This window comes from Erigeron canadensis, chromosome 2 (genome assembly GCF_010389155.1).
Source record: "Erigeron canadensis isolate Cc75 chromosome 2, C_canadensis_v1, whole genome shotgun sequence".
Lineage (NCBI taxonomy): Eukaryota > Viridiplantae > Streptophyta > Magnoliopsida > Asterales > Asteraceae > Erigeron > Erigeron canadensis.
In genome coordinates, this window is record NC_057762.1 from 35,009,561 (window position 1) to 35,135,476 (window position 125,916).

General features: G+C 33.1%; 15 protein-coding genes, 1 long non-coding RNA gene, 1 other non-coding gene and 2 pseudogenes across 17 annotated transcripts; 13 read left to right on the top strand and 6 right to left on the bottom strand.

Moving 5' to 3' along the window:
* Window positions 1-12,216: 12,216 nt before the first annotated feature.
* Window positions 12,217-12,288, bottom strand: TRNAW-CCA. The gene has a single exon. It is a non-coding gene; the product is annotated as a tRNA-Trp (tRNA).
* Window positions 12,289-23,516: 11,228 nt separating this feature from the next.
* LOC122588152 lies at window positions 23,517-30,788 on the top strand. Its single transcript, XM_043760286.1, has 5 exons — window positions 23,517-24,617; window positions 25,371-25,835; window positions 25,927-26,985; window positions 27,580-27,736; window positions 29,596-30,788. Exons 1-5 carry the CDS (start codon window positions 23,517-23,519, stop codon window positions 30,594-30,596), a joined length of 3,783 nt encoding a protein of 1,260 aa, XP_043616221.1. The 3' UTR covers window positions 30,597-30,788.
* Window positions 30,789-31,066: 278 nt separating this feature from the next.
* LOC122586886 (calcium-transporting ATPase 2, plasma membrane-type-like) lies at window positions 31,067-35,599 on the bottom strand. Its single transcript, XM_043758903.1, has 6 exons — window positions 35,254-35,599; window positions 32,589-34,556; window positions 32,331-32,489; window positions 32,065-32,236; window positions 31,680-31,978; window positions 31,067-31,593 (listed from the first exon to the last, which is right to left on the bottom strand). Exons 1-6 carry the CDS (start codon window positions 35,428-35,430, stop codon window positions 31,354-31,356), a joined length of 3,015 nt encoding a protein of 1,004 aa, XP_043614838.1. The 5' UTR covers window positions 35,431-35,599; the 3' UTR covers window positions 31,067-31,353.
* A 5,627-nt stretch (window positions 35,600-41,226) lies between these two features.
* LOC122587159 (mitochondrial outer membrane protein porin 2-like) lies at window positions 41,227-45,369 on the top strand. The gene is made up of 6 exons (XM_043759249.1): window positions 41,227-41,374; window positions 41,501-41,568; window positions 44,114-44,224; window positions 44,306-44,392; window positions 44,641-44,849; window positions 44,922-45,369. Exons 1-6 carry the CDS (start codon window positions 41,326-41,328, stop codon window positions 45,226-45,228), a joined length of 831 nt encoding a protein of 276 aa, XP_043615184.1. The 5' UTR covers window positions 41,227-41,325; the 3' UTR covers window positions 45,229-45,369.
* A 1,490-nt stretch (window positions 45,370-46,859) lies between these two features.
* On the top strand, window positions 46,860-52,096 carry LOC122589746 (BTB/POZ domain-containing protein At3g49900). Its single transcript, XM_043762074.1, has 4 exons — window positions 46,860-47,078; window positions 47,544-47,613; window positions 50,448-50,969; window positions 51,266-52,096. Exons 1-4 carry the CDS (start codon window positions 46,906-46,908, stop codon window positions 51,923-51,925), a joined length of 1,425 nt encoding a protein of 474 aa, XP_043618009.1. The 5' UTR covers window positions 46,860-46,905; the 3' UTR covers window positions 51,926-52,096.
* Window positions 52,097-53,173: 1,077 nt separating this feature from the next.
* On the top strand, window positions 53,174-60,778 carry LOC122588153 (glutamate receptor 1.3-like). The gene is made up of 5 exons (XM_043760287.1): window positions 53,174-53,414; window positions 57,846-59,071; window positions 59,174-59,480; window positions 59,723-60,108; window positions 60,491-60,778. The coding sequence occupies exons 1-5, from the start codon at window positions 53,174-53,176 to the stop codon at window positions 60,776-60,778; spliced, it is 2,448 nt and encodes an 815-aa protein (XP_043616222.1).
* A 954-nt stretch (window positions 60,779-61,732) lies between these two features.
* Window positions 61,733-65,965, top strand: LOC122586328 (annotated as a pseudogene).
* Window positions 65,966-71,764: 5,799 nt separating this feature from the next.
* LOC122589598 (glutamate receptor 1.2-like) lies at window positions 71,765-76,426 on the top strand. Its single transcript, XM_043761907.1, has 5 exons — window positions 71,765-72,078; window positions 73,651-74,888; window positions 75,013-75,316; window positions 75,456-75,841; window positions 75,961-76,426. Exons 1-5 carry the CDS (start codon window positions 71,832-71,834, stop codon window positions 76,249-76,251), a joined length of 2,466 nt encoding a protein of 821 aa, XP_043617842.1. The 5' UTR covers window positions 71,765-71,831; the 3' UTR covers window positions 76,252-76,426.
* Window positions 76,427-78,637: 2,211 nt separating this feature from the next.
* LOC122589020 (glutamate receptor 1.2-like) lies at window positions 78,638-82,154 on the top strand. The gene is made up of 5 exons (XM_043761253.1): window positions 78,638-78,885; window positions 79,529-80,745; window positions 80,832-81,132; window positions 81,220-81,608; window positions 81,691-82,154. The coding sequence occupies exons 1-5, from the start codon at window positions 78,642-78,644 to the stop codon at window positions 82,021-82,023; spliced, it is 2,484 nt and encodes an 827-aa protein (XP_043617188.1). The 5' UTR covers window positions 78,638-78,641; the 3' UTR covers window positions 82,024-82,154.
* Window positions 82,155-82,205: 51 nt separating this feature from the next.
* Window positions 82,206-82,829, bottom strand: LOC122588154 (annotated as a pseudogene).
* A 459-nt stretch (window positions 82,830-83,288) lies between these two features.
* Window positions 83,289-87,079, top strand: LOC122588585 (glutamate receptor 1.3-like). Its single transcript, XM_043760723.1, has 5 exons — window positions 83,289-83,532; window positions 84,433-85,649; window positions 85,736-86,036; window positions 86,125-86,504; window positions 86,597-87,079. The coding sequence occupies exons 1-5, from the start codon at window positions 83,289-83,291 to the stop codon at window positions 86,927-86,929; spliced, it is 2,475 nt and encodes an 824-aa protein (XP_043616658.1). The 3' UTR covers window positions 86,930-87,079.
* Window positions 87,040-91,222, bottom strand: LOC122588586. Its single transcript, XM_043760724.1, has 3 exons — window positions 90,829-91,222; window positions 89,557-90,122; window positions 87,040-88,067 (listed from the first exon to the last, which is right to left on the bottom strand). The coding sequence occupies exons 2-3, from the start codon at window positions 90,115-90,117 to the stop codon at window positions 87,216-87,218; spliced, it is 1,413 nt and encodes a 470-aa protein (XP_043616659.1). The 5' UTR covers window positions 90,118-90,122; window positions 90,829-91,222; the 3' UTR covers window positions 87,040-87,215.
* A 2,498-nt stretch (window positions 91,223-93,720) lies between these two features.
* On the bottom strand, window positions 93,721-97,101 carry LOC122588155. The gene is made up of 9 exons (XM_043760288.1): window positions 96,871-97,101; window positions 96,533-96,717; window positions 96,156-96,431; window positions 95,978-96,058; window positions 95,699-95,752; window positions 95,525-95,596; window positions 94,980-95,139; window positions 94,712-94,882; window positions 93,721-94,431 (listed from the first exon to the last, which is right to left on the bottom strand). The coding sequence occupies exons 1-9, from the start codon at window positions 97,057-97,059 to the stop codon at window positions 94,057-94,059; spliced, it is 1,563 nt and encodes a 520-aa protein (XP_043616223.1). The 5' UTR covers window positions 97,060-97,101; the 3' UTR covers window positions 93,721-94,056.
* A 2,409-nt stretch (window positions 97,102-99,510) lies between these two features.
* LOC122589876 (ADP-ribosylation factor-like protein 8a) lies at window positions 99,511-102,097 on the top strand. The gene is made up of 6 exons (XM_043762203.1): window positions 99,511-99,715; window positions 100,633-100,714; window positions 100,824-100,856; window positions 100,956-101,077; window positions 101,190-101,351; window positions 101,780-102,097. Exons 1-6 carry the CDS (start codon window positions 99,678-99,680, stop codon window positions 101,895-101,897), a joined length of 555 nt encoding a protein of 184 aa, XP_043618138.1. The 5' UTR covers window positions 99,511-99,677; the 3' UTR covers window positions 101,898-102,097.
* Window positions 102,098-103,425: 1,328 nt separating this feature from the next.
* On the top strand, window positions 103,426-107,663 carry LOC122589875 (ADP-ribosylation factor-like protein 8a). The gene is made up of 6 exons (XM_043762202.1): window positions 103,426-103,578; window positions 106,327-106,408; window positions 106,515-106,547; window positions 106,637-106,758; window positions 106,857-107,018; window positions 107,307-107,663. Exons 1-6 carry the CDS (start codon window positions 103,541-103,543, stop codon window positions 107,422-107,424), a joined length of 555 nt encoding a protein of 184 aa, XP_043618137.1. The 5' UTR covers window positions 103,426-103,540; the 3' UTR covers window positions 107,425-107,663.
* Window positions 107,664-109,158: 1,495 nt separating this feature from the next.
* Window positions 109,159-115,209, top strand: LOC122589874 (pentatricopeptide repeat-containing protein At5g67570, chloroplastic-like). The gene is made up of 9 exons (XM_043762201.1): window positions 109,159-109,797; window positions 111,220-111,411; window positions 111,975-112,056; window positions 112,143-112,334; window positions 112,424-112,537; window positions 112,747-112,840; window positions 112,926-113,083; window positions 113,361-113,795; window positions 114,331-115,209. Exons 1-9 carry the CDS (start codon window positions 109,199-109,201, stop codon window positions 115,003-115,005), a joined length of 2,541 nt encoding a protein of 846 aa, XP_043618136.1. The 5' UTR covers window positions 109,159-109,198; the 3' UTR covers window positions 115,006-115,209.
* Window positions 115,210-116,090: 881 nt separating this feature from the next.
* On the bottom strand, window positions 116,091-117,120 carry LOC122588156 (GPN-loop GTPase QQT1-like). The gene is made up of 5 exons (XM_043760289.1): window positions 117,062-117,120; window positions 116,781-116,937; window positions 116,543-116,630; window positions 116,364-116,436; window positions 116,091-116,279 (listed from the first exon to the last, which is right to left on the bottom strand). Exons 1-5 carry the CDS (start codon window positions 117,089-117,091, stop codon window positions 116,091-116,093), a joined length of 537 nt encoding a protein of 178 aa, XP_043616224.1. The 5' UTR covers window positions 117,092-117,120.
* A 3,865-nt stretch (window positions 117,121-120,985) lies between these two features.
* On the top strand, window positions 120,986-121,723 carry LOC122589399 (50S ribosomal protein L7/L12). Its single transcript, XM_043761691.1, has one exon. The coding sequence runs from the start codon at window positions 121,088-121,090 to the stop codon at window positions 121,577-121,579; it is 492 nt and encodes a 163-aa protein (XP_043617626.1). The 5' UTR covers window positions 120,986-121,087; the 3' UTR covers window positions 121,580-121,723.
* Window positions 121,724-122,378: 655 nt separating this feature from the next.
* On the top strand, window positions 122,379-125,400 carry LOC122586534. Its single transcript, XR_006322023.1, has 3 exons — window positions 122,379-122,433; window positions 124,126-124,171; window positions 125,309-125,400. It is a non-coding gene; the product is annotated as an uncharacterized LOC122586534 (long non-coding RNA).
* Window positions 125,401-125,916: the final 516 nt, after the last annotated feature.

Consider the following 125,916-nt stretch of genomic DNA (forward strand, 5'->3'; position numbering starts at 1 on the left):
ATATATTTGTTTTCTTTGTCAGCTCTGACGCATGGGTTAAAAAACGTGCGGTTTGCAAAACGATAAAAATATATAAATCTGATGTGGCAGAATAAGTCCACGCGCTTCTCCGCGGTTTGGTGTCTCACGTTTTCAATTTCCACCGTTGGTGAGTTTCGTTTTGGCCCCTTTGGTTATTTAGGTTTAGCATAAAATCCCCATAAGTAGTTGCACATGGATTGAGGATGTTTCTATATCTAAATGCGACAATGTGTATTAATATTGCTAGTTGAAATCTAGTCTAGCTGAAATATAGTATATTGTTTTTGAATAGTTGACATTTGGATGTGTTGATATTTTTTGAGAATGGTAACTATTGAATAAATTTTGTCTTTCACCATTCAAATACGAGGACATAATTTGAAATTAGGGTACTCATCTCTTTTGAATAGATACTCGGTTCTATTGAATATGACCTGATTACCCTTAACATTGAGTAAATATTCGAGAGAAAAAAAAACTCCAAAAGCCCTCAATCTAACCCCTAACTCAACCAACTAATCAATTTTGATATACTATCAATTTTCTAATAATATTCAAGAAAAAAAAAGAATATGTTTATATATATATATTTGTTTTTTAGAATGGAAAAAAATATGTTATTATATTGTATTTTGATTTTATCAATCACATCTTTTTCAACATGATAGATCAACTGGATATGTATACATTAAGCTAATATAATTGTATTGATATGTTTACATGATAGAAAAATTCTTTTTTTAAAATGGTTGGTTAAGAAATTAACGATTGAAAAATAGATAAGGAATAATCAACTTTAAAACCTAGATATAACTTATTTTAGCTGTCACTAGTTATGTATTTGTTTGATTTGAATGTGTTGATTCAATTGAAATGGTCACGAGTTCATCTTATTATGTGGGCATTGACAAATATGAACAACTAATATATTTTACTATAAATGAATATATGATGACTCGAATGGCTATCCATATTTCTGACAAATTATCTTCACCGTTTTCGTAAGGCCAACATTGTCCATTTCAAACTAATTATATTAAGGTAGCATGCATCATGTGTTGAGTATTATAACCATACAAGAAGTGATTGACATAAATGTGGTAAAATAATTAAGGTTTTATTTAGAAGTATCTTGCGAAGAAAACTTGATATTATAAAACTAGTCTAATTAATGTGCTATGATTACTCTTTAACAACCTTTCGAAGCAATATATAAGTCTATGGTCTCATCAAAAGAACCATAGTGTAATCTGCTGGGTCGAATATACGCAAACAAGGTTCAGTTTTAAGAATTTCTCAAAACTAAAATAAATATGATATTTACCAATTTGAATTAAAGAAAACATTTGTATAATCTAACCGTTGATTTTAAATGTAACTCTTTAAGACTAATATAGTTTGTAATTATGAGTTTCATACCTTATTTTATCTTATTTTATTAAATTCAAAGGATAATACATACCAATATACCATGGTCAATGGAAATCTGCTGGACAGCTGATTCAAAACGCTTTTCAAATTTCAATATGTTTTGCTATAGGATCATGTGGTATACTGGTATCAAATGAATATGGATTTATTGCTGGAACTTCTGGAGGCCGATTTGAATGCTCTAAAACCTCAAGGTGGTAAAGTGTAAGTGTGACACGATGCATACGTGCCAATTTGCTGTCCGTTGAATAGCCTAATAAGCTGTTGTCAAATGCCAGCTACACTTTAATACGGCTTGTTATTCCATGTGAGAGTCTTATCGATGTGATGCGCTTATCATTTTGATATTCTAATAATTATGTATACTTATCACTGTAATTATGTTAAGTACATATTATTATTTCTATAGTAAAACTCATTTCCTTTTGTGTGCAGGACAAATATACAACATCTAATTAAAAAAATTATAATTTCTTTTAGACGGCCTAACTTAGATTAACAAAATAATATGAGAAAACTATGACCACACTTACTACTAAATTACAAAAAGTAAAGTTGATATTGTTAGCCTATTGGATTTGAATCTATAACACACTATATGACATGAATAATAGCTTTTGTTGCTTGAAAACATATCAGAGTTTTAGATTAATGTGTTCGACCATATACATTTTTCTAAGAATATGCACTGTTTTTAATTTCAACTTAATTCGTAGTAATAACCATTAATCTAACTTATGCTTTTGATCATATATATGTTGTCAATTTAGTTATACACAATAAATAATATATTTTATACAATTGAACATTGTATAGTATGTCATTTGTATCATTTTTGTAGTTAAATGTACCTAACAAGACCATTGGTCTTTGGCCGGATCAAATGGTATATATAAATCCTCCACGCTTGTGGGATTACCATCAAGGACTTTACTAGAGTGATTCGAATCCATTCCCGACTTCATATGAAGTGGTATCCAAAAGACATGCATATCATTTTGAACCAAATTAAGAAGCATGAAATAGGAGTTTCTTTGTCAATATCACATTTTGGCAGAATTTATATCGATTAGTTTTTCATTCAATGTAAGTATCTACTAATCTAGACATACTATTCTTAATTTGCACTTACTGTATTGAGGATTTATGAACCTGTCACGTATTTCAACTCATTTTTGGAAAGCGTTTCGTGTAAAGGTAACATCTAAAATTAGCTATGAGAAACTTGTACGAATGTTACATCCATTTGTCTATGGACAAATTCATTAAACATTAGTCAGAAAGGACATATCACCAAACACTTACGTGGCTCTTTGTTGGCCGTTCAAGAACATATCGACAGACAGCTCTATTTTGGCTGTAGTGCATATCCACTCAACCATTGGTTCATGACTTTCGTACTCTAGTCCAAATGAATTCGTCACTTATCACTGTTTTTTGCCGTACAAATTTCATGATAATGTTCCTTCCATTGATACTCACTTATCGTATATTCATTTCTTAATCGATCAATCACTTGATTACGAAAAATGAGAGATATATTATAATGAAATCTTTCTAACTACATATTAAAAATTAGCAAAAAATGAATTAATAGATTACGATTGACATATAATCATAACATTAAAAGTAGTATTTGAAAAATATGTTAAAATGGTCTATAACTCCCATAGTTACATAAGGAGGTTATTTTATGAGAATATTACTATAATGGTCAAATTAAGGGCTATATTCAAATATGGACACTTAAAAAAAAAATTTATCACCATGGTCAAAAAATTCTTACTACCTACTATATTAGTAAGAAATGCCAATAACCAATTACATAATAACAAGTATTTTTGTTGAACTCATATATATACTAGTTTTTGTCATTTTCTCCCATTCAAAAATCTACATTTTTTTTTAAAAGTTCCTTTTTATATATATACTTTTTACAATGTTTTCATCTATTTTGTTGGTTTCATAATTCCTTTTTACTTTCTTTTTTCTTTTTTATAAAAGTTCTAACCTTTATGTACACTTTTTTACTATAAATAATTGCATCCGATCGAATAGCTCACATACGCAAACAAGTTTATAATAGATGAATTGGTATATGGTAGAGCCTGAAACTAGGAGGTCTTTGGTTCAAATCCTAGTGTGAGCAAAATGCTCTCAGGAATGGAGACAAGTAGGGGTGTTCATCAAACCGTTAAAACCGGACCAAACCGGCGCACTTAGATTGGTTTGGTCGGATTGAGTTGCTAAAATTTGGTTCGGCGGTTTAAGTTTTAGAAAATCGGGATCCTTGATCCGGTCACAGTTTGAGAAAAAAACAAACCGTCAAAATCGGACCGGACCAAAAAGTATGTATATATATATATAAGATTTCATATATTTCTCGAAGTTACCGGAGATATTTAACATTTACAAATAACATGTGCAATAGATTATGAGATATTTTTGTTCACATATTTTGTAAATATCTACTTAGATATTAAGATAAACAAGATGTGTTAATAAGCATCTATTTATTTATACAGTATACTTATTTTTACTTTCATGTTGGTCTAATTCTACTATATCGTTTTATTTTTTTTTATCTTCATTGCTTCTTAATTTTTCCATTAAAAGATGCAAAATGATGTTGTAAGTATAAAGCACGGTCTATTTGCAACTTTTTCAATGGTTTTATTAGTATTGAGATTATACTTATGTGATAAACGAAAAAAGTTTTATGGAATATACATATAATTATATGGAGATAAAAAGAAAGAAAAAATAACTCAAAACCGTAGAACCGACCAAACCGTACCGGCTTTTATGGTTTGGTTTGGTCCGGTTAGACAAGATACTTGGTCTAATTTGGTTTGAGATATGTTGAAACCGGATATGTCGGTTTGGTTTGAAATTTAGTCAAAGTCGGACCAAACCGGACCACGAACACCTCTAGAGACAAGGGTTTTCTCATAATGGGTTTCCTTTGGAATTGGAATTGGGTATTTGAAGAGGCAAGCCGCTGAGCCAAATTTGCCGTTCAAAAAAAAAAACAAAAACAAAGAAAAGCTAGTATTTCTAAGTATCATTTTTATATGTATATTTCATTTATCTATAAAACACTCTCATTTATTCCGTTTTAGTTTTTACCAAAAAATAAATTCCAAAATTGACTTATTCAAAAAAAAAAAGGAATAAAGGTATCTTTTGTTTGTGATGATACAAAAAGATGTTTATAATGAATTCAAAATCTAAGTTTTATTTCAAATATTTTACGATTAGTTTTAAAAAAACTAAAAACTTATAACTTCATTTTAAACTTTTCAAACATTTTCTTGTATTACTACATATAATAAAGACCTATTTATTTTTTTGGAATAACTTATTTTTAAAAATATATTTTGTAGAAATGAACATGAAGCTAAAATAAACGAAATTTTTTTTACAAACAAGTGAAAATAAATGTATATAAAAATAGGATATTAACAAATATTAACCGATTAATCCACCATTTGTCTAGAAAATACTAATAAATTATAATAAATACATGAAAAAAGTAGATTACACTAAATATATATTTGTACTAACAAAAGATGAAGTAAAAACTAATATAATATTGTGAAGCTCATGTAATGACATTTGTCATATTTTGGTTGGTTAGTTTTATTTTTTACTAAAGATGTTAGGTAGTAAGGATTTTATGACTAAAATGATAAATTTTTTGTATGTGTCTAAAATTGGATATACACCTTCAAAATTGACCATATACGTAATTTTTCCTTATTTTATCATCCAACCGGATAAATTTAAAATAATGCGAGGATAAAGATTTTGTACCGTTAATATCTGACAATTTATTATAGTGGTTATATACTTTATACTGGTCATTAACGCGTTGTATTTTTGTTTAAAGATTTACAGGTTACAAATGATGAGAAAGTAGTGTGTTTATTGAATTTTAATTACCAAAATTATCTTAGCTTATAGTGTCCAACAATGGACACGGGGTTTACGATATTAGCAATATTAGATCTTTAAACATTCAAGTCATAAAAGATTATAATGTTGAATATATACGGTTCCAAATGTTATACTTTGCAAGTTGTAATACAATAATCACAGGTTCGTCACTGTCATTATTAGCTGAGACATATTGATGGAATTATTTGTGGTCATTTCACAAGGCACATGCTACAATAATTTCTCTATTATAAATTTTTTTGAAACAAGTTGTACTCATAATGTGACATTATTATGAAAGATTATTAATAATTAAAATATAAACATACTTGTGATCCTGCACTTGATATTCAAGCATATGTCTTTGATCATAATACGGGCCCATAACACGAATAGTTTATTTTCAATCACCCGTCTTATGATAATTAGATAACAATTAGGATTGTTTTCATATTTTTTGTTAACAATTAAGCCTCTTGATTTGAGTGACAATTGTAACTTTAAACATTAATACGCAAATCTAGAATATAAAAAAGGAGAAAACTTTGTACCTTTTTGATTGAGAGATATATAATGAATCTTGAATGAAGTTAATATTGATTTGGTTAATAAGTCATTAGGTTTTGAAATAATTTTTTGTAGACAATGTTTCATAGGTTGAAATTATTTTAATTAATTAAATGGTTGTAAATATAAAAAGTTCTCTCAAGTTGATGGTTAAAAATAAATATACATTAAATATTCAGGGTTAAAAGAATATAAATTATTGATGGAAAAAATGTGTAAATTAATGAAAATTTTTTACAAATTAATATAAATACTAATATAATAATATATTTGGATAATGATTATTAGTATTTTTTAATTCATATTTAATCTAAATGATGACATTAACGCTTGTCAATTTGATGAAATTGAGTGAGTTGATTGGTTAATAAGTAATTAGGTCAACGGTATATAAAAATTTTTTCGAGTTGATAGCTAAAAATAAATATAAATTAAGTATCTAGGGTTAAAAAGTGTAAATTGTTGATTGAAAACAAAAAAATGTAAATTAATGAGACTTTTTCTACAAATTTATATAAACACTAATATAATAATATATTTGGATAATGATTATAAGTATTTTTAATTTATAGTTAATCTAAATAATGACATAAACAAAAGTCAATTTGATGAAATTGAGCGATTTGATTGGTTAATAAGCTATTAGTTCAACTGTCTTATAGTATATACTATATTTTAGACCCGTGTCCAACACTGGACACGAGGTTTATGATATTATCAATATTAGATGTTCATACACTTAATTCATAAAAGCTTATCAATATCTTACGTGGCATCTTTTTTTAAATGACACATAGGATTTTAGCTTAGTTGTCAAATTATTATAATTTTCGATTATTTTAAGTTTAATATCAATTAATTAAGTATTTTTTAATAAATTTAATATTAATAGGAGTAATAGATATTCATTATGTTGTATATTTTATACATATACGTATAAGAATTTATTAATTTTTTTTTATAGATTTGGATAACATCTAACCCCTTTAATGCATGACTTATCTAATTAGACTATTTATCATGACTTTAATCTAATTAAATATTAATAATAACAAGAAACCTGTGAGTATATTTAGACGATAAATTATTTTGTTCTAAGTTGAGCTTGAATACATCATGTATGTATTATTTACTGTACATTTCTTATACTATATTAAAAGATAAATTATATTTGAATTTATATCTCTATAACTAAGAGATGATATGTTTTTTCTTACGAGCCATTATTAGTTTTTTACCATATTAGATTTTTAATTAGTTGTCATTAAAGGCATAAGAGTGTAACTAACTATAACCAAAAGGCCATGTAATGTACCCATCTACTCGACTTGCTATCTAGTGTAACCAACTTTGTTTTTTGGGTTATGCAATGTAAGCAACCGGTTAACAAACAAGTTGCAGGTTACCATTTTCAATTTTATTCTTTTTTTATTAAAAAAAAATAAATCAACCTTTGTTTCTAGATTCCAGCCGTAATCATCAACATGAACATCAAACAACAAACAAGTAACCATTGATCACCATTTTTTCCGGCGAACTTTATTTTCAACATCTTTTGGCTTGGGTTTGTGTGGGATCAATTTTTGAGTCGATTGGTGATAGTTTCAAGTCTTAATTCGAATATACAACAAAGTTATCGCGATTTTAATTTTTCCGGCGAACTTTGTTTTCAACATCTTTTGGCTTGGGTTTGTGCGGGATCAGTTTTTGAGTCAATTGGTGGAAGTTTCAAGTCTTAATTCGAAGAAACAACAAAGTTATCGCGATTTTAATTTTTCCGGCAAATCACCATTTTTTCCGGTGAACTTTATTTTCAACATCTTTTGACTAGGGTTTGTGCGGGATCAATTTTTGAGTCGATTGGTGGTAGTTTCAAGTCTTAATTCGAAAAAACAACAAAATTGCTACGATTTTAATTTTTCCGGCGATTTTAGTGAGGATGATGATGATGATGATGATACAGATACATTACATATAACCTGATAGAAACCTTTTGTAGCCAGTTGTTTTCATTATTTAACCCAAAAAACAAAGTTGGTTACACTAGATAGCAAGTTGAGTAGATAGGTACATTACATAACATTTTGGTCATATTTGGTTACACTCCCATGCCTTTAACCCTTATTTTTATTTAGTTTGCTACATTTATGTTGGCATGCATGATATTTTAATCCTAATCATCAATCATGTAACTAATCATTAATATTTATTTTTTCATTCTCAATATGATTATAAAGATGTTCATATATATTATATTATGTTTTTATTTATTAATTCAATGATTTTTTTTTCATTTGAATTTGTTTATTATATTATGTTTTTTTACGAATATTTATTAAATTATATTATTAGATATATATCGTAAAAAATATTTTTATGATATATAAATATTTATGCTTCATTCATCATGCTTTAACATATTTGGCGTATATCATATATTTATATATTATAATTTTATCGTTTGGATCAGTCGTAATCTGAACAATTTTTATATTATCATAAATTAAGAGTAATTATAGACATTGTTTTTTCCATTTACTGTGTTATATTTATGTTGTCACGTATGATCTTAATCATCAATTTTAATTATAATCATCAATCATAATTCTAATTATTATTAGCCAACGGGGTTGGTGACTCATTGGCAAGGTCTTTGACCTTGGGAGGATCCCCCTGGGTTTGAGTTCCACTTTTTACATTTGTGGGGTGGATTAATTGGGGTTTTTTCGAGAGTCCTGGTTTCCAGGCATACGTGTAATTTAGTAGTAGGAGTAGAATAGAATATTGTTCCAAAAAAAAAACCTAATTATTAATAAAAAAATTTTAATTTTCTATATGAGTATAAAAATGTTTATATACATTATATTGTGTTTTTTTTTTATTAATTCTATAATAACTATCTTTTTTTTAAATGATATTGTTTCTTATATTATGTTTATTTTTTTGAAAAGTATTTATTTTATTATATTTATTAGATATATATCTTTAAAAAATATTTTTATCATTTATAAATATCTATGTTTCATTAATCATACTTTAATATATTTGACTTGGGTAAGGTTAATGTGAGAACCATAAATACGGTACGGGCGTATTTATAAATGATAAAAATATTGTGTGGTTTTTTATTTTTTAATTTTTATTTTTCATTTTTTGAAACTTTTTTTTGTTTTTTATTTTCTTTTAACAAAACCCCATTCAAAAAAAAAAATGTAAAAAATCAGATGGGTGAGTACGTGTTAAGAAAACGCATGGATACAGTACGGGCATTGCCCTACATCCGTTCTAAAGGGGTTGTCACCGGACGCATATGGGAATGGTATGGATTTGATGGACGGCGATCTAAGAGATGATGACGGTCGTTACGATACGGTACGCATATGAGTACGTGTTTTTTCAATGGTTCTCACGGTTCTCACCATATATGTTGGTTCTCACTTGATCCTTTCACTATTTGACTTATGTTAGATATTTATTACTATGATTTTATTGTTTGCATTAGTCGCAATCTGAAAAAATTTATATTATCCTAAATTATGAATAATAATGTAACTATAAATTAATGTAACTATAAAATACAAAATAAATTTTATATTGTCAAAATATGTTAATCGTTTTCAAAATTAAGTTTTGAAAAAATATGCATGTGCATGCTTTTTCAAAACTTCGTTTTCATAGCGGATTATCACTTTTTCATATAAAAACGTAATTTAAAATTTGATATTAAAGGATATTAGGAAAGACAGAATGAAAAAAATAAGGTTAGTTTAACCTTTAGAATGTAAATTTATATAAAAAGTACGGAGTAATATAATTGAAAAGGATCGAATACATATTGTTTGATAGCTAATTGAAAAAAGATTAGATTCAACGGTGATTAATCGTTTCAGAAAAGTATATTTGGAACTTTGGAAGTAACTTTTGTTGACACTGACATTACTTTATGTTGTTTTAAGCAAAAAAGATAGTGACATTATGAATGTTTTTGTTTGTTTTGTTTACGTGACATTATTGATGTGAGCCATTCAAGTTTTACGACTAAATTAAAACTAAAAACATTTGTGAGGACCTAATTTTTTCTCTAAGTTAAGAAGATTTTAATGGTTGAGTAATTGATACGTAGAACAAGCTAGCAAATTTAACTTCTCTCGGAAAAGTGGACGCACACTAATTCTGAAGATAATGTAAACATTTCATATTAAATTTGTATATATGTACATTATGTAAAATGACTGGAATTGTAAATTAATTCATTAAAAATATTTTTAGTATAACATGTGCTTTAGTTTTAAAGGATGTTAATAGATAAAGAACATTTTAGTTTGGTACATCAAAGCTAGCATAAGTTGAAAAAAGGAAGTGAAAAATGTTTCACAAGATAAAGTTATAAACTTAGAAATACAAATAAACGTTACTTTTATATTTTTATGTCGACAACACATTCAAAGTAAATATCTGGACGAAAATTTGATGAGCTCATGAAAGTGAGTGGGGAGGTTGATATAGTGAAAGCGATAGAATTGTTTGTTATGTTTGTCAATATATCATATCCTTAGATCTACTTCTAAGGGCTCTTCTTAAGCTAGACTCATCAATAAATTTTTTAAACCTCTTTCATACTATACTGTTACATCAATTTTTCTATCTCTTCATCCACTTCTTCTACACTTACTCTCTATAACATCTCTTCTACAATTTTATATATTTTATATTATATTTATCTATAAATATAATATATTTTTACTTAAAATTAAAGTATAATAAATACACTAATGAAAAACTTTAAGGGCTATAATAAAAATTATACAAGTTCTGGGCTAAAATAGAAAATAATAGAAAAGTCAAAAGCTCCTTTTGATAGTCTTCATCTTCAACATATATATATAGTTATAGGGGCAATCAAATAAGTACAGTTTTAAAATAAGAACGGTGAGAACACTTAAAAAACATCATTTTGATGCTTTAAAAGTTCATAAAACTAACATAGTGCATAACTAATTATCATTATTTAAGTGTATAACAACACATTTGCTTGTCAAAATAAAAAAAATCATGTTTTTTGTTTTGTGCATCCGTCTTGGATGCATATTCTTCAAAATGATGCATCCACAAAAAAACGTGAATTTTTTGATTTTGACGGATCAATGTGTTGTTAAACACTTAAATAATGATAATTAGTTATGCACTATGTTAGTTTTACGGACTTTTAATGCATCAAAATGATGTTTTTTAAGTGTTCTCACCGTTCTTATTTTAAGACTGTTCTCACTGGAGTGTTACCCTATAGTACACACACACGCATATATATATATATATATATATAGGGAAGAGAATATGAGGCTGTTAGGCACCAAAGTTGGGTTAAAAACCTCTCACATATCTTTTTTAAAACCATAAAAATCATGGGGGGCAAAACATTTATTCAAAATATTAAAATATTGATATGTGAGAGGTTTTCACCCAAGTTTGGTGTATAACAGTCTTATACTCATTTTTCTAATATATATATATATATAATCGATCGATAGCTAAAAAATTTAAAAAAACAAACACACCTCGGCCCTCCCCGCCCCCCCCCCCTTTCTCTCTCTCTTTCTCGTCTTTCCTCTTAGATGGAACGAAACCATTTGTCTAAGAAGTCGGTCGACGAATTCCTACCTATGGAGTCGATGGTGGAAGGGGTGTCGATGATGGGATCGACGACCCTTAGGGAGAGGCCTAATAAATGTTAAATGCAATTCTTAGATATATGTACTTAACGTGCATACAAATTTTTTATATCTTTCATATTAAAAGCTAATGACCCCTGAATTTTATGGTATGTATACAACTATTTAATGCACCGTAACTGCGGCCTTAATGGTTGTGTTTAGCAAAATCCAAATAAAAAAACCTCGTATGTTCCATCAATTAGCTATCTGTATACTTCTAATCGAGCAGTGTTATGGTCTTGAGGAGCATTTTCCACCACTTGTGAGTTGCGACTCGCCTATACGTACAAAATCACCATACCAAGAACATAAATTTGAACTTCTACTATTTGAGAAACTATCTTCACGTATCTTAAGAATGAATGACAGGGCTGATTTCTTCATCATATCAATGCATTAAAATATATTGTAGGATAGATGATGTTACCATGAAAATGCTGAGCGCATTATTGCACAGCCAGTTAACAAACATACAAGTAAGTGTGCATCAAATATAGAAGGAAACATAAAAAAGTTATAATATAAAATTAAAGGGGTAAGAGGGATTTGAACCTGACGTGAATCGAACACGCAACCTTCTGATCTGGAGTCAGACGCGCTACCATTGCGCCACAGATCCCCTTTGTAAATTCTAGCCTCCAAAACTTTATATACAAAAACCATATGATATGAAACCAATTTTTTTGCAAATTTCCAGAATACTTGATGGAAACTCTCACTTAAACATTAAGATGTATTTTGGTAGAATAATGGTAACACACTAACACTTGTAAATATTTATGTTTTGATAAATTGTGAATACAGAATTTTACATATATTTAAGACGATGGCTACTATACAAGAAAATTATACCACTACAATAATCTACATACACTTTATTCCTCTACTCTTTTGTCTTATGGATTTGTAAATGCTTAAAACAACATCATATGACCATATGGGAAAAATGCTAGAATTTCTTGTTAACCGAGTATCTATAATGGTTGGCATGAACATTTCTTGGATGTTTAATTCAAGATATCCCAAAACTTAAGTTGTCACTTTTCTATATAGTTAATTTAGAAGACACAACTTATAAAATATATAGGGAATCCTTCGGTCCTTCCCCTAAAATATATCATTCAAATATCCCTCTTACCCTTTATTTGTCTTTAACAAACATAATTTTTTATATACAAATATACAATTCAAATGTCAAATCAGTAGCATTTTTGTTTCTTATACAAAGTATTTTCTTTTCTTGTATGTGAGTCAATGACATATTCCAATACCTCCATGATCCAAAAATAGAAGAAATATTTGTCTTTAACAAACATAAATTTCTATATACAAATATATTATTCAAATGTCAAATCAGTAGCATTTTTGTTTCTTATACAAAGTATTTTCGTTTCTTGTATGTGAGTCAATGACATATTCTAATACCTCCATGATCCAAAAATAGAAGAAAATTCGAAGAATGATACTTTTCTTGAGGCAAAGCGACATTTTGCAATGATATTCTAAACCACCGAGGTGTGTAGGCACTGGCAGCAAATATAACAATAGACAATTTTTATTAGAGTCCAAAAGTGTTTAATCCCATATTTTTATGTATGGTTGATCATATTCAGTAACCAAAAATCAAAAAAATAAATAAATGACCAACAACTGCACTTAGCATGATATATGTGTAATGTAGCTAGGCATGTTGCGGCAAAAACAAAATCATTAACAAATCACTTATACCTGGTTAAGAAAAGCATGATGATGGTTAGTATAGATATTGTGTGCTATAAATCATTATCTTAGGTTTATAGTTTTGATAAGAAATTATTAGCAAGTACATTGACTACAAATTGCTTACATAAAATTATATTTATTTTGATTTTATAACAGTTTGAACAGAATTTTGATGTTATAAAATAAGTTCAATATAAATATAAAATTTATGTAAGAGAAACTAGCCTCAATACCCAAATATGGATAAAATTATATCAATTTACCCAACAATTTTTGAATTTTCACAAAATACCCATAAGAATCGCAATAATCTGAGGTAATCGCAATAAGATTCATAAGATCTCAACGAGATTTGCTATAATCGCAATGAGAGAATGATAATCGCAAGATCTTTATGCGATTATATGTTCTTTATGCAATTATATGTTCTTTACGAGATCTTAGGTTCTTTATGAGATCATAGGTTCTTTATGAGATCATAGGTTCTTTATGAGATCATAGGTTCTTTATGAGATCACATGTTGTTTATGTGATCACAGGTTCTTTATGCGATCCTTGGTTCTCATTGCGATTATTTGTCTTTAATGCGAACTTATCCAATTAGGAATTTGAAATAATCAAGTCAGTTCATCAACCCCCGTTTATGGAGATCACAATGTATAACAAGATACCTATTATCAGCATCAAAATTTCATGATTTCTTCACAATTAAATCACTAACAATTCTTCGTTCCACCACATTTTCAAACACATATAACTCATATCCAACCTCTTCAATTGTGAAACGGGGTTGGAAAATTAGAAACATCTGATTCATGGACATGATTTATGGGGCATCTTAGAGGTTGTCTAATTAGATAAGATCGCAATAAAGATAAATAATCACAATAAGAAAGAAGAATCGCAATGAGAACGAATAATCGCAATGAGAACTAAGAATCGCATAAAGAACCAAGAATCACATAAAGAACGTATGATCACATAAGAAACCTGTGATCTCATAAAGAACCTATGATCTCGTAAAGAACCTAAGATCTCGTAAAGAACATATAATCGTATAAAGAACATATAATCGCATGAAGATCTTGCGATTATGATAATCTCATTGTGATTATCATTCACTCATTGCGATCTTCTGAATCTTATTGCAATTATCTCAGATTATTCCAATTCTTATGGGTATTTTGTGAAAATTTAAAAATTGTTGGATAAATTGATATAGTTGTATCCATATTTGGGTATTGAGGCTATTTTTTGTTTATGTAATTGGTGACCAATCTCTAAGGAGTTATTTTTATGGATTCTTGTTAGATGATATAGTGATTTTGGTTTGGAATACTTTTTAAGCCTTTTTTTTTTTTAATTTCATCTTAATCTAATAAGTTTCACTATAAATTTCTAAGGAGATCCCACAAAAATATAAAATAGGCTTTGTTAAAAATATATTGTTGTAAGGATGATCCAATGACTCCTCTACAATGTATATAAAACCGCCACGGGTGACAATGAATGTCAAGCCATGGTGATGGCTTTGGGTCTAAAATTCGGTTCGAGCAAAATGATGCCTTTGGTTAGTTTTGGGTTAAAAAATCAGCTTGAGCAAGTTGATGTTATGGAGACAAGGATTTTCTCAAAAATAATCGAAATATATTTGAAAAATAGAGTTGCTTATATTAAGTTCTAATGACATCCAAATTTAACGTAATAAAAAAGCCATGGTGATGATACAGATGATGGTACTAAGTGTGGCAGTATATTCATAATCGTTCACCCGTTACACTTACACTATTTACTGGCAGTATATTCATAATCGTTCACCCGTTATACCTACACTATTTACTGACATATTAGTATTATCTTTTCACCTCTTTCACGATCTTTTTTACCCTTAAACATTTATCTATCATTTGGAATTCACTTTTTATTTAATTAACAACACATTGTAATTACTATTATAATATCGAAGTAGTGAAATACTGGTACATACATGATACATGCACCACAATTTCAACGACAACGACATGCATATGAGTTAAATAATATAAAACTAACGAAATACAAATGATCAACCAGTGACATGTATTGCCGATCCTCAATTAATCGACACATATAGGGATGGTATTCGCAGGTAACGGGTGCGGATACCTCTTTCCTGTTATCATGTCCGTGGGTTTTCTTGATCCGTCAATTCGTGGGTATTCGCAAACGGGTAAAATATATGATTCATGTCCGTCATCCGCGGTTATACATGTTCACGGGTAGATCCGTGAATTCTATATCACCTTTTATGATAATGGTAGAAAGAGATGATAATGACAGAAGTAATAATGTTATGTAAATTGTAAACAAATAATCAATGGGCTATAAGTTAGGAATGAAACATTAATATTGGAACAAAACTCTAAACATAATACGTAAACGATTTAATATTTTGAGTTTTAAAATTTGCTAATATGTATCATATATATAATTTTTATATAAAACTAAAAATAGTATGCGTTTTTGACGGGTTATCCTATGACGGATACATCCATGACGGATATTGTATATTCATTTCCCGTCCGCGATCCGCAAATGGGTACTTATTTATACCCGTTATGTATCCACGAAAGAAATTTATTGAAATTACCCGTCCATGACGGATAGGTATCCGCGGATTACGAGGTTTTTTTCGGTCCGTTGCCATCCCTAGACACATATCATTTATTGGGTTTAAAGGTTTCACCATCGTTTACCTGCCATATCATCTTACTTCACATTTCTTTCACCTGACCTTTACGAATGGTCTAAATGTTAATCAGTAATAAAATAATAAAAGTTAATCTTAGATTTAAAAAGATTGACCTCTGTCACACCCCACCTTAAGCGGAATCGTAGGATATGACGAAAAGATATAGTTATAGCACATGGACTTTATAATAGAGTCATACTAAATGAAATTCAAATAAATGTAATTTTCACAAACGGAAAGTCTAGGCAACACGCCTCAAATAGCAAAGAAGTAACAATTGCAAATAGTGTTCAATGTTTCACATGCAATCTAGGAGTCCATGAAGGATCTTTTTATTGGTCTTCCTAAAGTCCATAAGCTCAATCTTCTTAAGCATTGTTATCACCTGAAAATGAATGCTCGAAAATGTCAACATAACGTTGGTGAGTTCGTAGGTTTAAAGGAATACAAATGAGTTTGCTGTGCATGATATATCAAGTTTTGGACAATAGTGTAAATATAAACATGTAGTAGCATACTAAATACTGATCAATGCCATCATAGTTATCCAACAACACAATCCCCATCACTCCTGCCAACAACTCAATCATGCTTTAAATACCAACAACTACCAGCTGTAGTATATAGTTGGTCGATAGATATCAAATAGTCTTCAATAGATATCAACAGACATCTATTGCATCATGGAATCAACACAAACAAGCTAGCATACACATTTCATAATTACACGTATTTGTCCAAGAAAACAAAAAAGTTTGGCACAACTACTAAAGAAATGAAAAGTGTTTTGAGCATCATTTTCCCCCAAACAAATAAAATAAAAAGGGGCCACGAAACTCACCTCAACAAGCAAGTAGTTATGCAAAGTCCAACAAGGTCGCTAGAATCTACACAACATATATATGAACAAGTTACAATTATGGACATGGTCAAGAACCATCCATTGTAACCCGTATTTGATGATATATACATATATGGCTACTTTCAAAATATTCCCAACTGATTTGTCATCTATTATTAAGTTACAAGTCACATAACTTAATATAGAGTATTTGTTTTAATGATTTATGATTTAGTTCTACAAGCTCTTATTCGCTGAAATTTTTGGTAACTTTATCAATTTTATTCTAGATCACCCGAACTAACCAAGTCCTTAAATTTTTACCACAGTAACTTTTATGTGTTAGATACTTAAATGAATTTTTACAGAATTTATTTTGTTCTTGAACTATTTTTAAAAATTCGATAATTACAGACTAGTTAATAAATTCACTGTTTGCGCACAGAAAAGTTTTATAAAAGTTAAGGGCCTTCGAAGTTTCAAAAAAAATCCAAATTTTTACTGTACACTCTTAACATCTTAAAAATGTTTCTGGAAAAAATAATCTTCCATTTCATAAAATCGACCAAGATATGACTATTTGAAGTCGACCTAAATCTGTTCTGAAAACTCAGCTTTGCGCAGTTTTGTTATAAAATTCGTTTGACAACCTTAAACTTCATATTTTGACACGAAACCACTTCCACCAGAAAGTAGACTTCCTGAAATTAATTTTAGACACCAAAAACGTGACTTAACCATCTTCCATGACCAAGATACGACATTTCAAAGTTAACAAACAGAATCTGTCCAGATTCTGAAATAACTCAAACTTACTGTTTTAAAGACTACTGCAACTAATATACATATGTAAACTTTCAAATCTTTCCAACACCTATTTACGTCTGTTATTATGATTTCCATGCCTTCATAGTTGAATTTCTTTATTTACATTAATTATTATGCTACAATAAATACGTAAACTTTTAACATTAATATGATTTATACTTCAAGTTTTTGATTTAACCCTAAAAAAAATACTTTCATTCATTATTATAAATTTGCCATAATATATATTCATCAAATAGGTTACTTATAAATAAAGATTAATGAATAAAAAGATATGCTTATATATATATGTGTGTGTGAAAAGAGAAGACAAGTGATTTACCCTAAAATTGATGATCACTCCTTAGATACCTTGACAAAATAAAATAAATATAATTTATAAGAATTTTACCATAGATTTTATATGATGAAAACCTTTTAAAACATAATGAAAAATTAGATTACTTACTAAATATCCAATAAATCTTTAGGATGAATGCTTTGAGATAAAGGTTGTAAAGCTTGGCTTGATGATGATTTAAATATGTGCTTGTGGTGTGTGTTTGGTTTCGACGGCAGGGAAACAACAAAGAGTAAAAGTGTGTTTTGAGTTTTCCTTTGATAAATTATGATGCATATATATATTTTATGTGTAGAGATAAGTATTTGATTTTGTTTATAATTACACCTAATAAATTATTATGAATAAGGTTTCTATTAGAATTGAGATTCCTTGCCAATCGTAAATTGTTATGCTAGAAATTAGAAGATTGAGTTGGTATTAATTTGATCTTCTTAAAATGCTAAATTATCTAGTTTTATCATTATTATTGTTATGAATATAAATGAGTTGAAATGGGATTTAAATTCTTTTTGTTTCTCGTTGACTTACTAGTCAAGAAATTAGGAATTTAAGTTAAAGGCTATAATAAAGTACCTGTTTTGGTGACGGATGTCACAACCTCTAAAATTTTTTTTTAATTATATTACATGATAGAATTTTTGAATAGTGTCCTAAGATTTAAATTTTACTCATTTGATATTATAGTCAAATTTAATGCAATATAAATTAGTCAAAACAAAATAATTATAATTATAAAGTCAACATAATAATAAATATTAATATAAAATATACATGTAAAATATTAACTTTGTAAAAAATATTATTGAACTTTATTTATTACAATTATCAAGGATGCGAATGCCGATGTTGTTGAATTTTGGGTGATAAAGATCATTTATCTAAGGGTTTAAATTGGATATTATATATATATATATATGGCTATCACTACAAAGAGAAATAAATAAGATTACTTTTAATCTAAGCCATTAAAAATAAACCTACAAATCAATCTCCACCATCTAAATTGAATGTCAACTATGATATCTAATTATGGTAAATCTTTTTTGATATTTAATGTAACTATTATTACACCATTACATTAGAAATCTTGCCTATTAAAGTTTGACAAATGTTGTAGTAAGAAGATTTGCATTTCTTGAAGTTGTCTGAACATTTACATGCATACATTGATATTATATACCAATTTTTGTTGTCAACAATCCTTATTTATGTTAGTGTTTTTTTTTTACGTGAAGTTAGATAATAACTTTTTAAGAATGTTCTAATGATAGACGGAGGTAACAAAAGCTTATGAGAAAGACATTCCAGCATGCCTGGGGTGTTTTAACAAATGCATAACATTCTAACATAGATATTGTATATAGGATTTCATTAATATTTATAATGTTGTTTAGTGTATAGATAGAAAACATAAACTTTAAGACTTTAACTAAGTTTTAGGGTATGTTTGGTAGAAAAGATTCGAGTTAGAACTGTAGCTAGGGGTTTGGAGCTAAAGCTTGATCATGTGTCTAGGAGCTAGAGCTTCTATTTCAACCATTCTTACACAATGTTTTATTTTAAAGACATTTTAGGGGCTTTTAGGAGCTTTTTCGAGCTGAGACTTTTAATCTCAAATGCACATGCAAACAAGTCTATCTTCTTTAAAAGAGTTATTTTTTAAAAACTTAGGATTTTGAAGCTCCTAATTAAAAACCCCCTAAAAGCCTCATACATGTTTTTTTTTTCTTGAATATAATGGTCTTGCGTTTTAACAATTTATGATAAAAATCAACACTAGTATGATACAATGTCATAATAATAAAAGAAAAGAATAAAAATGGAAGGGATAGCGATTGTATATGTTAAAAAAAGATAGTGATTGTATTAAAGGACCGATGGAGTGTGAGGTGGAATATATATATAGTGAGGTGGAGTATATAAATATATATATATATATATATATAGGGGGAAGTGAGTATGGGGTTGTGCCCCATCTACGCTTAGATGGGGAACAACTCAATACTCACTTTTTCCATATATATATATATATATTTGAACAACGGGTTATTTGTTAATGGTTAGTAATTAGCATTTGAGACATCACGTATACCTAGGATGAATCTCATGACTCTCGAACCCTTCCCTCCCTTAATAATTCACTCCTACAAATGTAAAAGTAAGATTCAAACCCTGATAAAATTTTTCAAGATCCAATATCTTACCAATGTATCACAACTCATTAAATATGATGGTTAAGATCCAAGACCTTAACCATTTTATATACTTCTATATTTATTGTAACATGATACTCATATTTAAAGTATATCAAAAAGGTACATATGCTAATTTACGAGGACCATAAGTGTCATACGCCAAATGGTTTTGTCAGCTTTATTGTAAACTAGGAATTACATGTCGCCCGATGGGCGACGTAAGGTTTTGAAGCGTTTATATTTATTGGTAGGGTAAAAAAACCACAAAATTATGAGCGATAAAAAAATATTGAAAACCAAATGTTAAAAAAATACAAAAAGAATATACTAAAGAAAAAAGATAAAGAAGAAAACCAAAAAGACAAAAAAGAATACGAAAACCAAATGAAAAAGTTATATAAAAAATGTTACATTTGAAAAAATAATAAAAACCAAATGTTTAAAAAAGTATGAATGATATATAATGCAACGAAAAAAAATTTAAAAAATAAACAAAAAAATAGTACATACCAAAATTTATAATATTTTAAAAAGTTATAAAAAAATATTAAATGTAATAAAGGTATAAAAAACAAAATATTAGAAAAGTTTAAAAAAACCATAAATTATATAAAGTTAGGGGGTTGAAATAATAAAAAAGAAACAAAAGGGACAAAAAGTAAAAAGAAAAAAAAGAGGGGCCTAAGTGTCAATATTTATTATTAAATACAAACTAAGAGGGCGGGGGGTGGGGGGGGGGGGGGGGGGAAGGGTTTGAACCTGTGACCTCCGGGCATAGACACCAACCACTCTACCAAGTCTGTTCTTTGTTGCATATTTGCTAAATCTCTTATTTATATTTAAAATGCAGATAAAGACAAAAAAAATATTGTTCACATGATACTCGTTTATTATAGTATGTAATAAATTCAAAGATACAATAATTGGATTTGATTCATAACTAAATACTCATATCAAAGTTAATGATAAAATGTTCTCGAAAAAAAAATAATAAACTAATAATAAGAACAAATCCATAAGCTAAAAACATAATAAAGAATTGACAGCGGCATGGAATGTTATATGTTTGAAATTTGTCAAAAGTAAGTGGAGAAACTACATCTTATGATTTATGTGTGAGAATTGTAAGACACTAGACATGAGTTTTATGGATCTACATTCTGGGTATTAAACTGTACATAGGAACTAAGGGTTTTCACCCTTTTACTTTTTTTCATTCAATATCAAATGGGTATAAGGCTAAAAGGATTTCAAAAACATAAATAAAATAACGAATCCCCGATTATATTAAGTAAAAAGTTTAAGAAAAACCAGATAAATATATATAGTAAGTAAGAGGATTTCAAAAAAACAAAAATAAAGTTAAAGAATCCCCGATTATTTTTGGCCCCAATACCCAATAAGTCGGAATTTAGCGGCTCTAGGTCCAGGTTTGGGAGTGAGAATTTTAATCGGGTTCGAATTTAAAATTACCTAAATACGACTCATTGATAATGATAAGGGTAAGGTGGTAGAATTATTATCCTTCAAATTTAATAATTTAAGACCGGCTTATATGCTTTATAGCAATGCTATCAATCAGGTAGACTCAAGTGTAATTGGTGGGTTGAGAATCTTTGGTCTAAACCCAATCCATTAAAAGTTTCATGGTAAAAAACTCAATCCAGCGACCCCTCTGATTAATACATGGGTTGGCGGGTTGACTTGTCAAATAAAATGGTTTTATTCAAGTAGGCTTAATGTTAATGCATTTAAGTAGGTTGTTTTTAAATCAAGTGAGTCAAATGAGTTATTTTTTAGGTCAAGTGGGTTGCCAAGTTAGCAGGTGAAATGTTATAGTTTTAGGTAGACTTCGTCGGTAATAATTAGGATTTTTGGATTGGCGGGTTGGCCTGACAACCTTGGTAGAGTTGGGGAATTAACATAAAGAAAAACTCGAACCCTAACTCGACCCATTATAAATTTCAATTTAGAACCTGGATTTATACGGGTTAATTAGGGTGGCCTTGAGTCGACTTGATTAATTAATGGGTTGGAGGGTTGACAGGTCAGATAAGATGCTTTGGGCTCAAATGACTTACATGTTAATGCTTTCAAGTGGGTTGATTTTAAGTCATGGTCAAATTGGTAGTTTTTAAGTTAACAGAGATGACAGGTTAAATTGATTGGTTTTAGTTAAGTTAGTCAAATGAGTTGTTTCGAATCAAATGAGTTAGCGGGCTGGTAAATCATATGAGTTATTTTTGGGTTAGTTATTTTTGGTAAGTTGGATTTTGAGTTTGATCAAGTATTGATAGCTTTATAATGTTAGGGTGTTGAAAACATTTTATATGCAACTGATTACAAAAATAATATTCATGGTTTCATACACATAACTCATTTGTAAACTCTTAGCTCCATATCTAATCTTGTATAACGTATCATGTTATTAGGACCATGCAATGTTTTTTGATCCAGATTTGTAAGCGATAATTTTTTTCTTTAATTCTATTATATATATATATATACATATAATCTCTTGAATCTAATTATTTGTTTCATTTTATTTCTATTCTAATAATGATGAACTAACTCAAATAAAGTTTTCGTAAACTATAAAATATATAAATATTTGTTTAACCCGGTCAACGACCGGGTATAGATCTAGTTTATTTGGCTATAGACTCTTTAACAGTAATCCAATTAAAACAATTTATGTTAGCCCGTTATTTTTATTACATTATACAAATGTTACCATCTTATTGAAAAACTAAAAATAAAGGAGTTTGGTAATAATCAATTTACCCTTAATAAACCTGTTTTTTTATTATTTATAAGATTTTAATTACTTGTCCTTAATAAACTAATTTTACATTCTAAATTCTTATTTTTAAAATATTTCAACTACCAAATGTATAGTAATTACATTTACATCAACTGACACTATTCGACGTTGCCACCATTGTCATCGTCATCATTACCAGTCGTCACCACCATCAGATCATTGTTACTTTCAACACAATCGCGTTACGCGAATACCGTGCTAGTTCGAAAATTCAAACAGTCAAACCTTAAGAAATAGGGAGTAAAATAAAATAAAAATTCTTATTAAAATAGCAAAGGAATTGAGCGCCACTACAAACATTTCAAAATTTTCCTCCTCTCAAAAATCAAAACCCAAAACCCGGTTTCCAAAAATCACCAGGAAATGGAAAAAAGACTCCGGTCGTCACTCAAATCATCCGCCGATGAATTCCTTTCATCAGCGACCAAATTAGGGTTCCGATCAGTAAAACCATCACTTAAAACCCTGATTCACTCTCTCAAGTCATCATCCGACGTCGTATCTTCACTTCCTTTATCACTTCGCCTTTCGATTTCACAATCCATCACTCGGTTCAAAAACCTGTCCGGATCCGAACCCGGATCCGGATCTACAGACGGTGCGAGTTCGCCTACAACTCCGCCAACTAAACGTGCTCGTAGATCCACTCGCCGGACCGAAAATAATAAGAATGAAGGAAATGAAAACGATGTCGTTTCAGGTAAAATTGATAAAGTGCAAAATGAGGTTATTGAAAATTTACGGATATGTAGTTATGTAATTCAGATGTGTGTTTCGCATCCGAAAAATGTGTTTAGTGTGAATGATTTGTTACCTGCTGTTCAGGAATTACATGATAATTTAATTTTGTTTGAAAAGGAATTGAATTTGTTATCGGATATTGCGTGTTTATGTGAAGAGTGGTGGAAGAGAGAATTAGTAGGTAGAGATAGTTTAATTTCGCAGTCGTTGCCTTTTATGTTGTCGAAAGCGTTAACATTTAAGAAGAAAGTGGATGTTCATAGAGTGTATGCGTTACGTGAAGCGTTTGCGTTGTTTGACTTTGAGGACGAGAGTATAGATGATTTGAAGTTGTTGTTGATTAGGTGTTTGATATCGCCTTTGTTTCTGAAAATGGATGAAGGGAGAAGGTTTTTGGCGTTTATGTTTGGGTTGTCGAGGCAACTTATGAAGGAGTCTTTGGCTATGATTAGGTCTCAGATAGTGTTTGGAAAGAAGTCGATGTTGGAGGCTTATGCTGATATTGTGTTTAGGGCTTGGAAGGCTTCGGAAGGGGAGTCCAGAGAGGAGATCGAGAATGAGTTTCTGCAGCAATTGATTGAGGGGTCGATTCATGCTAGTAGTGGCGCTTTTGCTGTTTCTATCAGGAGGGTTTTAGGTGGGTTTATAAGCCAGCGGACTACTGATGGGGTGGATAAGCTTTTTTTTAATCTTGCAGAGCCTGTTATATTCCGTTCTTTGCAGGTGATTTTCTTTCTCCTGAGTCCTGCCACTTCATTCATGCTACTTCTTTTTGCTTGATTTTTTGATGGACATGGACTTATTGTAATTCATTAGTTATTTGTTATAGATAGGCTTTAAATAGTTAGGCAATTAGTATTGCAGCATTATGCAAAACCTGTTAACATGGAACATTTACCATTGCTCAAGTGATAATATAAAGTACATAGTATATATGCTTATGAAATGGCCTACTCTTGATAACCCAAGTGAATGTGTCATGTAACCATGCCTTAAAGATGTTTTTATATATAGTAGGTGGCGCCTGTAACTATATTATAGGAAAACGTAGTAGGTTCTCAACTTCCTTGAATAAATTCTAGAGCCCAAGAATGTCTTGCAACCAGCTGAGTGGAACATTGTCCAATGAGTTAAATTTAAGAATTGGAGTTTGATTCCTTGCTTTATGAGAGAGTGTGAGAACAGAAGCTTCATCATGTCCTTGTTCCAGGAGATATGGAACTATGATATTTAGAGCTGCCAGAATATACAAACCAAAAAAACAAGTCCATATGATTTTAAAATGGTGATTTACGGTAACAACAACAGCAATTCGATTATGGATTACAGCAAATGGAAATTATTTTCCTTCCTGGAATGAGAATTGCATATGCGCTTGAAGTTTTTTTCTTTTTCTATTAGAACTATACCTTCATGGAGCTAGATTATTGTATCAATCTGATGAACATGTTGGGTTGTGTAACGTTTCTTTGGTAGGCTGCAAACTCAAATGTTCGTCAAAATGCACTGCACTTACTGATAGATGTGTTTCCTCTTGAAGATCCTGACGCTACAAGGGAAGCTAAAGATGAATTGCTTCATAAGCAATTCTTCTTAATAGAGAAATTAATTGTTGACGATTGTCCTGATATAAGAGCTGTGGCTGTTGAAGGTTCTTGTCGAATTCTTCACATGTTTTGGGAGACAATTTCGTCTTCTATCATCACCAAAGTTATTACCAAGATATTAGATGATATGACCCATGATGCTTGCAATGCAGTCAGGCTTTCAGCAGTAAACGGTATCATCTATTTGATTAAAAATCCTCAATCCCATGAGATTCTCAAAGTGATTTTGCCAAGATTAGGGCATTTGATTCTGGATTCGGCCCTTTCAATACGCAGTGCTATTGTAGATCTCCTACTTCTTCTACGGGGTATTCACGATTTTCATTTTAATAAGGTACTAGTTCTCTGTAAATTGCAATGACAAAATGAACATCCACTCAAGCATCTCTTCAGTTGTTAATGTAATTTTTGTTGATCTTCTATAGGTGGTGCATCTAAATGTCCTGTTATCAACACTTGCTAATGATCAACCACTTGTTGGGCAAAAGATCACCAAGCTTCTCCTACCTTCGTATTTTCCCATAACAGTTGACCCAGAAGAAGCCTGCAATCGGTGTGTAGCACTTATAAAGAGGTCACCGCTTGCTGCCGCAAAGTTTTGTGAATTTGCTCTGTCTGAAGGGGCATCATCACATTCACTAATTACACTTTTTAAACTTCTCATAACTTTGGTTCTCTTACCTGCCACTACGGGTGCAGATCAAATTGATGGCATGCTCATGGCTGCTGCTAACATATGCAACAGTCTATCTACCAAGGCAAAATATAGAGATGCTCTTAAGGAAGAGTTGACTTCTAAAAAGTTGATGTCCTTGTTCGCTGCTGCAAGTTCAGGTCGTGCTCAAGCATCTGTGTGCGACATTGTTTCTACTGTTCTTATTGATGCTGCTGGTGTTCTTCGCCAAGAAGCCATGGCACTGGTCACTAAATGTACCGGCTTATCTGATAATAAGGAAAAACAGGCTCAAGTGAGGTTGGTCCATAAAATGGTTTTGTCATGTGGTTGGATGGAGTATATGCTTGCAGAATTTACAAAGCTTTTACAAAAAACTGCCAATGGATGTATAGCTAAATATCACACAGAAAGAACAAGACATAATTCTCCCCCAGAAAAGAAGAGAAAAGTTAAACATGGTAGTAAAGTTTCTGTTAAGTGTAAACGTGCTAGTGGGAAGAAGTGTTCTGATACTTCTCAAAGTAGTTTCTGTGAGGATTACGCAGTTTCTGTTGGTATAGCTTGGCAATTGAAAGATCTTCTCGCATACAGCAACAGTCGGAAAACAGTGTTAGGTTCCGGAAGTCGAGAATCTGTATTCCATGCTTTAAAGGTCATCTCTGAGTTCAGCATTAAGGAGTGCCTGGAGTGTAATTACATTAACAATACTCCTGTGTTGGCATACACATCACTCAGTCTTCATATGTCTGTTAGAAATTTGACTGTAAATGATAGCAATAGTGATGGTTCAACAAGGTTATCTTCAGAGGTAAAGTACAAAACAAGTTATCTTCTATATGCTTTCTTCTTGGAATATATTTTTTGTGTTTCACTTTTCATACAATCTGCTCTCCTCTTTGTAACTTTTATAGTTAACAAGTATATCAGTAAAGTTATGAAACATGGTTATATTGTACACTTGAAGAGATCTTGATAATCAATGATACATCCAAGGCCAAAGTCCAAATTTATTCTCATTTACCTTGTTATAAAATCCTTTGTTTTTCTCAGGCATGCACAGTTCTTTACTAGTTTATATGAAATTTTCATCAAACAGTTTCAGGTTATGCTCGTTTTCCAGTAGTTGACACTTGACAGATATATCAAAATATTGACGATCCACATTTTCCCCAACTTTATGTATATCATGAATGATAAAACCTAACACATGCATTAAGTCTGAAACTCTATACATGTGTTTTTTTCTTGATGCCCTTATAAGGTACCACATACAAATAATGATCTTTGTAGCCAATCCAAATTTGTTATCCATTAGTAATCAGTGTAGCATCACTTAATTTGTTATGGTTGTTACATCACTTGCATCCACTTATCCCACCTTACCCATCCTATGTGGTTGCAGCAAACTTTGTTGGAGCAGACAATTGAGCATCTTCTCCACTGTACAAAAAAGGGATATAGTGCATGTAGAAAGTTCTGTGAGGTGCCACCACGTTCTACACATGCCGAAAAGAAGCACACACGGGCGAATGAGGATGACCTTAAACACAAAGATCGTGGTAAATGTCTCCTAGTGTCATACTCATTTTATACTAAATGCCTTTTTAGCTAATCTTTCTCTTTTATTTTTATATGATGTTTCATAGTTTGTTGGCCAGATTATGTTTTTTGATTTACAAAGAGAGGTTGTGAGAGTGATGATATAGATAGTAACATATATTTCTAGCTTTTCTATCAGCTGCTGGACAAATTCACTGTTTTTGGTTAGTCATTAATGCCAGGGTGCTAAAAGAGTAAAAGGTTAACAATTATTCATGTTGTTCCCCTTACGTAAGTTATTATGTGGAAGAAGTAAAAACTAATGTCAGTGATGCTCTTTTTGCTGGCATCTGTCACTTGATAGCAATAAACAACAGAAGCAAGACTCTTTGATTGGAATTAGTTGATTCTCATGATAATTTCAAAATCTTTATTAAGACATGTCAGTCAATTGGACATCTGGGTCTGTAGAAATACACCAACTATTTAGTCATGATAATTCTAATTGATCAAACACAGTGGCTCACAATTGCAACCAAATTTCTGATGGTTATTTTAGCTGCGTTCTGCATATATTGCTACATTCTACTATGATTGTTGCTTATGCCTTATTTTCAACTCCCAAAGATTTAATGGAGATTTGAACCCATAACCTCACTCATATAAGACAGTAGTACCCAAGGGTAGGTGAGATAGGGGAGCCTTATTTTGAGAACCCATTTTTTTGTAAGAACCTTGAGAACTCTTAAATTATGTATTGGATCACATGTTTTTTTTGTTCATTCATAAGTGAAACGTTATAAAAATACATGTTGTAGAAGAAAGTTTTTTTCAAAACCTTATCCCATTTGTTAACATGTGAACGAAAACAACATACTTATTCACAAGTTCACAAAAGGCTATTATGAAGGTTTTTTAAAAAAGTTTCTTCTACAACATACTTTTTTTTATATCATTTCACATGTGAATGAACAAAAAAAACCTGTGAACAAATATATTATTTAGGAGTTTTCATGGTTCTTACCAAAAAAATGGTTCTCAAAATAAGGAAACTCAGCATTTAGGTTAAGCACCCTATGGTAGAAATTAGACCTACACCCTAGCACCTTCTGTTAGTTAGAAATGGCCCATGTTTTAGCTCAAATGGGTCTAATAAAAAAGTTTAGCACCACGTAGAGCAAATTTCTGATGGTTATTTTAGCTGCGTTCTGCATATATTGCTACATTCTACTATGATTGTTGCATATGCCTTATTTTCAATTGCCAAAGATTTAATGGAGATATGAACCCATAAAGACAGTAGTACCCAAGGGTAGGTCAGAGATAGCATTTAGGTTAAGCACCCTATGGTAGAAATTAGACCTACACCCTAGCACCTTCTGTTAGAGTGTTGCCCATGTTTTAGCTCAAATGGGTCTAATAAAAAAGTCTAGCACCACGTAGAGCAAATGGGTCAAACCAGTTGAAAGTCAGCCAACCTCTTAATTCATTCTATTAAATTACTATAGTAATGAACTAACAATCATGTTTTTGACATGTTCAAACCCAAAGCTGTTTTGATTCTTAAATCAAACCGCTTCAAACTAGAGGGACAATGGCGGTAGATGCAACTGCATTTATGCTCAACTTAGTTGGTTAAAACTCTTGATCATATATTACCTCAATTGCAAACTCATATGTTTGGCTTTCCAGCTGTTTTTATATATAAATCCAATTATCTGCATTCTTCTTAAAAACATCCAATACATGGTACTTTCGAGAAATCTTGAAATATACTAAGGGGTTATATATTCATGGTTTGCATGCTGTACTGATATTTCTACCTATATACCACTGGTGAACTTTTAATGGATATTGGTTATCTTTATGTGTCTTGTAGGATTGCCTTATTCAGAACATAAGTGGCTACCAAACATGGTGAAGCTGTCAACATCGATTCTCAAGTTTATTATTGATTCAAGTACGTTAGATCGTACCCATGAGTGCCAAGAGAGATGTTTGAGCTTTACAAGACAATACATAAAATTTGTAACTTTTAGCTTAAGGAAGCATTCACATGGCCTGCTCGAATTTAAGGATGAAGATTTAGAAGAAACATTTTTATGTCTGAAGAGCTCATTCACTTATGCAGCAAAGCTGCTAAATCTAGTCCTTGCAAGTTCTTCAGAATCTACCCCACCATCTACTGAAGCCCATAACCTTGCGAATGATCTGCTTGATCTTTTTATTTCAGTTGAAGAACATCTGGGGTCTCGGTATGGATCACTGGCACTTTCTGCAACAAAATCATGGTTGCCTGATTTGATTCTTGCTCTGGGTTCCTTGCAAATACAGAAACCATCATCATCATCATCATCATCATCATCATCATCATCACCATCATCCAGTGCATTTGCAGAAACAAGGTTTGGTTTCTCTTCATGGCTCTCGATATTGGCAAAAATCGAAATCTTTGACCAACAAGAGGCAGAGTCAGATGTCAACGATGACAAAGTTGCCTTATCATCAAATTTTACTGCATTTAGAAAAGTTGTTGATGCAATGATTATGCTCCTGAGAGGTAACCAGAGTGTACTAGATGCAGTTGGGGCGTTTCTATTGGATGCTTCAATGGCCGCTTTAAACAAGAAAGATTTTGAATTGGTATCTGGGTTGCTACATTTTGTGTCTGTCAAGCTAGCAAAGCATGATAAAAAAGAGTGGGTAGACCTGAACCTGATGTTGAAATCTTTACAACGTATGTACCCTCAGATGGAGAAGATGGCTGATGTGATTGGAGACGAACATGAAAAAGAGCGGTTGGAAAGAGCTAGATTGATGGTTGAACCTATTTGGAGATCTTACTTAGATGAAGGGATAAAGGAATCTATGGAAACTTGATTTTTTGACTCCTGATGGTGTAAGTTGCTTGGTAGAAAAGAAAATCAAATTGCTAATGCAAATGAAACTCAGCCTTTAGGTTTGTTTTGTAAGTTACTTTATTACTCTATAATTCAAATCTTGAACTTTTTTATTTGTTATCTCCAAGTATATATTATAAATGAAAGTGTGGTTACATTATCCTAAATTAAACTCGATTGTCCTTTTAGGAAAATCAAACATAGCAACATTGATAGTACTTATTTTCAAGACTGGTAATGCTGATAGTTCTGAACTCTCTGAGAAAGACAGTTCAACTGATTGCATGTTTCTGCAACTAAGTTTTTTACACAGTTCTCAATCTCCAATATAATGATGTTGCATGTATCTCTGGAAGTATAAATACTTATGTTGCAATTTCAAACTACACAGATTAAGACAAAGATAATTGCATTTAAAGTACATCTTTAATGGAATAAAAAAATAAAGCCTTAGAAAACATTCGAAATGAATAAACCAAATAACTGTACAAGAGTATACTTACACAGATACCTAAAGAAGATAATGCAAGGGATCTTACAAGAGTAGGCCAGTAGTAAGATGCCAGGTTACAATTTTAAATTTTCATTTGTTTTCTACCGAAGTTAATAAAATGCCCATCACAGTAGTCTGCTAAAAGCATTGGTAGCCCGGATGGCATAAAAAAGCTAAATCTAGTGAAGCCCGGGCAAGCTGAAAAGACCATCTTCAAGTAGCAGCCCGGCTTCATCATGTTACCCTAAACAGGTATCCCCTTCAGGAATGCAGCAATAGGCATGCTTAAAAATCCCGTAAAAATGCTAAACAACCATTGAGTCGCAGTTAATGGTGATGTATTTGCAAAGGTACCCAGGTACTCGATTATTATGATCTGGAAAATAACAGTTGCAGTGATGACGCTTACAAAAACCTTGTTCTTCCATATGCCATCTAAAACATTTACTTTCTCCATTTCTCGAGAGTTAACTTCATTAAAGAGCTGCAGAATTTATCAATCAAATACTATTAGTTCATGATAGGTGATCACAATGGTTTGAAGATTTGATTATATAAAAACGAAGTTACCTGACAGAAGACAAAGCAATTGAAAATGAGGGTGTTGAGGATGAGTTCGGAGTCATCTCCATAAAGGCCAAAAAACGGTTTCCCTTTTGATTGAAGTAGCCAAATAACTGCAAATTGATAAACAGCCTGCCCAAATATATTCCTCCACATGACATTGCTTATAAAGTTTCCCTTTCTTCCAACCGGGGATCTCTTCATTAGTTCATCATTTGGAGGCTCGGTTGCCAATGCCAGTGCTCCCAATGTATCCATGATCATGTTCACCCACAAAAGTTGAACAGCTGTGAGGGGAGCGCTCCCTGAAGAAGTAACACAAATTGTTAAGAATATATAACAATATGTACTTTATGTAATTAGTTGAAATTGGCAGTTAAAATCAACGTACCTGTCAAACAAGCTGATGTGAAGTTCACTATCAAAGCGACGATATTGACAGTCAGTTGAAACTGTACAAATTTCTGAATGTTAACATAGACTGATCGGCCCCATTTAGCGACAGTGACAATTGTGGAGAAATTGTCATCTAGAATAATAACATCTGCACTCTCTTTGGCAACCTGAAATATAAGGATGTGTTGAACATCAGAATTTAATAATGTTTGCATAGGAAAATCAAAAATTTGCAGATGACGAAGGTGGTTATTTGCTGACCTCAGTTCCAGCAATGCCCATGGCAAGGCCTATATCTGCTTCATGAAGGGCCGGGGCATCATTTGTCCCATCTCCAGTAACCGCAACAACCTCACCAAACGTGGTGCGCAAGTGTTTCACCAGTGTGTGCTTATCTAGGGGTGAAGATCTAGCCATAACCTATATAACTCAAATTAAAGATTCATAGTTAGATTCATTATCCATTAGCTAAACTATTCAAAACATGCCAAGAACAAAATTATGAAATATGATACGAACCTGAATCTTAGGAATTAGTACAAGCAGTTCTTCCAAGCTCTTCTCACGGAATTCTGGACCCTCAATTGCAATCCCGTCGTCTGTAAGTATTCCACATTCCCTGGCTATGGCTTTAGCAGTAGTTATATTGTCTCCTGTAACCATACGAACAGTAATACCAGCTGATCGACAAAGGGCTACTGACTCCTTGACTCCTTGACGGACAGGATCTTTAATACCCACAATTCCAATACAAGTATACCCCGAAGATGGAATGGGAGTTTCGGCTGAGACACCACTTTCCAGGTCTATATATGCAAGGCATAGAGTTCGAAGAGCTTCACCAGCAAATGATTCGATTGTACTCTTTAAATAGTTAATTTTTTCATCGTCAAGAGTTACAACTTCACCATTTTCGTCGATCACTTTGTCACAAGCAGCCAAAACTATTTCTGAAGCACCTTTACAATGAGCTCTTACACTTCCTCCAGGAAGCTCCAATACCACCCCCATTTGCTTCTTTGTAGAGTTAAACGGCTCAACTCTAAGAACTTTGACTGCCTGGCGTTCAGATTGGAAGTCACCACCAAGTGACAAGCCAAACTCCAGAATGGCAGTGTCTGTTGGTGACCCGAGTATCTCACGCTTTCCGTCTTTGTTACTCACAACTTCTCCACCCGTGTTAGTGAAGATAGATTGTATAAGAATCTTCTTAACGCTTTCTGGGATGTCAGGCTGACCTACATTCATACAAATGCAAGATTTAACAACGGTCATATGGTTGGTGGTCAGCGTCCCGGTTTTATCACTGCATATAGTTGTTGCAGACCCCATGGTTTCACAGGCGGCAAGATTGCGGACAAGTGCTTTGTCATTCATCATCTTCTTCATGGCAAATGCAAGGCTCAATGTGACAGCCAATGGTAACCCTTCTGGAACCGCAACAACAACAATTGTGACAGCAATAGCAAAATATTCCAACAACATCAATGCATCATCACCAGACCAGCTCCATTGTGTTCCTTCTATAATCTTACTAGCAAATAGTTTTTGTACCAAAACTGCAAATGTCACTATAGCAAATATAAGACCGATCTTTCCAATGATAGTTGCTACTCCATTTAACTTAACCTGCAATGGGGTTTCATCATTTCCGCCTTCAGTAAGAGTTGCCATTAATTTTCCCCATTGAGTTCTCATGCCTACAGTGACAACCAGCATCTTACATGAACCATCTTGAACTTTAGTTCCAGACAACAAGTAGGGATTTTCGGTGTTGACTTTTACTGGCTCGCTTTCTCCAGTCAAACTAGATTCGTCGATAGAGACTGCAAATCCGGAAAGGAAAAGGCCATCTGCAGGCACTTGATCTCCTATACCAAGATGTACAATATCACCAGGAAGTAACTCATATATTGATAACTTTTGCCTAAAACCGTTTCTAGTAACTTGAATAGATATCTTCTTTTTCTCTTTATCCAAATCCCTAAACTGCAGAGATTGACGATAATCACTAGTCGCGGTTACAAACACCACCAACAAGATACTGGCAACAATTCCAAGACCGTCATGAGCTCCCATTGGCCATCCTTCAGTTGCAATGCCGACAATCAAAGAGATAAAAGCGCACGCAGCAAGAACCATAAGTGTCATATCTTGCAGGGCTTCCCATACAAACACCAAAAAGCTCCTCTGCACACGTTCGGTGAACTCATTAGTTCCAAAAAGTTCCTGTCTGCAAGTCAACTGTTTGTCATCCATTGCAAGCCCATTAGTAGTACATGTTTTAAGCTTGTTTGCAAGACCATCTACCCCACCATGGTTTTTCAACTTTTCGGGGTTACGACTTTCAACAAGTGTTCCTGCTTCATCAGCACTGATACCGAAACCAGCAGTCTTGAATTCCTCAGGTAATTCATAACTGCTGGTTTCTGCACCTTGCATTAGCTGAAAGGCTGCCTTTGACACCAAAACGGCAACCCTCAAGTTCTGTAATCATATCATTCACCATTAGTACTTCAAATTATGAGTATGTACAAACCAATGAATACAAACAGGGCATTTTAATAAAAGTAGGAAAAGAAAGTGGCTAGCAGATGACAAATTAAAGTTTATGTAATTAAACATACGTTTACCAGTGGTACTGTCACTATGTGACCATATGGGCCAAGACAGCAAGTCACATATTCGAAATTTGACAAAAAAAAGAGAGTAAATAAACTGAATCATGTGATCCATGCGTGAGCACGGTGCTTCACCGGACATATAAGTTCTATGCATTTGCACTTTGGGTACCTAAACGGTTCCCACTCACTTTACCATTTTTTTTTATAATATGTTTAACTAACTTATCTTTATAATTTTAAGACTAATATATACAATGCAGAGAAAAAATTATATATAACTGCCTAGACGGTCTTCTTTAAAAAAAGAAGAAGCCCAGTTGACCTAGTCAAGAAAAGCGCAAGTCAATAGTCAACCTTCAAATCTTAATACTTGGTCTCTCCTAAACAAACAAGCAAAATCAAAAGACCAAGTCGGTCCAAAGATTATAATGTTTGAGTCCTGGTGATTAATAAAAATTTCATACATAACAATTAAAGTCAAAAGAGTAACTAATAAAGATCTCATCAAGTAATTAATAATGTGAATATAAAAAAAAAAAGGAGAAAAGATTGCTAGGGACCTTATTAGCACGAATCATATCAGCAGCTTCATTACGTTTTTCGATATTAGCCGTAAACCGAAACCTCCGTTTCGGGTTCTTAACAAGACCACACGCATCTCTCCACTTTTGCAACACTTCTTGTGACGAATTCTTTGCCTTCACCCCTCCAAAATTCTCATTCAAATAACTCTCCATCCCGACCTTCAATTCCCAATCTCACAATATAAATTAATTTATTTATATAATTTGTAATCTTTTTTAAAAACTTACTTCAATATTCTTTTTTGATGATGATGATGATGATAAGAAAAGGTCAATAAAACTATGTATATATACAGAAACCACCATGAGATCGACACTTAGCTTGGAGAAAAGGAAATTGTAGAGAAATAATCAATTTAAGGATGCAACAAAATTTTTGAAGTGTTTTGGAAAGATCTAGGAAGCTTCGTCTGGTTAGAATATGGTATCTAAGTGCGATATTAACGGCAAAGAACAGAACATCAAATCAAATTTGTGTGTGTATGTAAAAAGAAAGTATATATATGTATGTATGTAATAATGAAAATGATATGCTAGAATATTAAAGGAAATTGGCGCCAGTGTTGTCATTCTAGAGCGCGTTTTCCTTTTTCTTTATTCGATAGAAAACTTAAAAAGCATTTTTCGTGGGGTCCTTTCTAACGTGTGAAACACCGTGTAAACGCGTAAAAGACTAGGGGCTGACTGGTTTGATATTTAGTTCAGTGCAACTTACAAGTTAATTAATACTATTAATAATAGTTTAAAATTTATAGATTTCATAAAATTAAATGGAAAAATGATAAATCGATCTAACTTATATCTCTAAAAATTAACCAAAAACTTTAAAATTTAACACCAATCTTTTTTTCTAATCTTATCTTTTGATTATTCCACATGTCATCATCCTATGATTAATTAGATTGATATCTAAACATATAAATTAGGTTGATTTATCATTATTCAAATCGAATGAAAAATGATAAATTAACCTAACTTATACGCTTTAAATTAACCTAAAACTTTACGATATTGACACGTGGATTTCACTAATTATTAAATTACGGGGTTATATACTCGGTGAGATATCTTTAGCGTGGACCTGATTAAAAATTAAGAAAACATAATCTAGACCCTTCATTATGATATCCGAAATGTCAAAAAAAAATATATATATAAATTTTTATTATTTTTCCTTTTTATATTCTTAGCATATTATCTTCTTATAATCTTATGCATAGTTAAATCTAAGAATTATGAATTGACGTATTTATATACTACCAAATTATTATTATTGAAGTATTTTAGGTTACGAGAGTAAGTATCCGCGCGTTGCGGCAATGAGATGGTGGGATGATAGGTCATAAAGTGTGATAGCCAAAGGCCTTAACCATACGGGTTCCGCCATCGGATTTAAAAATTCATCGAAAGTATATCGAATGACATTCTAATGAAAGATTTTAAGAACACCCATATAATTTTTATAATTTATCGATGTACGGTTTGTGAGATAAAAGATTTTGAATGAATTGGAGGAGTAAATGATTTATGGAGGAGAGAGAAAAAAGATGATTGGTTGAGATATGAGGAGAGAGAGACAGAGAAGGTGTTTGATAATATAAAATTGATAGAAGAACATTTTAAGGAAATAAATATTGAAACTTAAAATTTTAGACAGGAGGATCTGCTTTATAATATACTATGCATATAGATAAACTAAATTAAAGCATCAAACAAACTCCACGAAGTGCATCACCACTAGCTAGAAAGACTACCCAACTACAATCGCATAAAATGATAAAATATTACTTAGTGGATCAATCATAAATATTGTTTATTTGGATATAATAACTAGCTAGATTGGTAATAACTTGGCAAAAAAATATGATCACCATCTACAAAGCCGGCACCATATGTTGATTTAATAGTTCATAACATTATTGCTCTTGAGGATAAATGTGTTGGTGCACCAACGACACTGCGCCGGTGCTATGGCTCTAGTTTTACGTAGACGACATTGTGGCTTCACTTTTATAGGTTTTTTTTTTTTTTTTACCTCGTGAAGAAATGATAAAATTATAGAAGTTTAGTTGAAAAGAGGGAAAACGAGTATACATGAAACAATGGAAAGATGGAAAAGAGTGCATGCAGATTGGTATCTTTTTTGTTTTCCTCGACCAACAACCCCGTCTTCACTCTTTGTATCTCTTACGTACATCGTCAAAGGGGTCATCTACATCAACTTGTTCATCGTCGTCCTCAATAAGTTCTACAATTGACTCCTAGTCCTTAGGTTGCCAGAAACTCGGAATTGGCCTGGTGATCAAGGCTTGCACGGGGAATTCATCCATTTGTCATGGCGTTGTTTGTGAATCTGGTCATTGAAGTATTATGGGTAATTTGGGTCGTTGTATGCTTCAAGTGAAGACCCAACACCCAGAGGCGGAGTCAGGATTATAAGTTGAGGGGGGCTTACATATGGTATATAATAGTACTCATAACGAATCATATATCAGATGATTTCATCGATTTTCAAAGAAACTTGCTCAGATTTATTAAATGTTATCTACAACCAATTTTGCTTATGTTTATGAATGTCTTGTTCATATTTATTACTACTACGTCATCTCAAGTAACTAATAAAACCTCACACAATTATTTACAATATTGTTTATCATAATAATAATGAAATCGAAGTAATCTAATGAAGGATATACATAATTGATTAAAGAACAAAGAAAAAAGGAAAGATCAAAGAAAGAAAACCGTTGATTGTTGTGAAAATTTTCGCTGCTTCTATTTCGCTGCCTCTCTTCTCGCTCGTTCTATTTTGTTGAAAGGCACATTAGGGGTGGCTAGACAATTAATTAGTGATTATGGGCTGAAAAAGTTTCATTACAATTGGGCTTATTGGCAGGGGCTCAACACCCCTTGCCCCTCCCCTCCCTCCGCCTCTGTCAACACCTTGAGTTGGTGGGAGAGGTTGCAGGGGACATAATGGTTGTTGAGCTGATGATGTTTGAACCTTAGATCGATACTTTTTAGATGTTTATTTTGTTATGAAAGAAAGTGGTAAATATATTGATGAATATGCATATGACAAAAAAAAAGTGTTTAACAACAAAGATGAAAAAATTTGGTAAAACGTGAATGAGTATAAAAGAGTAAGAAAGAAAAAAAAACTGTGTATAATGATAAGGATATAATATGTAAATTCTAAGGGGATGGGAATATAAGTCTGTCGGGTATCTAAGCTTAGGCGTGGAACACTCACATATTGTTTTTTTAATCCAGAAAAATCATGGGGGCCTATGCATTTATTCATTAAACAATAAATAATAAAATATTAGTATGTGAAGGTTCCACAGCTAAGCTTAGATGACGGACAACCTTATATTCATTTTCCCCAAATTCTAATAAAGAAAGGTTAATACAAAAAAGACCGAAAAAAACGATAACTTTATACGCTCCTCGTTTCATTTTCATTGTCTCCATGAGGTCGAGTTGGGTGGGAAAGACCGGAAATAAAAACCAACATGAAGGACCGATGAAACCACTAAACTAGTGAACCACTACTAGCGGACATAAAAAACCGAAGGAAAACCCCGACCATATCCTTATCCTTACTTGACTAGCTTAAAAGCAAAGGTTAAATCAATCTGGAGTTGGAGTTTTTAATTTTAAATTTGATAATTGCTGAAATCTAAAAATAATACTACCATGTGAACTTGACTCAATAAGATTAGTAGGAGGCCAAACACCCCAATTAGCAAGTCTAGTCGCCAATAATATTCTCCCAAACAAATCAAGTCTTGAAATTTCAATGATGTCTAGCCTAGCTGGTCAGAGGCATTTTTAATTTTACCCAAGGTCTTGAATTCGATTTTTAAAGATGATAAATGAAACGACAAGACTCGATTTAGGAAAATTAAGATTTTTTTTTGTGTGCGGAGCACAGAGATTCTGTGCGGCGCACAGAAACAGAAAAATTTGGTCAGAAAGTCTATAACACTAAAACACTCATTTGTGCGGCGCACAGTAATTCCGTGTGGCGCACAAAATGACTTAACAGCACCAAAATCAGCTTTTAACACTTAGATCAACTTGCAACTTATCCAACTCAAATCCAAACCTCATTAGACCATAATTCAGATTTCAACGCATATAAAACACATTTACAAACATAGTTTGACATTCAAACACAATTCATCTTTACAATCGCCATCAAATGGGGCGTTTGCCCAAGTTGACATTTGATCAAAACAACCATACATGCTTTTGATATCAAAAGACCAAACCTTACCCATATTTGCAGAAATTTGTCATAACCAATATTACCAAAACATCAAGAGTTTCAAGAGCCATAAAGAGGTTGGATAACTAGGTGTCTACATAAAAGTATCATTCCTTCAAGAATGGCAATGCCTTCAACCTTTCCAAAAACAACTTCTAATACTTCAAACTTTGAATCCACAAGTTCCTAGTTCCTTTTTTCGGAACCGCCTATAAAAATGGTAAACAACTAAAACATAAGCGAATGCTTAGTGAATATACTTGCATACATTTATGAACATGCAGGAAGGCAACGCACAAAGTACTATTATATGTACCTATGACCCCGTCGAGCCATACTTACATACTCACCTTTGTACTTTAACGCTATACATGGATCCATATAAGCAAACAACACAATCATTATCACATATTGGGGTTCTTAGGCCCCATTCACAAGAGGTTCTTAAACCTTGTACACAAGGGGTTCTTAGGCCCCGTTAATCACATATCAAGAGGTTCTTAGGCCTCATTAATCACTATGCCACAAGGGCTTTAACGCCAAATCGATTTTCATACATGAAATCCATCATCATATGGAAATCGACCCAACGTATACATAAAGGTATGCAAATATACTCACCTCCTTCGGTACTTGAACAACAACTCGTTATAATGGCAATGCACAAATACAAGTTTTCAACCTATCATCACATCATAATATGCATATAAGCTAATATTCACAATCTTGATTAACTCAACTTAGTCATTTTAACATTTCACTAGCATTCTTAACCCAAAATCATCTCACTTTGTTATTGAGTTGCTTTTCTTTCACAAATTTGTTTATTGAATTCAATCCATCATCAACATCATCACTTTTATCTTCCAATAATTTAACTAGTAAAAATCATCACTGTCTTAAGATCAATATTTTCATCTCAACACACATATTCTTAGTTAAATATATTAAGCAACTCAATAACAACCTAGAATGAACAAGAATTTGGGGAAAAACTATACATAAATCACTTTCTAGCAAAATCCCCAAATTTTGGTACTCCAAGAACCCCAATTTCAATTGAAAAGATAAAAATTAGGTTAAAGAAATCAATACCTCTAGAATGAAAGATAAAAAATTAGGGTTTCCAAATTACAATGTTTTCCCCTTTTCTTCTTACTAAATTTCGACCACCACCACCACTTTACTCTCAGTTTCTCCAAATTCAATTATACACTAATATGGATTATTATTCTTAATTTACTTGGAGTATTCTTGATAGATTAAGGAAATGGATTTTAGAGTGGAATGGAATTCACAAGAAGATTGATAAGAGAAATTAGATAATGGAATGGTGAGTAATAGTTTAAGAAGATGGCTGCCCCAAGTCTAATTTTTGTGAGAAAATACCTGCTATCCGTTAAAGTTCTAACTAAATTAATCTTATATCCAAAAATAAAATACCAGAAAATTCATTTAATGTGAAAACTATAAAAAAGAGTTTTTTTTTTACCTTAAAAATATTGGGATTATCAAAGGTTACAATAAACCTTTGAGAGTTTTTTCTCTAAATACGCCCACCGGTCAATATTTTGTTTCTAAAACACTAGCAAGTTTTAACCATTATACATATTATACAGTGAAGTGTACTAATGTTCGAAAAAAAAAAATGTTCTGAAATAAAACACGTGGCTATTGGTTTCCATATCCACGAATAATAACCTCTCTTTCTCGAAATGCATCACCCACCCACCCACACACACATCTCTATATCGATCAAAATTTGTTGATCAAAAATGAACACCGGACCAGGTCTTTTCTCCGACATCGGCAAAAAAGCCAAAGGTCGTTTTCTCCATTTCCATTATTTTTATTATATAATCATACTCCATAATTATCAAATCATTTCGTCGCTATTTTTTATATAAATATTTATATTGCTAAAGCTCATTTACCATTGTATTTGTGTAGATTTGTTAACCAGGGATTACCTAACCGATCAGAAATTTTCTGTTTCCACCACCAGTGTTACCGGTGTTGTAAGTATTTTTGAATTATTTAGAAAATTACTACTATATTATGCCTGGCATTTCCTATTTATCCGTTTTTTGAATTATTTAGAATTTGTGTTCATTAAATTGTTTATATATGTTGTTTGAGGATAAAACCTATGTTTTGAAAACCAGTCTTATATTGTTTATGTTTTATCATAAAACATGCTAATCTTATCCGTCCATAATTGAGCAAAACGAATGAAAGCTATTATTTGTGCACGGTTTCTGCGTTTTTTATTTTTATATAAAAAAGGAGTATTATATAGAGCAATATCTTTCTTTTAGTATGGTGGAAATGCACTTGAGTTGTGTGTCATGTATATGGTGATGATATTTGCATGAAGTTCCCAGGGTTAGTATGTGTATCATGTGGTTATGGAATCGCTATGCTCACACGAGCGTGCCTTCAAGAAATGAATTTTATTATAGGTTTAATACAAGGAGTTGTGTGTTTCTTTATCTTAGAAGAAAATAGCAAACGTAGTTGCAAGAAAATTCTGTGTTTGTTTTTGTGTTTCATAGTTATGAGCAGTTGAAAGTGCCTAAAGATTGTTTACAAATGGTTATGGGCAGTTTTTAGAGGCTTAATGGAATAATGGTTGAAATGTTGAAAGGGTCACAAAGTCATGGTCGTCAATGATCAGCATGAGTTGCTTATCAGCTTGGTCTCCGATCAGTTTAGTTGCTGATCAGGATTATGTTGTTGCTTACTAGAGTCAACATTCACAACACTCGTGATTCCTGAACACTCCCTCATAAATCATAATTGATTTCCCCATTTGCTGTTATTGTGTTTTAATATTATATATGTTGGTTTTGGGTAACTTTCCCTGGGGATGTTGCCCGTTTTCAAACACAGTCTGAATCCCTCATTTACACTTAATTTACTTGGCAAAAGTGTGTGAGAGTAAATCTAGTGTGTGTGTGTGTGTGATAGTGTCAGAGGTGCACTGCATCAAAAGCTATTTATATATGGGTTGTGATATGTACACCGCCTAAGTTTTACATACATCACTAACCAAGCTTATATGGACTTGTACAATGTGTTCAAAATGCTGTTCACATCCGAATTTTAGTGGTGTACCGTGTACGACAAATTATGGTGGTGTACCTATCACCACCCTTTATAGTTATTTAACATTTGAGGGTGGACTGTAATTCCACTTAAAGGTGATTGTTTATTTGAAAACTAAAAAACTCTTACCTAAAGGTGAGTAAACCGAGGTGGGTGGTATCTGTTCCTGTGTGCCTATCCGTGCACCCTAATATTTCCAAGACGTTTGATTTTATGTCAACTAGAAACCAGATTAATGGTTGAAGTATTTGGAGAAAATGGAATTAAGTAAGGCCTGGGTCTGTTCTGTCATCCACTCGAGAATTTGGTAGGAAAATCCAATTTGTGACCTAAACCGATTAACTTCATTCGTACGTTTGTATGTTTGTCCTTTATCTTCTTTTGTTTTAAAAGATGAAATGAAATTTTATTATCTAAAAGTTGTTCCATCTTATGAGAGTTATTGTCTTTCCAAACTGCCAGTCCTTCCCTTTGAGTTGTTGATCATCACACATAGAGGTCATTGTCTTGGAATCCCTATAATACGTTGAGTAGCTCATAAAAAGGTTGAAACATTGTTTCCGTGTATTTGAATCCTATAGCTTATCATGAATTTTACTGTAAGTTATAGATTGAAATTGACCTATTATCCTATTTTCGACATTATACCACTATAGATGTCTCTAATCTGTGGTTCCACTAAATCATCTCATTAGCAGGTTTTGAGTCTAGTTTCTATATTAAAGAAGTTGAGCCTTCAGTATATGCTTTATTTGTCTACAGGGCTTTAAACATTTTACTGTGAGTTTTATTTAAAAATTTAAAGAAACAAACATTTCTTTTACGAGCGTACTATTTATGTGATGTGAGGATAGTGAAGATGGATATATATTTGGTCACATTTATTTGATGCTAGGGAAGTTTAGCGAGAGACTCACCAGATTGTTACAAACAATAGAGGAAAACAATTTATGGGAATAAGTACTAAGCTTTTCACATACCCTTGCAGGCTTGCAGCCTTACTAAGGCAGTTAACTGCATTTACTATACCCTACCAGTCCAGATGAGGGATTTGAGGCATATCATTGGTTTTATTCTCTTTGCCAGATCAATACAACCGCTCTTTCAACTTTATTAAGAATAAGATCATTGTAAATCCTGAGTTATCTATAGTTGATTCTAATGGTCTGTACGAACCATGAGGCATTGAATCAAGTGCATGATCTTTAGTAATGTGGCGGAAAAAAAAATTAAGAATATATTCTAAATGAATATTATTTCAAATAAATGTATACTGGATGGAGTCTCCTATGTGTGCTAGGTTTTGAACGGGGCATGCTATCCAATGCCAGTTTTAGGGAAGATATTAACTTAATTCGAAGTCAACTCTGTCCAAAAAGTTCTCTGTTTTTTTATAAAAAATATAAGCGTTTTTTCGGCAGTCATTGTTCATTGTTATTTATCAATTCCTTGCAGGCACTAACTTCTTCCGCAACAAAGAAGGGTGGTCTGTCAACTGGAGATGTGGGAGCAGTATACAAATACAATAATATATTGGTTGATGTTAAAGTTGACACAGACTCAAAGGTTTGATTGGCTACCACCTTGATTTTGTTAATTCACTCAGTTTTGTTTTATATTTTACCTAATACCACACTGATTTGGCAGATTGCTACAACATTGACTTTCACAGAGCTTGTACCCTCAACAAAGACCATTGCATCATTCAAAGTGCCTGATTTCAATTCCGGAAAGGTACAGAATTCAGTATATTCATCTTTGCATAGCGGAAAATGTTGTGAACTGAAATCCATACCTTCAAATTTATCTACTATTATCTAAACTAAATTTGAATACATTTCGAAAGTGGGAATGTTTTAATTTCATAGAAGGTCCACAACAATGGTGGTGTTAGTTTTCAGAGGGAGGAGCGATTACTGGTTTAGGTATTTCAGTACGCGGATAAGCGGATTTTTGACAACAAATTGTGTGTTTTTTTTCAGATTGATATTCAGTACTTCCATAGTCATGCAACTTTTACATCAGCCGTTGCATTGAACCAAACTCCAACTGTTGATATTTCAGCTACTATTGGTACTCCCACATTTGTTATTGGTGCAGAAGCAGGTTACGAACCGTCTTCTGGAAGATTGACCAAGTACAATGCTGGGATTAGCGTTAATAAACCAGATTCCAGTGCTTCCATAATCTTGTAAGCTACTAAACTCATCCAGGGGTTATGGCATTAAACCTGTTTACGAATATCTCGGGGTTTTATTTTCAGGGGTGACAAAGGAGACACAATCAAGGCATCATATATACACCATCTGGACGATTTAAAAAAGACTGCTGCTGTAGGAGAGATTACTAGACGGTTCTCATTAAATGAGAACATTTTCACAGTTGGTGGGTCTTATGCCGTTGATAGTTTGACCGTGGTTAAGGCTAGGCTCAACAATCAAGGAAAGTTGGGTGCGCTCTTGCAGCATGAGATTATTCCCAAGTCTCTTGTGACTTTGTCTAGTGAGTTGGACACCAAAGCCTTGGACAAAACTCCCAAGTTTGGTTTGGCTCTCGCACTCAAACCTTGATCAGAATTCAGAAGCAGTAACCTGTGAATTCATTTACTTTCTTGTTGATCAAATGAAATGAGATTTTTCAACTGTATTTTTTTGTCCCTACAACCCATCTTAAGGGAGCATTCAGTCAATAAGCAGTCATTGCGTTATACATTTTGCCATCTAGGTTTTCCATTTTCTGATTATATGGTTTTATGGTGTTACCATTGGAACCCATGGCGTACCAAAGCCTTTCTGGTGGTGTATTTTTTTTGTCCATTTTTCGAATCTTACCTTAGACATAAATATCATGAGTGATATAATTCTTTTCTAAATGTGCTTATTGTCTATTACTCGAAATGTGCAATTGCCACAAAGCTATAAATAGCCAGTTAGGAGCTATATCGTCTCTAAAATGATATGAATGTGATTTGTCCAGCTAATATGAGGATGGCGTACGCTTCACATATGTGTGGTTGATTAGTTATCAATGTACAAGAAGTGATGTCACTGTCGCACAAAAAAATAAAATAGAATCCGGGTTGGGTTGTTCATAAAGAATCAACAATCCAAACAAAAGCTTACACAAATAACTTGCAATGCAATTACTGATCTTGTCCATGTAGTTTTTATATAGTCCAATCAACCACTCGGACAATATTGTTTTCCATATTATTCTTGGCCCTTGGTTTTATTTTGCTATTAAACATACAATTTTGAACATTAACTAATTTCCGAGTATTCTTCACACGTATTTTCTCCAATAAATTATATTAAATAACAAATGCACATACAAAGGCCATAAAATTTTTAGAAGGAAGCAAAACCAACGGTCTTATCTCGACACCTTTGTATGGTTGTTATGATCTATAAATCATTATTTTCCATAAACTATATACCCCAAAAAATCTATGAATATAACTAGGCACGTTGCTCTCAACTTAGATGTGTACCGATTTACTCTTTATGTTTGTCATACTTGAGACCAGAGACAAAGCCAGGATTTGACGTTGAAGGGGCTGAACCGTGTTCTTTTGTCAATCGTTGTATACAACATAATGTAAAAGAGAAAAACCATTTAATAAACTGTTAGTAAAATAGAATTTCATGACGATAGTTTACTTTTATATATGGGTCTAATATAAATGTTTTACTTGCACTACCATGGGTAGAAACTAAATACTTATAGGTTGGGGTGACTCGGTTCGAAAAGACCTTTATATTGGTCGGATATGCGCTAGCCTTGCAATAGAAAACATAGACGGTTGGCGGCCTGACGGTGGCTAAGAACCCACCGGTCCCCCAACAGCTGGCTCTGCTCCTTCTTGAGACAAACCCATAAGTCCACCAGGAAATGTGTTTTCTTTAGAAGAAACCACGCTTTAACAGCTAAAAAAAAACATTGTGTTTCTTTATTCATTTTGATCACATTGAGCTAAAATGTAAATCATTTGATAAAAAAGAAACCAAAAGCGCGCAAATGGGTCGAATTCAAAAAAATAGAAACTTGAAGGGACATATCAGAGTACAGTAAGTAGGTGTAAGGGCATTTATGATTCATCACATGCAACACCATTAATGTCCATAACCTGTAGTTTATAAATTCTCCAAACATCCCAAAATAACAATAAATTAATTGTCATTTATAAACGTACGTAAAATCATTTTATATTGGTAACCTTTCATATATTCTCTCTAGTCTCAACAAAAATGAGACCTCCGGCCGTAGTGGCGGAGTTAGAAGATTGCCATAATAATAATTTAAAGGTGGTGGAAACCATTTATGAGGAGGATTATAGTGATGACGACACGACGTCCACCGTCGCTTCTCCACCTCCCTTCTCCCCTTCCACCACCTCTCTCCATTCACGAGTTAAACTCTGGTATGTTTTTATATTATTATATACTCGATGTCTCGATCTATATATAGTTAAATTTACTACAAAACTAACATATTCCATTAGAAAAAATAGTTAATTTGGAAACAATTTTTTACCTTTCTATTTCTTGAAACCATTTGTTTGACCTTTGAGTAGTAAAGATATATACATGACTTTTTACATGATTTACCCAATAGTTTAGTATATTTATTGTGTCTTTTTATTTTAATAGAGTTTAATGCATAATTTAATATTTAATCACTATATTTAAGATAGGGTACATATATACATTTCTGTTTACATGATTAATAATACTCCATATCTATATATATTTATATATATTTTGTTACAATATTTTTATGATTAATTGTGACATTTATCAAAAATAAGAAGAGATCGAATTCTATATATATATATATATATATTTTAATTTCCTAATTATATATATGTCTATATCATACGTTTCAGGTCCCTTAATAATGGAGTTGAAACCGATGTGATTATACGTGTTCAAGGATCATCTTTTCATTTACACAAGGTATGTAATAGTATGTATAATTAATAATACTAGTAATGGAATATACATATATAATAAATTGAATTCACTATGTATGTATAATATATGTATACAAAATTATAATAGATAATTAACCTAGTAATAGTTTGTATATTAGTTTTATGAGTAAACTAGCATGGTACCCGCGTGTTACAGCGGGAATACCATTAACAAAATGCAAATGAAAGAAAGAAAGAGATATTGAGATAAAATTGCGTTTGTATGAATGACTACAAATGAAAAGGGGGGAGTTTTCTTGTAGAGGGTATTTTTAACATTTCTCTCCATGTAACTTTTAACACGGGTCTATGCTAAAAATGAAGCCATTAGAGCTCTATTTAACGTGTATATAAAGATTATACTTTATACATTAAAAGTTCACCCTTAAATTTTATAAAAATTATACAACTAAGTGTAATTAAAAGTTCGTTTAATATATATATATATATATAGAGAGAGAGTAACACTCCGGTGACAGCAGTCTTAAAATAACACTAAATTTTTTTTTTCCATTTATTCACACTTCCTCAGAGGAAGTGTGAAGAAATTTTTAAGTTTATTCACGCTTAAAAATGTTTAAAAAATACACACACATAAAAGTGTGAAAATTTTTAAAAATTTATAATTTTTTCACACTTATATATGTGGAAAGAAAAAATTCGCATCTAAAAGTGTGAATAAATGTCAAATATATTCACACTTAAAAGTGTGAAAGTCAAATTGTAACACCTAATTTCTCTACACCTTCATTGTGTGAAAAAATTTGGTGTTACAAATTATTCCTTACACTTCTAAGTGTGAACAATTGATATAGTTTTAGGCATTTTGAAGTGTGAACTTTTTTTTCTCACATATATAAGTGTGAAAAATTTATGATTTTTCAAATTTTTTTCACACTTTTAAATATGAATACTTTTTAAACATTTTTAAGTGTGAACAAATTAAGAAATTTATCCACACTTGTTTAAAGTAAGTATGAATAAATGACATTTTTGTTGTAGTGTAAGAACGGTGAGAACACTTAAAAAACATCATTTTGATGCATTAAAAGTCCATAAAACCAACATAGTGCAGAACTAATTATCATCATTTAAGTGTATAACAACACATTGATCCGTCAAAATAGAAAATCACGTTTTTTGGTGGATGCATCATTTTGAACAATATGCATCCAAGATGGATGCACAAAACAAAAAACATGTTTTTCTTGATTTTGACAGGCCAATGTGTTATTATACACTTAAATAATGATAATTAGCTATGCACTATGTTAATTTTATGGACTTTTAATGCATCAAAATGATGTTTTTTAAGTGTTGTCACCGGTTTTAATTTAAGACTGTTATTATTTGATTATCCATATATATATATATATATATGAGAAAAGTGAGTATGGGGCTGTTATGTACCCATCTTGGGTGAAAAACCCCTCACATACCAATATTTTAATATTTTGAATAAATGCTTGGCCCCCCATGATTTTTATGATTTAAAAAAAGATATGTGAGAGATTTTTCACCAAATTTAAGTGCCTAACAGCCTCATATTCTTTTCCCATATATATATAACCCATGTACAAATTTAATATATATAACCCCTATACAAAAACAAAACTGAAAAAACTATATTCGAATTAATTGCAAGCTTTAACGATGGAACATTATGTTTCGCCATTAATACTCACGTATTTAATGCCTTAACCAATACATTATTAGGCTGCACGTACAGAAAAAGGATGTCAAAAGTCATTCTATATATACTAGCATAGAAGTAAATATATTTTCTTATGTGATTTCATTTAACGTAATTTAGAATTTTATGCACTCACTACCGATGGTATTGTATTTGTTTACATTTTTAATGAGTGTGAATAAGTTAAAAATTTTGTCATTTTTTTTATGTGTAAAAATATATTGAAATAAAAGTGTGTAGAACTAAAAATTCATACTTTTTAGTGTGGACTTTCATAATTATTTTATAACACCTCATTGTCCACGGTAACTAAAAAAATATCGTGAACAAATGAAGTGCTACAAAATAATTATGAAAGTTCACACTAAAAAAACACTAAAAAGTGTTAACTTTTAAATCTACACACTTTTTAGTGCAGAGAAATTTATATACACTTTTGTATATATGTTTTTACAAAATATTTTTATATGTTTTTACAAAATAATTTTTAAATCTACAAAATATTTTTATATGTTTTTACACACAAAATAGTGTGATAAAATTTTTAATTTGTTCATACTAACTAAAAGTGTGAACAAGTGCAATATTGTTTGTAGTGACTTTGGTAAAAAAAACAAAAAAATTGCTATCTAAATCATTCCGTTTATGATTAACTCGCTTAATAGGCATGCAAATTCTTGTTAGAAAATACTAACATGGCAAATAAATATATAAAAATTTATTTGTTTTATGATATGTAACAATTAAATAAAATCCTTTTTTTCTTCTTTTTCTATAATTTATTTATGACATAAATATATCAAACTTTGTTTATAATTAGTTTGTCAAATGTCTTATTTTTATTTACTATATACTATTGTGTGCTAATCATAATATTATAAACAATATACACAAGTAATTAATATTTATAAAAAAATATATTATACAAGTATTTGAAAATCCATAAGAAAATAATCAATAGTGGAATCTATTATTTGCATAGTATCACTTTGGTACACTTTTGAATTATTTGAAAGTATCTGTATGTAAAAACAAGCTTTAACATTAAATGCATTTTGGACTATAAATATCATTTACTCATTTAGTAATAAAAGGACCATTAAAAATTTGCTTTTCACATATAGGACCCTTTAACGCGATGCAGTGGATATCTGAAACGGCAATTAACGGAATCATCAGAAATTACTATATCCCCGCCGTTAAAGATAACGCCTCACACGTTTACTTTAGTCGTGGACTATTGTTACGGAGGTCACCTTTTTATTACACCGTTCAATGTGGCTTCTCTTTTACTAGCAGCCGAGTTATTAGAAATGACTCGTGACGCGTATCACAAAGTTGAAAATCTCCATCGTAAGACGGAGACGTACTTATGTCGGACGGTTATGGTCGACCAAGATTACGTGGCGGTGGTTTTAAAGTCGTGCATTGGACTATTGCCCGATGTGGAGACTAAAACGGGGCTTATAAGTAGGTGTATCGAGGCTTTGAAGTTGAATCGTGACGTTGTTGGTGATGTTTCGAGTTGGTTTGATGGGGTTCAGGAGTTGTCTAGTGTCGAGTTTCGGTTAGTTGTTGGAGCTTTGCAACAAAATTTGACGGGTAGGCACGATCTTCTTTACAGAATCATCGACTTCTATTTCAAGGTAATTTTTTGTTGTTTGGATTGTTTTTAACATCTTGTTTTTTTTTTTTTTGATAATCACGTTTTGTCCTTGGAATTTTGTCAAAATAATTTTTGTTTTTAGTCCATCACAACAACTTATAATTAAAAAATTCCGATATCTTTAAATTTCAACAATCCATTTCTTCAAATATTTATACTTTCAACACTATAATTTATTTAACACAACTATTAATAATTTGTTGACGAACATTACAGTTAACGTGTCGGACACCTTTAAATTTTTATTTTTTTTCCCTAACGTACATTAATTAACAGGAAGTGGGTGGGAAGACGAGGGAAGAAGAAGGAAGCAAGATATGCAATTACATCGACTGTTCAAATCTATCATCACAAGTTCTAATGCATGCCGTTCAAAACCCAAGAATGCCCTTAAGGTTTGTGGTTCAAGCCATGTTTATCGAGCAACTCAACACGCGCCGCTCTGTTTTCTCCGCAACCCAAACCCTCAAAAACAATCACCACCAGCAACCAATCAAACACCTTTCGGCCGGCCCCAAGTCTGTCACCCTTGGCGCGATCCTCCAACGTGATGCTGCACGTCGTCAGGTGGCAAACCTGAAAGACTCCATGGACTATACTAGCACCCGGATTCAAATCTTGGAAGAAGAGATCAATGGCATGAGGAAGCTTCTACTTAACAAACCGGATACGGGTCGTGTTATTGGTCAGGGTAAGTCTGAGAGTTTTCGGTTTAGCTCTGAAAGGAAAGTTGAAAGAGGGCAAAGAGGGTCTGTTTCTTCTGCTAGTTTTCGGGTCGTGGATATGGGAAATGAGTCTGAATATTCGGGCGATCAAGTGATCACTCCTAGGCGTTTCGGGCAACGAGTGATGAATGGGTTGAAAAGTGCATTTCGAAAATCAGGTTTGGGTCGTAACCGGGATGAATTTAGTAAAACAGGAAAAAAGAAGAATTAGCAGTTACTAGAGTTTTTTATCGTAGCTAGCCATTTTGTTGAAGGGACATATATATAGTGTTGTTTATTTATGTAAAAACGTATGCATTTAGTCTCAAAGATGTAAATTATTTTTAGTTCCTGGCGAATATGGGTTATATATTGATTGTGTCAATCTACCAACAAATTTGTTTTGTTAAATTTACTTGCGAAAGTATGTGTGCTTGAAATAACCAATTTGCTAAAAAAAGAAAGTATCCAGTCTTATGATTTAGAACAAAAACGATATGTCAAGATTGAATAATCAAATATCCAGATACAGAATTTTTTTCGGGCGATCAGCTCATTATGGGTGTGCGGTTAATTAAAGATAAATCATGTATAAGTTTATTGTTTCTTCTCTTTAATGATGGCCAACTAAGTACGCTGCGCTCTAATGGCTAAAGGTGCAATACACCAGCTGGCCCACCCTAGACGGACGGAGTCCCTAGTCTACAGTGGAGGTACTAAAGGAGGTGCAAAGGGTGCCAATGCTCTCTCAAAGTTTAAATTTTGTCATGTATTTTTAAATTTTTCATATATTTTTAAGTTTTTTCTAAATTGGTCTTTCGGTTGCAGAACAAATAATATAGAGAACAAAATTTGAGCTCGGTCACTGGTAACGTAGACCAATGCCTTAACCACTACTACAACTAAATGACATGGATAGTTTATAATACGAGTACATGAGATATGTCAATCCCTGATCCGGCTTACATATACTGCATATTTTATGTAAACTGTCAGTCTCACAGAAAAAACAATATTATCTTAAATGTTAACTATATAAGTGAACTAACAGTTTGGATGCGCATAACATAATATGATAATATTTATATGTACCAACTAGCAAGCTAGGCCGAGACCCAGAACGTAATTTGTTGTAGTTGTTGCATAATAGGCCCCTTCTAAACAGATTAAACAATGAATCAGATTAGCAAGTTACTTATATTTAATCAATAAATGGATTAGAAATAAGTGATGCGTGATTTAATTTAATTGTGTCGTGCTGGACTGATCGATCTAGTCTAGTTAATAAAAACAATTAACGAATCTAATGGTCTGACTTTACGCAAAACGGAATGTTTTTTCATGGTCAACTCCTTTGTGAAAGTCTCTAGGAATTTCCATCCCAGTAAGAAAAGTCAATATACATAATTTTATTCATCTATATACGTATAAATAAAGTAGTACGGCGTGTTCGCGTTATGGTTATCCCTAACTCATGATCATGTCTATCAAAAGCAGTCTTTGGGTCATCCTGCTTCTCTGCAATGCAAAGCATGGTTTGTCTTTGCATTTTGTAGACGTTGGGATCGTACTTGACATGGAATCGTCGATCGGGAGATCTATTAACAGAAGCATTACAATGGCGATATCTGATTTCTATGCTCGTAATGATGGCTACAGAACAAGGATAGTACTCCACATAAGAGATACCAAGGGAGATTCATTACGAACTATCTCAAATGGTAATATCTGCACGATATATATTCCTTTTTCTTTCCATCATATTTTCTTTCTTATATTACTTTTTATATTATACAAGTAATTACATGATAGAATGCATTAAGTAAACTAGTACGTGTAGTTTTTAGAATTTGACCGTGGTTCAAATGACATAAGTATTAAAGTAACAAAGAAAAATAGTTAGTTTTTTAAATGAAAATTCTTGCGTATCACAAAAGTTTTCATGCATCATGTATAATATATATATATATATATATATTCGTGCTTCATGAATGTTCACATCAATATGTTATGTTACAATAACCAATATCATATGCATGGATATTAAATTTAAAAATACTTCATGTATACTACTTATTAAACATTCCATTTGTTGAAAGTTATACAATTGGGACATAAAAAGTAACCATATTACCTTTTTTATCACTTTTGCAACTTTTGCATAGGGTGAACCGAGCCGAGCTCGGATCGACAAAAGCTGGTAAGCTTGAGCTCAGCTTGATAACTTAACGAGCTTTCAGTATGTAGGCTCCAGCCCGACTCATTATAGTTAAAATATGGCTCGAGCCCGGCTTAAAGAAGCCCCAAACATGACTTGTTATGTCAATAAATATGGTTTGAGCTCAGCTCAAAACTTGAAAAGCTTGACAGAACTTGACTATTCAAGTATTATATAAACAAATAAATACATAGCATATTGAATGCTCGATAAGTATTGGAGCCGAGCCATGTGAAGCTCGAGCTCGCCTCGACAATTATTTCCAGCTTGATTTTAGGGCTTGGGCTATCGAGCCGAGCTCGATAATAGCTCGACTAAAGCTAGAGTTGCTCGAAAAAAGCTCGGCTCGATGACAGTCCTACTTTTGCATCATATATACCTTTTTTGTAAAATATTTACACCACCCCTTTTAGTTAGTAACAAGGGAAACATTCTAATAACCATATTTTTAGTTTGCTAAAGTTATTGCTAAAACCAATAAAAGCCATGCAAACAGATTTATTAAGAAAGGAGACATCGAGATTTAACTTAAAAATTCATTCAAATATTCTAATCCAATAGAAAATCCACGGCGTCTTGACAAGGTATACTTCTCATTTTCCAAAAACTTTATATAACCACAATTATTCAATACAATACCAAATGTTAAGTTCTTATGAACCCAATTAATGTATATATAGCACATTGTTTAATACTCGTATAGAGTTTTCAGAAAGACTAAAGGGACAGATTCTTTTCCTTTAGTTTTTTTAAGTAGAAACATTGCCCATCTTTAAGTAAGGATCCTGTTAGAATATGAGCACATAAACATACATAATCACGAGTAAACGCAGCGGAAGAAATCGAAACATATATGCAATCAAATTAATTAACAAAGACTAGAATTGAGTCGTGTACCTTATGCAAGCTCCAATAAAGATAATAATAATAAGATTATTATTAATGCTTAGGATTTAAAGCAAAACCCCTCTACGATCGCACACTAGACACCCCGAATAATGTATGCTAGTACTTCGATCACTAATCGAACAACCCTTTGTTCAAACCCTTAACTTGAAGTCGAAATCCCCTAAAGGAAAAGAAATTTCGGCCACTTCAAAGAAAAAGGGAGAAAAAGGAGAGAAAACTTATGTGAAAAAGTATGTGAAAAACCAAGAATTAAGCCTCTATTTATAGGACTTAATTAGGGTTAATCTTGCTTGGAAAATAAGTTAGACAAAAGGCTTACAAAAGCCTAACATGACCGGCCCCCTCCCTTAAGACTTAGGGCCTAAATCCATTTTCCAATTTCACATTTTAATCCTCCTCTTTAATCAATTAAATATAATCAACCCTTTAATTATGTTTAATTAATCATTTCGTGATCAAACTAATCAATATATTACTTTAATATATCAATTAATATTATCGAGTTACTATGTCATTTCGTGTGACCCCGTAGGCTTAAATTATTCCCGGACATGCAATTTATAATAAAATGATCACACTCCAACAGATCCATCTTCAATTGGCTTGAAATTTTTAAACTATTGAAGATTTTTGCAAGTATGATATGTTGCTCCTGAATCTACCAAACATGAGATATCATCATTCTGCACATATTTTCTCAGAGATTATTAAGACATGATAATTCTTAACAAACTAATTACACAACGCTAAAAACAAACTTGATTGTTTTTCAGGATCCTTGATTAATCCACTTGTAGTAGCCTCCTATTTGCCTTTTCATAGTATTCTTTGATGTGCCCAGACCGTGTTTTACCACACTTCCAACAATCTATTTAAGGCTTCAATTCTTATTAGAATCCTTATTGTTGTTTGTTTTGGTCAAAAATTATCTAAGATAATCTACGTCGAAGACTTAGATCAATTATGTAACCAAACTTTCGTTCGTGAGGTTAGGGGCTTGTAAAATATGTTTAGATTCAAAGATGCGTAAAAAACAAGTATGATTAATAAAAATTATGTCGACTTAAGCAAATGAAGGAGGTCAAAAATATTCGCAAGCTATATGATAATAATGAAAAATAATGTAAATAGTATTAAATGAAACAAGATAAGGAAAGATAATCGTAAATAAATGCTAGTAAATGAAAGAGAAAGGAACGAAGAACACCGAGATTTGTTAACGAGGAAAAGCCCTTAATCCTGATTGCCGGCATAAAAACCCCGGGAGGAAGCAATCGTCCCTGCCATTGTTCTCTTATTATTATGTTTAAAATGATTACAATGGTGAAGCAGGTTGATCGATCTTTCTAAGTGAGAATTAAAGTAACGAGAGCTGTGTGTGTTTACAAGTGTGTGAGTAGAAGTGATAATGAAAAGCAGATGATGCCTATGATCGATCAGCCCCTTCGTTTATATAGAGCTATAAATTAACAAACTATCCGAAATTATAGGGATCCCCCTGGTCTTCGTCAAGTGAACGTTGAAGTGTATCTTGACTTGATATGATAGCCGTTGGAAGACATTCTCCTCGTGTGGAAATCAGCTTGAAGTCCGATTACACTGGTAGACTTGGTCTTCCTTGCGTGTTAATCAAATAAAACATGTGTTGGATCTTTTTATGCCGTTGGAAGTCCTTAAGGTTTATACTGAATATTCCAGAACCTGCATGTTTATCTCACGTGGAAACAATAATACTTGAAACATATCGTTAGTAATATATTAACAAGTAGTTTTAATATTCAACTATGTCAAGATCCTGTTACTTCAAGATCTTGGACCTTCAAGATAATGAAACCTGAAATTTCATCCATAACATTGTTTTCTTGAGATTTTCATTTTTCTATACCGGCCCCGGAGGATTCACCCTTCTCACCATGCTCAATAACGAACCAACCATGGTTTTAGTATCACCAACAAAACTCTTTTACATATCATGTATGGATTGTTGACTTTGGAAATGACTTCCAAGTTCAACTAGATCTGATTCTTATTTCTTATGTACAAGATTGTTCTTAATATGGGGGTGGGGGGGGGGGGGGACAATTTATCATTAATGATATTAGAAACAGAAATACATTCATCCATTTTCATACCATATTGTCCAAACTGTCCTAATATCCTTTGCAATGCCAAGTGTCTACCATCTTACTGTTAGTAAACTTACGAACCAGAAATTTCTTACTAAACGCATCTTTTCCCATATACTTGGCATCAAGGGAATCCCATAATTCTTTTGCAGACTCTACGTTTTACCATAACAGAAGTATGCGTTATCCCATTTCGAACGCGCTTTGGTTTGTTCGAATGTTTTTTTCACCTCAGGGCAAGGGGTACTCAAAACACACACCACTTTTATACTAGTGAGATAAAAGTGCTTTTTTTTTTCCTGAGATCATCGAAAATCCAGCCTGTAAAACCGGTCCAATTTTGCAAAGTTCTTCGTCATATCTATCATGGATACGTTGTTCGTCATTTTTAGAAATTGATTCGATCTTTCCTGGGGTTATTTAGAAAAACAAACAATAAAAGTGGATAACTTGTAATCTTCGAAAGGCGTGTAGTTACTTTCCGATTGAATTAATTCGACATGTTCTACCGAACTATTCAATTGTATACAATCTAGAAATTTTCAGTGTGTTATTTAAAAGCGTGGTTAGATAACACAATGATAACCATAATGAATATCATGAGTATACTAGGCCCATTAACTGCATTTATTTCCCAAGGGCACTAGCTGGCTCCCGGACCCTGTCCCTTAATAGTAAATCCGAATAGGCGTGCACTCTGCACTTCCAAACCTATATGATGTCTTATAATGACGATAATGATCAAACAAGTTAATCTAATTATACTATTATATCCAACATTTGTATAGACCATCAACCTATAATTTAGATTTATTTCAGCTCAAACAATTTTCTTTTAATTTGTGCTCCTTTTTATTCCATATTTACTTATTTTATCTTTCTTATGCCTGGGTATGCAGCTCTTGATCTTGTAAATATAGTGAAGGTGAATGCAATCATAGGCCCAGAAACATATATCGGATCCAATCTATTGGCCTCTGTTACTCATGAAGCCAAAGTTCCTGTATTTTCTTTTGCTGGTAAATCCAAAGTGGATGAATTCCCTTACTTATTCCAGATTAAAGAAGATGAAATCTCTATGGCCAAAAGCGTTGCTGCCCTCGTTGAATCTTACAAATGGAGGGACGTTATTTACGTTTATGAGAATACTGATGATGGGCTAGAAACACTACAATATCTATATGAATCGTTCCAAGACCGAAACATACGAATCACTTATAAAAGTGCCATCTATGCCTTGGCTACCAATGATCAAGTCATCATAAAATTGCATAAGTTGATGAAGATGCAGACGTCTGTATTTTTTGTAAATGTGTCACCTTTACTAGCATCGCGCCTTTTTGTTAATGCAAAGATTTTAGGTATGATGAGTGAAGGTTATGCATGGATTTTAATTCATAAAACCATTGACATCATGCATTCAACAGAATTCAAAGTTATTCAATCATTACAAGGGGCACTAGGTGTTCGATCTTATATGCAAGCAACAAGTAGCTTGCATAACTTCAAAGAAATATGGCACCGGAATTTCTTGATGAGAGAGGTGCCAATGGTTGCCATATGGGCATATGACACCTTTCGGGTGCTTGCAGAGTCCGTAGAGAGGGTTGTAGTATCAGAAAATGGTTCGATGCTTTTGGCTGAGATCTTGAAGACAAGGATAAATGGTGTAAGTGGCAAATTTAGACTTAGTGAACGAAGATTGATCTCTAACAAATTTGAGGTTATAAATATGGTCGACCACGGAGAAAGTAAAGTGGGATACTGGACATCAACAAAAGGTATTAGAAGAGCTCATCTCCCATCGAATGGGGCTGCTTTAAATTCTAGTATTAATGGTATCGAAAATGTTGTCTGGCCTGGAGGGTCTACAACGACTCCAAAAGGTTGGATCTTGCGAGCAACTCTTGGTAAAACATTAAGGGTGGGCGTTGTAATTGGGGTACCGTTTAAGTACTTCGTAGATGCAAAGTATGATGCTGAAAAAAATGTCACAACTGCTACTGGGTTTTCCGTGGCTGTTTTTAAAACTTGCATTCGTGCATTACCATATGAAGTGCCTTACGAATTTGTTCCTATAAAATATGATAAATATGACAATCTTATAAAGATGGTTTATGATAAGGTAAGCGATACATTCTCTAGCCTTTTCACCTCTACTAATTAATATGCGTGCACAGATTGCTTAGAAGACATTAATATATGTATTCTTCTATTAATTAAACAGGAAATTGATGGGCTTCTTGCTGATACAACAATCCTAGCCAATAGATCCGAATATGTTGACTTTACGACGACTTACACTGATGCTGGTATAGGGACACTTACAAGAATCAAAGAAAATGACTCATCAATCTTCTATAAGCCATTAGATGCGGGTTCATGGATTGCGTTTCTTATTTGCGGCATCTTTACTGTCTTTACTGCTTGGGCTATTGAAGCCATGGGAGGCCAAGGACTTGAAAGATCACCATCGTCTCAAGGGTTTTGGAGTATTCTTTGGATCTTCTTATTGGCCATCTTTTTTGCTTTAGGTAATAGTCACTCAATCTAAGACCTATTAATTTCTTTTAGACTTAAATATAAAAATTGTCTATGAGGTTTTATGAAAAATTGCAGGTTTGATTTATACCTTTCATAAACTACGGTTTTGGTCTTTTAATTTGGAGCCCCATCAATAAACTACGATTTTTTTAATTAAAGCTTTCCTTATAACACTTGACCAGCTTAATCAACGTATATTTCATAGTAGTGTACGTGTTGCATGTGTTTGTAGGAGACAAGTTATCAAAGTTCCTGTCAAGATTCGTGATGTTTATTTGGCTAGTATTGGTGCTTATCTGGCTAACGAGTTATACGGCAACACTGACTTCATTATTGACGGTAAAACAATTTGAATTAGCGTCAAAAGGAGGGGTTGTAGGATTTCACGGAGGCTCTTTTTTCGGAGGAGTGACTATCAACAATGTGAAACTTATAGATAATTTGCAAAAGCCATATTACTCTTATGAGGACTATGCTAATGCATTATCAAAAGGTGGAAAGCATGGTGGTGCTGATGCCATTGTTGATGAAGTTCCCTACATCAAGATGTTTCTGGGCCGACACTCGAAGGACTATTCCTTGGTGTTATCTCAATCTATTACTTCTGGTTTTGGCTTTGTAAGTACCATTTTTCTCATAATCACTTCCATTAATTCTTAACTATAGCTGGTAAAGAATCAAGCTAGTTAAGAATATGGATGGATACTGGTTTAAATGTTTTATGTATAAGTAAAAGAAAAAGATATTTACGGTTTAAGTTATAAAGAAAAAAACCCTTAAAAGTCAAACTAGGTATTTAAAATGGCACGGAAAGAGCACATAAACAAAAGTTATAATTTGTTCAAGAGAAAAAAAAATAAAAAATTGACAACGGAGTGAAGTTATTTGTATGATCAAGGCGCCACCGGTGATCATATGCTTTGTTCAAGATTGATTTACCTTAACATACCTACGTACGATATATGATCACTAAATTTCATGTATATATATGATCAATCAGGTTTTTGCAAAAAATTCTCCTTTGTCAAAAGACATGTCCAGGGAAATTGCTAAAATAAGAGAAGACGGGACCTTAAAGGATCTGGAGAAGAAGTGGTTTGATAAAGAATTTCCTTTAGTGGCTGAAGATCCTACCTTGACGCCCCAAACCTTGCGCTTTGATAACTTTCGGGGTCTGTTTCTAATTTTTATGGGCTGTTTGGGTTTAGCTTTTATGGCCGCAGTATTTTACGAAATATTTTCAAGGAGGGTACTTCTACCAGTTGGTGCAATCATAGCAGGACATTAATTCGATGTTCATGTACTATTAATTGGATCTACATGTTAGATGATACATATATCTAACTAATTTTGTATCTTCATCTCTTGCACTTACCTTAATTCCTAAGAGAATTATGTAACTTAATTGTATCTCCATCTCTAGCACCTTGCTATTGCTAGAAACATTTTTAATGAGAAGTTTTGATGCTGTTAAAAAAGAACCCGATATATGTAAACGAATGATTGGAAACCTTTTAGAACAATTTCATGTATATGCTAGATTTATATATGATGCATTTGTTGAGTTGAAATTCAATTTTTGGATTTGTGTAGCGACCAAGTTTGATAACTCGCTTATGTGCTTCTTGTTTGCATTTCTCCCAAATTGAAGATTAGATACGTACCCAATTACCCATACTAGTTGAATGGTTTTGATTCTAATGAATAATAGCTTTTTTTTGTCAACAGAAATGAATATAAACCGAATCTTACTGTCTTTAGGTAACATCTGGAATATTCCGCTGTATATATAGCCTTAACAAAATTAAGATAACATTACTGTTTTGATAGTATTATACTCGTACGAGTATTATATAGAGTTAAGAGGTATGATAATGATCATTTGCTTATTTGTTTGTTTATTATAGGCATCGAGCTAATTACTTATGTTGGTTTAGTAATATGATATACTTCTTAAACCATTCGATCCAAAAGGGATTAAGAAATGATCGAAACGAGTTGACTTTTTGCAATATATATCAGCTGGTTTGATAGTCAACCCCTAATAAAAAATGTCTAGGAATCCTTTTCTAGGAAATTCTCTAAGTCAATGTATAACTATGTTACTCTAATGGTGATGGTTATTATTAGTTAGTTTTTCAAAAGTTGATAACAAACACCCATGTTGCCTAGCAAGAGAAAGCTTTGGCTAATACTTCTATTTTTCTGCAATTTAAACGATGGTCTTTGTGCGTATTTAATTGATGTTGGGGTGGTTCTTGATATGGAATCATCCTTCGGGAAATCTATTCACAGTTGCATTACGATGTCATTATCAGACTTCTATGCCCGTCATGGTGATTACAGGACACATATAGTTTTCCGCACAAGAGATCATAAGGGAGACCCTTTACAAGCTATGTCGAATGGTATTCTCTGATCTTGTATATTTAGCTTATTTTCTGATATATGAGACCTTTTAATTCTTGCTGCTTTCTTCTGATATCACTCATTAGATGAAAGAAATTTTCTTTGTTTTAAATTAGTCCATTGTCATTTTACCACAAACTTCCTTATTGCCATATGTAGTTTCTCTTTGTGCATAGTTGCACTACAAAGTTTGTTTGCAGTTTTTTCATTTTTTTGGAGTGACTTTATCTCTATTTTCTCCATATAAGCATTATGTTTGTTTCTATACCACCAATGTTTTACTTAACACATTGCTGTGGTTCCATTCCTACATGTGTGATTTCGTACCTATTCGTTTTAGTGGCTTCAATTCCTAACATCTAATTAATTGTTTAATAAAACAGTTGTTGATCTGCTGAATAAAGTTAAGGTGAATGCAATCATAGGCCCAAAATATACATCGGATCAAAACAATTGGCCTTGGTTGCTGACAAGGCTGCAGTTCCTATATATTCTTTTGCTGGTAAATCCTCAATTGAATACCCTTATTTGCTTCAAATCAAAGAAGATGACGTCGCTATGGCCAAAAGCATTGCTGCCCTTGTCGAATCATATAAATGGAGTGACGTCATCTTTCTTTATGAGGACACTGACCAGGGCCCGAGATGTTACAATATTTATTTTAATCTTTCCAAGACAAAAGCATACAAATCACTTATAGATACTCCATTTCCAAATCAACAACAAATGATCAAGTCCTCAAAGAGATCATGAAAGTTTATACATCAGTAATTTTTGTACACATGTCACCTTCGCTAGCATCTCGCCTTTTTGTTCAGGCAAAGAAGTTAGGAATGATTAACAAAGAATATGTATGGATTTTAACTCAAAAAACCTCTGAGATCATGCGTTCAACAGAATTTGAAGTACTTGAGTCTGTACAAGGGGCACATGCTTTTCGGTCATATGTTCCAATGTCAAGCAGGCTGCATAACTTGGCCAAAAGGTGGCACAATGAGTTTTCAGGAGAAGTCCCTCTGGTTGCCATATGGGCATACGATACAATTTGGGCACTTGCAGAGTCTATCGAGAGGGTTGGACTCAAACGAAATGGTTATATGCATTTGAATGAAACTTTGAAGATAGAATTTAAGGGTGTAAGTGGCCAGTTTCAACTTAGTCAAAGAAGATTGGTATCCAATGGATTTGAGATTATAAATGCTCTTGATTATGGAGAAAGGAAAGTAGGCTATTGGACAATGTCAAATGGAATTAGACGAGCGCATGTACCCTTCAATAACATTAAACATTCTATTAATAGTTTAGAAGAAGTTATTTGGCCTGGAGGATCTACAACTACTCCTAAAAGTTGGATCTTGCGGACAAGCAGTCTTGGTAAAACATTAAGGATTGGTGTCCGAACATATATATCGTCTAAAAACTTTGTAGATGCAAAGTATGATGCTAAAAATAATATCACAACTACTACCAGATTTTCTGTTGATGTTTTCAGTACTTGCATTAGACAATTATCATATGAAGTGCCCTACGAATTCGTTCCATATGCAAATGGTAGTTATGACTTTCTTATAGATAAGGTGTATACTAAGGTAAAAGATATATTCAACTTCACCTGTAAGTTTTAATAATCACAGATGGCTAATAAAACACATTAACCTTTTGTTTTGGTTAAACAGGAACTGGATGGGGTTCTTGGCGATTTGACAATCCTAGCCAATAGATCTAAATATGTTGACTTCACAGCGACTTACACCGACGTTGGTATAGGGACATTGACAAGGCTAAAAGGAAAGGACTTTTGGATCTTTTTGAAGCCGTTGGATAAGAAATTGTGGTTAACTTTTGTTGGCTTTGCCATCCTCACCGGGTTAACAATTTGGGCCATTGAAGCTATGGATCAAGAATCTGAAAGCTCATCATCTCAACAAGTTGGAGCAATCTTTTGGATCATCTTATTAGCTCTCTTTTTTGCTCAAAGTTAGTCACTTGGTCTAGAGATACTTAAACTACACGAAAGAAAGTTCAATTGTAATCTCATATTGTGTTATTGTAAATGCTTTTTTCAGGAGAGAAGCTATCAAATAACCTGTCAAGATTCGTAATGTTTGTTTGGTTGATCGTGGTGCTTGTGTTGATTACTGGTGTTTGGGGTAGAATTTTCACTACTAGGACCCTAAACATATTTTACGGTTTAAGTCCTTTTCTAATAAATTCGTAATACTGTATGAAACTAAAGGATCTTTGATCTTATATTGTTAACTATAGCCTGAGAATCAATATTATCCAGATGAATGAGGATCTTGATATCTTCAAGACCTATGATTTAGGTAACAAATATACGTCTAGTATATTAGATTTTATTTGCAGGAATAAGGTCAAAGACGTGTATTATATTAGAAACGTGCCACAACGGCTAGTCTACCACTTCATCCACAATAATCGGGATTGAAAGCAGAATTACTTGGAGAAGAATAAGTTCTCAACGGTCACACAAGTCAAGTCAGCGAGAAGGAGTTATTCAAGGAAGATCCCGAATATTTCGGGATTATTGTTCAACGTCTAGGTCTATAAATAGAAGGACTGATCTGCACAAGGGACGAACACTTTCATCAACACTCACATCTTTACAACACTTTCTCAGCCATCAACAACAACACTTTAATTTATTAGCATTATATAGTCCATCTTGTTATTCATATCATTTCATTTCATTGTAATGATTCATAAACAAATATCATAATAAAAGAATAACAGGAGGGTCGATTGCATCCTCCCGGGGTTTTTACCTAAGATCACTTAACTGGATCAAGGGTTTTTCCTCGTCAACAAAATTCTGGTGTCGTTGCTTTTATTTGCATTTTATTAAGCTTTTACATTATCTTGCTCAATTTTTACATTATCTTCAACCGTTTTCTTATTTACTCAAAGTATTTCGACCTCAAAGATCTTTACAAACTCGTTTTTAGTACAAACTCTTAGTTTATTTATTTTTGATAAGAAAACTTTCCATTTTATTTGAAGATCCTTGAACACCAAACCCCATTTACAAATCTTCGGTTAATTAGTTGTCCAAAATCCTTTCTAAAATTATCTTTGGTAATTTTTGACCGAAACAACTGGGTATATAGCAACGCTGACTTCATTTTTGACAGTCGAACAATTTGAATTGGCATCCAAAGGAGGAGTTGTTGGGTTTCATGGTGGCTCTTTCTTTGGAGGGGTGACCATCAGCAATTTGAATTTTACAGATTATTTGCATAAGCCATATTATTCATATGACGATTATGCTAATGCATCATTGAAAGGTGGAAAGCATGGCGGTGCTGATGCTATTATTGATGAGGTTCCCTACATCAAGACGTTTCTTGGCAGGTACTCTGGTGACTACGCCATGGTGTATTCTCAACCAATTACTTCTGGCTTCGGCTTTGTAAGTACCATCCCCTGCTAATTGATCAGTTCTACCTTATATATAACGTGGTGACATATAACGTGTATTCTCAGTTGTTTCAATGCCATTGTCAATTTGTCATACGTTCAACCTGCATGTTCAACCCACTTGATATATGAACTTTAAACTATTTGGTAAACTATCCGAATATCGTTTTATATATATACAAAACCAGCCTTGGATCATGTGGCTTCACCTTATCAAATGTTCTAAAATATTTGCAAATTTGCATCACATGGACAAATCTTATGTCAAACTCACATACATGCAAATTAAAAGATGAAGATTTTTGGTCTATTGTCATATCTTCTTCTTGATTGTCTGTGTGGGTCGTCTTGCTTTCTTTGTAGTCACTTATATATTGTTGTCATTTATGCCGCATGCATTCAGATTTTCACAAAAGGTTCTCCGTTGGCCGTAGATATGTCAAGGGAAATTGCTAAACTAAGAGAAGACGGAACTTTAATAAGCTTAGAGAAGAAGTGGTTTGAGAACGCTTATTCTTTATCATTAGAAGATTCTATCACCAAGCCGAAAACCCTGAATCTTTACAGGTTTGGGGGTCTATTTATCGTCATTGGGGTCACATTAGCTTTAGCCTTAACAATCTCCTAGCAGGACGACGTTTAATGCTCAGCGTTAGGTATCTCCTGTATAGACGTATTATTCGAAAACAATAAGTAACAAAATATGTTTAGTTTTCTACAAGCAAGATTTGTTAGAATTGAATTGAATTTATCAATTATTAATAGGTGGATTGGTATATGGTAGAGCCTGAAACTGGGTCTTGAGTTTAAATTTTGTTATGGGCAAAATGCTCACATAAAGGAAGACATAAGTTTTCTCTTAAGTCTTAATAGGTTTCCTCTCAAATTGGAATTGAGTATTATATTTGCCGTTAAAAAAAAATAAAAAAAAAATTGAATTTATTTTATTCCGAAGTTAAGAGATTGAGTGTGGTACTGTGGTTCAATAGAATTGACTTTTTATGTCTTCGTTTGCCTAGTCAAAAGATGTTGACCCACGTGTCACTTACTTAATGGCTGGATTTCGACTGTCTTTCATGCGGAATTCATTGCTTTCCCCTATTGTTTAAGAAATCAATTTTTTTTGATTATTTTTATTCACAAATAACTGAATTTTTTTTTTATATTTTTGCAATCAGGTTATTTTACACTCATTCAGAGTTCTTTCTACCCATCACTAAAATAAAGACTGCATTATTATAAATTTCTGATCTTAAAAGTGGACAAACTAGAGAAACCATACCACCAAGTTTTCCCATGTTCAATGTAACATTTAAGTCACTGTTTTTTTTTTTCCGAATTACTTAATTCTCTATATATAAAATCATGCATTAAGGCCGGGTTTTTGCAGTAAATAAAGAATTTTTACTTGTATGGTGTAAGAATTCGTGTTGTCGGAACTTCTTGCTTTTCTTTTGAATCGAGCGCGGGCTGGTGGTGCAAGTATTTCAATTGTTTAGATACAATCGTGGACTGGTAGAAGGCTTAACTCCATTTGTTTAATTACGACTGTTTGCAATTAATTAGTATTATTATTTCCTGATTATTATATATACGAGTATTAGATAAAAAAGATTTTAAGATCTGGGGTTTCTTTTATGAGATAAAGGTACGTATTAGAAGTGATTGAAAGGTTACCATTAAAAAGAATAGAAAACCCAGATTAATGGAGTCATTGTTTTCATTTTTCCTTTCCCTTGTAATATATGGATCTGTATATATATGTTGGATGGATGATCTTTTTTGGAAGTGGACTGATTAGCCATGAACTTTGTATTTGGAAATGAGTTTTGATTTTGTGGTTTGATGGTAACTTTGTTTGATCTTGTTGAATTATTGTGCTGCTATTCTTGATTTTTTTTAATTAAGTAGTGGGTTGGGATGATAAAGATGATGATGATGAATTGGTGTTGCCGGAATATGTCTGAAAAGATAACCGGAATTAGAAGTTGTCGGAGGCATGTAAATGCATTCAATTATTACTATGAAAACGGAAAATTCCAAACCGAAAAAACCATGAAAACGAAAAATTTCAAACAAAAAAAACCGAAAACTGGTTGAATTTTGGTTTTCTAAAAACCGAAAGTTATGGTTTGGTTTTGGTTTTTAACGAAAAACCGAACCAAACAAAAATATATATTGTTTACTTTATTTTATATTTATATCATTTTATTATTAACTTTTGGTAAATATGTTAATATATTTGCATTTTTAAGTGTATATAATAATATCATTTATATGTTTTAAGTGAAAATACACAACAAAATGATTTGTTTTAATAATTGTATAACTAAATAACACCTAAAAGATATAAAACTGAAAACTGAACCGTTTTGAAAAATGAAGATTTTTACATTACATAATCATCTAAGCAAGTGACTACATTACATAACCATTTTATCAGATAAAACTATTAAATAACTAAACTTAAGTGAGAACACTCACTACTAATTTTTTAATTTATAAAGTTCTCGAGTCTCAAACATTTATTAATTAAACAAAAAATATTGGAAAAATAATATATAAAAGATTTCACACTTAAATTTAATTGTAAGGTAATTTTATAGTATTTTTCCCATATATAAAACTAGAGTTTGTACGTTAAGAAAGAATTTTGTCATTAACCAAAAGTTTTTCCAGTACATTAGATTAATCTAAATTCCAAAACGTATGGGATGACTTTTCACAATGTGACTTGCTGGGCAGTCAACTTATTTAAATAAAATTTCTTTCTAGGAATCTAGGCAAGTATCTCGTCTTTGCTTGAAAAAATAAAGTTTGAATGTTAGAAAAACGAATCTAGGTGAATCCGTGTATTTATTTATTTATTTATTATATTTTTTATTTTTTCCATTTTCCATATTTTTTATTTTCCTTATGGTTATATTGGTTTCAGAAGTTGATAAAAAAAACCCATGAGCAAGCTTATAATTAGCTAGATTAAACCCATTTGTTAAACGATATATTATAATAATTAAGCAGATATATTATAATTAGTAGATAATATATGTTATTTTTAATATTGTAGACCATTAAAAGTTACAATGTAATAACTTTATTAGAACATATTATAGTAAAATTATTACTAAATATTCTAGAACCTTATATTACACGTACGCATAGCTAAATATATAACTTAAAAGAATTTATTTTAACAACAAAACGCTACAAATTAAAAATCTTACTTGGCAAAAAAAAAAGGAATATCACATAAGTTATATAGAAAGAAATAATAAATGATTTTAAATTTATAATTTCATTATTAATAAAATACCTAAATACAAAAGAAATAAATTTAATAAAACCCTTAAAGTAATCATACAAATAATAAATCTATAAATATTTTATAAAAGAAAAAATAACTTTAGTTGTATAATAGACAACGATCTCATTTTTTTTATCAATAATTCCAATAATTTCTTATTCTTAACTCTTACAAGAATGACATATAATTAACTGTGAGTCCGTGAATAAAACAAAAATTTTAAATACATTATTTTATTTTTACAAAAGTTGCATACTTAATTGTATTGACCGTAAAAGGGGTTAAAAGTACGCAATCCATAAAAAAAATCTTTCCAAAAGACAATATGACAAGTGGTAAAAACTAAGCTATTTTATTATATGTTGTAGACAATCATTTAAACAAAATATTGATATATTGATGTGAAAAAATCAAATTAATTTCTCTATAACGTGAAAATAAGTTTATATCAAATAATATATTTTTTAAAAGTATTATATTGATATTGATTGATAAAAATTTTGGCTAATTAACTTTTGACTTGGTGTAATGAGCATGTCATGACTATACACATGACATGAAAATAAAATGAGAAGTAATGAAAAATCTAATATGACAATTAATTTTGTATGTCAATTAAGAGTATCTTCACTTAATTATATAATAAAAAATTTAATTTAAATAAATGATTGAAATTTTATTTTTCAAAATTAATTAATAGTTAACTAATAACTACCAGATGGCAACACACATGACATATATTAAATCAAATAATGTTACAACAAATAATATAAAATGACACCTAAGCAAATATCCTAGGTGCCAAGTAAATATAATTACCACCTAATCAAAAACATATCCTCTCTTAGTTATATAGAGATATCTCATTAGAGGGAAGTCGAATTTGACTAAGGTAGATCAAGATGGTTTTGGGTGGTTGCGAGCGTAAGCTTAAAGCTAGGTTTCTAGCAGATCTTTGGTTGAAACATTGTTTGTGTATACACTCTTGAAGAACTTTTAATTTGTAATCTTGTTTACAAAATCTTCTATCTCTCTGAGAAATCTCTACTACCGCAATAAGGTTAGTTTGTATTATATTAAGTTACTTATATCACATACATGTTTATTTCTGGGACAAGATATTAAATATGATTTAATAGTGATATTAAATATGATTTAATATTTTATTAAATCATATTTAATATCAACCACCCAAAGTTTTTGGGGTCTCACCGCCAGGCAGCGTTGCAGGGTCGCTAGCTTGAGAGGAAAAACTCCTTTATAAGGGGTTCCTAGACATTTACCCTTTTAATTTATTAACATGCTTCCGATGCAAGTTATGTTTAATTGGTTACTTGTGAAATTTAAATTTATTTTTGTCACTCAATATTTCGGGTTATTTGAAAACTTAGTTATGCTATTTGGTTAATAAAATCCAACAATGATCCTCCCGGATGAAAACCCTTTGGGAAAAACATCCTACCTACTAGACCAGAACCCAATGTTAATCAAATTACTACATTACTTGTTGAAACAAGTTAAAATAGAGAATTCGAGCTTTAGTATGTGTTAATGACGAAAATTGATGTATGTGTATGTACAGTCATTAGTGTGTGTCATTAGTGTGTGTATTAAGAGAGAATTAGAGTAAAAGTGAATAATTGGAATCAAAATAAAATAAAAAGTTATAAAGTAAATTGAATTAGGTGTTTATATACATGGCATCCTATTTTACATCTAGACCCTTATTCATCTTTATTTACAATATTAATACAAGATACACAAATTGACGGTACAAATATTTATATCTAACACTTATACTTATAGGAGGTGTTTGGTACAATGGAATGGAAATGGTGAAAATAGAATGAGAAACACTTCTCATGTTTGGTTGTAATGAAGAATGGGAAAGAGAATCGAGAATAAGGAATCAATTTCATTCCCTCAATTCTCTATGAAATGTAGATAATTGATGGGAATGAAAATTTTTAAATTTTTTGTTTTGTTTTAGTGATATTATATGTATTAAATTTGATTATTATTTAAAATTTAGTATTTTTTATATATTCATTCTCTGTTTGTACCAAACGACGGAATCGATTCTCTTTCCAAATACTCATTCTCTTTCCCACTATATTCATTCTCCATTACACTTCCATTCTATTTGATTCACTCCTACCAAACACCCCCATAGGGTTTTGCTAATACAATCCCAAGATTGTATTTAAAGTATTGTATGCTAATAATAAAATTCAAGAGAAGACTTTTGATAATAACAATAACATTTTTTTAATGCAAGTTAAATTACAAATACTGACCAGTTTATATATTCATAGTATTATCAAACGGATAAGGATGTCATACAGTTGGGTCTTGATTTTATTAATAAAAACGAGAATGATACCCACGCGTTGCGGTGGCGCTGGAGGTGGCGTTGGTGGTGGTGATGTGATGACGGGACGGGGGTGGCGGTGGGGAGAGCGCGGTGGTGGCGAGTAGTGTAGGTTATTGATGTAATGTAGTTTAGATGTATTGTATATCGTGCATTAATATGTGTATATTGTTGAAAGTTATATTGTTGAAAGTTAAATGTTTTATTATATAGTATAGATATAGATAGATATAGATAAAGGATGAAGATTGACCCATCTCACAATTTTATCCTTTGATTTTCACCTATTTTTTTACTAGTAAAGTTAAAATGGAAAGAACTCAATCCTTATCAAACACTTATATTATTTTGATAAAAAGCTTAAAACGAATTTTTCATTCATGGGTTGTATTTAACTTATGTTTATTGCAGTTAGATTATTAATCACAATTATTATCCGAAATCATTTCAAGCATCTCAATTCTCAAACACTTTTCATGCCCCAAACATTTTTTCAGATAAAAAATTCAGGGCTGTAGTTAAAATGTTGTACTCTTATCAATTTATCATTTTCCATTTTTTAATTCTTAGATGGATTAGAAATGAGTGATGCATATAATTTATTTTTAAATTGTGACGTGTATTACATATAAATCGATAATTTAACGACTATATAAAAATGGCCTGACCGGCTGACTTTATGCAAAATGAAATGTTGTCATGGTCAACCTCATTTGTGAAAGTCTCTATGAATTTCCATCCAGTAAGAAAAGTCAACATGCATAATTTTATTCATCTATATGTATATATAATTAAGTAGTGTTCGCTTTTTGGCCACTCATGATCATGTCTATCAAAAGAAGTCTTTGGGTCATCCTGCTTCTCTGCAATGCAAAGCATGGTTTGTCTTTGCATTTTGTAGACGTTGGGATCGTTCTTGACGTGGAATCGTCGATCGGGAGATCTATTAACAGAAGCATTACAATGGCGATATCTGATTTCTATGCTCGTAATGATGGTTACAGAACAAGGATAGTACTCCACACAAGAGATACTAAGGGAGATCCATCACGAACTATCTCAAATGGTAATACTTTCTGCACACGTTCCTATTATTTCCATCATCATTCTCATTCTTGTAGTGAGTTTTTAAAAGTATATGGATACAAATGTATATGTTAACAAAGTATGAATTTTACCATTTTATTTAGGATTAACAGTAAATTGCATAGTCCATGTGGTTTTTTTTTCCTCATTAAGTATTTGCAGTATCCATCCCTGCAGGGAAATAACTACTTAAAAAAAACCACTTGCAAGAACCAATTGATTATCTTGTAAGACAATATTAATGATTTATGATTGATAGATCTTGAGATTTCATTTCTATTCATACAATTCTACTAATCCTTTCAAGTTTCAACTCATCAAGCTTTCCTGCTTAACAAACACCATTTAACGACGACCGTTATTGGTTATTTCCAATTATTCCAATTTAATTAGCAGTACTACTTTTAAGTCCCCAACTCATCAATCATTGTTGCTGTTTTTCATTGAAACAGGTCTCAATTACTTATAAAATATGGTAACTCAAATTTACTCAAAAGAATTTCCATATACGTACAATAATGTCAGGATTTTCCTAGTTGTAAAGTATGTCAGTTTCCTAATAAATATATACTGTAAGGTTATCTCCAATGCTAAGGACGCCCTAGGCGTCCTTGAGATGCCACATTATATCCTTACAAATTCTTATACATTCTTACAAATTCTTCAAATCTTATAATATTATCTTCAAATTCTTATACATTATATCTTCAACCTTACATATCTTTTTACCTCCACTAAAAACAAAAATATATTATGTAAGGACAAGTAAGGGACATGCCCATAGGTAAGCGCATCCTTCAAAAAATCCTTAGTTTTGGATAAGCTACAACGGCAAAAGGCACCCCATTGGAGATAGCATAATGTTTACATGTCACTATCTCATAAAACTAATCTTTAATTTTCTTGCTCTACCATTTAGCGACGTACAAATGTTTAGGTAACGTTTAGTACATTCGGAAACATCCCTTATTTTCTAAGAAAACATGGAAGATACAAAATGTGATCAAATTATTTCCAAAAGATTTCTCCAAGAATACTGAATACACTGTGTTCCAAGAAACTAGAAAACATTTTTTATATCATTTTTTACTTTTCATTCCATTGTCTAAATTTAAAAACATCAATTACATCAAAACTCCCCCCCTCCCATCCCCAAAATCAACCCTCACCCCTGCCCCCTCGATCATCACCCCTTGCCCCGCCCCCATCACCACCCGTTACCCCTCCCCCCCTCCCCATAGGCACTTAACAGTGAGTCAATTCAGAAGTTAATTGGGTTACAGTTAGAATGTTTCCTCTGTTTAAAACTAAGCAAATTGGTCTGTTTAATATGTAAAAGAAAAACACACTCACTTCTTCTCAAGAAAAGGTAAACATGTTAATTAGTAACTACTGTATTTTATTTGTTCTACTGACCAATTTTTCTTGAATTGGATATAAAATAAAAGTCCAATTTTTATAGGCCATGCATCAACCTTAGTTTATATTTCTTTCAGCCTTAACAATGTTTTCTTCTCTTTTCCTTATTTTATTTTTTTCCATGCTTGGGCAGTTCTTGATCTTGTAAATAGAGTGAAAGTGAAAGCAATCATAGGCCCAGAAACATATATCGGATCCAATCTATTGGCCTCAATTACTCATGAAGCCAAAGTTCCTGTATTTTCTTTTGCTGGTAAATCCAAAGTGAATGAATCCCCTTACTTATTCCAGATTAAAGAGGATGAAATCTCTATGGCCAAAAGCGTCGCTGCCCTCGTTGAATCTTACAAATGGAGGGACGTTATTTACGTTTACGAGGACACTGATGATGGGTCGGAAACACTACAGAATCTGTATGAATCGTTCCAAGACCAAAGCATAAGAATCGTTTATAAAAGTGCAATCTTTGCCTTGGCTTCCAATGATCAAGTCGTCATAGAGTTGCATAAGCTCATGAAGATTCGCACGTCTGTAATTATTGTAAACGTGTCACCTTTACTAGCATCTCGCCTTTTTGTGAATGCAAAGATGCTAGGAATGATGAGTGATGAATATGCATGGATTCTAATGAGTAAAACCATTGAGATCATGCATTCAACAGAATACAAAGTTTTCCAGTCATTGCAAGGGGCACTAGGTGTTCGGTCTTATATGCCAACGTCAAGTAGGTTGCATAACTTCAAAGAAAAATGGCTCCATCATTTCTTGATGAGAGAGGTGCCAATGATTGCCATATGGGCATATGACACCTTTTGGGTGCTTGCAGAGTCCATAGAGAGGGTTGGAGTACATGCAAAAAATGGCCCGATGCTTTTAACTGAGGTCTTGAAGACGAGAATAAATGGTGTAAGTGGCAGGTTTCGTCTTAGTGAAAGAAGACTGGCATTTAAAAGATATGAAATTATAAATATGGTCGACCATGGAGGAAAGAGAGTTGGATACTGGACGTCGTCAAAAGGTATTAGAAGAGCACATCTCCCCTTGAATGGGGCTTATTTACATTCTAGTACTAATGGTATCAAAGATGTTGTGTGGCCTGGAGGATCTACAACCACTCCAAAAGGTTGGATCTTGCGAACAAGTCTTGGCAAAACGTTAAGGATAGGCATTGTAATCGACGTACCATTTAAGTACTTCGTAGATGCAAATTACGATGCTGAAAAAAATGTCATCACAAGTGCTACTGGGTTTTCAGTGGCTGTTTTCAATACTTGCATGTACGCATTAGGGTACCAGTATAAAGTGCATTACGACTTCATCCCTGTAAACTATGATAAATACGACAATCTTATACAGAAGGTTTATGATAAGGTAAGTAGTGATACTTTAATTAGTATTTCCCTAATTATTGTCACAACGATCAACTAAGCGTGGATGTACATTGACTAAGTATTCAATTATATACTCTTCTTCGATCGATCTGTTGAATATATAGGAAATCGACGGGCTTCTTGGTGATACAACAATCCTAGCCAATAGATCCGAATATGTTGACTTTACGACGACTTACACTGATGTTGGTATAGGGACACTTACAAGAATCAAGGAAAACGACTCGTCAATCTTCTTGAAGCCATTAGATGTGGGTTTATGGATTGCTTTTATTGTTTGCGGCATCCTTACTGTCTTTACTGCTTGGGCTATTGAAGCCATGGGAGGCCAAGGACCTGAAAGATCGCCATCTCAAGGATTTTGGAGTATCTTTTGGGTCTTCTTCTTGGCCCTCTTTTTTGCTCTAGGTACGTACATCTATATGTAGTCACTTAATAATCTAGGACCGGCCTGTTTAATAATGAATTCCTTAATTAATTATAACAATCCCGGCCAACTTGCTTAATAATTAATCATAGTAGTGTGATATTGGTGTGCTGTACGTAGGAGACAAGTTGTCAAAGTTCCTGTCAAAAGTCGTGATGTTTGTTTGGCTAATATTGGTGCTTGTCTTGATAACGAGTTATCAGGCAACACTGACTTCATTATTGACGGTAAAACAATTCGAACTAGCGTCAAAAGGGGGGGTTGTAGGGTTTCATGGAGATTCGTTTTTTGGAGGGGTGACTATCAACAATGTGAAACTTATAGATAATTTGCAAAAGCCGTATTACTCTTATGAGGACTACGCTGATGCGTTATCAAAAGGTGGAAAGCATGGTGGAGCTGATGCCATCGTTGATGAAGTTCCCTACATCAAGATGTTTCTTGGCCGACACTCGAAGGACTATTCCATGGTGTTATCTCAATCTATTACTTCTGGTTTTGGCTTTGTAAGTACTACGTACCATATGTATGTGCTTAATTACGCATACCTGATATGTGCTCCATCTTCTCAAAATAATACTTATTTTAGCACTATGAATAAATTTTCATGTATGCTGACGTTCAGGTATTTGCAAAAAACTCGCCTTTGGTAAAAGACATGTCGAGGGAAATCGCTAGAATAAGAGAAGACGGGACCTTAAGAGATCTGGAGAAGAAGTGGTTTGAGAAAGAGTTTCCTTTATTGTCTGAAGATTCTGCGACCGTGATGCCCAAAACCTTGAACCTTGATAACTTTTGGGATCTGTTTGTTATCATTGTGAGTTCTTTGGGTTTAGCTCTTATAGCCTCAGCATTTTACGAATTTTTTGCAACGAGGGTGCTTCGTCCCATTTCTGCATTCATAGCAGGACATTAATTAAATCCATGTTAGTTCACCCACGCTCTATTAAAAATAATTACGAGTAGTTAATTATCTGTAGGTACGTTGTGTAAAAAGTGATTTACGTTACGAGTATTATTGAAGATATATACGTACACATTATGTTAGACCATACATCTAGTTAATTAATTTTGTATCTTCATCTATCTCTAGCACCTTGCTAACAGAAATTACCTGTTTCTCCCTAAACATGTAATTTGTATCTCCATCTCTAGCACCTTGTTTTGAGACTTTTTTTTTTTAACCGCAAATTTGGGCTCGAGGAAACCCATTATAGAAAAACCTCTGTCTTCATTATTGCTAGAGGCTTTTTAATGAGAAGTTTTGATGGTGTTCAGTTAATTTTTTTTTTTTTTTAAATAATAATAATAAAAAAAAGAATAAAATCCGATATGATATATATAATGCCTAGCTGGAATGAGTCCATGTTTTACCTTGTTGGGCTCTTGAGTGTTGGGCTCATGGACTGGGTTCCTGTTGACTAGTGGAATCAGATCAATCAGATTACTCCATCTTTAAACAGTGAGTAACATATATATGTATCACAATATGTGTCTATAAAAACATGTATTTGGGTATATATTTTATATGTATTTCTATACTGAATACCAATAATTATAAGTAACGATGGACTCAAAAGTAGAAGCTATGGACATCGGTCTATTTTAGCTAGCTGTGGTCCTTGTCTGGTTTAAAGTGACTCCTGGAGTGTTGAAAGATATAGAGATAGAAGAAATGTTTATATCGAACTAAGCATAGTGCCATAGCCCTTCATTAGCTTGATTCCTAAATTTATACGCCGTACATCAATACACAAGTAACTGCCTTAAATGGTTATAACAGAAAGACAAGAAAGTTACACTTTTCGATCTACCCGGGTTTTGGAGACTTGCTAGCTGAGGTCATCAGAATACTAATATTGCAAGTACTTTTTTTGACACGTTAAGTGCGCTGAAATGTAATTAACTATGACCAAAGCCAAAAACCCTGAATCTTTACAGGTTTGGGGGTCTATTTATTGTCATTGGGGTCGCGCGTTACCTTTAGCCTTAACAATCTCAGTAGGTTATGTAGTTTGGGCAAAGATGGAGATCAAGGGCATTGTTATATTTCCAGCAGGGCGACATTTAATGCTCAACGTTAGGTATCTCCTGTATAGACCTATTATTTGAACACAATAACTACACATGTTTATCCAGTAATTATACAAGCAAGATTTGATAGAATTGAATTTATTTCATTTGCGAAGTAAAGAGATTAATTGGGTGTGGTTCAACTGAATTGGGTTTTTATGTGTCTTTGTTTGCCTAGTCAAAAGATGTTGACCCACGTGTCAATTTCTTAATGGCTGAATGTTTTTCGATTGTCTTTGATGCGGAGTTCATTTTTATTTACTCACATGTAAGAAAAAAAATTTTTTTCTTTCAATCAGGTTATTTTACACTCTCTTAGAGTTCTTTCTACCCATCACTGAAAACTTTCTGAGTATCGAAGAAGTGGACAACTAGCTAGAGAAACTGTACCTCCAAGTTTTCCCATGTCAAATGAACATTTATGTCATTGGTTTTTTTGTTTTTTGTTTTTTGAATTACTTAGTTCTCTATACATAATTAAATCAGTAACGGACTTTCACTGTTAATAACTTTACGTATGATGTACCGGATCGACAATGATCTATCTATCTATCGTGTGATAGACTATATGTACAATATATATGCACACAATCATTAAGGGATTTTCACTGGACATTTTGACCCATTATCTATATAATCTTAAATACCGTATGATATATAAATTGATCAGTACATAAATAATTATTTTCAATCTTTTAATAGGTGGTTTAATTATTAATTAAACTTAATTATTTGGTAACTTACATAATTTTGAAAAATACATTAAACTATGAATTAATTAACAAGAACCTTTTAAGTTTGATTTTTTTTTACACGAATCAATATATAATATCACCACATATAATGAATCATTATTTATAGCAAGTTACCCGCGCATAGTGAGGACGACAATACAATATCTACATAGCACGCGGGTAAAATATTTAGTTAAACTTTAGTTAGTGTTCAATGTTGGCATTCCAATATTTCATCATTATTCGTGAATAAAACTAGAGTTTGTACGTCTACAGAGTATTTTGTCAAAATACTTTTCTTTTTTTTTTTTGAATTTTGTCAATAACCAAAATTTTCATCGCATTAAATTCAACTAAATTCCAAAACGTACGGGATGACTTTTCGCAATGTGACCGAGTCCATTCATGTTTACTGTTTTCTCTTCCCTTTTTTTTTTTTTGTGGTCATGAAGTTATGGTTATATTTGGTTTTTCAGAAGTTGATAACAAGTTAACACCCATGTTGTCTAGCAAGAGCAAGCTTTGGATTATATTATTTTTCTGCATATTAAACAATGGTTTTTGTGCGTATTTAGTTGATGTCGGGGTTGTTCTCGATATGGAATCATCGGTCGGGAAATCTATTCACGGTTGCATTATGATGGCATTATCGGACTTCTATGCTCGCCATGGTGATTACAGGACACGGATAGTTGTCCACACAAGCGACCATAAGGGAGACCCTTTACAAGCTATGTCGAATGGTATAACTATATATATGGTCTTATTTGATTAGCTTTACGATATATGAGATCTTTATTTTTATTCTTGCTTTTTGCTTCTTTCGTTCTGCTCTATCTATATATCACTAGACGAAATGAAATTTTCTTCATTTAAAATAACTTGCATTGACATAAAACTGCAAGTGATAAAAAGTCATAGTTTTTCTGACCGTTTGCCAAATTTTAGCAGGGTAAAATCGATACTACGTAAACTTTCGTTGTTTTGAATTAGTCGATCCATCACCCTTAGATTATTTTATTAAGCGATAAAGGAACGAATTATCAACGTACATTCTTTTTTTATACACAGTTATATCACGAACTTTTTTTTTTTATCGTCTTATGTAGCCGACGAATTTCCAAAATTTGTACACGGATAATGCTTGGGCGCATGTTAACCTGATTACAAGGGAAACTCATCTTACTTTCTAAATACCCCTCATTTTCCGAAACCATTTTTTTCATTTTTCGACTGACTTTTTTATATATATATTATTTTCTCCATAATAATGTGTCGAATTCCAAGGTCAAAATGGGCCAATTACCTCATTGCCCCAGTGTTATTCATATATATACGTTGAGTGACTTCAATTCCTAGCTAGCATCTAACTGCTTAATTGAACAGTTGTTGATCTGCTGAATACAGTTAAGGTGAATGCAATCATAGGCCCCGAAATATACATCGGGTCAAAGCAATTGGCCTTGGTTGCTGATAAAGCCACAGTTCCTATATATTCTTTTGCCGGTAGATCCTCGATGGAATACCCTTATTTGCTTCAAATTAAAGAAGATGATGTTGCTATGGCCAAAAGCATTGCTGCCCTTGTCGAATCACATAAATGGAGAGACGTCATCTTCCTTTATGAAGACGCTGATCAGGGGCCGGAGATGTTACACTATCTACTTGAATCTTTCCAAGACAAAAGCATACGAATCACTTATAGGTACTCCATTTCCAAATCAGCAACAAATGATCAAGTCCTCAAAGATTTGAATAAGCTCGTGAAAGTTCATACTTCGGTAATTATAGTACACATGTCACCTTTACTAGCATCTCGCCTTTTTGTTAATGCAAAGATTTTAGGAATGATGAGTGAAGGATATGCATGGATTCTAACTCAAAAAACCTCTGAGATCATGCATTCAACGGAATTTGAAGTACTCGAGTCTGTACAAGGGGCACTTGCTTTTCGGTCTTATGTTCCAATGTCAAGGAGGCTGCATAACTTGGCCAAAAGGTGGCGCAATGAGTTTTCAGGAGAGGTCCCTCTGGTTGCCATATGGGCATATGATACAATCTGGGCACTTGCAGAGTCATTCGAGAGGGTTGGACTCCAACGAAATGGTTATATGCTTCTAAATGAAACTTTGAAGATCGAATTGAAGGGTGTAAGTGGCCAGTTTCGACTTAGTCAAAGAAAATTGGTTTCCAGTGGATTTGAGATTATAAATGCTGTCGATTATGGAGAAAGGAAAATAGGATATTGGACTCTGTTAAATGGAATTAGACGAGCGCATCTACCCTTCAACAACAATGTTCTACATTCTACTAATCGTTTGGAACAAGTTATTTGGCCCGGAGGATCTAAAACTACTCCTAAAGGTTGGATCTTGCGGACGACTCTTGGTAAAAAATTAAGGATCGGTGTTCGAACAGGACTAAAGTTTAAATACTTTGTAGATGCACAGTATGATGCTAAAAAGAACATCACGACTGCTACCGGATTTTCTGTTGATGTTTTCAGTAGTTGCATTCGTGAATTATCATATGAAGTGCCCTATGAATTCGTCCCATATGAAAAAGGAAGTTATGACATTCTTATAAATAAGGTCTATACTAAGGTAAAGGATGATTCAACTTCACATGGAAGTTTTAATAGATACATATTGCCACTAAAACACATTAACTTCTTATTTTGGTTCAACAGGAACTGGATGGGGTTCTTGGTGATTCGACGATCCTAGCCAATAGATCTGAATATGTTGACTTCACAGCGACTTACACTGACGTTGGTATAGGGACATTGACAAGAATAAACGAAAGGGACTTTTGGATCTTCCTGAAGCCATTGGACAAGAAACTATGGTTAACTTTTGCTGGCTTTGCCATTCTCACTGGCTTTACGATCTGGGCTACTCAAGCTATGCATCAAGAATCTGAAAGCTCGTCATCCCAACAAGTTGGAGCAATCTTTTGGCTCGTCTTATTGGCCCTCTTTTTTGCTCAAAGTAGTCGCTTGGTCTAGAGATACTTAAACTACAGGAAAGAAAGTTCAATTGTAATCTCATAGTGTGTTATTGTACATGATTTTTCAGGGGAGAAGCTGTCAAATAACCTGTCAAGATTCATGTTGTTTGTTTGGTTGATCGTGGTGCTTGTGTTGATTACGGGCTATACAGCAATGCTGACTTCATTTTTGACAGTTGAACAATTTGAACTAGCATCGAAAGGGGGAACGGTTGGGTTTCATGGTGGCTCTTTCTTTGGAGGAGTGACCATCAGCAATTTGAAATTTAAAGATTGTAGGGAAAAGCCATATTATTCGTATGACGATTATGCTAATTCACTATTGAAAGGTGGGAAGCATGGTGGTGCTGATGCCATTGTTGATGAAGTTCCCTACATCAAGATGTTTCTTGCTAGGTACTCGGAGAAGGACTATGCCATGGTGTCATCTCAGCCTATTACCTCTGGTTTTGGCTTTGTAAGTACATCCACCTTCTTTGCACTTTTTAGTGGTTGAGATACACTCTTAGAATGCATATCATCGTCCATGTCATTTTCAGATATTTGCAAAAGGTTCACCGTTGGTAGCGGATATGTCAAGGGAGATTGCTAAATTAAGAGAAAACGGGACTCTGATAAACTTAGAGAAGAAGTGGTTTGTAAATGAGACTTCTTTATTGAACCAAGATTCTTTCACAGAACCCAAAGCTTTAAACCTTAATAGATTTGGAGGTCTCTTTATTGTTATTGGGATCTCTTCAGCTTTAGCCCTTGTCATCTCAATTGGCAACAAGGTTCGTACGAAGATGGAAGTCCACAGTATTATTTCATTTCTAGCCGGACGAAAATTAATGACCACGATTAGGTATCTGTTATATAGAAATATTACATGATAGTAACTAGGAATGCAAGTCAGATACCATAATGTAAAACCTATACATAAGGTTTGGCTTTGGCATATACCTATGTATACATTTTTTGTAATGTAAATATGATGAGTATGCAATTCAAAAAATTTACTTAACATATAGTACAGCATAACGATAGATGACTCCGTTCTCAAAGGAATGGCTGGAACTGTCCGACATGCTCATTAATACTTCTCTATATGGACACTTATACAAAACTAAACAGTGTGTATATATAATGTACACAATATAACTATACCCAGATAAGGGGGTGGCACTAATCATTTCTTACTACTCCATTTATAGGGAAGTCTCCATCTTTTATGCTAATAAATGGAGACCCGTGGCCACAATGGGAACCCGAATGAGTAGTCAAGAGGCCGGTCTACTGGCCCCCCAATCAGTAAAGGCAACCAAACATACCTCGAGTCCCTTAGATCTGCAGGGTTCCATCGGTCTGCCATAAAAATGAATATACCAGGAAACCCGTGTAAAGGAAGGACAAATGTGCTTTGGGCAAAAAACGTAGTAAGCCGAAAGATTTTGTTACCCCCAACACATGGATTCCCCATCGTCTCCCATGGGCCCATGACAGATTTTGCAGCATGAGCCAGAGCCTCATTCGGAGCCCACCCAGTACAGCCTGAAGTGACCATGTAGTAAATCCCTTCATACTTTAAGAGAGCTGGAGCTTCACGGTGCTGGCCCACCAGGATTCGTCTCATGACATTTGTAACATCGAGGTAATCTTGAGTGAGTGGCCCGATATGGAGCTCGCTGTTGTCTTCGGGGAATCGCCAACAAACAACCAAAAACACCCATCATCCCCTCTTCAAAACCTAATCTCAGTTTGATGTACAATCACCTTCTAAAGCATGAAATATCATATTTACCCAAACATTGCTTTACGACCATTGTACATCATGCATTGAAAACATGTAATTTGGGTATATATGAAATTTAGTGGGTTTAAGAAGGGGATATTTGATATTTTCCCTTTTGTTAATATTTAATAAAGGGTATATTTGTCTAATCAACATTAAAAGATAAGATTGAGGATATTTGTAATTATAAGTTTTGGTTGGGGATATTTACAATTTTAATAGTATAATTTGGGATATATGCAAATAGGGATAAAAAATCTCTTTCGAGGAATCTAGGCGAGTCCATGTTTACTCTTTTCTTTTTTGTGTGCTCATGGAGTTATGGTTATTATTGGTTTTTCAGAAGTTGATAACAAGTTAACACCCATGTTGTCTAGCAAGAGCAAGCTTTGGATTATATTATTTTTCTGCATTTTAAACAATGGTTTTTGTGCCTATATAGTTGATGTCGGGGTTGTTTTCGATATGGAATCATCGGTCGGGAAATCTATTCACGGTTGCATTATGATGGCATTATCGGACTTCTATGCTCGTCATGGTGATTACAGGACACGGATAGTTGTCCACACAAGCGACCATAAGGGAGACCCTTTACAAGCTATGTCGAATGGTATGATTATATGAGATCTTTTTATTCTTGCTTTGCTTCTTTCTGCTCTAGCTATTTATATATCACTATACATAAATACTTCGATCAATATATATATATATATATATATTAGGGTAACACTCCGGTGAGAACACTCTTAAAATAAGAACGGTGAGAACACCTTAAAAACATCATTTTGATGCATATAAAACTAACATATTACATGACTAATTATCATTATTTAAGTGTTTAACAACACATTATCCGTCAAAATCGAAATAATCATGTTTTTTGTTTTGTGCATCCATCTTGGATGCATATTCATCAAAATGATGCATCCAACAAAAAACGTGATTTTTCGGATTTTGATGAATCAATGTGTTAAACACTTATATAATGATAATTAGTTATGCTCTATGTCAGTTTTATGAACTTTTAATGCATCAAAATGATGATTTTAAGGTGTTTTCACTGTTCTTATATATATATGGGAAAAGGTTAGGTAAACATGCTTAGATTATGTAAAATTCAGGGGAGGGTATGCAAAATTCACGGGGCTATGTATGTTTATCAAATTCAAAGGTTTAATTTGTAACTTTTTTTTAAGTGGCAGTACTGAGGTAAGGTATTGACAATTGAAACATATTGTCCAAAAACTGATTTTAAAAATAGTTACAAATCGGGTTACTGTACTGTAGTCGGTCAGCAGTATGACCGCACTGAAATTAGTTGACACGCTTATTTTAACTTGAGTTAGCACCTTTTTGTATATGTATTTATATAGGCACTTAAATCCTCTGTTAATTACCGTCTCACTCATGTTTTACTTTTGCATTGCTGCGGTTCCATTCATACATGTATGACCGTATCTATACGTTTGAGTGACTTCAATTCCTAACATCTGATTGCCTAATTGAACAGTTGTTGATCTGCTGAATACAGTTAAGGTGAATGCAATCATAGGCCCCGAAATATACATCGGGTCAAAACAATTGGCCTTGGTTGCTGATAAAGCCACAGTTCCTATATATTCTTTTGCCGGTAGATCCTTGATGGAATACCCTTATTTGCTTCAAATTAAAGAAGATGATGTTGCTATGGCCAAAAGCATTGCTGCCCTTGTCGAATCATATACATGGAGAGACGTCATCTTCCTTTATGAAGACGCTGATCAGGGGCCGGAGATGTTACACTATCTACTTGAATCTTTCCAAGACAAAAGCATACGAATCACTTATAGGTACTCCATTTCCAAATCAGCAACAAATGATCAAGTCCTCAAAGATTTGAATAAGCTCATGAAAGTTCATACATCAGTAATCATTGTACACATGTCACCTTTGCTAGCATCTCGCCTTTTTGTTAATGCAAAGATTTTAGGAATGATGAGTGAAGGATATGCATGGATTTTAACTCAAAAAACCTCTGAGAGCATGCATTCAACGGAATTTGAAGTACTCGAGTCTGTACAAGGGGCACTTGCTTTTCGGTCTTATGTTCCAATGTCAAGGAGGCTGCATAACTTGGCCAAAAGGTGGCGCAATGAGTTTTCAGGAGAGGTCCCTCTGGTTGCCATATGGGCATATGATACAATCTGGGCACTTGCAGAGTCTTTCGAGAGGGTTGGACTCCAACGAAATGGTTATATGCTTCTAAATGAAACTTTGAAGATCGAATTGAAGGGTGTAAGTGGCCAGTTTCGACTTAGTCAAAGAAAACTGGTTTCCAATGGATTTGAGATTATAAATGCTGTCGATTATGGAGAAAGGAAAGTAGGATATTGGACTCTGTCAAATGGAATTAGACGAGCACATCTACCCTTCAACAACAATGTTCTACATTCTACTAATTGTTTGGAAGAAGTTATTTGGCCCAGAGGATCTAAAACTACTCCTAAAGGTTGGATCTTGCGGACGAATCTTGGTAAAAAATTAAGGATCGGTGTTCGAACAGGACTAAAGTTTAAATACTTTGTAGATGCACAATATGATGCTAAAAAGAACACCACAAATGCTACCGGATTTTCTGTTGATGTTTTCAATAGTTGCATTCATGAATTATCATATGAAGTGCCCTATGAGTTAGTCCCATACGAAAAAGGAAGTTATGACATTCTTATAAATAAGGTCTATACTAAGGTAAAGGATGATTCAACTTCACATGGAAGTTTTAACAATCACATATTGCTACTAAAACACATTAACTTCTTAGTTTGATTCAACAGGAACTGGATGGGGTTCTTGGCGATTCGACAATCCTAGCCAATAGATCTGCATATGTTGACTTCACAGCGACTTATACTGACGTTGGTATAGGGACATTGACAAGAATAAAAGAAAGGGACTTTTGGATCTTCCTGGAGCCATTGGACAAGAAACTATGGTTAACTTTTGCTGGCTTTGCCATTCTCACTGGCTTTACAATCTGGGCTATTGAAGTTATGGATCAAGACTCTGAAAGCTCGTCATCCCAACAAGTTGGGGCTATCTTTTGGCTCATCTTATTGGCCCTCTTTTCTGCTCAAAGTAGTCACTTGGTCTAGAGATACTTAAAATTACAGGAAAGAAAGTTCAATTGTAATCTCATAGTGTGTTATTGTACATGGTTTTTCAGGGGAGAAACTGTCAAATAACCTGTCAAGATGCATGCTGTTTCTTTGGTTGATCGTGGTGCTTGTGTTGATTACGGGCTATACAGCAACGCTGACTTCATTTTTGACAGTTGAACAATTTGAATTAGCATCGAAAGGGGGAACGGTTGGGTTTCATGGTGGCTCTTTAATGACCATCAGCAATTTGAAATTTAAAGATTGTAGGGAAAAGCAATATTATTCGTATGATGATTATGCTGATTCACTATTGAAAGGTGGGAAGCATGGTGGTGCTGATGCCATTGTTGATGAAATTCCCTACATCAAGATGTTTCTTGCTAGGTACTCGGCAGAGGACTATGCCATGGTGTCATCTCAGCCTGTTTCCTCTGGTTTTGGCTTTGTAAGTACATCCACCCTCTTTGCACTTTTTAGCGGTAGAGACATGTCACTCCTAGAATGTACTAATACTTATCATCGTCTATGTCATTTCAGATATTTGCAAAAGGTTCACCGTTGGTAGCGGATATGTCGAGAGAGATTGCTAAATTAAGAGAGAACGGGACTCTGATAAACTTAGAGAAGAAGTGGTTTGTAAATGAGAATTCTTTATTGAACAAAGATTCTTTCACAGAACCCAAACCTTTAAACCTTATCAGATTTGGAGGTCTCTTTATTGTTATTGGGATCTCTTCAGCTTTAGCCCTTATCATCTCAATTGGCTACAAGGTTCGTGCGAAGATGGAAGTCGAGAGTATTATTTCATTTCTAGCTGGACGAAAATTAATGACCACGATTAGATATCTGTTATATAGAAATATTACATGATAGTAACTAGGAATGCAAGTCAGATATATCATAATGTAAAACCTATACATAAGCTTTGGCATGTATAGATATCCTAGAATTCATTTTTTGTAATGTAAAAACGATGAGTATGCAATTCAAAAAATTTACTTAACATATAGTAAAGCATAATGATAGATGACTCCATGCTCGAACTGTCCGACATGCTCATTAATATTTCTCTATATGGACACTCATACGTAACTAAACAGTGTGTATATATAATGTACACAATATAACTATACCCAGATAAGTGGGTGGCAATTAATCATTTCTTCCTACTCCATTTATAGGGAAGTCTCCATCTTTTATGCCAATAAATGGAGACCCGTGGCCACAATGGGAACCCGAATGAGTAATCAAGAGGCCGGTCTACTGGTCCCCCAATTAGTAAAGGCAACCAAACATACCTCGAGTCCCTTAGATCTGCAGGATTCCATCGGTCTGCCATAAATATGAATATACCAGGAAACCCATGTAAAGGAAGGACAAATGTGCTTTGGGCAAAAAACGTAGTGAGCCGAAAGATTTTGTTACCACCAACACATGGATTCCCCATCGTCTCCCATGGGCCCATGACAGATTCTGCAGCATGAGCCAGAGCCTCATTCGGAGCCCACCCAGTACAGCCTGAAGTGACCATGTAGTAAATTCCTTCATACTTGAAGAGGGCGGGAGCTTCACGGTGCTGGCCCACCAGAATCCGTCTCATGACATTTGTAACATCGAGATAATCTTGAGTGAGTGGCCCGATATGGAGCTCGCTGTTGTCTTCTGAAGAATATATAAGATACGCCACACCATCATCATCTTTGAAGATGGTCATGTCTCTGCTTTCAAACCCATGTGGTCTTGTGCTTTTAATGTACTGAAAGGGACCAGTGGGGGAATTGCTGATGGCAGTTCCTACAGAAGCTTTGGTGTAATTGGCATCGTCTATATGCATCCACATTATGTATTTACCCGTATTTTCATTATAAATTACTTTCGGTCTCTCTAATACATTAAACTTGTGAAGATCATGAGTCTCGTCTGTTTCTTCTGCTGCTAGCACAATACCTTCGTTTTTCCATGTCCAAAGATCTTTTGAAGAATAGCAACCCACACCAATGATGTCAACCTGCAATCAAAATAACACTGCATAACTGATTCCAGAACTTTCTTACATAAAGAGACTCGTGCATTTACAGATGAGATAATGATAGGCTGGCACTGTGTAAATGAGAAGATTAACATATAAGTCAAGAAGTTCAATTAGTTAGTTTAATACAGTAGTTGGTTGTTAGTCTTTCCTATTTAATAAGAGATATATAGAAAAGAGATAGGGATGTCAAGTGACCGTTTTCCCAAGTTTTTCTCTCTCCAAACTGTCTTTCTTGTGTATAAAGAAATTATGAATCACCATTGTAAATCATTGCACCAACTTTTCAAGATTGTTATAGAAAATGATTACATGAATCAATGAAGATACTGTCAACGTGGCAATTTCATGAAATTACTTATGGAGGGATAACTGGGTGAAACACGTTGAAAGTCGTCCGAAGCAAAATAAAAAATCTTATAAATATCCAAATGAGTGAAACATTTCAAAACATGAAAGTTGCTCCAAGTCTTTTTTTAATGCAAACAAACTCCAAAATCAATAGATGGACTGATGGAGACAGGGTTGAGACTTTGAAATTGGAGTTGGGTATATTATGAAGAGGCGATGAAGCTGAGCCCAAATTTGCTGCTAAAAAAATACTCAAAAATAGATTCTCACTGAAATTGAAATGATACACTATTTGAAATCGTATTTAATGGGAAAATCATTTACTATAAAAAATTAAGATTTTGGACGATAAGTGTTTCAGATCAATCCAGCCCAACCTGTATCACTTCATTATTTTCAAACCTCATTGTTAAACTATTAAACAACTTGCACAACCCACCCATGTTGCCATACTTAAAATGCTGCTATCCTTACAAGTTACAACTCTCTGACCTCACAATATGTGGAATATGAATGTAAAAATGAGATGCATACAAGTCTTATAAGTTGGTAATTCTTACAAAACAGGAAAGCAGAGGCTTAGATAGCCAGATACTTTTAGAAGTTCACTGGTTAAGCTTGAGGTGTAAGCCAATGGGGTCGGTGGCCCATTGGAAAGGTCTTTGACCTCGGGAGGATCCACCTAGGTTCAAGTCCCACTTCCCGCATTTGTGGGGGTGAATTAATAGAGGTTTTCTGAGAGACCTGGTTTCATCCCAGGCATACGTGTAATTTAAGAGTAGGATAGAATGTCATTTGAAAGAAAGGAGAAAAAAAAAGCTGCAGGTGCAAGGAATATAGCAGATATACATATACTCTTGCTCATATAAAAATGGAATAGGTGTATGTTGTTCTATTGCAGTACCAATCATCGAAAAAAATACCATAAGTTGCGAGTTTAAAGTAGATCACGTAAAGAATAGGAAGACGGATGTATTGTTCCTTCAACTTAAACTATCATGACACTTCATGTGCTAAAAGGTGCAGAAACAAGAATAGGACCTCTGTGTGTGTGTGTGTTGTCACAAGGCATCAAAACCATTACAATAATTCCACTTATAAAGGTTAAGATACTAACCCGTGCTGCTGCTTTTTTGTGAGCATGGTAAGTGGGACCGTCTTTGTATTCACCATACCAATAGTAGGTTCTTGATCGATCATCATACAGTATACCTCCTCCATGAGCTTGAATAGGATTGCCATCGGTATCTAACCAGATTCTACCAGGATGATAATAAAGACTCTCATTACCCGCATCCTTAATCGGGTCGATGGCGGTCTTTTGACCAGGAAAGAATATGTATCTAAGTTGAGAAGTTTCATCAAGAAACTCTTCAATCAAAGTGGTCGGTCGTTTAGGTTTCCGTTTGATAGCACGTGGAGATCTCTTCCTAGGTGGAGGAATTTTTATGTTCTCGTTCTCCACTTCTACAAGTTCCCGATATAACGGATGACTCGTGTGTATTTGTGTTAGTGTACCTTGACTGCGTTGACTTTGATTCAGGAAGTAAAAGTGGAACAAAAAAAGGCATCCAATAAAGCTGCATACGATAACGGAGAACTTATATCTGCTTCCTGCAAAGTAATGTAAAGTAGTTGGTTTCCTGTATTTGTTCTTCATCCTCATTTTGTTCTCCATTTAACCTTCAAGATAATGCCGCAGTTAAGAAAATGCAACCTAAATATATGGATCCTTATACGATCAAGATAATATCCGGTTTCCTTCTTTTAAATTATGCTCTGTGTAAAAACTGTAAATTTATATGTTTTGACCGTAAGATAACATGGTACCATCAAAAAATTGTTTTAGCTTTAGTTAACAGATACTCATATTATCCCAAATAAGTTTAGCTTATACCAAAAAACGAGTGTCCACCTTCAAAATCAATACTAAGTTTCTTGTTCTACCCATATTTATACATTGTCACAAAAACGAGTGTCCTTGAGTTGAGAAGGGTAAAAGAGACATTTGTCTATATGAAACTAACAAAAAATAATCAACAATCATGAGACACTGTCTGTTTCTTTTTTGATCTAGTGGTCACTTATTTTGCTAAAATACATCAAAGTGATAAGATGCTCCATCCATCCATAGTCACGGGGTACGAATCTTATAAAACCTCAAAGCCAAACATGTTCCCAAACATCCTAAACTATCAGTATATCACATGTACAATATGTATATGTATATATACTTACTAGTAATAAAGTGAACATTTGATTATTACAGGAATAGTTTAATATTCAGCTGAAATAATAGATAATGGAATAACTAAAACCTAAGTGAGCACATTCATATGTATGTATGTAAAAAATTAGAAAAAATTAAAAAGATGAAGAAATGAAGTACCTGATGATACCATTGATTTGGTATGTATATAAAATAATGAAATGAAATTGTTTGGGAAATGGATTCTGTTTTGGATCTGGAGCTGATGATGATGATGATGCCGCCTTTATTTGTTATACTGAATATAGACGGTGGTGATTGTGACTTAAGACCAGAAAACCTCTTTCTCTCTCTAAAATAAGGTTGTTGCTGATTTGGAACATATATATGTATGTATGTATGTATTGTTTTGATTAGATGGTGTGCTGTAGAAGATGACGATGATGATTACTCGTATTATTATTGTATTTATGTCAACGACTAGTTTGGTTCTTTGTGTTTTTTTTTTTTCTTTTAATTATTATACTCCGATTTACTGCCATCACCGCTCCGGTTCTTTGCCAGGTGGGTTTCCATTTTTCTTTTCTCATACCAAAAGTCCAAAACACCTCCTATAGTCCTATTTATAAATCTTGGAGTAAATTACATTTTTAAGTTTGACATATTTTTTACTTTTGATCCCTGAAGTGAAAAATATCAATTTTGACCTTAAAGTTGACAAAAACTTGCAATCGTGGTTCTTTGGCCAAACGGCGTTAGTTTTTGGCCGTTAACGTACGCAAGTGTTAAACACGTGAGGGCATGTCATTTCACATTCCACCCGAGAGACGAAATTAAAGTGAAAAAATTAAGCTACTTGAGGGATGAAAAATGAAAATCATACAAATAAATTTATTCTTTCATTTTTTCTTTTTCGATCAACTTCTCCGGTCATCTTTTCCGATAGAATTTTCCGACTAGATATTTTCTAAAAAGAAATTGTAAAAAAAATAAGCTTTTCTGATGCATGCCTTATTAGAAAATGCTAACTAGTGGGATTTTCTATATATAAAAAAATGTAATTGTTATATCAAAATTCTCATTAACGACACCCTTATGGTCTGTTATCAGCAAGACCCTTTTTGTACATTGCTGACTCATTAATCTGAAATAATCAACCTATGTAGAATTATATGAATGAACGAATTAGCCCACTCGTTTGGGTGGATTGATCACTTATGTGTCAGAAAGAGTTTTACCTAAAACCTAAGGTCTTAAGTTTAAAGTTGTCAGAGATTTTCTTTCTTGAAAAAATGTTTTAAAAAGATTTGTTCATCGAAAAGACTCTTCAGCAAAAACCCGGTTAAAATAACTTTACCTGTGACAAAGTAATCGAACTATGCCAAAATTATATGGATTTTATAAATAAAGTGAGAAGTTACAATATAAATTAACAATTCCAACAAAAAGAAAAAATCACAACTTAGCCCATCTACCCTATAAAATACTAAAAATCACAATGAAAAAATTAAAATTATAAAAAAACTCAAATATCACAACAATATACCAAAAATCGCAATTAAAAGTCAAGAATTAAAAAATAAAAATAAAAACTTGAAGTTTGCACAAAAAGGTCAAAGTTAGTCGTAAAATGTCATAATTGAAAATTTTGTAATCTTATTGCAAGATGTGAAATTGTATTGCGCCTTTAATGCTTTTTTGAAATGTTAAAATTTATAAAATTTCAAATTTAGTTTTTAATATTGAAAAATGATTAAAAAAAAGGCTTATGTTTAATACGTTATTACATACATAGAAGGTTATAAAATGGATATTAATCTGCAAAATATAAGATATGATAATCTTCACTCTTAAGTCATTTATGCATCTAATAACGTATTATACATAGCCTTAGGGGTTGTGTTAATCATTTCCCTTTAATATTTTATAATACGTTTCTTGAGATGTTTATTGTCATTTACTTCAATTTTCATTGTGATTTTACCATTTTCTTAGGTATTCTTTAGAAATCTATAAAATCTTGATTAAAATAGTATACTTTTACAAACTTATTTATAAGAAATGATTAATATAATTAGCATAAACATATGACGGTATACTTTTGTTAGGTTGGAGGTCATTTTCTACTATTTAGATAGAAAATGAAAGCAGACTCACTACTTAGGTGGAGCTGTAGAGGTAAGGTATGCCTACATCTTAACCTCCCTATACACCGTCAAGGTATTGAGACTCAAAACTCTCATAAGACGACACTGATGAGTTTCTTTCTTTTCTTTATATGACTGTGTAACACAATATGAGTGGTTGATAACTGCCATATAGTTAGGCATTGTGCGAAAGGAAGAGCATAACTTGGTACCTAATTGGAGTCCTATTGTAGCATTATTTATGTGTTTTTGTTAAAAGTATTATTAGCTTCTATTGTTTTCACAAAAATATATTCCAAGTACAGAAATGAACCGCGGCGAACCCCCAGACGACCTATCTAAGATTAGGGGGGAGATCCTCAATAAACTATTTTTTAACCCAACTTTTGGTTTAAAATTTATTTAGTTATTCTCTTTCTCCTTTTATACAACTTTACAAGTTAATAGCTATATCTATGTCGTACGCTCGAGAAGGGCAAGCTCCCCTCGCTCAGAAGAAGAGCCTGAATGTTGTCAAGCTAGCGCTAGCGCATAACAGGGCTTTGCATTGTGCAAGACAAAATCCTTACAGGAAAGCTTGCCAATGAAAAATCTCAGTTGATGTTCAAGAAGTCAAGAACTACAATTCCTTTCCATAACTTATTATGGTTTTACATTAACCAAATATGTAATTCATTTGTTTTGTTGGTTAAGTTAGAAAGAAGTTTAGCCATTTCACCAACTGCAAACAATTGTCATTTATCATATTAACTTGCCAAAGCCACAAGTTTGGATCAACATCCAGCTCCAATGGACCCACTATTGTTCCCAAAACAAGCAAATTTATTAACAACATTCACATTACAAGAACAATGAATTATCACTTTAAATATCAAGAAAGATGGTGCTAACCAATTTTTTTTCATCCTAAAACAGATTCCTTTAAATTAAATTATAGAGTTTGTACAAGCTAGAATATCAATATTAATAGATGTATTACAATAGTGACTATCATATAATGCAAACCTTGGTTGTGTCTATGTTCATCCCCTTACAAGTTAATAAATCATAACGATTTTTTAGTCGAGTTACTACGTGGGCCCTACAAATTATCGCATTTTGATAAATTATTTTGTATTATTAATGATCAACTTAAATTGTTGATAATTTAACAAATGAAAATATCTGATGTTGTATACTTATATACATAAACCTTGTTGAGTTAACCAAAGTCTTGAGACTTGATTGCCAGGTTCAGTTACGTAATTCTATACACTTTTGTTTACAAAGTTTGTGGATTGAATCGCTTAGGAACGATTGAACATAAGCAAAAGCATTTTCCCTTCTCTTGGTAAGCTTTTCCAATCCAAAACAATGTTAAAACCATCATATCGATAGAAAGGGTTAGGATAGAAGCCCATAGCAATTTAGCCGTGGCTTTGAATGGTTTGCATTGACGTGATGCCACATCAGAAATTGCATGTTTTAGCGGAGTGCATCCAGTTAAGTTCTGTAAATCTGGATATGCAGCGATCAAGTGTATAATAGATTGTATGTAAGCCATTGTCTTTCCGTATGAGGATTCTGGAAAAAATCTTCCTTCATTTCTGCAAATTTCTGTTGGTGTGTCTTTGTCACAAGTTAATGTTGAAAGAATCTGCACACACACTCCAATATGAGAGGAAAATAAGTCAATTCTCGTGTTCTTAATATATATACATAAAAAAATATGTATAGATTGTTTTGTGTCTAACTATATGGTTTTCCAAGCTATGTAGAGTCAATCCAACCGAAGGGCTTTTGGCCTATTGGTATTCATGGTGGCCTAACAACCAAAAGGTTGTGGGTTCAAATCTCTTTAAGGACAAATTTACAAATAGTTCTATCATGGATTAAATAATGGAAGTTGGTTTAAGGTCATGGATTGAGAAACTGACACTTGGAAGCTCGTGAATTTGAATAGCATCTTGTTGGCAATTTCCAGGAGTATAGGTGTAATTAGGCGAGCCAGAGAAAGGATCACAAATTTTGTCAATCACGAAAGAAGCATCACTCTGGTTATCTAGTCCAATCATTTTGTGAGCCAATGATGTTATTTGTGAGTTGGACTGCGATGGAAGAACATAATAAGCACTAATCATGATTATATTGTAGAATAAATAGGATGATAGACCTATAGTTCTGATATAAAGATATTGCATGTACCTCGGCTATGTATCTATGAACGATGTATCCAAGATGAGCCATGAATTTTTCAGACATTGAAGAATTTGAACACGAAGATAGGATTGACATCATACCATTGTTTTCAGGATTTCTATTTTGTTCAAAATCCTCAAATATTGTACAAGTATCCCCTGCAAAACTGCATAGTCATTTAGTGATTTCAGAAATGAAATAATCACAAAATTTGTTAGAAGCTCATCGCATAAAAAGTTAACCAAAATTTGATTTATGTGAAGAACTTATTGTATGCCAAAAAAACCCCAGCAAATCATCCTCATTAAACGAAAGACACAAAGTCAACATGGTCAAAAGTTACCAAGACTAAGGACTTCCATGTCAACAACACTTTTGACATGGTCACATCACATAAAAAAGCTTGTTTTTTTTAGATGGATATAATGAAAACTTAAATGGTTTAATTATGATGGTTTGGACTGAAAATCTGAAATATAAATTGGGTAAATTTTGGTTACCCTTTATGATAGGGTGTTTATACTCATGAGATATGACACGACGCTACTCACATTTGAAAGAAGAAATCAACGCCGGTTAAGATCCAACAAACCGTTGTCAAGATCCAGCAAACAACAATAAGCCTGTGTGTATAGAGGGTGTTAATGCACATTATACTTCAAGTCTTGATAGTTGAAACGTTGATTTATGAAAAGTTACATAAGCATAAACATCGTGTAGCTCACATGATATATCCAGGTTGCCAATGCAACAAGATGACAGCTGAATCAAATAGCAATCTGTTAGTCTATAACAAATGCAACTTTCGTACTATAATTCAAAATAAATGATACAAATAAGCACAAGGTGGAATACGATAACTAAGTATATATACAAAAGCATATATATCAGCTTCCCCTCTCTGTTTCGTAGGTAATGTCTCCATATTAGATGAGACCAGTGAAATTTAAATTCATATAAATTTATGATCAGAAAAAATCTACCATGATCTATTTGTTCAGTGCATCATCATAAAGAAATTCTCACCACATCCTGCAACTAACACCATCAAGTTGACCGTTACAAAAACAAGGTTTGCAACGTGCCTGAAACATAACGATAGATTATTATAAGTTACAAGCATGGCAAACTGCAATACAACTAAAACTTTAGGAACATAAGTATTCAAGTATGATTGCTTACAGTGCCTTTATTGCACGACTAGAAGCCTGCTTAGCCTCGTCAACAAAGCTTTGAATTGAAGTAGTTTCCTTCCTCATTTGGTTAGTTATCTGATTCAAAAGCTCAGATGTTTGGCTATCATAAGGTTTTAAAAGGGTCTTGATTTTTGTTAAGCTTTGTATAACAGATTCAATTGTTTGTTTCATGCTATTAGATGCTCCAAAAATTGTATCCATAAGGTTCTTGGATTTGTGGAAAGAGCTTTGATTTGCAGCCAAAATCAAACTTGACATAATTCTTCAAAAAAAAACCCAAAACAATGAATAACCCGATATGAATATCCAATATTATATAGATAAACTATGGGTATACGATGAATGTACGTATGATAAACTTACATGGCAAATAAAGTGAACAACGCAATGAGTGCAAAACAGGCAATGTAGTAAGAACTTGGATGATCAAAAAATGGATGGAAACCTCCATTAAAACTCTTTACGATCAAGAAACCCCCAAAACCTAAGCCAAAAATCATCCAAATTCCTGCCATAGTGTAGCCATGGATGCCTGTATATGCCGCAGACTGGCCATTTTCAGAAAACATATATCAATTAAAAAATAAAAAACTTCAAAACATAGTACATCTTTACATAATTGTAACAACCAAGATTATTTCATTATTTTTTTGTTGTGAAAAGTAAAAAACGTCCATTTGGAAATCTAAATGAAAACTTACAGCCCAATAATGTTTGTTGCGTATATCATAACCTCCTTTATACAACTTCAAATGGCGAAGAGGGTCAGGCCTGCTAAAGCCTTGGATTCTAACAAAAGGGGAAGCAAAAACCGATGAATTCTTGGTGAGAACGGATGTGAAAAGCAATAACGAGATAAAAGGAAGCTTGAATGCCTTAAAATTCGACATGGGAAGACAATGTGTTTATGATAATGTGGAAAAGAAATGAAGGAATGGGGTGGTGAAAAAGGAAAAAAGGAATGCATAATTGTATAACTTGGTGATTAAGGTAAGGATAGCTTTGTGATCAGTGTTTTGTATATATAGGTTGTGTGTAAGGAATTTTGATGATCTAGAATCAAAGAAGCCGAAGATATTGGTGATACAATCACTTTTTTTAGAATATATGGCTGCCTTGTGTGTGAATAACAAGATTTTCCCTCCTTTGATCCTTTCTAATTTTGTATATAAACCTTTTGCCACCCCCAAAAAAACAAGCTTGGCTAATTTCATGAGTTAATATTATTAGTTATATAAAAAATTCGAATGAATGTCGTTCAATCTAACAATTGGTGTATGAATAAATAGTCGAACAATAAATAGTTCATATTTGTTGTTCAAACTAAACACAAACGAACTACAAAATACCCAATATATAATTATCAAGCTTTGGAATGTGAATTCAATATTACAAAATATATATCCGAACTCTTATAGAAAAACTTATAGTAGTCTGAAATGGCATATTAAAATCTCATGCAAGTAATAATGCATATTTTAATGAACAAATGCTTAAGAACAAACTATCACGAACACAAATGATCGAGCTCAAAAAGCTATTGTTGTTCATATTGATGAAACTTTCTTGTTCAAGTTCGGCCATTAGAAAATTGTTCATTGATCGAATATTTAGTTCGCAGTACATCCTTATTTATTATACTTTTGGTGTATCTTCTAGTAATAGAGTTGGACATAAAATCTTTCCATAAACATTTCTAATAGTAAGCTTATAAATATCAATTTGACATATCATCAACTTGTGATGCTATTGCCTTCTTTAATAAAGGAAGTGGATGTAAATAGTAGCTATTTTGTCGCATTTTCAGGATAAATTCGATATATGTCAAAATTTACTTAAAGCATAAGTTTAGTTGGGTGGTAAAGCCCCTACCAATCTTTGGGAGAGGTCTTTGGTTCGACTCCCCCCTATCATTTTTAAACTTTTTTTTTCTCACCAACATAATTTTCATATATAACCTTGGAGTTTTATATTTACACATATTAGTATTTATACTTTTGCCCATTTTTGTTTCATTTGCTTTTATATGAAACTAATTTAACTAATTTGATTTTATTTATATCAAACCATTTTTATAAAAAAATTTTTTTTGAAGTTTTTGTTTTTAGATTTTGCTTTTGGGGTTTTCTCAACAATTATTTTCTATTTTTTTGTGTGTAAAACTATGCTTTTTAACATTTTGTTTTCTATAAAAAAAATTAAAATAATATCTTATATATATTTTTTTAAATTCTTGATATTAATTTGTTTACATATATTATGTTGATTCTTTTTGTTTTCTATTAACTTTTGAGTTTATTTTGTCAATATTTTTTCTTTCTTATTTTCTGAGTGACATAATCATGATGGAGTATCGGTACATTGCCACTTGTCATACCATGTAAAAAGGCCGCAAGCATATTACATTAAACAAACATATGGTCTTAAATGGAGTAGCAACGTTTGAATGTGTTGTGTCATTGCCTTTAAAATAAATATATTTGCGCTTATACTTTTTCTTTCGGAGTTTTTTTAAACATTGTGTTTCAAGAAATTATTAATATGAACTTAAACATACTTAAGATGTTGTGTTTGTGGTATTGCAGTTAAAGAAAAAAAACAAGAAATACGGCCCCGCAATGCGGGGCTTGAACTACCTAGTTGAACATATAAAAGCTACATCTTTTAGTATTTAAAAACGTTATAAAGCATTATGATTAAAGCAGACATTAAATTTTAAAGAGATCGACAAAAATAAACATTTTTCATGCCATGTCAAAAAATATTTGATTTCACTATTAAAACTTAAATCATAAACAATTTCAACTCTTTATTAACTACTGTAATTTATAAAGATAATTATAGATGCTCCAAACAAATTTAATGAAAAAGGGTAAACATTTTAGTTTTTAGAAACAGAGTTTATGAGTTCGATCCTTAACCTATGAAAAAGTTGGATGACATTTCTACCATTTAAGTAGAAAATGGAAGCAACCGAGCTTTCTATTTAAGAAGAAGTAAAGTCTACCTAGCTTAAAACCTCTGAAGCAGTTTCTTCTTTTGGTTGTTATTTTGGTCGTATGTGTTGTAAGATTTTTCTAACATACTTTTTTTTTTTAACGTTCAGTCGAAGTTTTACATCAGGAAAGATAAAACCAAATAATAGCAATCAGCGAGTAGATAGAACGCACCAATAAGAATTTTAAAAAAGTGCAGTCGTCAATCCAATCCAACCACGTCCATTGATTAAATTTTAAATTAAAAAAAAAAACCAATCTTCACGCGCCACACGTTAACCTGATACAAATACAACTCAATCAAAGTCTCAAACTCTTATCTGATTGGTCCACCATTCACAGACTGGAACATCTTATTAAATACTCATACCTATAGCTGTACAATCCCCATTTTAAAATCCTTCTATTTATCTATCGAAATTGAGAGTCAAAATTTGTTGTTAAAAAAAGTCAAATTCAAATCGATAGAGTTTTAGTTCAATTGAATTGTAATAGCAATAATAATAATAATAATGGGGATATGGGAAGCTTTTATGAATTGGCTCAGAAGGTAAATCTTTTGAATTTGTTTATGATGATGATTTTAGTTTAATTTATGCTCATGCCCCAATTTTGTTATCTTCTTTACATTATGATGATTTGTATTGGTAGTAGTATTTAATTATTTATTGATAGATAAACTTAGTTTAAATTTGCATATTAAGGACTCTTTGGATGTTGTTTTTTATTTAGTCGGATATCGCGAATTGTGTAAAGAGCTAATGATGTGTTAAATAAAGACAGTGGACTAAACTGTCATTCTTAGCTGTCGTAGATGTTTCAACCGTTTTCTAAACTATGGTTCTTTTTGCTGCGTCTATTGTTTGTCGCGATTTCTATATATCCTCGGTTTCTTTTGTTTTTAACTAACTACTATGTGGTAATATTCATAGGTTCAGCTAGTAAATTACATCGTGTAGGCGTATCGTATGTAGTTTTAGACGTTCATTTATTAAAATGATTTTGATGGATCATATGTCCAGTCTAGTCCTAAAAGCTTGATAATTTACGTGATTTGTTAAGAAACTGAGCTATGCTTCAAATTATATCTACAAATTTCATGTTTTTGATGGTCTTTTCTATAATCTGCACACAATATACGGCAAAAAGATCAACAATTACTATTAGAAATAGATTAGGTTGATGACTCTGTGGTATTCATGTGTCAGCATTATGTTAATCAGATGTCATCTTAAGAGCATTCATGTCTATTACTTTCTCTTAACTATCTCTCTTTAAACCTCCTACCACCTGTCAGACCTTGCAAAAATAATGATTTTCTACTTTTTGTACGAGTTAAATTATGAAATTGAATATGTTACTTCATATGCTATTAATTAAAACCTTAGGTCAATGTAGCTTTAAGGCTTTAAATGCTTGAACATTTTATACAAGTGTATGAACTTATTTTGAAATCATATGTTGCAGCCTATTCTTTAAGCAAGAAATGGAGCTTTCTTTGATTGGACTCCAGAATGCTGGCAAAACTTCACTTGTTAATGTTGTTGCTGTAAGTAAAGTTAAAGCAGCTATATGTATTTCAATCATATTGTTTGATTCAGTTTTTCGTGAAATCATTTAACATGGTGAAATCTTTCGTTTCTCTATTTTGTTTGCAGACCGGCGGATATAGTGAGGACATGATTCCTACAGTGAGTTCTCATCTAATTTGATACTATTGGTCCAAAAAACATGTTAACCATGTCTTGAGATTTATATTGTCTTATGATTTATTCTTGTGCGGCTGTCAGGTTGGATTTAACATGCGCAAGGTAACTAAAGGGAATGTAACAATAAAGTTGTGGGATCTTGGAGGTCAACCCCGGTTTCGCAGTATGTGGGAGAGATACTGTCGTGCAGTATCTGCCATTGTGTATGCTACCTTCACTTTATAAGGCATCAACTTATGATTTGTAAATAATTTGGCTCTTTTGTTTTTTTATAATTGCATTCTGATGTTTTAACCATAATATTTGTGGGTGCAGTTATGTTGTGGATGCTGCAGATCATGATAATTTGAGCACCTCAAAGGGTGAACTCCATGATCTGCTGAGCAAATCGTCCTTGAGTGGTATACCTTTGTTGGTTTTGGGCAATAAAATTGACAAGGCTGGTGCCCTCTCTAAGCAAGCTTTGACTGATCAGATGTAAGACCATTTTTTTTAATATTCAGTGTTCAGATGTGTATAATATTTTTTTTTTTACATATGTGCATGTCTGCACACATTTGCATATAGTATATACATACAATGTTGGATTTGAGAAATTCTTAGGTCACTTAAATTTTTTTTTTTTACATGAATGCTTCTTAGGTCGTCAGGGTATAACACATTCAAATATTATGGTTAAATGTTAATAAAGATTTTTAGAGATTTGTCATCTAATATTATTTTAGAGATGTGATGTGACCCCACATCACTAACTCATGATTTACTGTGATGTGCACATATGGCGGTTTTAATCACAAGTTAGTTTAAACTGCTGTGTGTATATATTTCTGGCCGAATCATCTTCATTTTAATATAGCTAGCTTCAATTAACACATTCAAGCCTTTTGTTGATGATGGTGTGCCAGGGATTTGAAGTCTATTACAGATCGAGAAGTGTGTTGCTTTATGATCTCGTGTAAGAACTCAACAAACATCGATTCAGTCATCGATTGGCTTGTGAAGCATTCAAAATCCAAAAGTTAAGGATCAAGCTTGAAAAAAAGTGGATTTTATTTGTGCTGATTTTTGGGTTGAATTTGCCAAATCTGAATGTGGAATAGAGGGATGGGTATTTTAGTGAGTTTACATATCAGTGTCTCCTGATCATATACCTTTGTCCTCTGTACACTTTCTTTGTATATTTTTTCATCCATTTCTATTGATGTTCTAAACAGTTGTTTCAAGAGCAGGCTCTACCACGCTTTTCTAGCCTTTTTTTACAGATATGATTATTTTGATCTTTAACAATGAGAACCTCGAAATAATAACCACTAGCTTTTAACTTCGATTGTTGCAGTTCTGGTGTAGACCACACATCCAAGTTGTCTAGATGGTGAAATGGGTGGGTTGGGTAACTAGTGAAAATAGATAACCAAGTGTGGGTCAAAATGTTTCAGGTAAGGTTATGCTAGTGGCCTTATCTCAAAATGGTAAGGTCTCTTGGAACCTATCTTTGTTTAGAGATTTTTTACAGCGCATGCGGCAAAAGTTATTACGTGCAAGCGAAATGAGAATGTCAGTCTAGTGCTAAGAAAGGCGAATAGTAATCGTAAAAAATCATGATGGGTACCTTTTATTATAGATGAACAAAACATTAAACTTGGTCTTGTTGGACTCGCTACATGCCCCTTCATAACTCTTTGTGTATCAAGACTTTATCAGAGGGTTCAATGCAGCATCTATAAATTTTAGCTAGTATACTAGATCTCTATAGTCATCTTACATAACAAAGATTTTTTTTATTAAAATAATGTTTGATCGGATCTTTGTCATTTATCGTTTTTTTTAATTGCCTTTCGTACTTTCCTATCTTTAAATTTATAAATTTCCAAGGGAACCAAAAGAAAGGGATTCAAACCCTACATACAAATAATTCGTACAACATATCAACTATATTCCGGTTTCATCCACTCCACCTAGTCATACTACCCAATAGGGGTGAGTACGGTTCGGCTTGGGTCGATTTTGACTAAAACCGAAAACAGAATCGTTATAGTTCAGTTTTTGAAAACTAAAACCATTGGTTTTCGGTTTTTCGGTTTGAGTTTATTTTGGTTTGATTTTCGGTTTCTGCTTGTGGATTTTTTCCTCCAGAGTGTGTGACTAGTTTTAGAAACAACTATTCTTGTATTTCAGATACTTAAAGACAGTGGCGGTACCACATGGGGACAAAGGGGGCAAACGCTCCCCTCCAAATTTAAATTTTGCCATGTATTTTTAAATTTTTCTATCGATTTTAAAAAAATTCTTATAGGTTTTTAACATTTTGACCTCTTTTATATTTATTTTTTATGAATTTTATAATTTTGTCCCCCTTTAAAAAAAATTTCCGGTACCACCTCTGCTTAAAAGACAAAACTTGCAATATCAGTCAAACCACAAGGACGTTTTTTATAATTTTCTCTTTTACCATCAATAATTCTTGAAAAATAATTAAATAAAAAAAAAGTTTAAAAAAAAAGGTCAAAACTTGTTGAAAAAAAGAGTCAAAATCAATCATCAATACAGAAAAAAGAACAGAGAGAGAAAGATCTGTTTTGATTAAATACATCTCTTTCTCTCTTTTGTTTTCCTTTCATATTCTTTATAAAAATTAATTAAAAAATATAAAATTTGGTATCGGAATAATGGGAATATGGGAAGCTTTTCTGAATTGGCTCCGAAGGTAATTAATTCCTTTTTTTTTATTTTTTATGTATTGAATTTTAATTATAATATATCTGATTGTTTTTGTATTTGAATAAAAAAGTTTGCACCTTTTTTATATTTTAGAATAAAGATCTGTTGTTTTGTTGGTATTGGGTATATGTTGATGATTTTGGATTGATCTTTTCTATGTTTTTTTTTTTTAATATAAGTTTAGGCTGCCAGTTACTAGGTTATTAGACATATGATGTGCAATTTGGATAACAGAGATGATATTTGTAAAACAATACTAGCGCGGTTCGGTTATGCAATGCTTGTAGTTCATTGAGAAGCTTTAAGAATGTCGGATATGCTTGTTTGTGAGGACGGCTTGTAATCTTAGTGGTATAATGACTCCTAGGCCAACTGACTTTGCGTTGGCGCCTCTTCAAGAGTTTAACGTTGCTTGACTAATAGATTTAATTCGTATCAAGACTTCAAGCGGCCCATAATATCTGGCAGCCAGTTTGTCAAACATGTATGCACATATGTTGGTCTTATGGATGTAATATCAAATAAAACCAATCACCCACCTCAAAAGTCCTTTCATTTCTATTTTCATCTGCCCTCACTTCCATTCTTCTTCGAGCTTTTAGTAAGAGAGACTTAAGAAGCTAAATATTGATCTGTCATTCCTTAATTCGAGTATTGGTTATTAGTCTTTTGCCTGATGAAGAATGTGTGTAGACAAGCTTGCTCATATAGAGTGTCACACTGACATATAAAGGTTGGAATGGCATGAACTATTATAAACCATTTCACCTCACCAGGTAGGCTCTTCCCCAGTGAAATGCCTTAGATAATTCTCCAAGCATTAAGCATCTCTGACTATCCCTTTGTGTGAGTAGAACGAGCCAACATAGTTTGGCAAGCTTTATACAATTCTTTCCTAAAGCTGCTATTGGATCTCTATATGAGAGTATAAGGGTGTTACAGTTGGACAAAATGCTCACACTATACTGCAGTCCCAGCAATATGATCGAGCAATTGTGTAAGTTAGTCTGCATTAATTCTGGTTAAGAATATACTTTCATTTTCTGATGATCTGTTTTGATCACTATAGGTTGATGTAAGATTTAGCCCTTCCACATTTGATCTGTTTCTAAATTGTTATTAGCTCCTTTTCAAAAGTAGTCACTGTATAGATGTTTAGGGCCTAAAGCTCTGGTGATAGTCACTTCTGAGATTCAATTTATAATAATTGTGCTATCATGGAACTCATCATTGACATCCTCAATAGTAGGTACAAGGAATTGATCCTTCACTGTCAATTGATTCCGCTTTCTGTAATCTACACAAAACCTCCATGAAGCATCTGCTACTTTTTTAACCAAGACCTCTGGAGAAGCAGAACTGCCGTGGATAGGTCTAATTACTCCACTCCCAATACTTGTAAGATAGAAACATACCCTCATGATTTCCCATAAAATCCTTCATGATCGGTCTTTTAGATAAAACTTCATTCCCGGTTTGTTTGCTATACACTTATGGCCTGTTACATATTTCTCAATGCAGAAAAATCATCAGTATTTTTTCTCATTTCAGTACGTTTCTGCTAAGTTTTGTGACAGAGTTTGTGTATTTTAGGTAGAAATAGTAGGATAATAAGAAGGATAGGACCCGGTATTCGGTAAGTAGTGGGTATATTCTTCTGATAAAGGCTGCTACCCACATTATTACAATCAAAGGAGGTGCTAGGGAGAAATAGTGGGGCTCGAACAGCATTTTGGATGGATGTAACTTGTAAGTAGTCTTTGCATAAGTACTAGCAAAGTTCTTAGTAGGTGTCTTGTTCACTTAACCTGGATGATTAAGATAATATTAACCCATTATAAAGGATAGTATGCCCTTTATGAATTCTAGCTAACCTCGTAGCATGATCTAGGTACTTAAGTTTTAACAATTGTATTGTGTGGCAATATCTTTGATACACCTTCCAAGTATAAAGCAAGTAGCAATTCATTTGTCATCTTAATCTGATTTCTCAACACATTAAACTCTGCATTAGATTTTAATCACTAAAGTAGTGCTAAGCTTCAATTTCTGGAATTAAATGAAAGCCCTGCATATTGAGGTCAGGTCATGAGCAGTCCTTTCATCTCTCTAGCATATTAATGATGTCACTGCAATGCTTTGCCCTTATGGTGCATAAGGACCACTCCTGTTTTCTCATCTTCGGTAGTTTCATTAAGCTTAAAGAGCTAACCACACTTGAACAGCTAGTCTTTAAAGTCGTCATCTCAAAATTTGTAAATTTAAAATTAGTTTGACAATTTATCAATGGGTAACCTGACTCAATTCTATCATCGTTTTTTCATTCCCATCTAGACATTTTGCCTTTTGAATAGTCAGAATAAGCTGCCTGTCTTTTATTTCGGTTATGGTAATCAGCAATGAGAATCTTCATGCATTTTTTTCTTCTTTTCTCCAGATGTCAAACTGATCCATGATTGCTTTTAGATATAGGTCTGTGGCATCTATATGTTTGCATTTGTACTGGTTATTTCATTAATCTCCATTCCTGTTTTGCTCAACCCTATATTATGATTTATCAGCTTCATAAGAGTTGCAGCTATCATGGATCTTCATCTATTCATGAACTTGAATGTGTTACATATGTATACTCCTAAAACAATTAGTTCATACTATCTTGATGCTATAAATGTTGTGAAATATATAAAACATATTATATAAGATCATGAACTAATTGTAACGTCATCTGTTACAGCCTACTTTTCAAGCAAGAAATGGAGCTTTCTTTGATTGGGCTCCAGAATGCTGGCAAAACTTCCCTTGTTAATGTTGTTGCTGTAAGTTAATTCAAAGCTGTTGCATATACATTTCAGTCATATTGTCTGATTTGGTTTCTTGAGAGATCATCTTTTGACCTGGTGTAAACTGTCATTATAATTGCAGACTGGCGGATATAGTGAGGACATGATCCCTACAGTGAGTTTTCATCCAATTTTACACTATTGGTCCTTACAAATTTGTTGTCTTGAGAATTTATTGCATTTTAAATTGTTCTTGACTTTCAGGTAGGATTTAATATGCGTAAGGTAACAAAAGGGAATGTAACAATAAAGTTGTGGGATCTTGGAGGTCAACCCCGGTTTCGCAGTATGTGGGAGAGATACTGTCGTGCAGTTTCCGCCATTGTGTATGCTACTCTCACTTCAAAGCATACGCTGACTTCTGATTTGCATTTATATTTCTGATTTCATTTTGGTGTTTAATGCTTAATGGTTGTGGTTGCAGTTATGTCGTGGATGCTGCAGACCATGATAATTTGAGCACCTCAAAGGGTGAACTCCATGATCTGCTTAGCAAACCAGCATTGAGTGGTATTCCTGTGCTGGTTTTGGGCAACAAAATTGACAAGGCTGGTGCCCTCTCGAAGGAAGCTTTGACTGATCAGATGTAAGACCATTTTATTCATTTTTCTACGCATCGTCTGATTATAATTCTGTATTATTTGGTTAAACATAAGTATGTATATGCATTACACATTTCACATTGTCGCTTGTTAAAGATATGTATAATTTGGTTATCTATACACCATCGGTTCATATTTTATGGTGCTGTACATCATAAGTTGGTAGTGCATGTGTAAGTTTGGTGTACGAATATCTTTTCCTTAAATGTAGGATTTTTATATAATTTGTTTCTTTATCTAACATTCAACGCTTTTGTGGTGATTGTGTGCAGGGATTTGAAGTCTATCACAGATAGAGAAGTTTGTTGCTATATGATCTCCTGCAAGAACTCAACAAACATAGATTCAGTCATCGATTGGCTGGTGAAACATTCAAAATCAAAAAGTTAAGAACTTTTGGATTAACTCTGGGAGAAAGAGGATTGCAATTTTCTTATGCTGATTTTGGGCTTAGTTTGCCAAGCTGAATGTAGAATAGAGGGATGTTTGAGTGAGTTTGCATATCGGTGTGTCTCCTATCATATACCTTAAAGTTTGTCTCAAGGCATACTCTCTTTCTGATGGTTGTATTGTATATTTTTTTTTTTCAGCTATATTTATTGATATTATAAACGTTTTGTTTTATCAAATGGGTTAGTTTTTTTTAAATATTACCGAGAAACCAACATTTAAGACATCTTGCTGGTGCTGGGGTTGTTAACTCGAGTCACAATCTAATGACTCAAGCTAGTGAGGGCTTTAAAGTGGGATGAGATTGGTCGTCAATGGTAACAATATCTGTGTTTTTTCAAACATTTTTTTAGGCATCTTATGCAATAAAATTCCAAATAATAAGTGCTCAAGTGTCGAGGCGTTAAAGAAGTATATGCGACTATTGCATTGCTTATCATGTAAAATTGTAAATTCATTGATCACAAGTATTTTGCATTGACAAATCTCATTGTTGGCGTAATACGTGAAGCACGGGACGGGATATAAAAAGAGATAAAGAAGTATAGAACCACTTCCTCTTAGTAAATGATGGATGAAGCCTCTTAACCCTCCATGTTTCTAGCCTCGCGTGGTGGTCTCGCAGTGGAGATTAGCACACCTTGAAAACTGCGTTACGGGTTTGTTATATGGCTTTGTTTTATAAGATAAATAAATAAACATCACTAATTGTGTATCAGCGAGTAATAAACAACTACTAAACTAATTTTCAAATATCAACTAATTAGTGAAAATAAAGCAAATGTCCCAAGTATTGGTACTTGTAAAAAAAGATTTCTGCTAACAAAAGGAGCTCTATTGTCTTTTCTCACATTTAGGGTTGCGTCAGCTTAAACTTTTTAGCAGTCTTAAATGGGATCAAATTTAAGGTCTAGTCTATAACAAAGAAAGCAAAAGAAGGTACCTGCTATAGTTAAGGACCACATCTATTCTATTGTTGATCGGCTACCTTCGGCTACTATGTGAATTACAATAGTTGATCCACATGTGAAATGTTACCTGATAGTCTTATATTGTATGAAGGACCACTTCACTTGTAATAAAAAACAAAAAGACAAGCATTATATCAAATTGTGTACTCGTACATATAAATGCTAGTCTGCTACTATAAAGGAGTGAAGGATCACAAAGCTACAAGCTACTATTATTATAACTTGTGAATAATAATACAAGAATAATATTAAAATATAATTTTTTTTAGTAATAAATGGTGTACTATACCTGCATAGTGCATAACCCTTTTTTTTAGTCAAGGTTAATTTTTTTTTTAGTCGTTAAAACTTTTTACGTATACAAAAGTAACATGCTATAAAAATTGGGGCTTTTTATTTTTTTTAGGCCCAAAACACATGCTTGACCCTATATAACACTTAGGCCGGTCCTGAGGACAGGTATTTACAATTGAGATGGGAGGGTAGCCCGTAAGATGATGACAACACATAAGATTTTTCCTTGCTAAAATAGATATAAAAGTTGAATTTTTATTTACGGTTTTGTTCTTAAACCTTCGCAATATACAATTATATACATTCAAAATGAAAAGGATAAATGGTCATTTTATGCAATGGGTGGTTGTATTGTAAAAGTCTAAAACCCCCAAAGCCCCTAAAATCTTTAACTACTTGATGATGATGATTCATATCTGAGCTAAAAATCTTTGCACTTGACAAAAACAATGGAATCCTTACATTTAAGAGGACCTCCACGTCCCCCTTTACCTCCTCCTTCTTCTCGACCCGAATCCCAACCCAAACCCGAATCCATCAAACTCAAAAACGGCGTCGTTGCAACCCCAAAACTCATCCACACTCTCCGCAAAAAACAAATTCAAAAAAACAGGCGCCGCAATCCTCAAACCAACCAAACCCCAGATGAAAACCAACAACAAGAAGTTGACTTTGAAACCTTAAAAGCTGAATTCAATACTTTTAATAAAGCAATCTTGAAAGCAACTAAAAGTAACCAAGATTTCGACTTAAACGGTGTCGTTTCTTCGTCTTTAGTAGGGAAGCCATGGGAAAGATTGGAGAGAAGCGAGTTGATGGGGTACGCGAATGCGAATAAAGAGTTTGTGGGGAGTGAAGGGAATTTAAAGTATGAACATTTGGAAGAATTGAGTGAGTTTATTGAAAAAGAAAGGGATAAGTTTAAGTGGATTTTGGATGATGATATTGAATTTGATGATGAAATGTTGGAAAATAAGAAAAATGAGAATTGGGTACCCCCTGTACGAAAACTTAGTGATGCCCAATCCATTCGGTTTCTCGTTGATAGGTAAATTTATTATACTTATATGTATGTATATCCGTTTCCTGGTGTTTTTTATATGCAAGTTTGTATCTTCTATTATGTACAAAGTTATAAGCTCTGTGATGATGATACTGATATTTGAGAACGGGTTTCTTGAAAACAAGAAAAATGATTATTGGGTACCTCTTAAAAGAAAAGGTAGTGATGCCCAATCCATTTGGTTTTATTATTGACTAGGTATTTTTTTTATATGTTTGTGTATGTATGTTTATTGATGATATGTGTATGCAAGTTTGTATCTTTTATGTATCAAGTTATAATGTTCAAAAAAATGATATTGAATTTGATGATGGGATGTATGAAAATTAAGAAAAGTGATAATTAGGTGCCCTTGAAATTAAAAGTTAGTGATCCCCAATCCATTCTGTTTCTTGTCAATAGGTATTTTGTATACATATGTATGTTTCTTGGTTATATTGGCATGCAAGCTTGTATCTTTAATGTATCAAGTTGTTTTTTTCAAAAGAATGTATAGGCTATAAGCTTTGTGATGATGATATGAATTAGAAAATGGGTTTCTTGAAAATGAGAAGAGTGAGATTTGGGTGCCCCCGAAACGAAAAGTAGTGATGCCCAATCCATTCTTATCGATAGGTAAAGGGTAAAGGAGGGCACCCTTTCCCTAGAACCATATTGGATCCCCATCATCATCCCACACCGTAAGGGTTATGATGCCGGTAAAATATATGTGTGTGTGTGTGTGGTTCTTGAATATATTTTATGCAAGATTGTACCTTTTTTAGATAAAAAGTTATGAGCTTTGTAATGATAAGGTTATGTTATGAATTATATTATGAACATTTGGAAGAATTGGGTGAATTTATTGAAAAAGAAAGGTAGAAATTCAAGTGGATTTTGGATGGTGATATAGAATTTGAAAATGTGTTTCTGGAAAATAAGAAATATGATAATTTGGTACCTCCCAAAAGTGATGCCCAATCCATTTGGTTTCTTGTTGATAGGATGTTCTTGTATACATTTGTTTTTTGATGATATTGTAGGCAATTTAGGGATAAGCTTTTGGAAATGTATTTTAACTTTAGTCCAAAGTCTGTTGTATGTATTCAACTTAAAACGCTTCTATTGAATATATCCAACCGTCAAATATTGCTAATGTATGTATTAGTGGTACTTCTCCTTTTGTGGCATTCATAGAAGTTTCCACGTATCATCCATATGGAAAAGTTCAAAATTGATACATATTATATATTTCGCGTTATAGTTGGATACATATAATAGCAATCTCTGAAAGTTGATGCATATTATAGATTCTGAGCTATAGCTGGATAGATTTCTAAGCACTTAACTTGATATCGTATTCAAGTTTGTATCTCCTTTAGTTGTAAGCAATAAGGTTTGTGATGTAGTTGTTTTTTTATTCTATAGGCTTAGTGGAACAGAGATGAGTATGAAGAACTGGAAGTTTGCTAAGATGATGAAACAGTCGGGATTGCAGTTTACGGAAGATCAGTTGTTGAAGATTGTTGGTGGACTTGGTGATAAAGGTCAATGGAAGCATTCGTTGTCTGTTGTGAACTGGGTTTATAATTCTAAAGAGCATAGGCATTTTAAAAGCAGGTGCGATTTTCTTGTTTCATTTAGTAAAGTTTTGATTGGTTTCCCTATCGAGGAGTTTTCATTGTAACATTTTTGATACATTGTATAGTTCATTGATGAAGTATTTAAATGTCATAGAAACATGTTTGATTTGGGGTGTTTGGATAAGAATAGTTATTGGGACTTGAATAATGATATATATAGGCAAATTATCAGTTTCCTTGTAGCAATGACTTCAACCTTCTTATTTTCCTTAACTATCAGAAGGTTAGAAACATAACTGCTTTTAAGTGAACTTTTAGAACCGATGTATTCAACTTTAGTATAAAACAAATTCAAGCACCCCCTTTGTTTTCCATGGTATATGTCATATACATAGTTGAAGTTTGTTCATTATCATTCTGATGTACATGGTTGACAACTCTTTTTTGCATGTCTTTTACCAAAAAATATCCGTAGCTATAGAAAATGTAAATAATGGAAAAAGTAGGTACAGTGCGCAGTTTGTACATGGTTCATATCTCTATTACTCGGTAACATATACCGTAATTATTTGTGTGTGTTTTTTTTTTTTGTAATTACAGGTTCGTGTACACAAAACTCTTGTCAGTTTTGGGAAAAGCAAGAAGACCCCATGAAGCCCTTCAAATCTTTAATTTCATGCGAGTAAACACACTTCTCGTTAATTACAGAGTATATGGCAAAGTTTAATTTGATCTTATGGGATAAAATCTCATTTTAAACTAATGTAGGCTGATTACCACATATATCCCGATATGGCTGCATATCACTGCATTGCCATTGCACTTGGTCAATCTGGTCTTTTAAAAGAACTGGTGAATGTAATTGATTGTATGAAGCAACAACCTTCAAAGATAGCCAAGAAAACTCGACGAAAAAACTGGGACCCGGTTCTCCAGCCAGACTTGGTGGTATATAATGCTGTAAGAGAGATTTTGCAAATATTATAGTATGAAATGTGGGGTTGTTATTTATTACAGAAATAAGGGTAGTTATGTGAATTCCTTGGCAGGTGCTTAATGCTTGTACATTGTCTGGTGATTGGAAAGGGGTGTCATGGGTATTTGAGGAGTTGAGAAGCAATGGTTTGCAGCCCAGTGGAGCAACTTATGGACTTGCAATGGAGGTACTAATTGGTTTCTCATTTAATGTTTCACAGATAAAATTATATTTGATGACAAGTGCTATGTTTTAGTTACTTTTTTGTTGCCTCAATTTAGAGAGAAACAACAGAATGCTAACTTGTTTGCAGTTATGTCTTTTCTATTGCAAATTAGGTTATTTTTAGGTCAATGGTAGTTTTCATATATAAGTCTGATAATAAATTGTTGAAAGGTCATGATGGCATCCGGGAAGTATGAGCTTGTACATGAGTACTTTGAGAAGATGAAGAAAAGTGGGAATCCTCCTAAAGCCCTAACTTATAAAGGTACTTTTACTCCTCTTCATATGTATTATGACTTCGCGCATGATGATGAAAGCTAACTGAGCACATTTTCTGGGTAATTGGTTAGTACTGGTCAAGGCTTTTTCAAAAGAAGGTAAAGTTGATGAGGCGGTAGAAGCGGTGAGGGATATGGAACGGAAGGGTGTTGTTGGAGCCGCCTCTGTATATTGTGAACTAGCGTTTTGTCTTTGTTACAATGGAATGTGGCAAGAAGCTATTGTGGAGGTACGGATCTTTTTCTAGGTATCTTTAGAATTTAATTTATCTAAGACTCTGGACTCTGGAGTGTTTAAATAAAAAGATTCTTCTGATAATTTATATTGTGAACAGTGTTTCTCCCGATTATCTGATAATTTATGGTAGTCGTTTCTGATAACTAGCTGATACCAGCTGTAGTTAAACTATTTGTTTTGAGCTAAAAAAAGGTTACCTATTCACCCCTTCTTTGAACACTTTTATGATGTAAATTCTATTGGCACTTATAACGAAACTCCAAATGCAGATTAAAAAGATGAAAAGACTTACTCTAACCAGACCTTTGGTGGTTACCTTCACTGGCATGATATTGTCTTCCATGGATGGAGGGCATATTGGGAATTGTATACGAATCTTTGATATCAGTAAGGAGTATTGTGCTCCTGACATCGGAATTATAAATGCTATGCTCAAAGTTTACGGGCGGAACGATATGTTTTTTGAAGCCAAAGAGTTATTTGAGGATACGAAAAGATCTAATGGACATAACATTAGCCTGGGTCGTGATGGTCCGTTTGTTAGCCCGGATGCATACACTTATGGAGAAATGCTAAGAGTATCTGCTAGTGCCCATCAGTGGGAATATTTTGATTATGTTTACAAGGAAATGGTTTTTTCTGGATATCAGCTTGATCAAAATAAACATGCATTTCTGCTTGTTGAAGCATCTAGGGCTGGAAAGGTTTGTGTGCCTTTGTGAGCTTTCTATTTATTTCATAAGGTTATTGAAATTCCAAAGAGCAGTAGACATTGACTTTTTCCGCTTTATAATCATTATATGTTTCAACATTGATAAAGGAGTCAGGTGGGTTGAGTGACTAGTCATGTTTAATACAATTTGAAACTGAACAATGGCGAGATGTGTGGGTCGACCCGTGAACACTTTTTTGTTCAATTATTTGAAGGGTAAATTTCTTTTGTTAATCGTAACGATATTATTCAAATGTTCAATACGGTCGACCTTAAACCAATTTGACTTGTTCCCATTATAGATGAACTTTTCTATTTTAACTTTTGAAATGAATTACATCCTAAATCCCAGTTCATAAGTGAATCTGTCGTAAATTCCTAATCTAAGTCTTGGTGTGAATTCTCTAAGAAGTGTTTCTGCTGAAACTTTTTTCTTTTATAGCATGTAATAAATGATAATTTATGATTTCTCTAGGTGGTTCCATTTGTTTTGGACTTTTGGGAATTTATCTTTATGTTTGTTGCAGACCCATCTATTGGATCATGCATTTGATGTGATGCTGGAAGCAGGTGAAATACCACCATCGTCATTCTTTGTTGAAATCATATGCCGGGCTATGATCCAAGATGATTTTGATCGAGCTTTGACCATTCTTAATAGCATGGCCCATGCCCCATTCCAGGTTCGAGAAAAGGAATGGAGGGGATTGTTTGAGGAGTACAAAGGTAAAATCACACGGTCTCATTTGAGAAAACTGTATGACAAAATTGGTACTCGTGATGTAGCAATGGAAGCTTCGGCCTATAAGTTAACAAGACTATTGCAATCACTTTGTGGGTCAAAGTCGAACAATTCTTATCGGGGGAATTCAAGTTCAAGCAGTAACACCATACAAGAGTCAGATTCAGAGTCAACTTCAGATGTCAAAGGGCAGAAACTACACAGTATAATGGAGCATTTTGCTGATGAGTTGACTCTCGAATCAGTTAAAAATTTCCCTGATGAAAGGTCAACGTTGACTAGTAATGGGAGATCAGATGATGATTATGATTCAGAGGATGATTTCTTGGTTGATGAATTCGGGGAACTGGATGAATCAAAGAGAAACAAGTTGCCATCTGCAGACGGTATACTGGAAAATTGGAAGGAAAGTATGATGAAAGATGGTACATTTTTGCCATTTCAAGTTGGAAGGAAGTGATTCCAGATATAATTTTGCATTACAAGTGTGCAAATGAGTGTTTTATGTTGTAATTTTTGTAAAAGCTTGTATGTATGATCCCTATACTACTTAGTCTACTTAGCATCTAGTTGTGAGTTTCATAATGCATAGTTAGAGAAATTTCTTGGTATATAAGTGGCTAAGATGAGCAGAATAAAAATCGTTTACATTTTGTTCGATATTCTTCAATTGTTGAGCTGCCATGGTTTAATAGTTGGGTTTTTTAGGTTTACAACCTTGGTTTCAACAATTTTCATCCAACAAAAGATAAGATATTAGTACATCTGACTTGCACATGATTTTATATCAACGCTAATCCTCGAAAACATGCTGAGCGCATGATATGTCAGGTAATTCCATAATTGCATTACATTCATCATAGTACAAAGTATAAACCAAACTGATGACTAAAACTATTCAAATCAGTATACTCAACAAAAACGATTTTATATTTTGTAACATGATCTTGAACTTGACCCGCACGACTTCAACTTTACCATTATAATGCATCATATAGGGTATGTCTGCAAAACCTGTCGAGTTCATGGATGAAATCGTAAAAGAGTATTAGTAGTTACATTTATAAGGGCATACTATAGGAATTTGGTAAGCAAGAAACTAACCCTTAACCGTTCATCTTTGATTAATCATCAGAATCAAACTTTTCATCATCCTTCATGTACTTTTCTTGCACGGCTGCTGTTGTGAATTTATTGTCAAGTAAACCATCTCAAAATGTTCCCAATTTATCAATAATATATCGCAAAGTGAAACAAATACTACACATTTACACGAAAATAGATTAATTTTAAGGAAATATTTTATTGATAACAGGTCAAACAAACAGCTATTTAGAAGAAAAAAAAAAGGTTGAACGCATAAAAATTGCCCAAAAAAACTCAAGTATATTTCTGTATCTGAAGTTTTGTTTTTTTAGGCATATATATTATATAACACATATATTTATAGATACAAAAAACCAACAAAAAATGTGTTAGAAAGGTAAGCCCAGCCACTTTTGACCCGCTCTAAAATATACATGTGTTAGCTTCACAGGATGCAAATTATGCGGAGCTAAAAAGATTTAGCAGAGAATCAGAATGTAAAAATATAAAAGGATATTTGTGGTACTCCCAATCTGTTGGTGCAATAGCAATCTTGCTGAACCCAACTGCAGTAGCATCAATGCCTTGAAATATATAGCCATTTGTTTTGTCTATTAATTTCCCGAGATTTGAAACACTCTCCTTATCCTACAATATGTCAAAATAAATGAAAATCAATAACGTGTACATAACCGACTTACTGAATATGACGAGTGGGAAAAACTAGCATGCCTGAATAGCCAATGTACTGAAGTTCACCAAACCAAAATCTTCAATTACTTCACACAGTTCCTTGGTGAGTTTCCTGCCATATATACAGGTCGGTAACTCGATAAGTTCAACAAAAGCATACATTTCTAAACGAGATGCAAACAACTACAAACCATTCGGGATATTGATCAACAACCTACCTATACTTGGAAGATCGTGGATCTTGATCAAGATGGTGCTGTAGATACGATAAATCTTCCACATCGGTGTAAAAATCAAGATTAAAGGCTGCAGTATACAGCAAGCAATAGTTATTTGTACAAATCGGTTTCTTTAAATATATCAAAAATTTATGTTGATCCTCGGCTCTATTGACCACAAAAGTCAGAATATTTTTCAGACAGGAACGGATGTAGCAAAACAAAAAGCTTTCAATACCTAGTTTTCCATAGCTCTCAATAAGATCAATCTTGGACAAGACATTGACATGTGGCAATTCCATATGCAACATTGTTGACAACGAGAGGAGCAATGCTCTAACATATTTCCCGGGATCACTACATAGGTGTGAATTTATCAAGTGAATCGCAGTCAACTGTAAACGAAGACATGTGATACTGTTACGGTTCTTGCAGAAAAGCTATCCTTACGAAACCACTGTGCCCGTATGTATTTTCTTTTACAAAAGATGTGCAAGAACCAAAAAATTCACCACTTACCCGCAGATCCAGTTTCTTAATAAGTTTCATGATGACCTTTTTTGCGCTGGAGTGAAGGAAGAACAACACATAAGACCTTTCAATGGATAATATATACTAAGCTTTCAATGGATAATAACCTTTCAAAAGAGGCTTTAATTTTGATTCCAACCAGTCGATGTTTTTCTCCAAGTAATCCATACAATACATAAGACCGGCCTATTTAAGAACAACAAAAAACATGAAAAATATATAAATAGAACATCAAAAAGCAATTCCCTTTGTCATCAAAATATAACAAGTTCCAAAAGATGTTGAACCTCCATTAGGACCAAGAGAGTGTTCATTCATGACATGGCTTAGTTTTATAAGATCCTCAATGTTGATAGCACAATCATATCTTTAACATTAAAGAAAACTTACATTCCAGAACCAAAACCTCAAATATATAGTTTAAAATACGGTAAATGGTATAAAAACGTACTCTACTTAAATGCATGTTTATTCTAAGGTGCCATTCTCTTTAACTGATAAGTGATAACTTAACGTACTCTACTTGAGTTCGGTTACCAGAATTAAGGTTTTTAATTAGATTCAGTACCAAAGTTAAGGTTTTTTCTAGGTATAACCGTAATATGGAAACCGGACTTGAACAGAGTGTACTATATATATTATATAATATAGAAAGAACGGTACTGTAAAATGAATATATGTATACTAGAGTGGTGTCCACGCGTTGCAGCGGGGACGGTCTATAATGCTTTAGACACCGTAACGGTTTATAGCGTTCAGTTTACTTTCATGAGATGTGTCAATGCAGGATCTAACCATATATATCATTCTAAAAATAAGTCGCGTATTAGGTGAAAAAAATAATAAAGTGCAAACACTAACCATGAAAAATAACCACTTACAGTTGTAAGGAGGAGACCAAGGCAATTAAAAAAATAAATATTCAAAGATTAAAATTTAATATGAATATACAAATGACATAATTGGTTCATAATTTCGTGAGTTATAAAAAGGTAATTATTGTTTAAACATTTTGTAATATAATTTATGACAATTAAAATGTTTTTTCTTATACGTAACAATACTTTTAGCAATAATTTTAGAGTTAATGGAGATTTTATAACAATAGGAGTTTTAGATAATTGTGGGGTTTTTTATTAAGGGTAATTTTGAAATTTCAAGGATAAGGTGTGTGAAAATAATTTAAATGTAGAGGGTATATTAGGTAATTCAAAGGTAGATAGTTAAATGGGAGAGGGGGTAGTTTATTGATATAGGTAGTATAGAAGTAGAGCACACACACTTTTATACCATTTACCCTTAAAAAAACATAATACTAACAATTTTCTAAGATATAAAGGAGGATACGGCAAGGAATCGTTAGCAGGGTCTAAATTAATAACAGCAACTTTCTTGCAACAATTAACATAATTTCAAAAAAGTAGTAAGTAAATAACAACAATAAGGATAAATTAACCATCTGGGTTAGCCACCTGCCCCCTTAAAAAGCGACTTGGTGGGAACACCATCCAAGTTCGAATCCCTGCAAAAGTATATTCAACTAGCCAAGGTTTCCGGGGTCTCACCGAGTCACCGCCAGACAGCGATGCAGGGTCGCTAGCTTGAGAGGAAAATTCCTCTATGGAACTAAGGGGTTCCTAAGCATTTACCCTTTTTTTTAACAATAAGGATAAATTTTCTGAATTTTGCTAAGCATAGCCCTTAGGGTTATGGTTAATAATTTATATATATACATATATATATATATAAACTGATGTACATGGCGATTGATACCTATTTTTATGGGTTTTTTTTTATGTAAATATGTGTTAACCGAGTGAGCAAAATACAATTGTTTTGTACACTGACATGCAGGGGTGAAACTAGTAGGGGGACTGGGGGTGCTTAGCCCCCGCTAACCATTCATGTTTTCCATTGCAAAGCTAGTTCATAGCCAACTAACAAGTCACCCCCAATCTATAAATGGTTGATTTCTAGCTATGACTATTCAAGTAAAACCTTTATATTTGGTCCATAAAAGTAAACCATCGTAATAAAATTTTATTTTCCTAACATTTTATTAAATTGTTATGTCTTCACATTATATTGTATACAACGATCGGAAAAGAAATACGGTTGAGCCCCTCAATGTGAAATCCTGGCTCCGCCTCTGCTGATATATATATATATATATATATATATAAGAAGAAAATGAGAGTAGGTTACCGGCCAATGAGCTGGAGAAACTGTTGCATGCCATTGCAGTAAGTGGTCTTACCGGAACCGGGTGGACCTATTACTACCTGACCAAATACCATCCTTTTTTGCAAAACCCTAAATAAGTTACTTTATTTCTTCTTTTTTTAAGGAAAAATAGAGGGATGGAGGGTGGCTTGCTTGCAATATACAAGCAGTAAGTTTGAAGCAGCTGCTGTAGGGGTTGGACAAGAATTAGTCGCCGGATAGTCGAGTCAAACTGAACATATACTTGTTCTTTTTTAATTACACTTTTGGTCCTTACAGGGGAAAACACAAAAAGGTTTTTTCCTTTTAAAAGGCTAACCCCCCGGTTTGTTAACACTAGTTTGTTCCGACTAGAAAACAACATTGTGAAAAACCTGACCATTAAGCTCACGCATCAATGACAAAAAAAAAAAGTTGTGGAAATTAGTATTCATATCACATAATTTGATAAGTTTACCACACTATAAACATATTGTATAAGTATTTAATAAGCCATTATGGTAGGTTTATCAAATGAAATGATATGAATATCAATTCTCATTAGTATATGCTAGTTTTTTTTTTTGGCATGTACGCTTAGTTTTTTTAAAAACGGGCAATTTTAGTTACTTTGTACGCATTGGTACATATAACGCAACCACTATTTCAAACCCATGGAACCCTTGACCCACTTAACTCCATGATTCGAGTAAAACCATCAACCTGTCTGTTTTAAGCACAACGACAAATCAATAGTAAAACCTAATGATTACTAAATCTTGAACTTGAGTATTCTCAAGTCAAATCGTTATTACAAAACTCTCGTGTCAATCACTATGAAGAAATTGTATACGCTTTTTTTTCTTCATATGCACTAAATAATGTATATTGTGTATAAATTATAAATTACTTGTATTATATATCGAAAGGTATATTTAGGAAAATATTTGAAAATAGAAGCCTTTTTATTTATGTAACTTATTTATCTAAAACTCCCATGTCACTTTTTTAATCAAAAACTTAACTTGCAAAAGCTATTCAAGTTTATTGGCTAGGACTCCGACAAGTACATCTATGGTTATGACTTTCTTGTTCAATTTTCCCTTTCTTATTTCTAATCCGCAAAGTTGTAAAGCAAAAAATAACAATACAGAGTAATAAACTTTGTACCGGACTTTACCACAAAACCATTCATTTCACTGTTAAGTCGGGTTTCAATGGTTTCATGCTTATTACTGAGTTGTCGTGAGATGGCTAGAGTAAGTTTGTTTTTCTTTTCAATAAATGATATTAGAATAACGTATAGGGTAATGATATTTATATCATGTCTTTTGATACATTTACTATTACTGTGCATTAGCCAGTTGTACAGTATATATAAATTATTGTATTTGTGTTAAATACATCAAAATTGTTGGTATTAATAAGAACTACCTTATATATGGATCTTAAGTTACAATGAGATTAGAAAACAAATTCAATGAATTCCACACGATCAATTTTTTTATTTAAAAAGATTTGTAGATTAATTTTGAAAATTAAATTTATCAGATTTTTCTTAAATTATTTCTAACTTTATTAGTAAAGTTGGTGATCCTAAGTCAAACTTATTTGAATCTTATATTCCAAATATTTTCTAATTTACTTAGTAAAATTAAAAGCTAACTTTAGAGAATTCAAATACAAATTTTATAAACATCTAGGCATAATCAAAATGATATAATCACCCCTCTCTTCACTCACTGCGAGTCTGTTACCAACAAAATAAAAACCCCTAAAAAACCCCCAAATCACAAACCCTCACACCCAAAAATGATGACATCAAAACCCTTAACCAAAATGATGGCGTTATCACGCACGCTCTGCACCGCCACCGTAACCACAGCCCAAACACAAAAACTCGAACGAATCGCCGACGAGATTCTCAGCTTAACAAAGCTCGAACGAAATGATTACGCCGTTCTCTTACGTTACAAGATGGGATTCAATAAGTACGGACCAGCTGTCACCGGAATCGGATCGGCATCTGTGGGAGTGTCCGTCGGAGGTGGACCGGAAGCTAAAACAGCGGCGGCGGCGGCGGCAGAGAAAGTAGTGTTTGATGTGAAGATAGAGAAATATGATGCAGCTTCGAAGATAAAGATTATAAAGGAAGTGAGAGCTTTTACTAATTTAGGATTAAAAGAAGCGAAAGATTTGGTTGAGAAAGTTCCGGTTGTCGTTAAGAAAGGGATTACGAAAGAAGACGCCGATTCGATTATGGCTAAATTAAAGGATTTAGGTGCTACTGTTGTTTTGGAATGATTTATTTTTATTACTTTTTTTTTCATGACATTTCCAATGCTATTTATGTTTGAAATGATATGTATGATTGTTACTTACTTTAGATAATAACTAGAATGAAAACTGGAATGTTAGAATGGATGTTTTTTTGTTGGTTTTGAGCAATGAAGGAAATGCCGTATTCTGATTACTTTTTCACGTTTAGACGTTGCTATATGTTTACGACTTTCTACATTAAACAAGCATATAATGTCTGTTATAATCTGTATCTTTTCTTATGGTATGTGTGAAAAATATTAGAACGATAAAAACTCTGCTTGCAGCAGCGTTTCTTATGTATTCCTGCGGTAATACTTATAAGTTTTTAAGCATTTGGTTGATACAACGAAACTTCCTTTCCTTTATTTGATGTCAAAGTGAAACAATGTCCAGGAAAGCAGGAAAGTAATAAGCTTGTCTGCGAAACTGAAAAATAAGCATTCTGATTGCCAGGTGAGTTATGCTATCTCTGCTCCTTTTTCTGTGTAGTATATTTACAAAGCTTAAATTGCATTCAAACTCTACGCTTATAGCATTACATTCCTATATATGTTTATATGCACACATTGAAATCCAACATTGTGTGTGTTTGTTAATCCTCCCACTCTGTTGTGATTAATGGATGATCACATGCCATCTGATAGTATCTTAGAATACAAAGGTATCTCAAACATGGCAGGAATTGGTAGAAGAATCTTTTCACATAGAAACAAACACAATGACAATGTTGCTAATATCGCTAGTTACTGTAAGTGCAATGATTTTGCTTATTTTCAGCTCAGGATGATAAACTTATTTTGATCTAATGACGTGCTGTCAGGCACGCCCAATTGAAAGTATCCTTTTTGATGATGGAAACAAACCTAGAAACTCTATGTTGAATCTTGTGATTATTAAATAGGCATTGTGATGTTCAATATTCTTCTTAACAATAAAAATATGTTCTATCTTGCAAGTATTGGATGTTTTTTCTCTCTTGCATCTTGATTCAGCTGAACCCTTTTTTGACACCTATGTTGCATTTTTTTGAATGATATGTGCATAACTTGAATACATTTCATGTTATAGTACTAGTAATTTGTTTTCATCTTTTTCTCATATATGTTTTTCATTATGGTTTCTTGATCTTAAGATCTGATTTAGTGGCAGAAGTTAAGCCAAAACGTGGATCTCTTGTGGAATGATGGTTTTTCACTGTGTTTTTCACTATGATTTAGTGGCAGAAGTTAAGATGTGATTTAGTGGCAGAAAATAAGATGTGATTTATGGTTTTTCACTATGTTTTTCATTACCTAGATGATGGTTTTGGTTTGCAACTTTGTTAAGCCAAAACGTGGATCTTTTGGGGAATGATCTTACCTTTTATGTAGTATGTAATTAAAAATTGTTTTAGCAGCAGCTTATTCATGTGGATTATCCGATTATGATAATAATAATAACAAAAAAAAAAAAAAGTCGACTTTCCAGCTAATATGATTAGTTTTCACTGTACTGAACATGCCTGCAATTATGTGGCAATTTGGATTTTATTGCATTTTTTCTTCCTGAAACATGCCTGCCCCTGTTCTATGAATTAGTGCTCTTTAGCCAAATGTTGGTTTAGCTGTACATATGTGGTCATCGGTATCTCGAAAAGAAAAAAGAAATTGGTCTACTTGTAGGTTAATGATTATTGGTTTCTTTCGTCTTTCCGTTACTATGTGAATTGCTTCCAGTAATGAATCTTGATTATTTTAAAGTTATGACTGCTGAGGTTATGTATTTAAAAAGTCCATATAGGATCTTTTAATTTCATGCAAAGTGTAAACTAGTCACTGTGTAGAATACTTGAGTGATACCTGAAAAATGAATATTATTGATCTAGGATATCACCTTTGCTAAAGATTTCCTTTCTGGAATGATGGTCTCTTTTTTGGCCAAGCTTTCTTGTACCATAGCTAGCGTTATGTGCGTCCACCTCATCAAGTTAAGATCCACATAACTGGTCATATTGTCTTGAAAGGAAAAAGTCAGACCTACAAAGAACCCTGCTTTGCTTTCAGATAGAGGGCCCCGTCTTCTTTTTTTTTGGTCAGGCAACATGATCCATCATGTTAATCTCAACATGAGAGGCAACATGATCGATCGTGTTAATCTCAACAATGTCTTTGGTAATGTCTGTTCTTGCTTTTGCATGTCTTGTTGAATAAGTATTTGAATTGACTGTGTATGCTCATTTGTTTTCTTGCCACAAAAGCATCACGTTATCGGGGACTGTTTAAAAGCTCCTCCAACATTGTTGTAGACTAATAGGCTCTTTTTTTCTACTATCGTTTTGTTCACTTCAGGTTTATCTGTAAGTTGTAACCTATAATACTCATAAGATTCTAGAATTTTCTATCCTTAGCATATACCATAAGCAACTTTCTACATTTCCAGTCTCAGTATATTGTACATTTGGCGGCTTGGTCATTGGCATCACTTGTTACTTTCGTTTATAAGTTGATCTTAGTTGTTGCTTCAGTTTTTGTATTACTTGATCTTTTAAGTCATTTTTATTTGTAGGTTAAGAAGCACCGGTCACCCCTATAAAAGGTTTGACACTCAATACCAACTCTAATGGCTTCTTTTATACTCAAATCGTATATGATGGAAAAGTTGCAGATTTGATTTTATCTCTAATTAGATGGCATATTTTTGGCATGTGCATGATATTTGTTTGATTAGGGCTACTGGTGGTAATTTCATCCCACTTATATAAAAATTGGTCAATTCGTTTGTGTAAAACTGACAATGACAATGGGTCACACAGGTAAATTAGAAAAGTTGGGGAAAATTGGTGAACTTGGTCAAACAAGTTCAAACTTGCCTCTAGTGTATTCAAGTGCTCATAACTGATACGAACCCATCCCATAATAGGCTCGCATCATGTCATAGGCTAGGTGTAGAACTCACTTTCAAAAGCTAGCTCAAAGGAGGAGGGGACACCTAGGCTTATAAACCACCAACCAATCCCATACTTGGCCAATGTGGGATCATATCAATACCCCACTCTTTGCAGAGCCAACGTCCTCGTTGGTCACGGCTATGTTGGTCACGGTTGACATCCTTCTCCTTGGGTCCAAGCCACCACTCCATAGGCCACCACTCCGAGCGTTGGAACCTTGAAAGGTAGGGCTGGCTCTGATACCAATTGATACGAACCCATCCCATAATAGGCTCGCATCATGTCATAAGCTAGGTGTAGAACTCACTTCCAAAAGCTAGCTCAAAGGAGGAGGGGACACCTAGACTTATAAACCACCAATCAATCCCATACTTGGCCGATGTGGGATCATATCAATAACCTCCTAAATTATCTTGTTTCATTTATTAAATTTCAATGTATTTTTTAGTTTATAAATGATACATTTATTATCATGGGTACCCTATTATCATACATAATAGGGAAATGCACTAGAGGGTTCACCGATACAGGGATGTGCATTATGTGCAAATGACATGTAAACACGTGACCCGGTCGAACCCGACCCTTCACGGTCCGGGTCACGGTTCCATTTTCATGCACTCGCGGGTCATGTTTCAACCTAGTTTGAGCCGGGATTCGACCCGTGCACATCCCTACACCGTTATAGATTAAAGAGAAACAATGTTGCAGTTCTTGAATAGGTTCTTGTTTTTGATTTGGTATCACTTTATCAATTGAAAACTGAACTGGTTCAAATTATTTAGGCTTATATAAGGCATTGGACACCGGTCTGGTCGCTATGGCACATTATATGCTTGTGATCTTTACTTCCTCAGTTGTATGTCAATCTTTTATTTCTCGGGTATGTTTGATCCTTTTGGTGATGTGATTTGTTTAGACTGATTTGCTGCTGCATAGTACATACCATAAAACAACTAGTTTAAACATTATTCAAATACACTGATGAGATTTTGATGAGTGGATAATCTGGTCTGCTGCTATTTCTGTTTATTTGCCACTATTCTCTTCTGATTCATGTATGTAATATATTCGAATCGGTTAATACTTATTATTACTGATGTTTCTGTCTTGATTATCTGTTGTCTTTAACTGACAAATCTAGTCCGCAGTCTTTTTATAGCATACAACTTCACCAATAGTGAACCTTAACTGGTCATCACCAAGTTAAGAAAACAATATAGGAAATCTTGTAAACCTCTTTCTGTGGCCACTATGGCATTATGAGCGAAGTATCTTCCCGATCCCCCTTATGCGTCATCTCTTCCACCCTTGTGCGCTGTTGTTAAGCTTGGTACCGCATGTAAATTGCCTGCAACAATGGCTTCACGTTGACTTCTCTTATAAAAGTTAA

Bases quoted from the DNA above. Each gene is read 5' to 3' on its own strand.
- LOC122588152 (XM_043760286.1), top strand. From the start codon at position 23,517: ATGGAAAAAAGACTCCGGTCGTCACTCAAATCATCCGCCGATGAATTC. The intron at 24,618-25,370 runs GTGATTTTCTTT...TTTCTTTGGTAG, and splicing joins TTATATTCCGTTCTTTGCAG to GCTGCAAACTCAAATGTTCG. The intron at 26,986-27,579 runs GTAAAGTACAAA...ATGTGGTTGCAG, and splicing joins CAACAAGGTTATCTTCAGAG to CAAACTTTGTTGGAGCAGAC.
- LOC122586886 (XM_043758903.1), bottom strand. From the start codon at position 35,430: ATGGAGAGTTATTTGAATGAGAATTTTGGAGGGGTGAAGGCAAAGAAT. The intron at 34,557-35,253 runs GTCCCTAGCAAT...ATATGATTACAG, and splicing joins ATATGATTCGTGCTAATAAG to AACTTGAGGGTTGCCGTTTT. The intron at 31,979-32,064 runs GTACGTTGATTT...TTACTTCTTCAG, and splicing joins CACATCAGCTTGTTTGACAG to GGAGCGCTCCCCTCACAGCT.
- LOC122587159 (XM_043759249.1), top strand. From the start codon at position 41,326: ATGAACACCGGACCAGGTCTTTTCTCCGACATCGGCAAAAAAGCCAAA. The intron at 41,569-44,113 runs GTAAGTATTTTT...AATTCCTTGCAG, and splicing joins CCACCAGTGTTACCGGTGTT to GCACTAACTTCTTCCGCAAC. The intron at 44,393-44,640 runs GTACAGAATTCA...GTTTTTTTTCAG, and splicing joins CTGATTTCAATTCCGGAAAG to ATTGATATTCAGTACTTCCA.
- LOC122589746 (XM_043762074.1), top strand. From the start codon at position 46,906: ATGAGACCTCCGGCCGTAGTGGCGGAGTTAGAAGATTGCCATAATAAT. The intron at 47,079-47,543 runs GTATGTTTTTAT...CATACGTTTCAG, and splicing joins CATTCACGAGTTAAACTCTG to GTCCCTTAATAATGGAGTTG. The intron at 50,970-51,265 runs GTAATTTTTTGT...ATTAATTAACAG, and splicing joins TCATCGACTTCTATTTCAAG to GAAGTGGGTGGGAAGACGAG.
- LOC122588153 (XM_043760287.1), top strand. From the start codon at position 53,174: ATGTCTATCAAAAGCAGTCTTTGGGTCATCCTGCTTCTCTGCAATGCA. The intron at 53,415-57,845 runs GTAATATCTGCA...CTGGGTATGCAG, and splicing joins ATTACGAACTATCTCAAATG to CTCTTGATCTTGTAAATATA. The intron at 59,072-59,173 runs GTAAGCGATACA...TTAATTAAACAG, and splicing joins TAAAGATGGTTTATGATAAG to GAAATTGATGGGCTTCTTGC.
- LOC122589598 (XM_043761907.1), top strand. From the start codon at position 71,832: ATGATCATGTCTATCAAAAGAAGTCTTTGGGTCATCCTGCTTCTCTGC. The intron at 74,889-75,012 runs GTAAGTAGTGAT...TTGAATATATAG, and splicing joins TACAGAAGGTTTATGATAAG to GAAATCGACGGGCTTCTTGG. The intron at 75,842-75,960 runs GTAAGTACTACG...GCTGACGTTCAG, and splicing joins TTACTTCTGGTTTTGGCTTT to GTATTTGCAAAAAACTCGCC.
- LOC122589020 (XM_043761253.1), top strand. From the start codon at position 78,642: ATGTTGTCTAGCAAGAGCAAGCTTTGGATTATATTATTTTTCTGCATA. The intron at 80,746-80,831 runs GTAAAGGATGAT...TTGGTTCAACAG, and splicing joins TAAATAAGGTCTATACTAAG to GAACTGGATGGGGTTCTTGG. The intron at 81,609-81,690 runs GTAAGTACATCC...TGTCATTTTCAG, and splicing joins TTACCTCTGGTTTTGGCTTT to ATATTTGCAAAAGGTTCACC.
- LOC122588585 (XM_043760723.1), top strand. From the start codon at position 83,289: ATGTTGTCTAGCAAGAGCAAGCTTTGGATTATATTATTTTTCTGCATT. The intron at 83,533-84,432 runs GTATGATTATAT...CTAATTGAACAG, and splicing joins TTTACAAGCTATGTCGAATG to TTGTTGATCTGCTGAATACA. The intron at 86,037-86,124 runs GTAGTCACTTGG...ATGGTTTTTCAG, and splicing joins GGCCCTCTTTTCTGCTCAAA to GGGAGAAACTGTCAAATAAC.
- LOC122588586 (XM_043760724.1), bottom strand. From the start codon at position 90,117: ATGGAGAACAAAATGAGGATGAAGAACAAATACAGGAAACCAACTACT. The intron at 88,068-89,556 runs GTTAGTATCTTA...TTTTGATTGCAG, and splicing joins ACAAAAAAGCAGCAGCACGG to GTTGACATCATTGGTGTGGG.
- LOC122588155 (XM_043760288.1), bottom strand. From the start codon at position 97,059: ATGTCGAATTTTAAGGCATTCAAGCTTCCTTTTATCTCGTTATTGCTT. The intron at 95,597-95,698 runs GTGAGCTACACG...CTATACACACAG, and splicing joins TGGCAACCTGGATATATCAT to GCTTATTGTTGTTTGCTGGA. The intron at 94,883-94,979 runs GTACATGCAATA...CTTCCATCGCAG, and splicing joins TTCATAGATACATAGCCGAG to TCCAACTCACAAATAACATC.
- LOC122589876 (XM_043762203.1), top strand. From the start codon at position 99,678: ATGGGGATATGGGAAGCTTTTATGAATTGGCTCAGAAG. The intron at 100,715-100,823 runs GTAAGTAAAGTT...TTTTGTTTGCAG, and splicing joins CACTTGTTAATGTTGTTGCT to ACCGGCGGATATAGTGAGGA. The intron at 100,857-100,955 runs GTGAGTTCTCAT...TGCGGCTGTCAG, and splicing joins GTGAGGACATGATTCCTACA to GTTGGATTTAACATGCGCAA.
- LOC122589875 (XM_043762202.1), top strand. From the start codon at position 103,541: ATGGGAATATGGGAAGCTTTTCTGAATTGGCTCCGAAG. The intron at 103,579-106,326 runs GTAATTAATTCC...CATCTGTTACAG, and splicing joins TTTCTGAATTGGCTCCGAAG to CCTACTTTTCAAGCAAGAAA. The intron at 106,759-106,856 runs GTATGCTACTCT...TTGTGGTTGCAG, and splicing joins CGTGCAGTTTCCGCCATTGT to TTATGTCGTGGATGCTGCAG.
- LOC122589874 (XM_043762201.1), top strand. From the start codon at position 109,199: ATGGAATCCTTACATTTAAGAGGACCTCCACGTCCCCCTTTACCTCCT. The intron at 109,798-111,219 runs GTAAATTTATTA...TTTATTCTATAG, and splicing joins ATTCGGTTTCTCGTTGATAG to GCTTAGTGGAACAGAGATGA. The intron at 113,796-114,330 runs GTTTGTGTGCCT...TGTTTGTTGCAG, and splicing joins AAGCATCTAGGGCTGGAAAG to ACCCATCTATTGGATCATGC.
- LOC122588156 (XM_043760289.1), bottom strand. From the start codon at position 117,091: ATGAAACTTATTAAGAAACTGGATCTGCGG. The intron at 116,938-117,061 runs GTAAGTGGTGAA...CTTCGTTTACAG, and splicing joins TTAAGAAACTGGATCTGCGG to TTGACTGCGATTCACTTGAT. The intron at 116,631-116,780 runs GTATTGAAAGCT...TGTATACTGCAG, and splicing joins TGAGAGCTATGGAAAACTAG to CCTTTAATCTTGATTTTTAC.
- LOC122589399 (XM_043761691.1), top strand. From the start codon at position 121,088: ATGATGACATCAAAACCCTTAACCAAAATGATGGCGTTATCACGCACG.